We start from the raw sequence: 144179 nt of genomic DNA, 5'->3' as shown, positions 1-144179 counted from the left end.
AGCTGTTCACTGCTAAAATTTCAGGTAATTTAGACCTGCTTAGCCCAAGTTATGGCCAAATGAACAAATACTATTCATTTGGTCATTTTTGTACAGGTCAGATTGCCTAATCTGGATTTGGTCAATTTGTTCACTAGGTTTTTGTCACTTTTTGGGCATGATTCCGAAATGAAAAATGTTCCATTTTGTGTCTATTTTCATTCCCAATTGGTCTCATACCAATTAGACTTGTAAATTTTTAGTTTTGGTCCCTCAAAGGGACCTTGGTTCTGCTGCCTGCAGCATGGCCATTTTCCGTCCGAATTTAAACTCACTTCTAACACTTCCAACACATCTCAATTGGTCACAAATGAACATTTTTCATCTCAAACAGGGTTAAACACACCATTTGACCATTTCTTCAAATTTTGTCTCCCAAACCCTAAGTCCAAAACCCTAACTCACTAATTTTGTTACATTTTATTCATTCAAAGTATATAAACATAATCACTCAACTCATTCAAGCTTCCATTCACCTTTAATTCTACTAAAACACCATAAACTCCACTATTCCCATGGCTGCCAAATTTCCCATAAGTCCATACATGAATAAATTTCCAAGTTTATTTACATAATTTCATCAATTTCAATTTATTTCATTCATCTAACTCATAAAAATAGAAAGAATTTGAAGGAAAATCACTAACCTTTACTTTGAATTCCAAATCTTCAAATCTCTCCACTTTCCTTCCCAATTCCTTCTTCAATCTTCTTTCCAAAACTCAAACACAACTTTTAACTAAGCAGCCTACAATTTCTATGGCTGAATTTAGGGTTTCTTCAAGCTCAAAATGAGCTTTAATGGAGGTGAAGTGAGGGAGAGAGGAGTGGGGCGGCACACTTGAGCTAAGGAAGGAGAAAATGATTTTTCTTTTCTTTTCTTAAGTATTTTATGTCTTTTAAAATTGCTTTTGACTTGGTCAATTTTGTAACACCCTCACTGTAGCAACTCCGTACATTCTACTGCTCGTGATCGCAGGTCATCCTGGCCTAGAACGTCCGGAAAAATATTTAAACTAAAGTGAGGAACCATAATTAACTCAAATATTAATGAGAAAAATTTAGTAAAAATTTTAGAAATAAAATACAACTAAGTTAAATGAGCCGGTGCCCAAGCGAAGGGTAACCAGAGGGAAGTTGCGGTTCTCGCAACGAGGAGCCCTAGACCTGGGGAAAAATTCATAAAATAATTTTTGGGACTTCAGAGAAGGGTCATTGAGATTTCTATGGCATTAGAATGCCAAGAAAATATTTAGAAAAATTTTTCAATCGACATGCATAATTTTGACCCGTTAAGCCAAACGGAGGGCATTTTGGTCATTTCGCCTTCCGAGGTGATTTTTGGCCGACTTGTCCAATTGAGTAAATAATTAATATGACATAAAATATGAAGAAATTTTGCTAAAAATTGAATTGAAAATGAGTAGAGAAAAGAAGAAAAGAAAATGAAGGAAAATGCTTAATTATGACATATGGTGAAGTCATTTAAAAGCCCCCTCCAATCACCATTTGACAAACCAATAAAAAGAGATAAAAATGACTTAAAATGAGATAAAAAAACAAAGGAAACCAGCAGTTTCCTTCTTCATACGGGCTGGAATAAGAGAGAAAGAGAGAGAAAAGGAAAAGAAAGAAAGAAAGAAAGGAAGAAGGAGAAGGAGAAGTAGCAGAAATAGGGGTTCAGCAGGGCAGCATATTTCTTTTCCGTCCAGGTGAGTTTGGCTCAACATCTAAGGCTGATTTTTGGATATGTTTAAGCTATGTATGTGTGGAAGTTATGGTAAAAATTTGGTGATTGTTCAACGGTTGGATTTGGAGAAACATATTGTTGAACACAGGCTGTCTGTAGGTTGAATTCTGAATTTTGGCTACTGAAATTTGAGAAAAATAAATAGTTAGGATGCTTATAAAATTATGAAATTTGGTACAAATGATATTTGAGATGTTGAGGCTGCTGTGTTAAAATTTGGTGAATTTTAGACTTGTGGTTTATGAGATATAAATTGTTTTGCATGAGCTGTCTGAGTAAGACTGATTTCTGCAAAAATTCAGATTGTGAAGGGTTGAATGAATGTTTTGATATCTCATGATATAGAGATGATTTGATGCTGAAATTTTTACTGATATTGTATAGGGATGTCTTGAATATATGGTATAAATTTGGGATTTATCTAACGGTTAGATCATTATATATAAATTTGAATGCACAAGCTGCCAGATTGGGTATTAATGGGTTGTGGATTTAAGATTTATGATGGGAGTTTAGTCCAATTTAAGGGGAAATGCTATTGAATTTTTATTGGATATTTAATTTAGGAAAGTGAAGTTATAATTGATTATGATTATTATGGTTCTAGGAGAAATCTTGAAGAATAACAAGCTCAAGGTTGGTTTCAAAAAGGTTTGTGCATATTAACTTCCTAATCTTGTTTACTTATTGAAATTTAGTTTGAATATGAATAAATAATTAAGAAATTGAATAAAATCATGTGTGAAATTGAGAAGCAAATTTTGGCCAGCACTTATAGGATGAGGAATTGATGAGTTTTATTGGGCTAAAACCTAAATACAAGCTTAGATAGTGACATATGAATGATTGATGACCTTAATTGGGATGTGTTGCATGATTCATGGATTGGAAGCTAGGGTTTTGAGAAGTGAAATTTGGATTTAGCTTATGAAATTGTGAAATAACATTATAAGGGTCAATTAGTGACCATTTTAGGTATGTTGACCATGAATTGGACTGAAAAATAGTATAACCAAGTGAATGTGTAGGCTGCCTTGTTAGTGCAGCAGAGTGACTGAAAATTCAGTCCACTTGGGCTGCCATAACTTGGGCTGTGTAGGTCCAATTGATGTTTGGCCAATTGGACATGAAACTAGGCTTATAATGACACATTTTTACTGAAGAAACCATGCCCAAAAGACCAAAGCAAGAGGACCAAAACTTGGCCCCAATCCGATCCCCGCACAAAGACTGAGAATGACCAAATGAACAAGAATCGCTCATTTGGCCATAACTCACTGTAGATTTGGTCAATTGACCTGAAATTTTACAGCAACAAGTTAAGACATAGACAAACAACTTTCATGAAGAAACTTACCCCAAATTATGACCAGAACCTAACCCAAATGGCAGTCATAGTTACTGTTCAAACCTGCAACTCTGCAGATTTTTATTTGAGCAGTAATGTTTGGATGGCTATAACTCTCTCTAGAAAACTCGGATTTAGGCGATTCTTGAACCGATGGAAACCTAAGGCATAGTAGAACATTTCATATGAAGAAAGTTAGATCAAATTATGAACTTAACTTGGTCAAATTACTTACCAAAGTTGGACCAAAATCTGCTAAAACCCAAAAGTGCAGCATGAACAGTGCACGTGAACAGTAAACTTATTTTGGCCATAACTTGAGCTACAAAACTCCAAATGGAGTGATTCAAAAAAGGAAATTCAACTAGACAAAATAAGGAACAACTTTCATGTTTACCATTTCCTCAAATTCCCATTGTAAAAATAACAAATAGAACAGTAAAGATGAAGCATGAAAATCGAAAATTTTGCTCAATTAGCATTAAGCTTAAAAATGGTATTGGCAACCAATACCAACAAGTTTGAAATACAAAATGTGGTATGTTTGAGGTGTTAAGACCAATACACCTATTTTCTATCCAAAAGTCAACATTTTTGTTGACCAATGAGGTGAATAGTGATACCAAAACCAAAAATTGGCAATTTTGCCAAAATGACCTAAGCTTTGAGAAAGTGACCAAAACTAACAAGTTTTGAATACAAAATGTGGTATGTTGGGAGTATTAAAACCAATGTACCTATTGTTTATGCAAAAGTCAACATTTTAGTTGACTAATGAAATGAATAGTGACATGAAAACTTGAAATTCAAAAATTGTGAAACTTAAAAATGCAAAATGCCCTAGTAGGCCTAATGTGATTGGTTTGGATAGTTTGGCATGCCAATAGGGTATTGTTTTAGCAGTACTGCGAAAGGAAAGGCTTTTATGCCTGTATTCATGGCTTTATGCCCGTATCCATGGCTTTTATGCCCGTATTCATGGCTTTTATGCCGATTATGCGATATCATGGCTTTTTAGCTATCTTCGATCGCATACGTGGTTGACGTTCAAGGCCCCATGGTATGACGCCCAAGGCACCGCGTGTCCAAAGCCAACGACCCGTTATCGATCCAAATGCTCAAAGATAGGTTACTTGGGCATGGAAAAGTATAGCGTAAATGAACCGATTGTTAAAGAAAATACGAAAATTAAATATCGTGAATGATTACGATAGAATACAAAGAAACTCAAGATCATGAAGAAAATAATTAACAAAATGCATGAAGAAGTTAATATCATAAAACGTAATTAGCCCTCGACTAAACACTAAGTTGATAATTATTCAGTTCTTATGAACACAATGGCTAAGAAATTATGATTTTTATTTGCATATTATTTCTTTCTATTTTATTATTTGCACCACTAAGCGTTATGCTTAGCGGCCGCTTTTGCAATGCGTAGGTAATCGAAGATTGACAGAGCACCAAGAGACCACGATTCGGTAAGGCGGTTCACGATTACGCATAGTGTCTGTGTCACCTCACCGTGATGCATTGGTAGGACGCTAGATGTCATTTTGGTATTTTGTAATTGATTTTATTTTCTCATATGTATTTGAAACTTATGTAATGTATTTTGATATTCATGTAAATAATGAAAAGTGTGGTTGTAAATGGAAAAGTGAATGTTTATCTATGATTTATGCATGGTATCATATGAGATGGATGAATGAGAACTGAGATTGAACATTGTTGAGAATTTGATAAATGGAGTTGAGATGATGGAAAATGAATATAGGAAGTGTTTTTCACAAGTTCCGAAGAACTGTTTTCTCCATTTTTAGCCGGCACTTCACCGGATTTTCTTTAAAATTTTCGGAACCTCAAATAAATAGTAATTTCGATAAATGGCTTAAAATGAATTATATTTCACCAGTTATATTCAAAACTATGATAAAAATAAATTAAGATAAAATAGAGTGCTCCGGCACACTGAGTGGCATAATTTGCTCGACTACACTGTAGTCGGGTAAGGGGTGTCACAAATTTAGGTAGGAAAAATAAAATTAGTTTTGACATCATGATGATGTCATAAAGGTGATGTAATAAATTTTTTTCAATTTTCATTTTCTTTTGCATTTATTTTTCCATTAGTTCTTTAATTTAATTCTTGATCCCAAAATTTTATTTTCTCTAATTTTATTGGACAGTTAGGTCAAGAGTTAGCTCTAGGGGTGAATTGACCAAATTGCCCCTTGCTGGTTCAATCCGGTTTGTAAATTATTTGATATTTCTTCCGGATCCCTGACCTAATTATTTGACCAGCTTAACAATTCTTTTTTTGTGATTTTCTATTTTCCACTGTGTTTGTAATAGTCCTAAGGACCGTGGCGTCACATTTTACGATTCAAAATTTGAGTTTAAATCGACTTCGTAATCTTTCCCGAGAAGGTCACCCATCGTTGTGACTCTCGGCTCATTTAACTTCTTATGTTCTATTTTTCTTACTTATACTTAACTAATTGACAATTACTAATTATTTGTGTTTATGGCTTATCTAGTTGTTTTAAGTGTTGTTCTAATCCCCTTAATTGTCCGGACCGACACTGGCCACCGGAACAGTAACATATACCAGGCTATGCAAATAGGGGTGTTACACTGCGTATGGCTTCATGCCATTCTGTGTTATGATAGCCTATGGCTATACTGATTATGATGTTATACTTGGCTTTATGCCTTGTTGGTTTTATGGCCTATTAGCCATTCTGTTGCACACCGGGAGACACATTGTGACCGATGGTGTGACGGCCCAAGGCACTTCGTACCCAGTGCTAGTTTACCCATTTATCAAGTCTGGTCAATTTGTATAGGTTACTTGGGCATGAAAAAGTATAAATGTAATTGAATTGATTGTTAAAGGAAGTAAGAAAATTAAATATCAAGATAAAGAACAAGTATGATTACAAAAAAAAAGGGCTCAAAATCATCAAGAAAACGATTAATAAAATGCTATAAAGAGTTAATATCATAAGATGTAATTAGCCTTTCACTAAACAATAAGTTAAGAATATTAGTAACTGAAAATATTAGCAATTAAATAAATGAGTAAGAATATTTAAAATAAATTAGATTAGTTATTTAGTAGAAAGAATTGAAATGAATTGGAATGATATAAAAATTTAATTATTATGAAAGAATTGAGCGCTTCTGAAGAGGAATAAATTAGAGCAAAGGATAGTTAATACTAGAAGTATTATATGAAATTAGATTAAATTCTAGAATATCTAAATTTTGATCCATTTCTTTTTTTTATTGTATATTATTTTCTTGTTATATTATTGCACCACTAAGCAGCAATGCTTAGCGCGATGGATTTGTTTCCTTGCGCAGGTACTAAAGGTAAAGCCCAGTGAATATTAAACAGAGATTTTGGAGTTTTGATTTGCAGAAGTGTCTGAAGTATTCAAGGTTGTCACCTCCTCAGCAATGCATGTAGATAGGGCCCATATAGGTCATAATTTGTATGTTGTATAAAATGCTTAGTTATAGTATTGTAATGTAGATTATAAAAATGTAATTAACAGGTATGTAATGTAATTTATGAATTGTATGTTAAAACATAGATTATGGAATTGTAATTAATTTGTAAATCAAGTAAATTAATGAAACTTGAGAATTTCTATATATGAGTTGGGCATGAATGATAATGTATGGAAATGAATGTGAAACTGAATTATATAGAGAATATTTGAACTGATCAGATGATCATGATGAGTACGGATAAATTTTATTGTATGTACAATATTGCTGAGATTTCAAACAGGTAAATAGTGAATCACGTCAAACGTTAATATAATAGGGGAAACTCCATCAGTTTCTCCATCAAAAAATAATTGATATTAAAAAATAGTAACTTGAAAATAATTAAAGGAATAAAGTAAGATAAGATAGGGTGCTCTGACACCAAATGTAGCACGTTTTGCTCGGCTACACAGTAGTCGGTTGAGGGGTGTCACATGTTCCAAGAAGACCTGTTGTGCTCTACCCGTAGCACCACGTGATGACTCTGCTCTACTACTGCTTCGCCCTTAACTAGGAGCAGGTGCGGGTGTGTGACTCTATACCTCCTCCTCGATCGGTCCAGGAGGCCCATGCTCTGAAGGATCAGATGCCATCGATCCTATAAAACAGACAAAGAACAGATCTGCATTAGTGTTACCTCGACTATATTTTAAAGGCCCATGCATGATATGCACTCTATCTATTTCTATCTATCTAGGTCTATGACTGCCTAAACCTCTGCTCTGATACAACTAAATGTAACATCCCTCACCCATCTACAGCGTAGCCGTGACACCCCTTACCCGACTACAGTGTAGCCGAGCAAGTTATGCCACTCAGTGTGCCGGAGCACTCTATTTTATCTTAATTCATTTTTATCATAGTTTTGAATATAACTTGTGAAATATAATTCATTTATTGAAATTGTAATTTATTTGAGGTTCCGAAAATTTTATAGAAAATCCGGCAAAGTACCGGCTAAAAATGGAGAAAACCGTTTTTCAGAACCTGTGAAAAACACTTCTAATAATCATATTCATCCATTCACAAACTCCCATATCAAAATCTCAATATTTTTCAACCATTCGTTTCTCAATCATTCATCTCATTTATTAATCATGTACAGGTCATAAATAGACATTCACTTTTCCATTCACAAATACAATTTTCATTATTTACATGAATATCAAAATACATTACATAAGTTCAAATACATATGAGAAATTAGAAATTAGTTACAAAATATCAAAATGAAATCTAGTGTCCTACCAATGCACTGTGGAAGGTGAGGTGACACGGACACTATGCAGAACTGTGAACGGCCTTACCCAATCTGTGGTTTACTGGGCCCTCTGTCCAATTCTTCAAGACTCTACGTAAAAGCGACGCGCTAAGCATAAAGCTTAGTGGTGCCAATAATACAAGAAAATATAATATGCAAATAAAAATAATAATTTCCTTGCTATTGTGTTCATAAGAAATGAATAATTACTAACTTATTGTTTAGTTGAGGGCTAATCATGTTTTATGATATTAACTTCTTCATGCATTTCGTTAATTATTTTCTTCATGATCTTGAGCTTCTTTGTATTTTTGTAATCATTCCTGATACTTAATTTTCGTATTTTCTTTAATAATCAGTTCAATCATAGTTATACTTTTCCATGCCCAAGTAACCTATACTGGACGACTGGACTGGATAACGGGTCGTTGGCACTGGACACCGCGGTGCCTCGGGCCGTCATACCATGGGACGCAGAACGTCTACCACGTATGCAGTCAGTATGGCTAAAAAGCCATGATATCACATAATCGGGCATAAAAGCCATGAATACGGGCATAAAAGCCATGAATACGGGCATAAAGCCATGAATACAGGCATAAAGCCTTTCGCAGTACTGCTAAAACAATACCCTATTGGCATGCCAAACTATCCAAACCAATCTTGTTAGGTATACTAGGGCACATAATATCATTAAATGTTCATAAGTTTTATTATTTCATTTTATGTTCCAATTATCGTTCATAGTATTTTAATTTTATTTATAGTAGAAGCATAAATCTTCAAATCTTATTTTTATATAATTTATGCATTCATCATACCATTCACGTTAATTGCAATTTACATCAATCGATTTTCATGTACCATTTGTACATCGAAATATTTCCATTTCTCTCATGATGAGAGCAATTAATCCCATTCACACATCCATGTGATTCATCTAATCGTTACAATATTTATATGAATTAGTATTCACATTATTACCTCTCATGTACCAATTTTTGTACAAGGTATTATAATCCTATTTGAAATAAAGACGTAAATCCTAATGATAACTTTATCTCATTTATACTCTAAACAATCCATTTGTGTTAATTACATTTTATATTTCAAGTTGTATTACTTATGTAATATGTGTCATTTTATTTACTATTCACCTTACTAGTCAACCAAAATGTTGACCTTTTTATACTTAATGGATATATTAATTCTAATTACACCAAGATCCCACATTTTGAGTTTTACATTTACTAGTATTAATTGCCAATTGCAATTTAAAGTCCCCTAGATGCATTTCTAATTTCAAATTTTGAATTTCAAGTTTTGGTGTTACTATTCACCTCATTGGTCAACAAAAATGTTGACTTTTGCATAGACAATAGGTACATTGGTTTTAACACTCCCGATGTACCACATTTTGCATTTAAAACTTATTGGAATCAATTACCAAATCCATTTCCAAGCTTATTTCAAGTTTTCATGTCACTATTCACTTCATTAGTCAACTAAAATGTTGACTTTTGCATAGAAAATATGTACATTGACTTTGGCACTTCAAACATACTACATTTTTCATTTAAAACTTGTTGGTTTTGGTCACTTTCTCAAAGCTTAGGTCTTTTTGGCAAAATTGCCAATTTTCAGTTTTGGTACTCCGAAGTTGCACTGTTTCATTGGTCGATTTACTGTTGGAATTTGACAAAACTTCCTTCATAGAAAATGTTCCTTATTTTGTCTAGTTGAATTTCTTTTTTTGAATCACTCCATTTGGAGTTTTGTAGCTCAAGTTATGGCCAAAATAATTTTACTATTTACGTGTACTGTTCCTGCAGAAATTTTGGGTTTTGGCAGATTTTGGTCCAACTTTGGTCAGTAATTTGACCAAGTTAAGTTCATAATTTGGTCTAACTTTCTTCATATGAAATGTTCTACCATGCCTTAGGTTTCCATCGGTTCAAGAATCGCCTAAATCCGAGTTTTCTAGAGAGAGTTATAGTCCTCCAAACATTGCTGCTCAAATAAAAATTCTGGAAATCTCAGTACAGTAAACTTCACTTTGCTCAATGATTTGATTAGGTTCTGGTCATAATTTGGGGTAGGTTTCTTGATGAAAGTTGTTTGTCTATGTCTTAACTTATTGCTGTAAACATTTCAGATCAATTGACCATTTCTACAGTGAGTTATGGCCAAATGAACAGTTACTGTTCATTTGGTCATTCTGCAGGGGCTGTTTGCAGGGTATCCGGATTGGGGCCAACTTTTGGTCTTCTTGCTTTGGTCTTTTGGGCATGGTTTCTTCAGCAAAAATGTGTCATTATAAGCCTAGTTTCATGTCCAATTGGCCAAATACCAATTGGACCAACACAGCCCAAGCTATGGCAGTCCAAGTGGACTGAAATTTCACTCACCCTACTGCACTCACAAGGCAGCATGCTCCTTCACTTTGCCATGCTACATTTCAGTCCAATTTATGCCCAAATTACCTAAAATGGTCACTAATTGACCATTAAAATGTTCTCTAACAATTTCCTAAGCCAAGTCAAATTTTCACTTCTCAAACCCTAATTTCAAATTTCAAAACTTAATCAATTAAATTTCTATCACTTTTCATGCATATAACCTCATCAATCATCATCACTAATCATGTATATATGCAGGAATACATCAAACCCCATAAGGTTCCCAAGGTTGCTGAATTAGGGATGTTTAATTCCTTAACTAATTCGTTGAATTTCTTGAATTTCTCACTTAATTTGGCATGTATACTACACCTAAAATTGAAAGAAAAGGTTTTAGTGCACTAACCTTGAATGGAGCCACTTCTAAGACTTCAAAACTTCACTTTCTTCCTTTCTTTTTGCTGTCCAAAGCTTGCTCTAGGTGTGAGGACCAAGTTTTATGAAGGCATATAGGGGTTTTATGGTGTAATTGGCTAGGTTTTGGAGCTTGGGTGAGTGCATCAATGGAGGGAGATGAGGAGAGGTCACGTTTGAGGAAGAAGAAGAAGAAGATGACCAGAATTTTTGGTCCTCTTTTGACTCTTTTAAGTGTTTTAAAAATGCTTATTTGAATGCAATTGGTGGAGACTTGTAAGTGACATCATAAAGATGTCATAAATTGCTTTTCATGGATTTTTCTTTCCTTTTCTTTTCTAATCATTTTCAATTCAATTTTCAACAATATTTATTCACATTTTATGTCATATTAATTATTTACTCGACTGGACAAGTCGGCCAAAAATCACCTCTGAAGGCGAAATGACCAAAATGCCCTCCGTTTGACTTAACGGGTCAAAATTGTCTGTACCGATTGAAAAATTTTTCTAAATATTTTCTTGGCATTCTAATGCCATAGGAACCTCAATGACCCTTTTTTGGAGTCCCAAAAATTATTTTAAAATTTTTCCCCCGGGTCTAGGGCTCCTCGTTGCGAGAACCGCAACTTCCCTCTGGTTACCCATCGCTTGGGCACCGGCTCATTTAACTTGGTTGTATTTTATTTCTAAAATTTTTACTAAATTTTTTTTATTAATATTTGAGTTAATCATGGTTTCTGACTTTAGTTTAAATATTTTTCCGGACGTTTTAGCTGTCCGGACCGACACCGGCCACGAATAAGAGACTGCATTCGGAGTTGATACCGGAGGATGTTACAAGAGTTTGAGCAAGAAATGCACATTCGATGTCGGAGTACCCTATCTTATCCTGTCATGTCCATTGTTAATTTTTAAACTTTGTAGAAAATATTTGGTAATATTTTTTTTATCACAAATTATTTCTGTGGATACCCGGGCAGGGCCTCCTCTATTTTATTAGCATCTGGCGGGTTCCACTATTCACCTGTTAAAAACCATTTCATATTAATTTATCTAGTCATATAACATGTCATTCATTTTTTTCATATAACAAATCATTCATAAGAAAATTCATATACAGAAATTCACATCTTTATTTACAATCTCAAAAACATAATTAAAATTTATTTTCATCACAACTATAATTACATAATGCTTATATACAATGAACTAAAACACTAAATCTATACACAGGCCCTACCAAAATACTACAACTGATGAGGTAAACTCTGGACTGTAGCAGATCTGGTCAACTATAGTCAGAACACTATTATGGCGGCTGTTGAAGGAATGGAAGCGTGAAAAACACAAGTTTATACTATTGAATTCAAAAATTTTCACCTAGGGTCACATGCATCATGCAAGATTTATTTTTATCTATTTGATTTCAATGATAAACAATATACTAAAACTCTTTTAATATGTTTTTGGATCTTTATTTGCCATTTTAGATTTTAAAATTAATCAGATTAATTTTAGAACCCTATATTAAACTAAGAACAAACACACTAACCTCTTGATGCATTGCAGTGTATTTGCGTCTTTGAGATTCGTCTTCAGGACACCAAATGTTATCCCTCTAGCTTGTCCACACCAAGAACAACTATGGCAACCCTTAAACAGCTTCTAAAGTTTTTTCTATTAATTAGAAAATCAAGTTTTGCCTTTTAAGTGATTAAAGATGTAAACAGGACACTCAAAACAATTTCTACTATTTTTAATTCAAGAGATTGATGGCTAATCTCTTTGAATTGATGAGAGATGAAGAAGAAGAGAGGGAGAGCTTCAAAATGGCGTGACAAAGGAAGAGTGGCTGCTGGTTGTATTTTTTTTTTTTTTCTCTTCATAACAACACTTATATAGCTAGGTTAACACATTATACCCTTGCCACATGTCACCCTCTGATTGGTTCTAGGTTTAATTGACCCAATCATATTGTGCCAAGTGTCAAACCGATATTTAATCTTAATTTTAATCATCTTACATGATTAAAAGACATTTGGCAAGCTTATATGTAATGTCATGTGTCACCATCTCATGGTGCCACATGTCACCCTGTGAAATGACCAAAATGCCCCTGTGTTTTAATTTTGAGTTCTCAACCCAAAATAATTATTTCTCTTCTTCTAATCAATTTATATCAAATATAAATCAATTAATTAATCTTTATTAATTAATTTCTCCTTAATTAAATTCATATTTAAAAACTTTAAATATAAATTTAACTTATACTATACATCCAGTAATCTAGATTCGGTTTCAAGTCTTGCTAGGGACTTTGCAATCTAATTGCAAACTAAACTCTTTAATTAATCAATTAAACTCTTTAATTAATTAATTAATTAAATCATATTTAATTAGGTGATTACTTGTGTATGTGTGTGACTTACTAGGCTCATCACTAATTGGCAGTGAGATATGATATCAACTTTTAATATCATCATAACTCTTTCTTACCATAAATGATTTCTCTAAATCATTTTATGCACCTCATAGACCATGGTTAACACCTAGCATAGCATGCCATGGCCACCCAATTAGTGATAAGATTTACTTTAAATGAACCTATAATCATATGTTACCATGCAATGGAATCTCTCCGTTACAAAATCCCAACTCAAGCTGGAGTCATGGTTTATGTCAAACTCCATTTGCTATGAATATTATGTTCTTTTTTAATTCTAGTTCTTGATTAAAAAGATTTTCTCATCAGAAACTCTTCTCTGAATAAATCTATCTGTCCTGGCCAGGAACTTGAAACATGAAGAACAATTAAATGAACATAGGATTTTATCTCTATTTATTTAGAGGAACAGATTCCATCTTGATCAACACCTACCTCCATATATAACTAGTAGGAGCCAACACATGCCCATATACCCATACACAGTACAAGTATGAAAGCAGTATCAAACTCAAACTACCTATATACAAGATAACTGTGCTATCTCAGGTCTAAAGATTATATGCACTGATATGATTTATGACAAAACATTGACAAGAGTAAACTCTATGTGCTTGTCATAAGTGTCACTGGTTCGGCCTACTTATCATTTATAAGTGCCTATCATGTTTGTCATATGGCATGAGACTCACCATTCCATCTTATTTATATCTCATATAAATAACTTGGAAACAAACATGAATATAATCTTTCTGGATAAGTCATGTCCTTATTATGAAGTATCCTCGATTGTGAACCTATTTATGATACTTTGTACTAGAAATACTGTCACTCATATTCTTAACAACTTAAGAATAGAAATTCTAACAAAATATTAATGGACCTTTTCTATTACACATAAATATCTTATGTAAACGGAAAAGTGGAAATGCCTTTTATCAATAAAAACATGTATAAGATGCATACTAAATGATATGCTCTAGGGCATACTACTAACAATCTCCCTCTAGCACTAGAGCCATTCATTATAATATCATAGACCCATCTTCTCAAGATGACGGTCTAGCTGAGTCTGTGACATAGGCTTAGTGAATGGATCAGCTAGATTTTCAGCTGATGCTATTTTCTGCATGGCTACATTGCCTTGCCCAACTATTTCTCTGATAATGTGGTAGCGCCTTTCTATGTGTTTGGATTTCTGGTGAGACCTTGGTTCCTTAGCCTGTATGACTGCTCCATTGTTGTCACAGTGTAGTGGAACTGCTGACTCAATGGAAGGAACTACTGTAAGTTCTGTAACAAACTTCTTTATCCAAACAGCTTCCTTTGCAGCATCTGATGCAGCAATATACTCAGCCTCGGAAGTGGAATCTGCAGTCGTGCTGTGTTTGGAACTCTTCTAACTGACTGCACCTCCATTACAAATGAACACATATCCAGAGGTAGACTTTCTATCATCGATATCTGATTGGAAATCAGAATCAGTATAACCATCCAATTGCAAGTCTCCACCTCCATAGATCAAGAATAAATCCTTAGTTCTTCCCAAGTACTTAAGGATATTCTTGACAGCTATCCAGTGTTTCAAACCTGGATTGGATTGATACCTGCTAGTCAACTAACAGCATATGCGATATCCAGCCTAGTACACAATATTGCATACATTAAACTTCCAATAGCCAAAGCATATGGAATCCTGGCCATCTTATCTCATTCTTCAAGTGTCTTTGGAGACATCTCTTTAGAAAGGTGGATACCATGTCTCACTGGTAACAATCCTCTCTTGGAATCAAGCATGTTAAACCTCTTTAACACCTTTTCCAAGTATAGACTTTGGGATAAACCAATTATTCTTTTCGCTCTGTCTCTATAGATGCGAATCCCAAGAATATAGGTTGCCTCCCCTAAGTCTTTTCATGGAGAATGTATTGGACAACCATACCTTTACAGTTATCAACATACCTGTGTCATTACCCATCAACAGTATGTCATCCACATATAAGACAAGGAAAGTGATAGCACTGTCACTAACCTTCTTATATACACATGGCTCATCCTTATTTTTGATAAAACCAAAGGATTTAATGGCTTCATCAAAACGGATGTTCCAACTCCTCGAAGCTTGCTTCAACCCATAAATGGATCGCTTTAGCTTGCATACCTTGGAACCATCTTGGGATTCAAAACCCCTAGGTTGTTCCATGAAAATGTTTTCTGCAATGTATCCATTGAGAAAAGCTGTTTTGACATTCATCTGCCAAATCTCATAATCATAGTATGCAGCTATTGCTAATAGAATATTAATTGATTTAAGCATGGCAATAGGCGAGAAAGTCTCCTCATAGTCGATTCCTTGCCTTTGGCGAAACCCTTTCGCTACTAGCCTTGCCTTACAGGTCTTTACCTTTCTATCAGAACCAATTTTCTTCTTGAAAACCCATTTGTTCCCTATAGGTACAATACCTTCAGGTGGGTCAACAAGATCCCAAACTTGATTCTTACTCATGGAATCAATTTCAGATTTCATAGCATCAATCCATTTTGAAGAATCTTTATCCGATATAGCTTTTTCATAGGTAAGTGGATCATCTCCATGATCTACTTCTTCATGAGTAGACAACTCTGGTTCTTCTTCATGAAGGAAACCATATCTCACTGGTGGGTGAGATACCCTGGTTGTTCTACGAGGAACAGCTGTAGATGTTTCATCAACGGGTGTAGGTTGACTAGATGGATCTATATCCATCTGATCTGTTGATTGGTCAGAATTCTCTAACTCCAACTTTATTTGCGTTCCTTTGCCTCCTTCTTGGACAAATTGTTGTTCAAGAAATGTAGCATCTCTACTCACCGTAAACTTTTTGTGATGTAGACAAATAAAAATAATATCCAAAACTATCTTTTGGATATCCAACAAATCGACCCTTTTCTGATCTGGTTTCCAATTTATCAGTGTTCAGCTTTTTGATATAAGCTGGACAACCCCAAATCTTAACATACTTAAGACTTGGTTTTCTTCCATGCCATATCCCATAAGGTGTGGAAGAAACTGATTTTGATGGAATCCTATTCAGAATATACAAAGCTGATTCTAATGCAAATCCCCAAAAAGAGATTGGCATATCTGTATAGCTCATCATACTACATACCATATCTAATAGGGTACGATTTCTCCTTTCAGATACACCATTCAGCTGTGGCGTTCCTGGAGGAGTCAGTTGGGAAACAATGCCATGCTCTCTCAAGTATTCATCAAATTCAGTACTCAAATATTCACCTCCACGATCTGATCGAAGAGCTTTAATACTCTTTCCTGTTTGATTTTCTACTTCAGATTTAAATTCTTTGAACTTTTCAAAAGATTCATGTTTGTATTTCATCAAATAAAAATACCCAAACCTTGATTTATCATCAGTAAAGATAATAAAGTAATGAAAACTGCCTCTAGCCATTTCCTTAAATGGACCACATACATCACTATGTATTAGTTCCAAAATATTTTCAGCCCTTAGCCCTTGTCCAACAAAGGGTGATCTAGTCATTTTTCCCTGAAGGCAAGATTGACAAGTTGGAGTAGGCTCAGAGCCCAATGAGGATAGAATCCCCATTTTCTCCAGTTTTGCAATCCTATCTTCTGCAGCATGATATAACCTTAAGTGTCAAATATGTTTTGAACTTGAGTTCGTTTTCACCATGGCATTGCATTCATTTAGATCACTTGCATTCATTTTGTGTTTGTCATTATTATCTAAATAATAAAGACCTTCATTCACATAACTCGAACCAACATATTTATTTCCAAAATAAATATTGCAAACATCATCTGTGAATTGAAATTCATAGCCATTTCTAGTCAAACTAGATATAGAAATGATGTTCTTAAAAGCATCAGGTACATATAAAATATTATCCAAACACAAAACATGTCCAAACATGTAAAAAGATTTAGATCCTATGGCTAAAGCTTCAACAGTTGAACCATTGCCAATCCGGACTCTAACATCTTGAGAACACAAGCTGCTACTACTTGCTAGTTCCTGTATATCATTAGAAATGAAAGAACTGGCACCAGTATCTAAAACCCAAGCTGTAGATGAACTATTAGTATCATCAGAATCTAAATAACAAGATATGGACATACCTTCCGAAGGTTTATCCTTCTTGTCCTTCAGAGAAGCAAAATACTCTGGGCAGTTCCTTTTCCAGTGCCCATCCTTCTGGCAGTGGAAACACTTTCCTTTGCCTCCATCAGCTTTAGTCTTCCCTTTCTGTTTAGCTATTTTCTTGGAAGGACCAGGAATCTGAGGTTTCTTTTTCTTATTGCCTTTCTTCTTGTTGGACTTTCCAGCAAAAGAAGATGCAATCAAAGCAACCTCTTTTCCTTTATTGCCCGGCATATTCTTTTGGGCAATAACCAGCATGTTGAGTAAACCAGCTAAGGTGCATTCCTGTTTAGTCATATGAAAATTTGTCACAAAATTCCCAAAAGACTCAGGAAGGGACTGAAGAATCAAATCCGTCTGTAGTTGGAAATCCATGTTGAAGTCAAGATGTTCCAACTGTTCAATTAGCCGAATCATCTTGTGGACATGATCCTCAATATTTTGTCCCTCAGACATCCTCATATGGAATAGCTGTCTAGATATCTCATACCTAGCATTCCTGCTGTGCTCACCATACAACTCTTATAGGTGAAGAAGGATCTCACTCGCACTTTGCATGTTCTCATGCTGCTTCTATAACTCATTACTCATGAAAGCAAGCATGTAACACTTAGCTCTCATATCATGCTCCTTCCACTTGTCCAAAGTTTCATGTTCCTCTTGAGTGGCCTCTGGAGGTAAGGGACCAGAAACATTTGAATCTAAAACATATCCTATATGTTCAAGGTTCAGGACAAGTTTCAAATTTCTTAGCCAATCAGAAAGATTAGGTCTTGTCAACCTATTGCGATTAAGTATGCTTACAAGGATATTGAATGGTGGTGGTTGTTCTATGCTCATTATTATCAGAAAATTAACTACAGAAAATAACCAGATTAATTAGTAAATGTATCAAGTAATTAACCAAAATGATTATGGTCTTTTAATCAAATTAGTCTTCCCACTAACTTAGCGAATCCTACACTTCCAAAGTAGAAAACGGAAATCCTAGTTGGTTGGATTTCTAATGGGTGATTGAATTCTTCTAATTCTATTGATCATCCTCAGGTACATCCGTTATTGGAATTACAATAAACTATAAGTGAGCAACTCGTTGCCCATCACATCTCATTTGAGGTTCAATCCTTTACCTAGCCCCTAATGCTCAAAATCTCAGGTACATCCATTATTGACTTATCTTGCATCAGTTAAGTTGATCCCATTGAGCCAGTAATTATGCAAATAATTTTAATGTCCTCAGGTACATCCAATATTGGCCACCAAACCATTTACATATTTACAACATCTCATGCTTAACAATTATTCTTAAGAAAATATCTTAAATTAATTGCATCATATACAACTATTTAAAATTTCTTAAAATAATTGCCCCAATGGAGGGCCCATGTTATAATTATTTTAATTATAGCATTTCCAACTTAATCATTTGTTTGGAAGATTTTATGGTCATCCTAATTACTATTAAGGTCTCACTTTGCACATTATCTATTTAGCATGCATATATCATATAATTGCATACATTCCCATACATCTCATGCATTCATAGATAAGCAGTAAATATGGTATGATCATGGACTTTCTAAGGGATTCAATTCTGAGCCACCAAGAATTGAATCAGGGCATTCCTAGGTGCATTTCATTCATTTATTTTACAAGAGTTGCTGAAGGAGTACATAATCAACACTTGATCTTGAATTCCTCCCACTGGTCCCAACAATGCTCTTGACCTCCTTGAACTTCTTGCAATCCATTATTACATAGTAATCCTTGGCATACCAAGGCGATTTTACAAGAAATTAAATAAATGAAATTACAACCCAAAAATTATTACAAACTTAATAATACATGCCCAAAATAAATTAAAATAAATTAATTAATTTACAATCCCAAAGAAACATAAAAGAAATAAATCCAATCACATTGGTCTTTTTATAGTATATGATCATCCATCATGCATATCACTATTTAACAATTAAATAAAACATACATATTTAAATTAAATTTAATATCTCATGTTCAACTTAAAAATCCAGATTTGAATATGATTCAATTTGAATCTCATTCAAACAAATTTAAAAATTCAGATTTGAATCACATTCAAACAACCTTAAAAATTCAGATTTGAATCACATTCAAAAAATTTTTAAAAAAATATATTTGAATCACATTCAAATAATTTTTAAAAATTCAGATCTGAATATTATTCAAACAACTTTAAAAAATCAGATTTAAATATGATTCAAACAACTTTAAAAATTCAAATTTGAATTATATTCAAACAACTTTTAAAATTCAGATTTGAATCAAAATTTAATTGTGTGATTAAAATTCTAATTAAACAATTTAATTAGACATAGGATTAGCTTTTAGATCATACAACAATTGCAAATTAAAAATGTAACACCCTCCCGGTAACCACTCCGTACATCCTACTGTTCCGGTGACTGGTGTCGGTTCGGACAGCTAGAACGTCCGAAAAAATATTTAAACTAAAGTCAGGAACCATAATTAACTTAAATATTAATAAGAAACACTTAGTAAAAATTTTAGAAATAAAATACAATCAAGCAAAACGAGCCGGTGCCCAAGTGATGGGTAACCGGAGGGAAGTTGCGGTTCTCGCAACGAGGAGCCCTAGACCCGGGGGAAAAATTATAAAATAATTTTTGGGACTCCAGAGAAGGGTAATTGAGGTTCCCATGGCATTAGAATGCCAAGAAAATACCTAGAAAAATTTTTCAATCGGTACAGACGATTTTGACCCGTTAAGCCAAACGGAGGGCATTTTGGTCATTTCGCCTTTCGAGGTGATTTTTGGCCGACTTGTCCAGTTGAGTAAATAATTAATATGACATAAAATATGAATAAATATTACTAGAAATCAAATTGAAAATGAGTAGTGGAGGAAAGGAAATAAAATGAAGAAAAAGCTTAATTATGACATCATGGTGATGTCATTAAGAAAAGTTTGACCAATCAAAATTTAACCATCCATTGACTAACAAATAAAAAGGCAAATAGAGACCAAAATAACACAAAATGCAGCAGCCATCCCTCTCCCCTTTCACCAGCCGAAAATTCTTCTTCTTCTCCCTCCATTGATGTGCCATCAAAAGCTCCATTTCTCCTTTGTTTCCACCACTAAACCCTAACCCCTTTCATTAAACCTTGACCATATCACTTGGAGAAGCTCTTGGCAGCCAAGAAGGTGAAAGAAATTGGAGTTTAGGGCTTTGGAAATTCTGCCCAAACAAGGTTAGTGCATATATGTAATTAAAGTTCATTAATTCCATGATTTAGGCTTGTAATGAATTAGAAATTGTGAAATAATGAAACAAATTCAATGTATATCTCCACCAAAGAATTGGACAGCCCTAATAGAGGAATGGTTTTGGATGTTTTTAATGGACTTAGCATGAATTGGAGGTTATGTTTAAGCTATATACCTATATAGATGTTGAATTAGGGTGCTAGTTGAGGTTTATGGGTAAATTGCATTGGATATTAGGGTTTTGAGGCATGAAAAATTGACTTGACTTACTAAACTGTTAAAGAACAATCTAATGGTCAATAAGTGACCATTTGAGGTATGTTGAATACGATTTGGACTGAAAAATGGTATGGCAAAGTCAAGGTATAAACTGCCCTAGGACAGCAGCATAGGGACTGAAAATTCAGTCCCTTTGCACTGCCATAACTTGGGCTGTGTTAGTCCAATTGAAGTTTGGCCAATTGGACATGAAACTAGGCTTATAATGGCACATTTTTGCTGAAGAAACCATGCCCAAAAGACCAAAGCAAGAGGACCAAAACTTGGCCCCAATCCGGAACCCTGAAACTGATTCTGCAGAATTTGCCAAATGAACAGTAACTGTTCATTTGGCCATAACTCACTGTAGATTTGGTTAATTGACCTGAAATTTTTACATCAACAAGTTAAGACATAGACAAACAACTTTCATGAAGGAACCTACCCCAAATTATGGCCAGAACCCATCCAACCAAGTGACTCTAGTTACTGTTCATGCACTGTAGATATGGTAATTTTCTGCAGAATACACATTCGGCCAGCTTGGGTTCTTGGACCATATCTAGAGATACAAAACTCCAAATGGAGTGATTCAAAAAAAGAAATTCAACTAGACGAAATAAGGAACAACTTTCATGTTTTACATTTCTTCAAATTCCTACAGTAACAGTGTCCAATGGAACAGTGAAGTTATGGTACAAAATCTGAAAAATCTGCTCCTTTGGTTTAATGCTTAGAAATGGTATTAACACTTAATGCCAACAAGTTTTAAACACCAAATGTGGTATGTTGGGAGTGCCAAAGTCAATGTACACATTTTTATTCTAAAAGTCAACATTTTTGTTGACCAATGATGAATAGTGACACCAAAAATTTGAAATTCACAAATTGAAGAATTTAAAAGTTTCAAATGCCCTAGTATACCTAACAAGATTGGTTTGGATAGTTTGGCATGCCAATAGGGTTCAGTTAGCAGTACTGCACATGGCAAAAATGCCATTCTGTGATTTCATGGCTTTTAGCCATTCTGTGATTTCATGGCTTTTAGCCATTCTGACTTTGCATTGAAACTTGGCCTTGTGCCTGAGATTATTTACAGCTTGGTAGCTGTTCTGTTGCACACCGGGTGATGCATATGCGACCGATGGTGTGACGGCCCGAGGTACTAGATACCCAGTGCCAGTTTACCCGTTATCCAGTCCAGTCGTCTAGTGTAGGTTACTTGGGCAACCAAATGAATGAAAATGAGCAATGTAGAAGAAATAAATGAATGGATATACAAATACATGACAAACAAAACATGTACATGCAATACATATTTATATCTGTTATTTCTTGTTATTTTATTATTGCACCACTAAGCATTATTGCTTAGCGCGTTGCTTTTGCCACGCGTAGGTACTGGAGATCCTGATCGTGAGCCCAGTAGACCACAGACTGGGTGAGTCCATCCTGCAGTTCTGCGCAGTGTCCGTGTCACCTCACTACCTGCAGTGCATTGGTAGGGCACTAGGTGTCATTTTGTCATTTTGATATTTTGTAGCAGATTTTTTACTTTTTCATATGTATTTGAACTCATGTAATATATTTTGATGTCCATGTAAATAATGAAAGTTATGACTATGAATGCAAAATTTGAGCATGTATTTATCGCTTGTATATGAGAAATGGATGTTTGTGAAATGAAAAGATTATTGAGAATTTGCTATTGAGAAATATTGTTGAGATTTTGGATATTGGAGTTTGAGATGATGGAATAAAAATATTGGAAGTGTTTTTAACAGGTTCCGAAGAACGGTTTTCTCCATTTTTAGCCGGTACTCCGCCGGATTTTATTTAAAATTTTCGGAACCTTAAATGAATGATACTTTTGATAAATGGTTTAAATAAATTGTATTTCATAAATTATATGCAAAAGCATGATATAAATTAAGTGAGGAATATTAGAGTGTGCCGGTACACCGTGTGGCATTACTTACTCGGGTATACTGTACACGGGTAAGGGGTGTCACAAAAAAGCCAAACCTTTGCACCACCCATGAAGCCAAACCATGCGCACCATTGATGGTGTTCTTCAAGCATGCCGCCACACATCCATTGCAACTAGCAATGGATTAATCATCTCATGATCAAATCACACAATTAAATCATATAATCAACAATCTAAATGCCAAATATAGTGGCTCTGATACTAATTGAAGGAACAGAAGCATGAAAAACACAAGTTTATACCATTAAATTCAAAAATTTTCACCTAGGGTCACATGCATCATGCAAGATTTATTTTTATCTATTTGATTTCAATGATAAACAATATATTAAAATTCTTTTAATATATTTTTGGATTTTTATTTGCCATTTAAGATTTTAAAATTAATCAGATTAATTTTAGAACCCTAGATTAAACCAAGAACAAACACACTAACCTCTTGATGCACTGCAATGTATTTGCGCCTTTGAGATTCATCTTCAGGATACCAAATGTTGTCCCTCTAGCTTATCCACACCAAGAACACCTATGGCAGCCCTTAAACAGCTTCTAAAGCTTTTTCTATTAATTAGAAAATCAAGTTTTGCCTTTTAAGAGATTAAAGATATAAACAGGACACTAGAAACAATTTCTAGTATTTTTAATTCAAGAGATTGATGGCTAATCTCTTTGAATTGATGAGAGATGAAGAAGAAGAGAGGGAGAGCTTCAAAATGGCGTGACAAAGGAGGAGTGGCTGCTTGTTGTATTTTTTTTTTCTCTTCATAACAACACTTATATAGCTATGTTAACACATTAAACCCTTGCCACATGTCACCCTCTGATTGGTTCTAGGTTTAATTAACCTAATCACATTGTGCCAAGTGTCAAACCTATATTTAATCTTAATTTTAATCATCTTACATGATTAAAAGACATTTGGCAAGCTTATATGTAATGCCATGTGTCACCATCTCATGGTGCCACATGTCACCTTGTGAAATGACCAAAATGCCCCTGTGTTTTAATTTTGAGTTCTCAACCCAAAATAATTATTTCTCTTCTCCTAATCAATTTATATCAAATATAAATCAATTAATTAATCTTTATTAATTAATTTCTCCTTAATTAAATTCATATTTAAACACTTTAAATATAAATTTAACTTATACTATACATCCAATAATCTAGATTTGGTTTCAAGTCATGCTAGGTACTTTGCAATCTAATTGCAAACCAAACCTATCAAATTAATCAATTAAACTCTTTAATTAATTAATTAAATCATATTTAATTAGGTGATTACTTGTATATGTGTGTGACTTACTAGGCTCATCACTAATTGGCAATGAGATATGATATCAACTCTTAATATCATCAGAACTTTTGCTTACCATAAATGATTTCTCTAAATCATTTTATGCACCTCATAGACCATGGTTAACACCTAGCATAGCATGCCATGACCACCCAATTAATTTACCTTAAATGAACCTATAATCATATGTTACCATGCATTGGAATCTCTCTGTTACAAAATCCCAACTCAAGCTGGAGTCATGGTTTATGTCAAACTCCATTTGCTATGAATATTATGTTCTCTTTTAATTCCAGTTCTTGATTAAAAAGATTTTCTCATCAGAAACTCTTTTCTGAATAAATCTATCTGTCCTGGCCAGGAACTTGAAGCATCAAGAACAATTAAATGAACATAGGATTTTATCTCTATTTACTTAGAGGAACAGATTCCATCTTGATCAACACCTACCTCCATATATAACTAGTAGGAGCCAACACATGCCCATATACCCATACACAGTACAAGTATGAAAGCAGTATCAAACTCAAACTACCTATATACAAGATAACTATGCTATCTCAGGTCTAAAGATTATATGCACTGATATGATTTATGACAAAATATTGACAAGAGTAAACTCCATGTGCTTGTCATAAGTGTCACTGGTTCGGCCTACTTATCATTTATAAGTGCCTATCATGTTTGTCATATGGCATGAGACTCACCATTCCATCTTATTTATATCTCATATAAATAACTTGGAAACAAACATGAATACAATCTTTCTAGATAAGTCATGTCCTTATTATGAAGTATCCTCGATTGTGAACCTATTTATGATACTTTGTATTAGAAATACTGTCACTCATATTCTTAACAACTTAAGAATAGAATTTCTAACAAAATATCAATGGACCTTTTCTATTGCACATAAATATCTCATGTAAATGGAAAAGTGGAAATGCCTTTTATTAATAAAAACATGTACAAGATACATACTAAATGATATGCTCTAGGGCATACTATTAACAGTTGCTGTGTCTGATCTCCAGTACCTACGCGATGGAAAAATCCAACGCGCTAAGCTAATAGCATAGCGGTGCATAGTTTTAAAGAAAATCAACTAAATAATTCAAATAATAACTCTATGTATAATTTTGTAATTCTAGGTCAATTGCATATTTTATTACACTTTGGAATCAATTTATTTATCAAGATCTTATCTATGCATATATTTCATTTTCAGTCTCCTTAAACTCATATAAGTGAAATTGTAATCAATTCTAAGATATTTATAAATTTTCTACACTTTGGGAACAGTTAGATTTAATAGTATCTTTTCTGTTCATTTCTTATATAGTCTAAGTCATTTATGACTTTTCTATACTTTGAAACTAAATTAATTATTAGTATCTTATCTATTCATTGGTTTCATTCTCAGTCTTTTAAACTCATAACAATGCCCAAGTAACCTATAATAGACTATAAGTGCTTGATACACTGGAGTAAACTGGTTAGATAGCCCTATGTCTATCCTGTATACATCTGTCATGTCAGGCACAAGATCAGTGGCAGGCTTTTAAAGCCAAAAATATAATTAGGCACAATGGCCAACGGGCTGGCATAGAGCCTATAGATCAATTGTATCAGACATATGTTGTCGGTCATTGATTAACCATGTAAGCAGTACTGCTATCTGTAGTCCCTAATTGGTATACCAATCGATCCAACTATATATATATAAGCCTAGGTTTACTGTGGGCAATTAAGCATTATTAATTGTTTAACAAAATCTTTATGTCCATGTATTGTGGGAAAGGTGGGTCCCAAATCACTATTTCATGTAATTTAGTATATAGTGATAATAGAATTTTCATGTCAATGTATAGTGGGAAAGTGTGTCCCACATACCTGTTTCATGTAATTTAGCATGTAGTGACTTATTAGGGATAAGTTAATAATTTATTTCAAGAACCTTTCTTTAGGTTCAATTTCAATATCTTAATTTTTACATATCACTTTGAATAATTTGTGGCTATTGTTTGGCCATACTTCCTTTATGGAAGTTGTTCCTCTATGTCTTGTCTTTATTTTCCTTTTGAATCATGTCATTTGGATTTATAGAACTCAAGTTATGATCAAATAACCATAACTAGGTCAATTCTGAATTTTGGTTCCCTTACTAGGCAGTTTTGATATTATACTTTACCAATTTTATTTGAGTAGGTTGCTGCTATATTTAGGTCTACTATTCTTCATAGGATATGTTGTCATATGTCTTATGGTCACTTAGAATTTTTTATTGTGATTTTTCAAGTCTTGTAGAATTATTTATAGTCAAATTATTGACCTGGACTCAAGTGTCTTGTAGTAACAGGATTTTAATTGGGTCAGTAGATTTGACCTAATATTTAAGCTTCTTACATTCATAAGTTTGGGAAAATGTCTAAAACAAAGTTGAAGGTCTGTTTCTTAGCTTTCTAGAATGGGGTTGCTCATTTCAATTGAAGATTTCTAGTGGGAGATATGCTTAAGACACTATTCTGGAGTTAATGGTCATTTATACCATTTCCATAATTGGTATACCAAATTAATCAAGTTAATTGACCTAGTTTCCTTAATTTTCGGGTTTTAGTCAAAATATCATTATTGCAGGCCTATGTATTATTGAAATTTTGGCACTGGTTTCAGGGCATTTGGAGTTCTATGGACCAAGTTATGGCTTATTTACAAAAAAACTGGTCAAGTAGCCTTTATTTAGCAATTCTGGGCAGTTTCAATTCTAGACAATTTTGGTACCCCAACTTGGGCAAATAATTTGACTTGGTTAATGGCATTTCTAGGCTCTATGATCTTCACAAAAGTTATAGTTCTATGTCTAAGCTTTCCAATAGTATAAACTTCAGGTCATTTGGACCTCTTTACAGTGAGATATGACCAAATGAATATTCATTTGGTCATTTTCTGAGTTAACTAAATGGCAATCCGGATTAGGGCAAACTTTTGGTCACTTTTTAGGTAGAATTTGGACATGATTTCTACATGAAAAATGGAGTGTTTTAGGTCATATTTCACCTCCAATTGGCCTCATACCAATTGGAGTCATATAAGGTCAATTATAGCTCAAATTACACGCTGTTTTCAATAATTTCATAACCTGCACAAAAGAACACTTCCAATTTCATTCCTCTAACTCCCAAACTTCAAATTGCATACATGGCACTTCTAATTATCATCAATCAAGTCTCAATTTTGTCAAATTCTAGCAGTTTACATAAGTCTCCAATAATAAATTCAAAACCCTAAATTCAATTGGTCAAGGTCAACAATATACACATGAAATCAATTTTCTATCACAAGTAACTTCATCCCTCAACCTATAACTCATTCATTAACATCACAATTCAACTTTTTCATACCTGAAATTATCAATCTCTCATGCTTTCAAGGTTTCCAAAATGAAGCATTTACACAAATCTCCAAGAATTATTTCAAAACCCTAATTTAAATTACCAACCTCAAACATACACATATAATTAAATCCTAATGCATGTAATTACTTTAATCAACATCATAAATTATCATCTACATGTAAAAATTAAACAAATTCCCATGGAAAATATGGCTGCCAAAATGAAGGTTCCAAGTCTCTCATCCATTACCTTCAATTTGTCATCATATCAACTCCATTCAACCTCAAATAAAAAATTTAAGAAGAAAGGATGAAAAATTATGCACAAACCTTGAAATCAAGATATTTCCAACCTTGTAAAACTCTACCAAACCTTGTTTTTCTTACTGCTTATAGTCTACCCAATATGTGAAGACCAACTTTTGTGAAGTGGGTTTATGATTTCATGTGGAAGAATGAAGAGATTGGGGAGCTTGCATGAACGTCCATGGAGGTTTTTGGGGAGAAGGGATTTCGGCCACTTGAGGGTAGTGAGGAAGAAGGTGAGTTAGTGGGCTGCACTCTTGTCTTCTTGTAGGTTTTATATTCTGACTAACTTTTTAAATATTATTTAAATAATCAAACATGTATAATTTCATATTTTCATGAAATTTTCAAAATTTAATACCACTCATTTTTAATGGATATTTAGGTCAAAAGTCAACTCTAGGTGCCAAATGACCAAAATACCCCTCTTCGGGTTATAATTACACTTTTTCGGTAATATCGATAAAATCTCTGATCTGACGATTTCTTTAATTTTCATTTTTATTTGTGCCGATTAACTAAATTTTCTTTGACATTTTTAATGTCATTTATACCTTAGTAGATCTTTAATTAAGTCTCAAAAATTATTTCTCGGGGTTCCCCGTGGTCTTGGGGCCATCAACTGTCTACGCAGTGACTTCCCGGTGCTGTCACCCATCGCTACGGTTTCGGCTCGTTTAACTTAGTTGCATTTCCTTTCTTTTATTTTCTCTTAATTTTTCTTGTATTTTCTTACCATGTATTCCATCATTTTATATCTCCTCACTATTATTTAAGTGTAGTTTTAGATATCTTGACTGCTTGGACAAACATGTTGGAACAATAGAACATACGGACTACCTACGGTGAGCGCGTTACAACTTTAATTCATTCAAAACTCACTAAACACTTCAATCATCAAGGCTGCCGAAATTTGAAGTTGTCCATAAATGGGTGTTTTCTTTCAATTCCTTAAATTTCTAACTCAATTCATACTCCTAACATCAAATTTAAAAAGAAAAGGGAGAGATGTGGCACTAACCTCTTTGGAGAGATTTTATCCCTTCACAATTCTTCACTTTCTTGGCAGCCAAACACCTTCCTAAGAGGTGTAGACAATTTTTAATGAAGGAAACTTAGGGTTTTGTGGTGAGAATTCAAGGTTAGGAAGAGAGAAATGAAAGCAAATTTTAATGGAGGTAGAGAGAAGTTTGGCCAGCTTATGGAGAAGATGAAGCAGAAATTTTTTTTTTCTCAATTTATTTGTATTTATCCCCTTTTAAATTGCTTGGCTAATTTCCATTGGTTGGAAATTTTATTTTATTCATTTATTTAATTTTAATTTCTTTTCTCATTTCTTTTACTCATTTCTAATTAATTTCTCTTCAATATTAATTTATATTTTATGTCATATAATTCACCCACTGAAATGGACAAGTTAGTCAAAAATAGTTTCCGAAGGCGAAATGACCAAAATGCCCTCTGTTTAGTTTAATGAGCTAAAATCGTCTGTACTGATTGATTTAATTATCCTTGCATTTTCTTAACAATCTATTACCATCGAAACCTCCATAAATCCTCCCTGGAGTCCCAAAAACTATTTCACAGAATTTCTCTCGGGTTTAGAGCTACTAGCTGTCTTCACAACAACTTCCCGTTAAGTCACCCATTGCTAGGGCTACGACTCATTTAACCTTAATATATTTTCTTTCTAAAATTTTTCCTAAATTTTTCTTGACATTGTTTGGGTTATTTATGACTCCTCACTCTGGTCTAAATATAGTCTAGACATTCTGGCTTTTCGGATCGACATTAGTAATCGAAACAATAGAATGTACAGATTAGCTAAAGTGATGGTGTTACCGTTCTTCCCCTCTAATTAAAATTTCATCCTCGAAATTTACCTGATGCAAACAGTTGAGGGAACTGTTGCCTCATCATCTCTTCATTTTCCCAGGTTTCCTCCTCAGTGTTGTGGTGCCTCCAAAGTACTTTCACCTATAGGATCCGCTTGTTCTGCAGTTCTTTCACTTCCCGAGCCAGAATCCTTATGGGTTCCTCTTCATATGTCAAATCCGGTTGGATCTCTATTTCTTCCATGGAGATGAAATGTGAAGGATCTGATCTGTACCTTCTCAGCATAGATACATGAAACACATTATGGATTTTGTCCAGCTCTGGCGGTAAAGCTAGCCGATAGGCCACTGGACCCATACGTTCAATAACTTCATATGGGCGAATGAACCTAGGGCTTAACTTACCCTTTATCGTAAACCTCAGTACCTTCTTCCACGGTGACACTTTGAGGAACACCTTCTCACCAACTTCATATGCAATGTATTTTCTCTTCAAGTCGGCATAAGACTTCTGTCTATCTAAGGCAACTTTCAGATTGGCTTTTATCAGTTTTACCTTCTCCTCAATCTGTTTTACGAGGTCTGGTCCCATGAGCTTATCTTCACCCAACTCAGTCCAACACACTGGTGTTCTACACTTCCTCCCACATAGTGCCTCATAGGGAGCCATTTGTATGCTAGCTTGATAGCTATTATTATATGCGAATTCTACTAGTGGAAGGTATCTATCCCAACTTCCCTCAAACTCAATAACACAACTCCTCAGCATATCCTCAAGGATCTATCATATATTTCATGTTATTACTATCATTTCAGTTTATTATTTGCAATAACTCAATGAGTTTCAAAGTTTACCTGCATTACTTGTTCTGACTGTCCATCCGTCTGAGGATGAAAAGCTATGCTAAAATGGAGTTGTGTGCCCAAAGCTTCTTACAACTTCTTCCAAAATCTTGATGTGAACCTCGGGTCTCGATCAGATATGATGGAAAGTGGGATTCTATGCAGTTTAACTATCTCACTGATATATAATTTTCCCAGCTTCTCCAGTGAGTAGTAAGTTCTAACTGGTAGAAAATGTGCTAATTTGGTTAACCTATCCACTATCACCCATACTGCATCATATTTCTTCTGTGTGAGAGGTAGACTACTGACAAAATTCATGGTGACCCAGTCCAATTTCCATTCAGGTATGCTGATGGGCTATAACAAACCTAATGGAACTTAATATTCTGCTTTGACTTGCTAACATGTCAGACATCTAGTCACATAGTCAGCTATGTCCTTCTTCATACCAGGCCACCAGTAGTGAGGCTTCAGGTATGGTAAATTTTGGTACTTCCAGGGTGTATAACATAAATACTAGTGTGTGCTTCTTTCAGAATACTGGCCTTCAATTCCCCATCATCTAGTATACACATTCTTCCTTTGTAGTACAGAAACCCATATTCATTCACCTCATAATCAGTTTCTTTCCCTTTTAGGATTTTGTCCATAATGGCCATTAGCTTCTTATTTACCTTCTGCCCATCCCGAATCTGCTATAGTAGGTTTAGCTTTACTTGTAACTTTGCCAAAATAGCTCCATCTTGAGTTAAAGACAAATGGCATGCAATGATCTCAAAGTTGTAATGGACTTTCTGCTCAAAGCATCAGCAACTACATTTGCCTTCCCAGGGTGGTAGTTAATCACACAGTTATAGTCCTTCAGGAACTTAATCCATCGTCTCTGTCTAAGGTTGAGCTCCTTTTGGGTTGGCAAATATTTTAGACTTTTGTGGTCTGTGTAGATGTAGTACTTTTCACCATACAAGTAGTGTCTCCATATCTTTAGTGCAAATATTATCACTGCTAGCTCCAGATCATGAGTTGGATAGTTCTGTTCATGTTGCCTTAACTGCCTAAAGGCATAGGCGACCACTTTCCCCTCTTGCATCAATACACACCTTAACCCATTGTGGGAAGCATCACTGTAGACCACAAAGTCCTTTCTCAACACTGGTTGTGTTAACACTGGTGTCTCTGTCAACATAGCCTTTAACCTCTCAAAACTAGCTTGACACTTGTCATTCCAGTCAAATTTAACATTTTTATACAGCAACTTGGTTAGTGGAGTAGCTATTAGAGAAAATCCCTTTACAAATCTTTTGTAGCAACCGGCTAGCCCTAAAAAGCTTCTAACCTCAGTTGCTTTTCAGGGAGGCTTCCATTCCATTACAGCTTCAATTTTCTTGGAATCTACTCTAATCCCAACAGCTGATACTTTATGTCTAAGAAAGGAGATCTCACTTAACCAGAAGTCACACTTGGACAACTTAGCATACAGCTTCTTCTCTCTCAGAGTTTGTAGAACAATCCTCAAATGCTCATCATATTCTTCCCTGTTCTTAGAGTACACCGGGATGTCATCAATGAAGACCACTACAAACCGATCTAAGTATGGATGGAAGATACGGTTTATAAGATCCATGAAATCTGCTGGTGCATTTGTCAAACCAAACGGTATCACCAGGAATTCATAGTACCCATACCGGGTCCTAACTGCAGTCTTAGGCATATCTGCATCCTTTACCCTTAGCTGAAGATACCCTGATCTGAGATCAATTTTGGAAAATATGCCTACTCCCTTTAGTTGGTCAAACATATCATCAATTCGGGGCAATGGATACTTGTTTTTCACAGTTACTTTGTTCAGCTGTCGGTGGTCAATACATAGCCTCAAAGTCTCATCCTTCTTTTTCACAAATAACATCGGACCTCCCCACGGTGACACACCGCGGCATATGAACCCCTTATCCAGTAACTCCTGCAACTAGATTTTTAACTCCTTCAATTCAGTGGGTGCCATCCTCTATGGAGTAATAGAGATTGGTGCTGTGCCTGGCAGTACTCAATAGCAAATTCAACTTCCCTTTCTGGTGGCAAATCAGGCAATTCTTCAGGAAATACAACAGGGAAGTTACTCAAAGTGGGAATGTCATGGAGACTAGATCTAGCCTTTCTGGTATCAACTACATGCGCTAAGTAGGCTTCACAACCCTTCCTGTTCAGTCTTCTTATAGCAGTAGCTGAGATGATATTAGACAGAAAATCTATCCTTTCCCCCACAACTGTTATCTCTTCATTCTCAGAAGTTTTCAGTGTAATCCTCTTCAATTTACAATCCACTATTGCCTGATGATGTGACAACCACTCCATTCCCAAAATCATGTCAAACTCGTGGAAAGGCAATTCAATTAGGTCTACCGGGAACTCATTCTCCTAAATCCTCAATGGGCAACCTTTGTATACTTTATTCATTGCCACGTTGTGGCCTAGTGGGTTAGTGACTAAAATGTCTTGGTCACTTTCTTCTACTGGGATTCCCCTTTCTACTGGTAGCTTGATGGAAATGTATGAGTGGGTGGATCCTGGATCCACCAATGCATGCACAGATATGTTGTAGAGGGAGAACATACCCCTGATGACATCTGGAGCATTTTGCTCCTCCTAAGCCCTCATCGCATATGCTCTGGCTGGTGCCCTAGTCTCTGGCCTCTCAGCTGACTCTAATGCTGGCCTCTGTGATGTACCAGCTGCCTCAGATTTACCGAGCCTTCTACCCCTTTGAGCTACAGGGACAGGCCTATCTGCTTATGTTGGAGCAGCATAGTAGTCTTCCTAGGGCAATCTCTGATCTAATGTTCTGTAGACCCACACTAGAAGCAACCATTAGTCATTCACCAACATTCCCCCTTATGCCACCGTGGACAAGCTAAAGAGACTGCTGGGCTGGTCCCCTGAACACCGTCCCTGGAGAGCTGCCCATTGAGAGTGTGGACTGGCCTTTCCTCGGTGTGAACTGAGATCTAGGCCTTTGGGATTGGCCCTGTGTAACACCCCTCACTCGACTATAGTGTAGCCGAGCAAGGCGTGCTACAATCGGTGTCGGAGCACCCTAACTTATCTTACTTTATTTTTTTTATAATTTTGAATTCGTTTAATTTAATATCAATTATTTTTCGGCGGAGAAACCAGTGGAGTTTCCCCTATTTTATTATCGTTTGGCGTATTTCAATATTCACCTGTTTGAAATTCAATAATATTTTAAAATAAAAATCTCATCCATGCTAATCATAATTATCTCATCAATCATTCTCATAATTTTCTCATATTTCAAATCTCATCCATACATTTCAATTTCATAATCATTTCCATACTCATATCATCATTTGAAAAATCATTATGTAATTCAAATCTATACTCATTTATACAAATTCATTCATGCTCCATTCTTATAGTAAAATTCTCAAATTTGCATTAATTTACATCATTTGCAATAATTAAATAAATCCTTAATTTACATGATATACAAATTAATTACAATTTGTTAATTTACATTACAATATAAGAAATAAATAACATACACAAAATACATTATATGCTTAATGTGAGCCCTATCTACATGCATTGCTAAGGAGGTGACAACCTTGAACGCTCTGCAGATCAGAACTCCAAAATCTCTGTTTAGTATTCGCTGGGCTTTAACTTGATTACTGCGATTTAAACAATTCCATCATGCTAAGCATTGCTGCTTAGTGGTGCAATAATATAACAAGGAAATAATATACAAATAAAGATAAAAATAAAACATAATTTAAATAATTAAAATTTATTTATACTTCACATGCGGTTCTAAAATTTAATATGTTTTATCCTAATTTAGTCTTCTTTGGAAGTGTTTATTTCGCCAATGTACAATAATATTGTACAAAGAAAAATAATCTAAAAATAATAAATTTAGGCTTATATTATCATGTAAGTCACATTTGCAATATTTATGTATGTTATAATTTTCTTTGCTAATCTTTTAGCATTTTCTCAATACTTTCTAGGTTGTCTCAGATTATTTCATAATAAGTAAATTTTGATATCGGTCCAGTTCATTTCGATTCTTTCTAATAAATAACTATTCTAATTTATTTTAGGTCATCTTACTCATTTATTTAATTTCTAATATTTTTAATTACTAATATTTTTAACTTATTTTAATAAATTTCACTGCCCAAGTAACCTATGACAGGCTAACTAGACTGGATAACGAGTCATTGGCACTGGACACCGCGGTGCCTCGGGCCGTTATACCATGGGACGCGAAACGTCAACCACGTATGGGGTCAGTATGGCTAAAAAGCCATGATAACACATAATCAGGCATAAAAGCCATGAATGTTGGTATAAAGCCATGAATGCGGGCATAAAGCCATGAATACGAGCACAAAGCCATGAATACAGGCATAAAGCCTTTTCGCAGTACTGCTAAAACAATACCCTATTGGCATGCCAAACTATCCAATCTGACACACATGTCTAGGCAATACAAGGGCACATAATATCATTAAATATTAATATATTGTGTTTTATGACTTTATTATTTTATGATAAATTTCATAATTTATACATTCATCATAATATTCATACATTCCTTACATCATTCATATTGATCACAATTCACAACAATGGTGTTCATATACCATTGTACTCAAAACATTTTTCCTTTCTCTTATAAAGAAAACTAATGTTCCATTCATATTTTCATGTGATTCATTTATTCATTATAATATTTATATGAATTCATAACTCATACAAGGTGTTATTATCTTATTTGTAATGGAAACATAAATCCTAATGTAAACCTCATCCTATTTATACTCAACAATCAATCTAGGTTAATGTCATTTCATATTCAAGTGGTATTACTTATATTTTATTAGACCTACTAGTAATGGAAATAAATCTTAACTATATACTCACATAACTTAAATGTTCATTAAGCCATTTAGGTGAATTACTATTTCTATTCTAAGTAATCTATGAATGTTTCATGGATTCCAAATTTCATACCTTAATTTCCTCTACCAATTTAGTTATTATACTTTGTGCCTTTGTATTACTATTCACATTACTATTCACTCAAATTGTTGACTTTTTAATACATAATAAATTTATTGAACCTAAGTTCACCAAGATACCACATTTTGCATTTTATTTTTGTTGGTATTGATTTCCAATACCATTTCAAAGCTTATCTTATGTTATTCAAAATTTTCAGATTTCATGCCCTAGGTTTACTGTTCCATTAGTCATTTTTATAGTGGGAATTTCGAACAATGATCAACATGAAAGTTGTTCCTTATTTTGTCTAGTTGAATTTCTTTTTTTGAATCACTCCATTTGGAGTTTTGTAGCTCAAGTTATGGTTATTTTACCATAACTGGCCGGAGTGACCTGTACCCAGATTTTCTGGGCAATTTGGTTCTGCCAGATTTGGTGACTTAAGTTTGGTTGGCAATTTGACTAGGTTATGGTCAGAATTTGGATTTGTGTTCTTCATGAAAGTTTTTAGTCTATATCTCAGCTTATTGCTGGTAAAGTTTCAGGTCAATTGGACCTTTTTACACTGAGTTATGGCCAAATAACTAAACACTGTTCATTTGATCATTTTGCCCAGGCAGAATGCAGGTCACCCGGATTAGGGCAATCTTTTGGTCCACTTGGTTTGGTTTTCTGGGCATGGTTTCTTCACCAAAGTTGTGCCATTATGTGTCTAGTTTCATGTACAATTGGCCTTGCACCAATTAAACCTCTACAATTCAAGTTATTTCTGCCTAAACAGGCTGGACTCACATCCAGACCTATAGGTCACCCAAGGCAGCTCAGCCAAACTCAAATCCCAAGCTACAACTCACTTCAATTCTTCATTATACACAGCCAAATGGTCACTAATGGACCATTTAAACTTTCATTCACCAACACATGAACAAGATCCAAGTTTTTGTGTCCAAACCCTAGCTCAAATTCAAGGTTCACACAACACATGTCAATTAGGCATACTAATCCATTTCAAATTTTTGTCTACACATCAACACCATTTCTAAGCCATTTTAAATCCATCAAAACCATCAACTACCACTCCCATAAAGCTAGCCAAAATTCCATTCTCAATTTCACACATGATTTATCTCAATTTCTTAATTATTTGTTCATATTCAAACTAAGTTTTAAGAAATAAACAAGATTAAGTAATTAACATGCACTAACCTCTTTGGTCTCTTTATTGGCTTGTATAAACCTTAGAATTTCTTCACTTTATGATAATCAAAACTTTTCTCTTGATGTGGGGGTTAATTTTTGTGAAGGGTGTTTAGGGTTTTGGGGTGAGATTTTGTGAGTTATAAAGCTTTGGTGGAGCTTTCATGGAGGTTTGGCTATGGGAGAAGAGGGAGACGGCTGGTCTTTAATTTGGTGAAGAAACATATTGTTTTTTCCTTTTTTTGGTGTTATTTATCTTCTTTTATTACTTACTTAAGTGATGCTTTAATGTGATTGGTGGGAATTCCTTTAAATGACATCATATGATGTCAAAATTGACATTTATTCTCATTTTCTTTTCTTTTCTTCTCTACTCATTTCCAATTTAATTTTTAGTAATGTTTATTCACATTTTGTGTCATAATAATTATTTACTTAACTGGACAAGTAGGCCAAAAATCACCTCTGAAGGCGAAATGACCAAAATGCCCTCTGTTTAGCTTAACAGTCCAAAATTGTCTGTACCGATTGAAAATTTTTTCTAAACCTTTTCTTGGCATTCTAATGCCATAGAACCCTAAATGACTCTTCTCTGGAGTCTCAAAAATTATTTTACAATTTTTCCCCTGGGTCTAGGGCTCCTAGTTGCGAGAACCGCAACTTCCTACTAAGTTACCCATGGCTAGGGCACCGGCTCATTTAACTTGGTTGTATTTTATTTCTAAAATTTTTCCTAAATTTTTCTTATTAATATTTGAGTTATTTATGACTCCTCACTCTAGTCTAATTATTTTTCCAGATGTTCTAGCTGTCAGGATCGACACCAGTCATCGAAATAGTAGAATGTATGGAATTGCTACAGTGAGGGTGTTACACCTTGTCCTTGTGGCTAACTGGAACTCTGAGTAGGAGGCCCCTTGAACTTCTTACTAGGAGTAGAAGGTGCACTGGTCTAACCTGTACTTCCCTTCTGCTATCTATCCCTTCTGCTCTGCTCATTAATTCTAACTTTTTTAACCTTTAATATAGCTTTAACTAACTTTGTAAAGTCTGTAATCCCTAAAGCTGTTATCATGAGTTTGATGCTATCATTCAACCCTTCTTCAAATCTTCTACATCTCTCAACCTCTGTAAGGACTATCTCCCTCCCATACTGGCTCAGTCTAACAAATTCACGCTTATATTCTGCCACTGATAGTTGCCTCTGCCTCAGACTGATGAATTCTCTTCTTCTTTCTTTCAAATACACACTGCCCACATATTTCTTTCTGAATCTGTAAGGAAGAAGTCCCATGTTACTTGACCTGGCTGCACCTCATATGATACTGTGTCCCACTACTGATAGGCATCATCTTGGAGTAGGGACACAACACCCTCCAAGTTCTGCTCTGGGGTGCAATGGAGTTACTTCAGTACCCTTCCGGTTCTATCTAGCCAATTTTCTACTGCCGTGGGATCATCTTTCTTCTTTCCCAAAAAGTCCACAGCCCCAAATTTTCTAAGCTTCTCTAGATGAGACTTCTGCTATGGAGGTGGCATTGGTGGCATAACCCTGGCCATTTGTTTGAAAAATTTAGCAATTTGATGAAACATGGCCTGTGGAGGCTGTGCAGGCGCCTTTGGCACTGGTGGAACAGGTTCCCACCTGCCTCCAGCTTCAGTCACAGGTGGAGCATGACTCTCCACCTCTTCCTCAACTGCCCTCTGCGAGGTTGGATCCATATCCTAACTAAAAAACCCAAAACAAATAGATCTGCATTAGTGTCACCTGAACATTTACAAATCCAATGCAATGGTATGCACTTTATCTAGGCCCAGAAACACCTAAACCGTGCTCTGATACCACTAAATGTGATACCCCTTATCCGTCTACAGTATAGCTGAGCAAGACATGCCACACAGTGTGCTGGAATACCAGATCTTATCTTAAATCAATTTATAGTTCTTAATTCGTTAATTAAAAAGCTTTTGAGTGAAACTCTTAATATTTATATTATTTATTTAAGTTTTGATTAATTTAGAATTTCCAAAAATTTTACAGAAAATCCAACAGAGTGCTGGCTAAAAATTGAGAAAACAGTTCTTCGGAACATGTTAAAAACACTTCCAATATAATCATATCATCAATTTCAGTCAACCACCAACACACTTCCATAATTTCTCAATAATCTCAACATTTCAAAACTCAATTTATTTCATATCATACTCAAGCTCAATTCAATAAGAAATACTCGGATTTTATTTATGTCATATCATACTCACCAACGTGCTAAGTAATACTGCTTAGTGGTGCCAATATAAAATAAAAATAAACTAAAATAAAATAAATATGCAGAATGTATGCTGATATCTTATACATACTAAGTTTTTGGTAATTATTAGTGATATTATTAATTTGGTACTTTTTATGTTAATTATTTGGTTATAATTTATTAAAACATAATTTAGCTGCCCAAGTAACCTATGCAAATTGACCGGACTGGATAAATAGGTAAACTAGCACATGGTACTAAGTATCTTGGGCCATTACACCATCGGTCACAAAGTGTCTCCAGGTGTGCAACAGAACAACTAATTAGCCGTAATAAGTTTCAGGCACAAGGCCGAGTGTATTAAGGGTATCAAAATGGCTAAAAGCCGTAATATCACAAAATTGCCACAAGAGCCATAAATCACATTGTAACACCCTAGGCAAATCCCACATCGACAAAACACGGGAGAGATGCTGGGTTTATAAGTTTGTGGTTCGTAACCCCTATTGATGCGTTTTAAAACCGTGAGGGCTTCGGCTCAGAGCGGACAATATCACTAGTGGGCTGGGCCGTTACATTTTTGGTATCAGAGCCGCTCCGCGTGCAACCTTGAGCGATGGTGGGGCAAACCTCAGCGAGGACGCTGAGTCCCATAAGGGGGGTGGATTGTAACACCCTAGGCAAATCCCACATCGGCAAAACACGGGAGAGATGTTGGGTTTATAAGTTGTTGGTTCGTAACCCCTAATGACGCGTTTTAAAACCGTGAGGGCTTCGGCCTAGAGCGGACAATATCCGACATGAAGCCCTCACGGTTTTAAAACGCGTCATTAGGGGTTACGAACCAACAACTTATAAACCCAACATCTCTCCCGTGTTTTGCCGATGTGGGATTTGCCTAGGGTGTTACAATCCACCCCCCTTATGGGACTCAGCGTCCTCGCTGAGGTTTGCCCCACCATCGCTCAAGGTTGCACGCGGTACGAACCACCAACTTATAAACCCAGCATCTCTCCCGTGTTTCGTTGATGTGGGATTTGCCTAGGGTTTACACACATAATGGCATAATGCTATATGCAGTACTACTATCAAAACCCTAATGGCATGCCAACCTATCCAAACCAATCAGACTAGGCCTACTAGGGCATATTACAAAGTTAATTGTGTAAATTTTTTGCATTTGATATTTATTAGTTACTATTCACTTGGCTAGTCAACCAAAATGTTGGTTTTTTCATACACAATAGGTATGTTAGTTCTAATAACACAAATATACCACATTTTGTATTCTATAATTGTTGGCATTTATTGCAAATTCCATTTCAAAGCTCATTGAATGTTATTTCAAATTTTTAGATTTTATAGCTCATGTTTATTATTCCATTGGACATTGCTACAGTAAGAATTTAGCTAAACTCTCTTAATCAAAGTTGTTTCTTATTGTGTCTTCTTTAATTCCCTTTTTGAATCATTCCATTTGGAGTTTTATAGCTCAAATTATGGCCTTTTTATTATAACTAGCCAGATTGGTTAGTACCTAGAATTTCTGGGCACAATTTGGTTTTGGTAGTTTTGGTGTCCTGACTTTGGCTAGCATTTCGGATAGGTTATGATCAAAATTTGGACTTGTGTTCTTCATGAAAGTTGTTCTAAATTGTCTAAGCTTTTCATTGATATAAAGATCAGGTCAATTAGACATTTCTATACTGAGTTATGACCATTTGAACAAATACTGTTCATTTGGTCATTTTCCAGAGACAACATATCGGTCACCCAGATTAAGGCAGTTTTTAGATCAACATAAATTGGTTTTCTGGGTAGGGTTTCTTCACAAAAAATGTTACATTTCATGTCTAATTTCACCTCCAATTGGCCTTGCACCAATTGGGGCTACCCAAGTCTAACTAGGGCAATCCAAACACACTGTACTCCAAGAGTCCAGAATTCACCACATAAGGCAGCCTAAACATTTCCTTATCTAATACCACATTTAATCCCAAATTAAGGTCAAATCATGCTAATTGGTCATCAATTGACCTTAAGAACCCTAATTTACCATCAATTTAGAAAAATCCTAATTTTGTTATAAACCCTAATTCCCAAATACTTGAATCTTATATCACACATAGTAATTAATGTTTTAAGTCTTAAATTGACATTCAAGATCACCCATATACAACTTTTGTAACGGTCGGGCTCCAACCACTAGAGAAATTATCAGTTTTGGCCATAAGCCTCACGGTTTTATCCCATAGGTGGAATGGAGAACTTTCCAAGAGGTCACCCATCCTAGGATTTCTCTCAAGCGAGCACGCTTAACCCTGGAGTTCTTCCAACTCTCGAGGCCATTCCACCAAAAGTTGCGTCTAGTTATTAGTTTCCCCATTTTATATATCATTACCTTATCCTCCCATTTTGATGTGGGACGTGTTTCCTTGTCTTTTAAAGGAGCTTTACGCAACGTCCAGCCTAAGCCAGGCTCCTCACCCCCTTAAGCTTCGAGCGTCCTTGCTCTCACACCGTACTTAGGGAGTGTCCGGCTCTGATACCAATTGTGACACCCCTTACCCGTCTACAGTGTAGCCGAGCAAGACATGCCACATAGTGTGCTAGAGCACCAAATCATATTTCAATTCAATTTACCCCTTTTTACTCATTTATTTAAAATTTTTTATTAATCTGAATTTTTCGCAAATTTTATAGAAAATCTGGCTGAGTGCCGGCTATTAATTGGAAAAACAGTTCTTCTAAACCTGTTTAAAAGACACTTCCAATATAGTTGTTAAATCTAGAACTCTAATATACACACATCTCAACTCAATCTTCAAATTTACACACTATTTTCAATATATTTGTTCACATCATCATTCGAATCACATTCATGTATATTTCTCAACATTTCATTTTTCAACATAATATACAGAAAATTTCAATAACATGAAATTTCATATATTTACATTATCACATAATTTCAAAAATTTATAGTTACAATCCAAAGCTAGTACAAAATGTAAAAAATACAAAATGCCACCCAAAGTCCTAATGTCCTACCAAGTGCACTACAGATGTGAGGTGACTCTGGACTGAAGGAACGGAAGCATGAAAAACACAAGATTATACCATTGAATTCAAAAAAATTTCGCCTAGGGTCACATGCACCATGCAAGATTTATTTTTATCTATTTGAGTTCAATGATAAATAACATATTAAAACTCTTTTAATATGTTTTTGGATCTGTATTTGCCATTTAAGATTTTAAAATTAATCAGATTAATTTTAGAACCCTAGATTAAATCAAGAACGATTACACTAACCTCTTGATGCACTGCAGCGTGTCTGCGCCTTTGAGATTCGTCTTTAGGACACCAAATGTTGTCCCTCTAGCTTGTCCACACCAAGAACACCTATGGCAGTCCTTGAACAGCCTCTAAAGCTTTTTCTATTAATTAGAAATTCAAGTTCTGCCTTTTAAGAGATTACAGATGTAAACAGGACACTAGAAACAATTTCTAGTGTTCTTAATTCAAGAGATTGATGGCTAATCTCTTTGAATTGATGAGAGATGAAGAGAAATAGCTGGAGAGGCTCAAAGTGGCGTGACAAATGAGAGGAGAGGCTGCTAGTTATTTTTTCTTTTCATAACCACACTTAAATAGCTAGGTTAACACATTAAACCCTAGCCACATGTCACATTTTGATTAGCTCTAGGTTTAAGTGACCCAATCACATTGTGCCAAGTGTCAAACCTATATTTAATCTTGATTTTAATCATCTTACATGATTAAAAAAACATTTGGCAAGCTTATGTGTAATCTCAGGTGTCACCATCTCATGGTGCCACGTGTCACACTGTGAAATGACCAAAATGCCCCTGTGTCTTAATTTTGAGTTCTTAACCCAAAATAATTATTTTCTTCTTCTAATTAATTTATATCAAATATAAATTAATTAATTAATCTCTATTAATTAATTTCTCATCAATTAAATTCATATTTAAACACTTTAAATATAAATTTAATTTATACTACACATCCAATAATCTAGATTTGGTTTCAAGTCATGCTAGGGACTTTGCAATTTAATTGCAAACCAAACCTATTTAATTAATCAATTAAACTCTTTAATTAATTAATTAAATCATATTTAAATAGGTGATAACTTGTGTATGTGTGTGACTTACTAGGCTCATCACTAATTGGCAATGAGACATGATATCAACTCTTAATATCATCAGAACTCTTTCTTACCATAAATGATTTCTCTAAATCATTTTATGAACCTCATAGACCATGGTTAACACCTAGCATAGAATGCCATGGCCACCCAATTAGTAATAAGATTTACCTTAAATGAACCTATAATCATATGTTACCATGCACTAGAATCTCTCTGTTACAAAATCCCAACTCAAGCTGGAGTCATGGTTTATGTCAAACTCCATTTGCTATGAATATTATGTTCTCTTTTAATTCCAGTTCTTGATTAAAAAGATTTTTCTCATCAGAAACTCTTTTCTGAATAAATCTATCTGTCCTGGCCAGGAACTTGAAACATCAAGAATAATTAAATGAACATAGGATTTTATCTCTATTTACTTAGAGGAACAGATTCCATCTTGATCAACACCTACCTCCATATATAACTAGCAGGAGCCAACATATGCCCATATACCCATACATAGTACAAGTATGAAAGTAGTATCAAACTCAAACTACCTATATACAAGATAACTGTGCTATCTCAGGTCTAAATATTATATGCACTGATATGATTTATGACAAAACATTGACAAGAGTAAACTCCATGTGCTTGTCATAAGTGTCACTGGTTCGGCCTACTTATCATTTATAAGTGCCTATCATGTTTGTTATATGGCATGAGACTCACCATTCCATCTTATTTATATCTCATATAAATAACTTGGGAACAAACATGAATACAATCTTTCTGGATAAGTCATGTCCTTATTATGAAGTATCCTCGATTGTGAACCTATTTATGATACTTTGTGCTAGAAATATTATCACTCATATTCTTAACAACTTAAGAATAATATTTCTAACAAAATATCAATGGACCTTTTCTATTACACATAAATATATTATGTAAACGGAAAAGTGGAAATGCCTTTTATTAATAAAATTATGTACAAGATACATACTAAATGATATGCTCTAGGGCATACTACTAACAATCTCCCACTAGCACTAGAGCCATTCATTACAATATCTTAGGCCTATCTTCTCAAGATGTCGGTCTAACTGAGTTTGTGACATAGGCTTAGTGAATGGATCAGCTGGATTTTCAGCTGATGCTATTTTCTGCATGGCTACATCGCCTCGCCCAACTATTTCTCTGATAATGTGGTAGCACCTTTCTATGTGTTTGGATTTCTGGTGAGACCTTGGTTCCTTAGCCTGTATGACTGCTCCATTATTGTCACAGTGTAGTGGAACTATTGACTCAATGGAAGGAACTATTGTAAGTTCTGTCATGAACTTCTTTATCCAAACAGCTTCTTTTGCAAAGATCTCGATGCAAAGAATATACTCGACCTCGATGAGTGGAATCTGCAATGTGCTCGCTTGGAACTCTTCCAACTGACTGCACCTCCATTACAAATGAACACATATCCAGAGGTAGACTTTCTATCATCGATATCTGATTGGAAGTCAGAATCAGTATAACCATCTAATTGCAAGTCTCCACCTCCATAAATCAAGAATAAATCCTTAGTTCTTCTCAAGTACTTAAGGATATTCTTGATCGCTATCGATGTTCTAAACTGATTGGATTGATACCGCTAGTCAAACTAATAAAGACATGCAATATCCGCCTAGTACACAACATTGCATACATTAAACTTCCAATAGCCAAGCATATGGAATCTGGCCATCTTATCTCTTTCTTGGTGTCTTTGGAGACATCTCTTTAGAAAGATGGATACCATGTCTCACTGGTAATGATCCTCTCTTGGAATCAAGCATGTTAAACCTCTTTAACACCTTTTCCAAGTATATACTTTGGGATAAACCTATTATTCTTTTCGCTCTATCTCTATAGATGCGAATCCCAAGAATATAGGTTGCCTCCCCTAAGTCTTTCATGGAGAATGTATTTGACAACCATACCTTTATAGTTGTCAACATACCTGTGTCATTACCTATCAACAGTATGTCATCCACATATAAGACAAGGAAAGTGATAGCTCTGTCACTAACCTTCTTATATACACATGGCTCATCCTCATTTTTGATAAAACCAAAGGATTTAATGGCTTCATCAAAACGGATGTTCCAACTCCTCGAAGCTTGTTTCAACCCATAAATGGATCGCTTTAGCTTGCATACCTTGGAACCATCTCGGATTCAAATCCCTAGGTTGTTCCATGAAAATGTTTTCTTCAATGTATCCATTGAGAAAAGTCGCTTTTGACATCCATCTGCCAAATCTCATAATCATAGTATGCAGCTAATAAAATCCTAATTGATTTAAGCATGGCAACAGGCGAGAAAGTCTCCTCATAGTCTATTCCTTACCTTTGGCGAAACCCTTTCGCTACTAGCCTTGCCTTATAGGTCTCTACCTTTCCATCAGAACCAATTTTCTTCTTGAAAACCCATTTGTTCCCTATAGGTACAATACCTTCAGTTGGTCAACAAGATCCCAAACTTGATTCTTATACATGGAATCAATCTCGGATTTCATAGCATCAATCCATTTTGAAGAGTCTATATCTGATATAGCTTCTTCATAGGTAAGTGGATCATCTCCATGATCTACTTCTTCATGAGTAGACAACTCTTGTTCTTCTTCATGAAGAAAACAATATCTCACCGTGGGTGAGATACCGGTTGTTCTACGAGGAACAGTGTAGATGTTTCATCAATGGGTATAGGTTGACTAGATGGATTTATATCCATCCGATTCATTGGTTGGTCAGAATTCTCCAATTCTAACTCTATTTTCCTTCCTTTGCCTCCTTCTTGAACAAACTGTTGTTCAAGAAATGTGGCATCTCTACTTATCACAACCTTTTGTGAAGTAGGCAAATAAAAATAATATCCAAAACTATCTTTTGGATATCCAACAAATCGACCGCTTTTACGATCCGGTCTCCAATTTATCGGTGTTGACTTTTGATATAAACCGAAAACCCCAAATCTTAACATGCTTTAGACTTGGTTTTCTTCCATGCCATATCTCATAAGGTGTGGAAGAAACTGATTTTGATGGAATCCTATTCAGAATATACAAAGCTGATTCTAATGCAAATCCCCAAAAGAAGATTGGCATATCAGTATAGCTCATCATACTACGTACAATATCCAATAGGGTACGATTTCTCCTTTCAAATACACTATTCAGTTGTGGCGTTCCTGGAGGAGTCAGCTGAGAAACAATGCCATGCTCTCTCAAGTATTCATCAAATTCAGTACTCAAATATTCACCTCCACGATCTGATCGAAGAGCTTTAATACTTTTTCCTGTTTGATTTTCTACTTCAGATTTAAATTCCTTAAACTTTTCAAAGGATTCATGTTTGTATTTCATCAAATATAAATACCCAAACCTTGATTTATCATCAGTAAAGGTAATAAAATAATGAAACCCCCCTCTAGCCATTTCTTTAAACGGACCACATACATCACTATGTATTAATTCCAAAATATTTTCAGCTCTTAGCCCTTGTCCAACAAAGGGTGATCTAGTCATTTTGCCTTAAAGGCAAGATTCACAAGTTGGAGTAGGCTCAGAGCCCAATGAGGATAGAATCCCCATTTTCTCCAATTTTGCAATCCTATCTTCTGCAACATGACATAACCTTAAGTGCCAAATATATTTTGAACTTGAGTTGGTTTTCACCATGGCATTGTATTCTTTTAGATTGCTATACCGCCGTGGAAACACTTTCTTACTGGCAATGGAAACACTTTCCTATTGGCAATGGAAACACTTTCCTGTTGGCAGTGGAAACACTTTCCTTTGCCTCCATCAACTTTAGTCTTCCTTTTCTGTTTAGCTATTTTCTTAGAAGGACCAGGAATCTGAGGTTTCTTTTTCTTATTGCCCTTCTTCTTGTTGGACTTTCCAGCAGAAGAAGATGCAACCAAAGCTACCTCTTTTCCTTTATTGCCTGGCATATTCTTTTGGGCAATAACCAGCATGTTGAGTAAACCAGCTAAGGTGCATTCCTGTTGAGTCATATGGACATTTGTCACAAAATTCCCAAAAGACTCGGAAGGATCGAAGGATCAAATCCGCTTTGTAGTTGGAAATCCATGTTGAAGTCAAGATGTTCCAACCGCTCAATCACCAATCATCTTGTGGACATGATCCCCAACATTCTCCCCTCAGACATCCTCATACGGAATAGCTTGTCTAGATATCTCATACCTAGCATTCTGCTTGTGCTCACCATACAACTCTTGTAGGTGAAGGAGGATCTCACTCACACTCTGCATGTTCTCATGTTGCTTCAGAACTCATTACTCATGGAAGCAAGCATGTAACACTTAGCTCTCATATCATGCTCCTTCCACTTGTCCAAAGTTTCATGTTCCTCTTGTGTGGCCTCCGGAGGTAAGGGACCAGAACATTTGAATCTAGAACATATCCTATATGTTCAAGGTTCAGGACAAGTTTCAAATTTCTTAGCCAATCGCATGATTAGGTCCTATCAACTGTTGTGATCAAGTATGCTTGCAAGGATATTGGATGGTGGTGGTTGTTTTGTGCTCATTTTTATCGTAAAATTAATCGAGAAAATAACCAGATTAATTAGTAAATGTATCATGTAATTAACCAAAATGATTATGGTCTTTTAATCAAATTGGTCCTCCCACTAACTTAGCGAATCCTACACTTCCAGAGTAGAAAACGGAAATCCTAGTTGGATGGATTTCTAGTGGGTGATTGAATTCTTATAATTCTATTGATCATCCTCAGGTACATCCATTATTGGAATTACAATAAACTATAAGTGAGCAACTCCTTGCCCATCACATCTCATGTGAGGTTCAATCCTTTACCTAGCCCTTAATGCTCAAAATCTCAGGTACATCCATTATTGACTTATCTTGCATTAGTTAAGTTGATCCCATTGAGTCAGTAATTATGCAAATAATTTTAATGTCCTCAGGTACATCCAATATTGGCCACCAAACCATTTACATATTTACAACATCTCATGCTTAACAATTATTCGTAAGAAAATCTCTTAAATTAATTGCATCTCATGCAACTATTTAAAATTTCTTAAAATAATTGCCCCAGTGGAGGGCTTATGTTATAATTACTTTAATTATAGCATTTCCAACTTAATCATTTGTTTGGAAGATTTTATAGCCATCCTTATTACTATTAAGGTCTCACTTTGCACATTATCCATTTAGCATGCATATATCATATAATTGCAAACATTCCCATACATCTCATGCATTCATGGATAAGCAGTAAATATGGTATGATCATGGACTTTCTAAGGGATTCAATTCTGAGCCACCAAGAATTGAATCAGGGCATTCCTAGGTGCATTTCATTCATTCATTTTACAAGAGTTGCTGAAGGAGTACATAATCAACACTTGATATTGAAATCCTCCCACTGGTCCCACCAATGCTCTTGACCTCCTTGAACTTCTTGCAATCCAATATTACATAGTAATCCTTGGCATACCAAGGCGAATTTACAAGAACTTAAATAAATGAAATTACAACCAAAAAATATTACAAACTTAATAATACATGCCCAAAATAAATTAAAATAAATTAATTAATTTACAATCCCAAAGAAACATAAAAGAAATAAATCCAATCACATTGGTCTTTTATAGTCCATGATCATCCATCATGCATATCACTATTTAACAATTAAATAAAACATACATACTTAAATTAAATTGAGTATCTCATATTCAACTTAAAAATCCAGATTTGAATATGATTCAAATAAATTAAAAAATTCAGATTTGAATCACATTCAAACAACTTCAAAAATTCAGATTTGAATCACATTCAAACATTTTTTAAAAAATCAGATTTGAATCACATTCAAATATTTTTTAAAAAATCAGATCTGAATTTTATTGAATCAATTTTAAAAAATCAGATTTAAATATGATTCAAACAACTTTAAAAATTTAGATTTGAATCACATTCAAACAACTTTTAAAATTCAGATTTGAATCACATTCAAACAATTTTTAAAATTCTGATTTGAATCATAATTTAATTGTGTGATTAAAACTACTAATTAAACACTTTAATTAGTCAAACAATAGGCCTTAGATCATACAACAATTGCAGAATTAAAAGCCAAACCTTGAACCACCCATGGAACCAATGTTGCCGCCCACCAATGGTGGCTTCACCATGTGTGCCGCCACACCTCTTGATCCAACCAGCAATGAATCAATCATCTCATGATCAAATCACACAATTAAATCATATAATCAACAATCTAAATGGCAAATATAGTGGCTCTGATACCAACTGAAGGAACGGAAGCGTGAAAAACACAAGATTATACCATTGAATTCAAAAAAATTTCGCCTAGGGTCACATGCACCATGTAAGATTTATTTTTATCTATTTGAGTTCAATGATAAACAACATATTAAAACTCTTTTAATATGTTTTTGGATCTGTATTTTCCATTTAAGATTTTAAAATTAATCAGATTAATTTTAGAACCCTAGATTAAATCAAGAACGATTACACTAACCTCTTGATGCACTGCAGCGTGCCTGCGCCTTTGAAATTCGTCTTCAGGACACCAAATGTTGTCCCTCTAGCTTGTCCACACCAAGAACACCTATGGCAGCCCTTGAACAGCCTCTAAAGCTTTTTCTATTAATTAGAAATTCAAGTTCTGCCTTTTAAGAGATTAGAGATGTAAACAGGACACTATAAACAATTTCTAGTGTTCTTAATTCAAGAGATTGATGGCTAATCTCTTTGAATTGATGAGAGATGAAGAGAAATAGCTGGAGAGGCTCAAAGTGCCATGAAAAATGAGAGGAGAGGCTGCTGGTTATTTTTTCTTTTCATAACCACACTTAAATAGCTAGGTTAACACATTAAACCCTAGCCACATGTCACCTTTTGATTAGCTCTAGATTTAAGTGACCCAATCACATTGTGCCAAGTGTCAAACCTATATTTAATCTTGATTTTAATCATCTTACATGATTAAAAAAACATTTGGCAAGCTTATGTGTAATCCCATGTGTCACCATCTCATGGTGCCACATGTCATACTGTGAAATGACCAAAATGCCCCTGTGTCTTAATTTTGAGTTCTTAACCCAAAATAATTATTTTCTTCTTCTAATTAATTTATATCAAATATAAATTAATTAATTAATCTCTATTAATTAATTTCTCATCAATTAAATTCATATTTAAATAGTTTAAATATAAATTTAATTTATGCTACACATCCAATAATCTAGATTTGGTTTCAAGTCATGCTAGGGACTTTGCAATTTAATTGCAAACCAAACCTATTTAATTAATCAATTAAACTCTTTAATTAATTAATTAAATCATATTTAAATAGGTGATAACTTGTGTATGTGTGTGACTTACTAGGCTCATCACTAATTGGCAATGAGTCATGATATCAACTCTTAATATCATCAGAACTCTTTCTTACCATAAATGATTTCTCTAAATCATTTTATGAACCTCATAGACCATGGTTAACATCTAGCATAGCATGCCATGGCCACCCAATTAGTAATAAGATTTACCTTAAATGAACCTATAATCATATGTTACCATGCACTAGAATCTCTCATTACAAAAATCCCAACTCAAGCCGAGTCATGGTTTATGTCAAACTCCATTTGCTATGAATATTATGTTCTCTTTTAATTCCAGTTCTTGATTAAAAAGATTTTTCTTATCAGAAACTCTTTTCTGAATAAATCTATCTGTCCTGGCCAGGAACTTTAAACATCAAGAATAATTAAATGAACATAGGATTTTATCTCTGTTTACTTAGAGGAACAGATTCCATCTTGATCAACACCTACCTCCATATATAACTAGCAGGAGCCAACACATGCCCATATACCCATACATAGTACAAGTATGAAAGCAGTATCAAACTCAAACTACCTATATACAAGATAACTGTGCTATCTCAGGTCTAAAGATTATATGCACTGATATGATTTATGACAAAACATTGACAAGAGTAAACTCCATGTGCTTGTCATAAGTGTCACTGGTTCGGCCTACTTATCATTTATAAGTGCCTATCATGTTTGTTATATGGCATGAGACTCACCATTCCATCTTATTTATATCTCATATAAATAACTTGGGAACAAACATGAATACAATCTTTCTGGATAAGTCATGTCCTTATTATGAAGTATCCTCGATTGTGAACCTATTTATGATACTTTGTGCTAGAAATATTGTCACTCATATTCTTAACAACTTAAGAATAATATTTCTAACAAAATATCAATGGACCTTTTCTATTACACATAAATATATTATGTAAACGGAAAAGTGGAAATGCCTTTTATTAATAAAATTATGTACAAGATACATACTAAATGATATGCTCTAGGGCATACAACTAACATGGACTCAGTATGCAGCTCTGAAATTTCACCCGATTTGATGTTTGCTGGGCTCCCCTGCTATGTCTTCAATACCTGCACGTGGCAAAAGCGACGGGCTAAGCAATTCTGCTTAGTGGTGACAATATAAAATAAAATAACTAAAATAAAGTAAATATGAAAAATGTATATTTACATCTTTGGTAGACTTAATTTCTGATATTTATTACAGTATTATTCGATTAAATTTTTGTAAGATTTATTATCATTGCTCGAGTAACCCATACTAGTCGACTGGACTGGATAAACGGGTAAACTGGTACTGAGTACTAAGTACCTCGGACCATCACACCATCAAACACATTGTGTCTCCCGGTGTGCAATAGAACAGCTAATAAGCTATAATAATTATCAGGGATAAAACCCAAGTATAACAACTCAATCAACATAGCCAAAGGCTATTATGTCACAGAATGGCATGTGAGGCCATAAAACACAGAATGACATGAAGCCATATGTAGTACTGCTAACAGAACTCTATTGGTATGCCAACCTATCCAAACCAATCTTGCTAGGTATACTAGGGCATGTTACACTCTTAATTTTTACTATTCTTGAAATTTAAGTTTAGTGTTACTATTCATTCCATTAATCAACAAAAATATTGACTTTTGCATAGACAATAGGTACATTAGTTTTAATACTCCCAACATACCACATTTTTCATTCTAAAATTGTTGGTATTGGTTGCCAATACCATTCTAAGCTTAATGTTAATTGTTCAAAATTTTCAGATTTCAAGCTCTGTGTTTATTGTTCCATTAGTTATTTTTGTAGTGGGAATTTGGCAAAGTGGTCAACATGAAAGTTGTTCCTTATTTTGTCTTGTTACATTTCTTTTTTGGAATCACTCCATTTGGAGTTTTGTAGCTCAAGTTATGGCTCAAAAACCACAACTAGCTGGATTACAAATTTTCCAAATTTTCTGGACTGACCAAATCTATAGTATTTTGAGCAGTGATTGCAGGTCACTTTTTGAATATGTTATGGTCATAATTTGGGCTAGGTTTCTTAATGAAAGTTGTAGGTATATATCTCAGATTATTGCTGGTAAAATTTCAGGTCAATTGGACCTTTCTACACTGAGTTATTACCAAATGACTAAACACTGTTCATTTGGTCATTTTACCCAGGCAGATTGCAGGTAACCCGGATTAGGGCAATCTTTAGGTCTACTTAGTTTGGTTTTCTGGGCATGGTTTCTTCACCAAAGTTGTGCTATTATGTGTCTAGTTTCATGTCCAATTGGCCTTGCACCAATTGAACCTCTACAACTCCAGTTATTGCTGCCCAAACCTGCTGGACTCATGCCCAGTCCTGCAGGTCACCAAGGGCAGCCACACTAACTTCAATTCCCACTAAACAAACCACTTCATTTCTTATTCACACACAGCCCAATGGTCAGTAATTGACCATTAAAACTCTCTTTCACCAAATACATGAACAAAGTCTCAATTTGGGTCTAAACCCTAGCTCCACCATTCTAGATTGTTGCATTACTTACAGTTCACCTTCCTAATCAATATATTAGTGTTAAGGGCAGCCACAATATCATTTTAATTCTAAGAAATCTTTCAAACTCAACCAAGTTCAAGACTGCTAGAATTTTATGCAAGACATACACATGGTGTTTACTAAATTTTCTTGTAAATTTGCATCAAATACCACTCCTTTAACATGAATTGAAAGATAAAAATCAAGTTTAGTCACTAACCTCTAATGGAGTGAATTTCAGCCTTGCAAGAGTTCTTCTTTTACACTTCTTTTTGCTCTTAAAAGATTCACCAAGATGAAATATCAATTTTTTGTGTTGACACTTAGGCTTTTTGTTGAAAGAAAATGTCACACCCTACCCCTCCGTAAGGCATAACATGATCCCGTAGTATACCAAATAAATTACCAACTTCGTCTCCTGGTAACCCATTAAATACAATACAAGGGATTTTAAAACTTTTCTTACTTCTTTTTACAGTGGTGAGCACTATTTACAGGTGTTAAAAATTTTTTTGAACTGAAGTGAAACAGCTAACACATTTGAATAATTAACAATTTCTGCAAAAATTTTGGCAGAGTGCCCTCTGTATTTTGAATAAAACAGTTCTTCAAAAACCTGTAAAAAACACTTCAAATATTTGGTTCAACCCCCACACTCCAATATTTAATCAACATAATAAGTTTCTCAACAATTGTCAACTCAAATCCGCAATAATTTTCCAGTGTTTTCAAAAGCTGAGATAAAAGAAATATATCATAATATTTACAAGCCAAAATAATTCACGATTTATTTTACAACTTCAATGTACAATTTTAATTTACAACTGCTCAAAACCAAGAATAATATATACATACAGCGAACATACATTATAATACAAAATGCAAAATATGGTATACTCAATATACCCGATGAACTCTCATCAAGCACGCGACCTAGTTTGTCGCTCACAATCTGTCTACCTGCGACAACAATGAAAAGCTATCGCTGAGCCAATGTCTCAGTGGTGCACAACATTAACAAAATACAACTTTAAATCACAAATCATAAGTCATGTAAATAATGGATACTTAAAACCATAGTTAAATTCAAAGATTGTAAATGTCAATAAGAATTTAAACTCCATTTCACAATATCACAATAAATATCAATAAATCATACACACACAGCTTAATCAGGTTGCCAAAGTTCAATTCATCCCAAAAGCTGATGGCTAGTGAGGAATTCAATTCATCCCAAAAGCTGATGGCTAGTGAAGAATAACATAGCTAGCTAGCACTAATATGAGTACTCATTCTATTCGTCCTCAACAGGCACACACCTCAACACTTCAGCAGAGAGGGAATTCAAAGTCAATTCGTCCCACTAGACAAGCTAGCGAGGAATTCAATCAATATACATGATAGCTGTGGTTTCAAACCATTTACAATGTTTTTCAAGTAATAAGTATCTATAAAATATCATTAAGACAATTTTTCACAATTTAAATAATAATAGACAATTTGTCATAATTCATTTCAATTAAAAATTCAAAAGAAGTAACTGTTATGCACAAACCTCTGATAACTGTCTCTTGGCCCTGACTCAGTGTTTCCTTCCCCTTCCCTGAGTCTTTGCTAACTGAAACACACAATTTGAAGTGTTTCAGTACTCATTTAAATTGTCTCTAAGAATAAAGCTTAATAATTAACTTATTGAATTCTATTATTTCCTTAGTTAACCTAAGATGTTGACCCTCGATGCACTCTAGGTGAATTGGGTTTTAATGTTACAAATATGTCACATTTGTAGCCTTTTAGTATTGGTACATGTTATCAAATTCATTTCCAAGTATGTTACATTTTATTGCAATTTGCCAGATTTCGGTATACTAATTTGACCTAGCCGGATGACCTAGTTCCCTTGGTTTTCGGGTTTCGGTCAAAACTACAAACTTGTAGGTCTATGTCTTATTGCATGCGGGGCAAAATTTCAGATCAATCTGAGTTATGTAGGCCAAGTTATGGTCAATTTACCAATGCTGGACAGAATGCACTAAAAAGGTAACTTTAGGTCTTTTTTAGGTCACTTTTGGTTCGGCCAGTTTTTAGACCTAAACTTGTGCAAGCTATTTGGCTTGGTTATGGTCATTTTTGGGTGTTGGTGTCTTCATAAGAGTTGTAGATATATGTCTCAAATATTCATGGTAAAAATTTCAAGTCAATTGGACCTGTTTTGAGTAAGTTATGGTCAAAACACTAACTACTGCGCAAATGGTCAATTTCAGGCTTTCAAAGCACTAATCCGGATTTGGTCATTTTTCAAGTCACATTCTAGGCAGAATTTTAGTAAGCTTCCTTCATGAAAGTTGGCACATTTTGTGCCTAGTTTCACCTCCAATTGGTCTCATACCAATTGGAGCCACATACTTAAGGTTCTAAGCCAAAACATACACTGCCCTATTGTACATTGTTCATCCTTTACCAATTACACATCCTATGCTTACCAAGTCACTCTTCTATGCCAATTTTGGTTTGTACCATAACATTAACACATTTAGCAACTCATTTTTGGTCATTTTGGCAGCTTATAACCATTCTCAATATGCACACTATAACCCAGAATTTTCCAAGTCCAATTACAACAATTAAACACATTAATGCACCTCATTTACATGTCCAAATTCAAACCTTAATACACACATACATGCTGCCATCCATAACAACATAATTCAACAATATAATTCCATAAACCAAACCATGAAACAACACATTTTGATCTTTTTCATAAGGCTGCCACAAGTTTATACATACCCATTAATTTCCACTTTCACTTTTCAAGCTTACAATTAAAACCTTACACATAGAATTCAACTTCAATACAATTAAACATTTAAATCATCATCCAAACCACTATTTACATACAAGAAAAAAGTTGTTCATGGTGAGTCCTCATGGCTGCCGAAATGTACCCCTCCATTAATTTATCAAACATCAAAAATTCCTCCACAAAACAACTACCCACGACAACCATTCAAAGTTTAATGAAGTAAGATTTGAAAACACTCACTTACCACTTTTGAAGCTTGATCAAAACCTCACTAAAACTCTTAAAATGGTTATCAAACTCTTCCTTATAAGGTGATGAGCAAGGTTAATGAAGGAACTTAGGGGAAAAATGGCTTAAACAAGCTTGCATGGAGCTTGGTAGATTCGGCCATGGAGGATTTCTTTCAAGGGAGTTTCGGCTGGTTTTGGGAGGTTGAAGAAGATGAGTGATCTGCTGTCATATGATGTTTAATGGTCCACTTTAGTGGTGTTAGTGGAGCACTAATAGGATTAAAAACATTTTTTTATATGTTAAACTTCCATAATTTAGTTTTTACACCCCATTTCTTTCACTATTCTTATAATGTGTCACAATTAAATTTTTCATGGCATTTCTAAATTGTAATATCAGTTATTTTTAATGGATATTTAAGTTAAAAGACAACTCAGGGTGTCAAATGACCACAATGCCCCTGTTCGGGTTGCATTCCTGATTTTTTGGTAACACCGAGTTTTGTCATTTTCTCGATTTCTCGTTTTTCTTTGTACTAATTAATTAATTTTTTTTTGATATTTCTAATGATATTTATGCTTCAATAAGTCTTTAATTATGTCTTAAAATATTTTTCAGGGTTTCTCGCGATCCAGGGCTAGTCAATGGTCCACGCCGTAACTTCCCGGTGCGGTCACCCATCGTTAGGGTTCTCAGCTCGTTTAACTTGGTTACATTTTATTGCTATTATTTTTCCCTTGTTTTTCTTGTATTTTTTTTTCTTGTATTTCATTATTTTATGTTTCCTCACCGATATTTAAGTATAGTTCTAGGCATCCTAGTTGTCCGGACAGACACTGGTCACCAAAATAGTAGAACGCATTACGGAACATAGGGGTGTTACAGAAAACTAGGGAAAATGAAGGTTTGGAAGCTTGTTAATGGAGGAGTGAGGGAGAGCATGGGTGACATTTTGAAGAAGGGAGAGGGCTACTGGTTTGTTCCAGATTTATGCCCTCTTTTATGTATTTTAACTGTGTTTCATAAATTTGATTGGCCAAAGGAATTAATTACCTCATGCTTACATAAGCATTAGGTAATAAATCCAATTTACTTTCTTTTTCTTTCCTTTCCTTTCCTATTCATTTTTAAATAATTTTTCATCAATATTTGTTTATATTTTATGTCATGTAATTCACTTAAATAAATGGACAAGTTGGTCAAAAATCATCTCTAAAGACGAAATGACCAAAATGCCCTCCATTTGGCATAATATACCAAAATTATCTGTACCGATTGAAAAATTTTTCTAAGTATTTTCTTAGCATTCTAATGCCATAAGAACCTCAATGACCCTTCTCTGGAGTCCCAAAAATTATTTTATGAATTTTCCCTCGGGTCTAGGGCTCCTAGTTGTGAGAACCGCAACTTCCCACTAGGTTACCAATCGCTAGGGCACCGGCTCATTTAACTTGGTTGTATTTTATTTCTAAAATTTTTCCTAAATTTTTCTTATTAATATTTGAGTTAATTATGGTTCCTTACTTTAATTTAAATATTTTTACAAATATTCTAGCTGTCCGGATGAACACCGGTCACTGGAACAGTAGAATGTACGGACTAGCTAAAGTGAGGCTGTTACAACTCTTCCCCCCTAATAAAAATTTCATCCTCGAAATTTACCTGATGCAAACAGTTGAGGAAACTGTTGCCTCATTGTCTCTTCACTATCCCAAGTTGCCTCTTCAGTGTTGTGGTGCCTTAAAAGCACTTTCACCAGTGGAATTTGTTTATTTCTCAATTTCTTCACTTCCCAAGCTAGGATCCGTATAGGCTCTTCTGTATATGTCAAGTCCGATTGGATTTCAATCTCTTCTATGGAGATGACATGTGAATGGTCTGAGCAATATCTTCTCAGCATAGAAACATGGAATACATTATGGATTTTATCCAGTTCTGGTGGTAAAGCTAGCCGATAGGCCACTGGTCCCACACGTTCAATGACTTCATATGGGCCAATGAATTTAGGGCTTAACTTACCCTTTCTTCCAAACCGCAGTACTTTCTTCCATAGTGAGACTTTGAGAAACACTTTGTCACCAACTACATACTCTATCTCTTTTCTCTTCAAGTCGACATAGGATTTTTGTCTGTCTGAGGCAACCTTCAAATTGGCTTTGATTAGTTTTAATTTCTCCTCAGTCTGTTTTACCAGGTCTGGTCCTACCAGCTTATCTTCGCCCAATTCAGTCCAACATACTGGCGTTCTACACTTCCTCCCATACAATGCTTCATACGGGGCCATTTGAATGCTAGCATTGTAACACCCCTATATTCGGTAGTGCGTTTTGCTGTTCAAGTGACCAGTGTATGTCTGGACAGCTAGAATGCCTGAAACTACACTTAAATGTTAGTAAGGAGACATGAAATGATGAAATATAATAGAGGAAAATATAAGAAAAATTAAGGAAAAATAAAAGAGAGAAAATGAAACTAAATTAAACGAGCCAGCACCGCAGCGATGGGTGACCGCACGGGGAAGTTACGACGCAGACAATAGCCGACCCCAGGACTGCAAGGAATCCTCGGAATTTAGTTTCGAGAAATAGTTAAAAATTAATTAATTAGTACAAAGAAAAACAAAAAAATTGAGAAACCGATAAAAATCGATGTTACCGAAAAAGCCGAAAAGCAATCCGAATACGGGCATTGTGGTCAATTGACACCCCAAGTTGCCTTTTGACCTAAATGTACATTAAAAATAAATGATATTAAACTTTGAAAATACCATGAAAATTAAAATGGTGGTCCATACTTTAAATAGTGAAAGAAAAGGGGTATAATGTTGAATAATTGAAAGTTGAATTAAAGTAATAATATTCTTACATTAGTGGACCACTAAACACTTAGAAAATCAATAAAAATTCTGTCACTCTCCACTAACTTCTGCAAACCTTCTTCTTCCTCAAATTCTCCCCATGGCCGAACCAAATTCTTCCCAAAAACTCCATGGCCGACCAAACTTAAAGCTCCATGCAATCATGTTCTAGCCACTTTTTCCACTTGGTTCTTTCATTAAACCTTGCATACTTATCTTGGGGAAGATATTGGAAACAAGAAAAACAAGATTTGGTGGAGTTTTGAAGAAGTCCATAAGAGGTAAGTGTGTATTTTTCAATCTTGCTTCATTAAACTTTGAGTGGATGTTGTAGGGAGTTGTTTTATGGAAGAGATTTTGAAGTTTGATGGAGTAATGGTGGTACACCATATCGGTAGCCATGGAAACTCACTATTAGTAGCTTGTTTTTCCTTGTTTATGGTTGTTTAAGATGTTGGTATAAGTGTTTATGTATATAGAAATAATTTGGATAATGTATACTAAGTGTATGTGTGATAGTGCACTTGGTTTTGGAAGCTTGGTAGCTATTTGAAGGAGATGTGCAAATTGACAACTTTAAAGTATAGTTTAAAATGTGTTGTTTCAGGGTTTGGTTTATTGAATTATGTTGTTATTGATGGCAGCATGTATATGTGTATAATGGTTTGGAATTGGGTATGTAAATGGGGTATGTTCATGTGGTTAAATGGTGTAAATGGACTTTGGAAAATTCTGTGTTATAGTGTGCATATTGAGAATGGTTACAAGCTGTCCAAAATGAACAAAATGTGTTGTTAAATGTGTTAATGGTAAGGTACAAACTAGAATTGGCATAAAGAAAGTAATGGTAAGTGTTGAATATATAATTGGTAAGTGATGAGGAGTGTGTAGTAGGGCAGTGTATATTTTGGCTTAGAACCTTAAGTGTGTGACTCCAATTGGTATGAGACCAACTGGAGGTGAAACTAGGCACAAAAAGTCTCAACTTTCATGAAGGAAGCTTGCCTAAATTCTGCTTAGACGGTGACTTGAAAAATGAACAAATCCGGATTAGTGACTTTAAAGCCTGAAAATTGACCAGCATTTTAGTGCATTATGTCCAGCATTAGTAAATTGACCATATCTTGGTCTACACAACTCAGAATGACCTGAAATTTTGCCCCGCTTGTAATAAGACATAGACCTACAAGTTTGTAGGTTGGACTGGAACCTGAAAACCCAGGGAACTAGGTCGTCCGGCTAGGTCAAAATAGTACACCGAAATCCAGTAAATTGCAATAAAATGCAATACACTTGGAAATGAAATTAGTGACATATACCAACACTAAAGGGCTATAAAATGTGACATATTGGTAACATTAGAATTGACTTATTTAGAGTGCATCAAGGGTCAACATTATAGGTTGACTAATGAAATGAATTGAAGGGAATAGTACTAAGAAAATTTAAATATTGGATTTTATTGTTAGAAACAAATTCATTGAGTATTGAAATACTTTAAATTGTGTGTTTCAGTTGAAAAGGATATTGAGAAGCATAAGGAACACAGAGTTAGGGCCAAGAGGCATATATCAAAGGTTTGTGCATAATATTTTTTTATATTCACTGCTTTTACCAAAAAATTTATTTGGAGAAATGAGTTATGAATAATTATTGATTGTTTTGGCTTTGAGAATCTTAATTGAAAATTATTGTGTTGCCTACTTTGCAAATGGAAATTTTGAGATAAAATATGATTTATGGTTTGTATGAAATATTTAAATATTGTGAATTTGAATTATTTTGATTCACACTTGGCATGACAATATTACTATGTTCCTCCTCCATTTATGGGGTGAGTGTGATTATATCCCTCCCTCTTTGACTTACCAGTCTGAGGTGAGTGTTGATGAGTTCTCATTATCTAGCTAGCTTCCTCCCTCATTGATTTCGATTATTGGGGTGAGTGTGCCTTGTCGTGATGTACACACGGCATGTTTGGAAAAGTTTGTGTCATGACGTAAATTGTGTTATCGATTGGCAACACTGTGTTATTCGATTATTTGATCAAATTTGTGTTATATGAGCTTTGAAAAATTGAGAATTGTTTGGATTGTAAATTTTCAATAAAAGTTTTACATATCACATTTTAAATTGTTATTGTGCACCACTGAGTAAATTTTACTCAGTGATAGCTTTTCATTACTGTCGCAGGTCGACAGACTGACAGGGCAACAGACTATGCTACTAGTGCTACATTGAGAGTTCATCGGGTATATTGAGTATACCATATTTTGCATTTTGTATTGTAATGTATGTTCACTGTATGTATATATTGTTCTTGGTTTTGAGCATTTGTAAATTAAAATTGTAAATAAAAATAGTACATTGAAGTTATAAACTAAATTTGTAAATTATTTTGGCTTGTAAATATTGTGATATATTTCTTTTATCTCAGCTTTTGAAAACACTGAAAAATTATTGTGGATTTGAGTTGACAAATGTTGAGAAACTTATTATTGATTGGATATTGGAGTTTGGGGATTGAAGAAAATATTGGAAGTGCTTTTTACAGGTTTTTGAAGAACTGTTTTATTCAAAATACAGATGGCACTCTGTCAAAATTTTTACAGAAATTATTAATTCTTTAAATGTGTTATTTGGTTTCACTTTAGTAAAAGAAAATTTTTAACACCTGTCCATAGTACTCACCACTATAAAAGGAAGTAAGAAAAGTTTTAAAATCCTTTGTAGTGTATTTAATGGGTTATCAGTAGACGAAGTTGATAATTCATTAGGTATACTACGGGATCATATTATGCCTTACAGAGGGGTAGGGTGTGACAAGCTTGGTAGCTATTGTTGTATGCAAATTTTGCCAGTGGGAGATATCTTTCCCAACTCCCCTCAAACTAAATGACACAACTCCTCAGCATATCCTCCAGGATCTATTACATAATTCACATTGTTACTATCATTTCTATTTGTAAATTATGAAAATTTAATTAGGTTCTAGGTTTAACTAGATTACTCGTTCCGACTGTCCATCCGTCTGAGGATGAAAAGCCGTGCTAAAGCGAAGTTGTGTGCCCAAGGATTCTTGCAACTTTTTCCAGAATCTCGATGTAAACCTTGGGTCTCGATCAGATATGATGGAAGTGAGATTCCATGCAGTCTAACTATCTCACTGATATACAATTCTGCTAGCTTTTCCAGTGAATAGTCAGTCCTAACTGGCAGAAAATGTGCTGACTTCGTCGATCTATCCACTATCACCCATACTGCATCATGCTTCTTTTGGGTGAGAGGTAGACCACTAACAAAATCCATAGTGACATGGTCCCATTTCCATTCAGGTATGCTTATAGGATGTAGCAATCCTGATGGAACTTAATGTTCTGCTTTAATTTGCTGGCATGTCAAACACTTAGTCACATAGTCAGCTATATCCTTCTTCATACCAGGCCACCAATAATGAAGCTTCAAATCATTATGCATTTTTGTGCTTCCCAAGTGCATAGCATAAACACTAGTGTGTGCTTCTTTCAGAATATTAGTCTTCAATTCCCCATCATCTGGTACACACACTCTTTCTCTATAGTACAAACACCCATCTACTTTCACCTCATAATCAGTTTCCTTTCCCTCTGGAATTTTACCCGCAATAGCCATTAATTTTTCATCTGCCTTCTGCCCATCTTGTATTTGCTGTAACAGGTTTGGCCTCATTTGTAACTCAGCCAAAATAGCTCCATCTTGAGCTAAGGATAGACAGGCATTTAGTGATCTTAAAGCTATGATGGATTTTCTGCTCAAGGCATTAGCAACTACATTTGCCTTCCCAGGATGATAATCTATCACACATTCATAGTCCTTTAGGAACTCAATCCATCGCCTCTGTCTAAGATTGAGCTCCTTTTGGGTTGGCAAATATTTTAGACTCTTGTGGTCTGTATAGATGTAACATTTTTCACCATACAAATAATGCCTCCATATCTTCAATGCGAAGATAATTGCTGTTAACTCCAAGTCATGAGTAGGATAGTTCTGTTCATGTGGCCTTAATTGCCTGGAAGCATAGGTGACCACTTTCCCTTCTTGCATCAATACACACCCTAACCCATTATGCGAGGCATCACTATAGATCACAAAGTCTTTTCCAGACACTGGCTGTGTTAACACTGGTGCTTCTATCAACATAGCCTTCAGCCTCTGAAAACTGGCTTGGCACTTGTCATTCCAGCCAAATTTCACATTCTTACGTAACAACTTGGTCACTGGAGTAGCTATAAGAGAAAACCCCTTCACAAATCTTCTATAATACCTAGTTAGCCCCAAGAAACTTCTGACCTCAGTTGTATTTCTGGGAGCCTTCCATTCCATCACTGCTTCTATCTTTTTGGGATCCACTCTAATCCCTTCTGCTGATACTATGTGTCCAAGGAAAGAGATTTCACTCATCCAGAAGTCACACTTGGACAGCTTAACATGCAGCTTCTTTTCTTGCAGGGTTCGCAGAACAATCCTCAAATGTTCATCATGTTCTTCCCTAGTCTTAGAATAAACTAGAATATCATCAATAAAGACCACTACAAACATATCTAAATATGGATGAAAGATACGGTTCATAAGGTCTATAAATGCTGCTGGTGCATTTGTTAACCCAAACGGCATCACTAGAAATTCATAATGCCCATACCGGGTTCTGAATGCAGTTTTTGACACATCTGCATCCTTTACCCTCAATTGATGATACCCTGATCTGAGATCAATTTTTGAAAATACACCGGCTCCCTTCAACTGATCAAACAGATCGTCAATTCTGGGCAACGGATATTTATTCTTCACAGTTACTTTGTTCAACTACCGGTAATCAATACACAATATCAAAGTTCCATCCTTCTTCTTCACAAAAAGCACCAGAGCTCCCCATGGTGACACACTGGAGCGTATGAACCCCTTATCGAGTAACTCCTGCAACTGAATTTTCAACTCCTTCAATTCAATGGGTGCCATCCTATAAGGGGCAATAGAAATTGGTGCTGTACCCGGCATTACCTCAATAGCAAACTCGACTTCCCTTTCTGGTGGTAAACCAGGCAATTCTTCAGGAAACACATCTGGGAAGTCTCTTACTGTGGGTATATCACATAGGTTTGGCTTAGCCTGCCTAGTATCAACCACGTGTGCTAGGCAAGCTTCACAGCCTTTTCTCATCAATCTTTTTGCAACTGTAGCTGAGATAACATTGAATAGAAAATCTATCCTTTCACCCACAACAGTAATCTCATTACCTTCAGAAGTTTTCAGAGAAATCCTCTTCAATTTGCAATCAACTATTGCCTGATGACGTGACAACCAGTCCATTCCCAAAATCACGTCAAACTCGTGGAAGGGCAATTCAATTAGGTCTGCCTCGAATTCATACCCCTAAATCCTCAACGGGCAACCTTTATACACTTTATTCACTACCACACTGTGGCCTAGTGGATTTGTGATCAGAATGTCTTGATCACTCTCCTCTACTGGAACTCCCCTCTCTACTGGTAGTTTGATGCAGATGTATGAATGAGTGGATCCTAGATCCACTAATGCATGCACAGAAGTGTTGTAGAGAGAGAATGTACCCCTGATGATGTCCGGGGCATCTTGCTCCTCCTGAGCTCTGATGGCATAGGCCCTTCCAGGTACTCTAGTCTTTGGCCTCTTAGCTGACTCAGATGCAGGCCTCAGTGATGGACTAGCTACCTCAGATTTACTGGGCTTCCTACCCCTTTATGGTGTAGGAGCAGGTCTGTCTGCTTGTGTTGGGGCAGCTGTAGTAGTCCTTTTCAGACAATTTTTAAATGATGTTATATAGATCCACACCGTAAGCATGCACCAGTCACTCGCCAACAGTCCCCCTTGTGCCACTTCTAGCAGTATGGACAGGTAGAAGATGCTGGGACTGGTCCCCTGAACACCATCCCTAGAGAGCTGCCCACTGATGGTGTGGACTGGCCTCTCCTATGTGTGAACTATGGTCTGGGCCTCTAGGACTGACCTTGACCTTGTGGTTGTCCTAAACCCTGAGTAGGAGGACCCTTACTCTTCTTACTGGGAGAAGAAAATGAACCGGATTGACCTGGACCCCTTTTCTGCTGTCTTTCCCTTCTAGTTTGCTCATTTATTCGGACCCTTTCTACTTTCGATGCAGCATCTACTAATTTTGCAAAATCTGTGATCTCCAATGATGTTATCATGACTTTGATATGTCATTGAGCCCTTCTTTGAACCTTCTGCACCTTTTTGCCTCTGTAGAGACTATCTCCCTCCCATACCGGCTCAGTCTGATGAATTCTTGCTCATACTCTACCACTGATAGTTGCCTCTGTCTCAGACTGATAAATTCTCTTCTTCTCTCTTCTAAATACACTTTACTGACATAATTCTTCCTGAACTCTGTTAGGAAGTAATCCCAGGTGATTTGATCCGGTTGCACCTCACTGGTGACTGTGTCCCACCACTAGTATGCATCATCCTGAAGTAGGGACACAGTACCCTCTAGGTTCTGCTCAGGGGTGCAATGAAGCTGTTTCAGCACTTTGATTGTTATATCCAACCAGTTTTCCACTATCATGGGATCATCCTCCTTCTTCCCAAAGAAATCCACAGCCCCATGTTTTCACAGTTTCTCCAGATGGGACTTTTGTGGTGCTGGTCGAGGTTATGGCTGTGGTTGTGGTGGTGGAATTGCCCCCATCATTTGCCGGTAAAACTCGATCATTTGTTGAAATAATGCAAACTGAGGTTGGGCAGGTGCCTCAGCTGCTGGTGGGGCAGATTCTCCCCTGCCTCCAGATTCAACCCTTGGTGGAGCATGACTCTCCACCTCTTCATCAACTACTATTTGAGAAGCAGGATCCATATCCTACTCAAAATAAGAAAACAAATAGATCTGCATTAGTGTCACCTCAACACTTACAAATGCAATGCAATGGTATACACTCTATCTAGGCCCAGAAACGCCTAAACCGATGCTCTGATACCACTAAATGTGACACCACTTACCCGTCTACAGTGTAGCCGAGCAAGATATGCCACACAGTGTACCGGAGCACCAAATCATATTTCAATTCAATTTACCCCTTTTTACTCATTTATTTAAAAATTTTGATTAATCTGAATTTTTCACAAATTTTATAGAAAATCCGGCAGAGTGCCGGCTATAAATTGGAAAAATAGTTCTTCTGAACCTATTTAAAAGACACTTCCAATATAGTTGTCAAATCCAGAACTCTAATATACACACATCTCAACTCAATCTCCAAATTTACACACTATTTTCAATATTTTTGTTCACATCATCATTCGAATCACATTCATGTATATTTTTCAACATTTCATTTTTCAACATAATATACAGAAAATTTCAATAATATGAAATTTCATATATTTACATTATCACATAATTTCAAAAGTTTATAGTTACAATCCAAAGTTAATACAAAATGCAAAAAATAAAAAATGTCACCCAAAGTCCTAATGTCCTACCAAGTGCACTGCAGATGTGAGGTGACTTTGGACTCAGTATGCAGCTCTGAAAGTTCACCCGGTCTGATGTCTACTGGGTTCCCCAGCTATGTCTCCAGTACCTGCGCGTGGCAAAAGCGACGCACTAAGCAATTCTACTTAGTGGTGACAATATAAAATAAAATAACTAAAATAAAGAAAATATGCAGAATGTGTGTTTACATCTTTGGTAGACTTAATTTTTGATATTTATTGCAGCATTATTCGATTAAAATTTGGTAAGATTTATTATCATTGCCTGAGTAATCCATACTAGTCGACTGGACTGGATAAATAGGTAAACTAGTACTGGGTACTAAGTACCTCAGACCATCACACCATTGGTCGCATTGAGTCTCTTGCTGTGCAACAGAACAACTAATAAGCTGTAATAATTATCAGGGATAAAACCCAAGTATAACAACTCAATCAACATTGCCAAAGGCCATTATGTCACAGAATGGCATGTGAGGCCATAAAACACAGAATGGCATGAAGTCATATGTAGTACTGCTAACAGAACCCTATTGGCATGCCAACCTATCTAAACCAATCTTGCTAGGTGTACTAGGGCATGTTACACTCTTAATTTATATAATGCTTGAAATTTAAGTTTAGGTGTTACTATTCATTCATTAGTCAACAAAAATGTTGACTTTTGTATAGACAATAGGTACATTAGTTTTAATACTCCCAACATTTCACATTTTGCATTCTAAAATTGTTGGTATTGGTTGCCAATACCATTTCTAAGCTTAATGTTAATTGTTCAAAATTTTCAGATTTCAAGCTTTGTGTTTACTGTTCCATTAGTCATTTTTTCAGTGGGAATTTGGCAAAGTGGTCAACATGAAAGTTGTTCCTTATTTTGTTTAGTTATATTTCTTTTTTCAAATCACTCCATTTGGAGTTTTGTAGCTCAAGTTATGGCCCAAAAACCATAACTGGCCGGATTACAAATTTTCCAGATTTTCTGGACTAACCAAATCTATAATATTTTGAGCAGTGATTACAGGTCACTTCTTGAATATGTTATGGTCATAATTTGAGTTAGGTTCTATGAAAGTTGTAGATCTATATCTCAGCTTATTTTTGGTAAAATTTCAGGTCAATTGGACCTTTCTACACTGAGTTATGACCAAATAACTAAACACTGTTTATTTGGTCATTTTACCCAGGTAGATTGCAGGTCACTCGGATTAGGGCAATCTTTAGGTCAACTTGGTTTGGTTTTTTGGGCATGATTTCTTCACCAAAGTTGTGCCATTATGTGTCTAGTTTCATGTCCAATTGGATTTGCACCAATTGAACCTCTACAACTCCAGTTATTGCTGCCCAAACCTGCTGGACTCATGCCCAGTCCTGCAGGTCACCTAGGGCAGCCACACTAACTTCAATTCCCACTAAACAAACTACTTCATTTCTTATTCACAGATAACACAAGGGTCAGTAATTGACCATTAAAACTCTCTTTCACCAAATACATAAACAAAGTCTCAATTTGGGTCCAAACCCTAGCTCCACCATTCTAGATTGTTGCATTACTTGCACTTCACCTTCCTAATCAATATATTAGTGTTAAGGGCAGCCACAATATCATTTTAATTCTAAGAAATCTTTCAAACTCAACCAAGTTCAAGGCTGCTAAAATTTTAATCAAGACATACACATGATGTTTACTAAATTTTCTTGTAAATTTGCATCAAATACCACACCTTCAACATGAATTGAAAGAAAAAAATCAAGTTTAGTCACTAACCTCTAATTGAGTGAATTTAAACCTTGCAAGAGTTCTTTTTTTACACTTCTTTTTGCTCCCAAATGATTCATCAAGATGAAATATCAATGTTTTGTGTTGACACTTAGGGTTTTTATTGAAAGAAAACTAGGGAAAATGAAGGTTTGGAAGCTTGTTAATGGAGGAGTGAGGGAGAGCATGGGTGACGTTTTGAAGAAGGGAGAGGGCTGCTGGTTTGTTCCAGATTTCTGCCCTCTTTTATGTATTTTAATTGTATTTCATAAATTTGATTGGCCAAAGGAATTAATTACCTCATGCTAACATAAGCATTAGGTAATAAATCCAATTTACTTTCTTTTTCTTTCCTTTCCTTTCCTTTCCTATTCATTTTTAAATAATTTTTCATTAATATTTGTTTATATTTTATGTCATATAATTCACTTACATAAATGGACAAGTTGGTTAAAAATTATCTCTAAAGACGAAATGCCCTCCATTTGGCATAACATACCAAAATTGTCTGTACCGATTGAAAAATTTTTCTAAGCATTTTCTTGGCATTCAAATGCCATAAATGTCACACTCTACTCCTCTGTAAGATGTAACATGATCCCGTAGTACACTTAATGAATTACCGTACTTCACCTACCGATAACCCATTAGATATACTACAAGGGATTTTAAAACAATTTTCGTGAAATTTAAATCATCGATTAAAATCTAGTGTTATAAAATTTTTTTCAAAATTTCGACAAAGTGCTAGCTGTGTTTTAAGAAAACAATTCTTCAAACCTGAAAAGGAAAAATACTCCCCATATGTTTTCTCAAATACAACTCCAATAACTTCATTTCAACTCATAATTCAAATCTCAATAATCAAATCAATTTATTCTCAAACCAACCTCATCAAAAAAGAAACATTTCATTGATTACAAGACTCAAAAATTAATATTACAAAACTATTCAGGTAAATGAAACCTCAAATTTACATTTACAATAATTTACATTTAATTACATACCAAAATATTTTACAAGAGTTTTTATACAACTACTCAAATAATTTACATACATATTATTACATGCATACATCAAAACCTGTGTACATGGGTATACTTGGAGCTGATCTGAATGTCTCTTCAAAGAAGCTTACTCAATTGCTCTATGCTCTTTTCACCTGCGACAACATACAAAGCTATCGCTGAGTGGTGAACTCAGTGGTGCACAACTATAACTTAAAACATAGTTCAATATACCTTAGCAAAATTACAGCAAATAATTTGGAAATCAGGATACTCATCAAATTCTAAAAATCAAATTATTCATTGCCAATAACATAAATCATTTGTATGAAATGACTTTGATCGTGAAATTCAATTTATCAAATCACAACCAAACATTTTAGGTAATTCCAACAAAATCAATTATACATAAATTATAATTGAAATCACAATTCTTTACTATTCAAAACCATTCTTTATCTCAAAAACCATTCTTTATCTCACTAACTATACAAGACTAATCTGAAAGGGCCATCTTCGGGGTGATTCTAACTCCCTATGGTCGGGGAGGTCAAATCATCGTGCACAGTACACATCACAATAATGAATCTTCCGAAAGAGCCATAACATAAAAAAAAAACTTAGATCTAACCTCTAATAAGAGGAGAATCTAAGCCTGTGCATGTACCATGGTAATCAAAACACAACTAACTCCATTGTCTTCTCAATAAATGAGAGAGACGGGTAATAACCTAGTCAAGCATCTATAGTGAGATATAAAACAATATCACAATCCTTTTAGTGAGCATAAATTACAATACAATTCGATTCAAAGTCAATTCCAATATCTAATAATTTTTATGCTCATCACAATTCAAATCATAAATTTGCATTTTTCCATGCAAATTGCCCATCACAATTCAAAATATGTTCTATCACAATTTTCTAAAACATAATTTATTCAATTCGCAACAATGCTTAACACTTGTTGAGATACCATTTCACAAAGCTAAATTCATGCATACTATAACAATTTCAATAATCATTGAATTAAATCCAATGCTTGTTAAACATAATACATAAGAAAAATATGTCATTTAATCATATGAAATATTCAGAACAAAATCAGTTAAAAACTAGTTGTGCACAAAACTCTAATAAATGTCTCTTGGTCCTGACTCAGTATTTCCTTCCCCTCCCCTGAGTCTTTGCTAACTGAAACACACAATTTGAAGTGTTTCAATACTCATTTAAATTGTCTCTAACAATAAGGCTTCATAATTAATTTATTGAATTCTATTATTTCCTTAGTCAACCTAAGATGTTGACCCTCAATGCATTCTAGGTGAATTAGGTTTAATGTTACCAATATGTCACATTTTATAGCCCTTTAGTGTTGGTATATGTTACCAATTTCATTTTCAAGTATATTGCATTTTATTACAATTTGTCGAATTTCGGTATACTAATTTGACCTAGCCGGATGACCTAGTTCCCTCGATTTTTGAGTTTCGGTCCAAACTACAAACTTGTAGGTCTATGTCTTATTGCACGCGGGGAAAAATTTTAGGTCATTCTGAGTTGTGTAGACCAAGTTATGGTCAATTTACCAATGCTGGACAGAATGCACCAAAATGGTAACTTTAGGTCATTTTTAGGTCACTTTTGGTTCGGCCAGTTTTGGTACCTGAATTTGTGCAAGCTATTTGGCTTGGTTCTGGCCATTTCTGGGCTTTGGTATCTTCATAAGAATATTTCAGGTCATTTGGACCTATTTTGAATGAGTTATGGCCAAAACACCAACTGCTGCCCAAATGGTCAATTTTCAGGCTTTCAAAGCACTAATCCGGATTTGGTCATTTCTCAAGTCACCTTCTAGGCGGAATTTTGGTAAGCTTCCTTCATGAAAGTTGGCACATTTTGTACCTAGTTTCACCTCCAATTAGACTCATACCAATTGGAGTGACACACTTAAGGTTCTAAGCCAAAACATACACTGCCCTATTGCACATTGTTCATCCTTTACTAATTACCCATTCAACACTTACCAAGTTAACTCTTCCATGCCAATTCTGGTTGTACCATACCATTAACACATTTTACTTCACATTTTTAGTCATTTTGGCAACTTGTAACCACTCTCAACATACACACTATAATACAGAATTTTCCAAAGTCCCATTTACAATAATTAAAGTCCCATTTACAACAATTCAACCACATGAGCATACCTCATTTCCATGTCCAAATTCAAATAATTATTTATATACACATGCTGCCATCAATGACAACATCTTAAACAACCATAAACAAGTAAAAACAAGCTACATATACTGAATTTCCATGGCTGCTAAAATGTACATCTCCATTAAAACATCAAACTTCAAAAATTCTTCCATAAATCAACTACCCACAACCTTGGTTACACTTTTAATGAAACAAAAATTGAAAACATTCACTTACCACTTTTGAAGTTCTTCAAAACCTCATCAAAACTTAACTTTCTTGCTCCTAGTATGCTACCCAAGGTATGGAGGTCAAGTGTAATGAAGGGAGCTTAAGGTTTTTATGGCCAAATCATGGTGCATGGAGGTGTTTTCACTTTGGCCATGGGAGCTTTCTTGGGAGATGTAACACCCCTAAGTTCGGTAGTGCGTTCTGCTGCTCCAGTGACCAGTGTTGTCCGGACAGCTAGGATGCCTAGAACCACACTTCAATGAGAGTGAGGAGACATAAAATAATGAAATAAAAGAAAAGAAAGTACAAGAAAAACAAAGGAAAAATGATTGCAAAGAAATGTGATCAAGTTAAACGAGCCGGGAAACCTAACGATGGGTGACTTTGGAAAGTCACGGCGTGGACCGTTGGTATCTCGGATCGCGGGAACCCTGGAAAACATGTTTGGGACATAAATAGACCCTTGTTGAAGTATAAATATCATTAGAAAGATCAAAGAAAAATTAAATAATTGGTACAAAGAAAAGTGAGAAATCGAAAAACGGACAAAACCCGGTGTTACCGAAAAATCGGGAATGCAACCCGAACAGGGGCATTGTGGTCATTTGACACTCTGAGTTGGTTTTTGACCTAAATGTCCATGAAAAATAAATGAAATTAAAGTTTGAAAACTGCATGAAAAATGAAAAATAGAAATGAAATATAAATAGTGAAAGTTTGGTGGCAAATTTGCAAATTATGGAACTTGGAAATTAATTAAACATTAATCCAAAGTTAGTGCTCCACTAACCATGAATTGTGGGACACCTATAAAACTTGTGGACAGATTTCTCCACTAAAAATCATCTCATTCTTCAAATTGTTATCCATGGCCGAAGTGAACCACCATTTAAAACTCCATAGCCAAACCCCACTCAACCTTCATGCACTCCATTTTTAGCCATAGTTCTTGGAAGTTGTCTTCACTAAAGTTGAAGTACACATCTTGGGCAGCATTTTGGGAGCAAAAAGGGGGAGATTTGAAGAAGATTTAACAAGCTTCAAAGATAGGTAAGTGCTTGTTTTCCATTTTTGCTTCATTAAAGTTTGTGTTAGTGTTGAGAGGAGTTGATTTATGGAAGAAATTGGAAGAATTGATGAGTTATTGGAAGGTACTGTTTTTGGCAGCCATGGAATATCAAGGTTAATGAATTATTTCTTCATGTAAATGGTGTTTTGAGGTGTTGAGTTAAGTGTTTAAATGTATAGGAATGATTTACCATGTATATAGTTTGAATTGTAAGTTTGAAAAGTTAAAATGGAAGCTTGATGTATATGTGTTACTTGGGCAGCCTCATGGTGAAGATTGGTAATGTTTAAGTTCATAAAAAGTGGTTGAATTCTGGTACAAAAAAATGGCAGCATATGTATATGAAATAATGGTGATAATGTAGGTAAATTGGTAGTGTAAATTGTATGTATTGGTTAGGAATAATATATGGAAAATTGTTTAGAATTGGATATTGTAAATTAGGAGTTATCTATGGTGTATATAAGCTCATGGTATTCTGCCCAAGGTTGCTATAATGTAAACTATTGAATGAGCATGATATGGTATAAGTGCAAAATGGTTTGGGAAGTAAAGATGCAATTGTTGAATGTGTAATTGGATTGATGCTTTTAAAATGTGTTAAGGGCAGTATATGTTTTAGGCTATAAATGGAATTGTGTGACTCCAATTGGTATGAGACCAATTGGAGGTGAAACTAGGCACAAAATGTGCCAACTTTCATTGAGAAACCATGCCAAAATTCTGCTTGCAAGGTGACCTAAAAATTTGACCAATTCGGATTAGGTGCAATTAGGACCTGAAAAATGACCAATTGGGCAGCAGTGAGTATTTAGGCCATAACTCACTCAAACCAGGTCCAATTGACCTGAAATTTTAACCATGAATAGTTAAGACCCATACCTACAAGTCTTATGAAGACACCAAAACCCAGAAATGACCATAAGCAAGTCAAACAACTTGCACAAGTTCGGGTCCAAAAACTGGCCGAACCAGAATTGACCAATTTGACCTAAAATTGACCTAAAATGGTACCACTTGACCAGCAATAGTGTAATGACCATAACTTGGTCTACTTAACTCGGATTGACCTGAAATTTTGCACCGCGTGCAATAAGACCTAGATCTACAAGTTTGTAGTTTCGACCGAGACCCGAAAACCGAGGGAACTAGATCGTCCGGTTAGGTCAAACCAGTATCCCGAAATCCAGCAAGTTGCATTAAAATGCACTAAACAAGGAAATGACTTTGGTAAAACGTACCAAACCTAAAACCCTATCGAGTGTGACATATTAATGACACTAAAACCTAATTTACCTAAAACGCATCGAGGGTCGGTATATTAGGTGATTAAGTGAATAATTGAGTTCAGTGCATTATTTACCAAACACCATCGATAGAGACAGTTTAATTTAGCACTGAAACACTTCAAATTGTGTTTCTCGATTAACAAGGACTCAAAGAAAAGGGAAAGAAATACTGAGTCAAGACCAGAGACAAATATCGAGGTTTGTGCACAACAAATTTCTTTTGAATTATTTTCAATGGAAATAAATATTGACTATTTGCATATCATTGTTTTAAATTGTGGAAATGTGTTTGGTGGACACTTATTGATTGAAAAACATTGTGAATGGTTTGAAACTGTGAAAAATTGTTTGAATGATATTGATGGATACTTATTGATTGAAAAGCACTGTTAATTTTTTTTGTTGAATTTGAATTGAATTACGAATTGTGTTGCCATTTTTATAATGAAATTATAACTTTGGAAATTTATTGGATTCTTACTGATCATTTGAATAAAATGTTTGGAATTGTTTTGACTCACAATTTTCATTACACTAATACTATTTTCCTCCTCCATTAATGTGGTGAGAGTGATTTTTGCTCCCTCTTTGACTTATCACCGGGTGAGTATGATTATGTTCCTCCCTCTTTGACTTCCCACCTGAGGTGAGTATGGATGAGTTCTCATTATATAGCTAGCTTCCTCCTCATTGATTTCGATTATTTGGGTTAGCATTTCTTTTCGTTGTTTACAAAACGGCTTATATGTAATAATTTTGTCATTGCCTAAATTGTTTTATAGATTTGCAACAATGTATTCTTCATTTATTTGATCTAATTGTGTTATTATGTATTGTGAGTTTGTGAAATTGATTTAAACTCTTTTTGACATATACTGTCTATTGTATTCAACCATGATCGACTTATTGAAAATTATTGTGATATTAACAAATGGAGTTTAAATTCTTGTTGACATTTATTGTCTTGAATTTAACTATGGTTTTAAGTATCCACTATTGATATGATTTATGAATTGTGATTTAAAATTTGTATTTGGTTAATGTTGTGCACCATCGAGACATTGTCTCGTGATAGCTTTATTATCGCAGTAGAGTAGAGAGACAGAGCGTGAGCTAGTGTCGCTAGTACCGCCAATTGAGAGATTTTGGGTATAGTAAGTATACCACATGTGGCATTTTATCTTGTAATGTATATTCACTGTATGTATATTTTGTTCTTGGTTTTGAGCGATTGTAAATTTAAGTTGTACAAGAAAGTTGTAAAATAATTATGAGTTATTTGGCTTGTAAAATTGTGTTATATCTTTGTATCTTAGTCTTTGAAAATCACTGTGGATTTGACTTGAGAAATGTGTTGTGTTGATAAAAATGTTGGAGTTGAGATTTGAAAATATATTGAAGTGCTTTTTACAGTGTTTTTCAAGAACTGCTTTGTCCAAAATACAAATGGCACATTGCCAAAATTTTTACAGATATTCCAAATAAATCAAATGAGTTAGTTGTTTCACTTGATTCACCAAAGTCTTTCACACTGTAAATAGTGCTCACCATCTGTAAAAGAAGTACGAAAAGTTTTTAAAATCCCTTGTAGTGTATTTAATGGATTATCGATGACGGAGTTGGTAATTCATTAGGTATACTACGGATCATGTTATGCCTTACAGAGGGTAGGGTGTGACATGTTTTAGTGGTATCGAGCAAAGTTTTTAAATTCTGCTTTCACTTGTTACTTGAATATTCTTTCTTCACAAGACAACCGCTCAATATCATTGTTTGATACATACAAGACATTACATTATAAATATGCACTAACGGGAGGAAATCTCCTTGTGCTATTGGTTTAGGAGATCTAAAATCCTCGCATTGACTATGGAAGAGGGTGATCGCTCATCGATCAATCTATTGAGGCCGAGGTTCAAGGATGCCCCATGCCTACATAATGTCGGTGGTTCAAGAGCACCACCGCAGCATCGCAGCTTCTGCGCTCGCCAGATGGCTGCAATGTTCCAACAAATGGATGGTAATGTGCCTACTCAAGTCCCAATACAGACACCGGTGGTACAACCACAGTCTTCTGCTAGACAATATGACAAATTAATGAAGTATGGGGCTACAGAGTTCAAGGGGACAGTAGATCCTCTAGAGGCAGAACAATGGTTAGAGAGGATGGATAGGGTATTCAAGAAACTGCATTGCACAGAGGAGCTTAGATTTGAGTACTCAGTATCTTTGCTACAGGGGGATGCTTATGACTGGTGGAAAACCATTCCCCATAGTCTGGTAGAACCTGCAGTGCTAACATGGAATGACTTCCTCAGGGAATTCAGGCAAAAATATGTCCCTGATGCTTATGTAGACCAGAAGCTGCAAGAATTCCTAAGTCCAAACAGGGGGCGATCGGTGGTCGAGTATGAAAGGAATTCTCCCGCCTAAGCCATTATGCAAGAAGTCTACTTTCTACCAATAGGAGAGATGTAAGAGGTTTGAAACCGGCTTGAAGCCTAGTATCAGATTACAAGTGGTCGGATTCAAACATAACAACTTCTCTGAACTTATTTCTCAAGCACTAGAATTAGAAAGAATTGAATCTGAAGCGGCTCTTGAGAAAAAGAAATCAGAGAAGACAGAAAAAGAGGGAAAGTCAGCAGAACAGAGTTCTAGTGGTCCTACTGGAAAGAGGAAAAACTTTGGGGGATACGACAGAGATAGTAAGAAGTCCGGTAGAGATAGATCTTTTGGACAGAAACCACCTCGATCCGATCAGCAAACTCAACAGAAACCCAGAAATGCGCTGTCAGATCGACTTTGTGAAACTTGTGGTAAACCACATAGTGGGGTATGTTATAGAGCCGTAGGAGCATGCTTTAACTGTGGAGAGACTGGTCATTTTGCTAAGGATTGTGTAAATCCGGTCGCTCGGATCATTTACTACACCAAAGGGATCAACCCAAGTTTCTACCCCAAATAGTTCACCATCAGTTAGTAGAGGCAAAGGTAGAGGTAGGGGTAGTACACCTAGAAGTCAGACTACTGTGAATCAGCCAAAACAGGGTGATGCTTCAACTAGAGTATACGCTATACGACAGAAAAGAGACTGAGACTTTTGACATCATTGCTGGTACTTTCTCAATTAGCAACTAAGATATATATATGTATTGTTTGACCTGGAGTTTGCATACTTTTATGTTAGTGTTAGAACTACATGTTCTGTTGTTATTCCTTTACAGGGGAATAAATTTTGATGCATTAGTGATTAGTCCTTGAGATAAGGATTGTGATAATAAGTGAAATTACTTTTGAAAGAGTTTATCGGCGAAAAGTATTTTCTAACACACCATAAATTATAAAGCTAATTGGCGAGCCTACTTAATGTAAGGCAAGAGGACGTAAAAGTAAGATGCAGTAATGGAATTGCTCTAGATGAGGGCAAGGAGGTTACTGTTAGAAATTGCTAATGGATATTGTAATCAGAATAAGATTCGAATATCAGTGAATTCAAAAAGAATAAAAGATAACAAAGTTTGATCTATTGGGATGTATCGTAGTAACTATGCAATGTTCTTGATGTTTATACTGTAAGCTGCAGATTACAGTACTGACTTGAGATTATTGTGTAGAGCTACGCATCAACCGATAGTACACCTAGATGAGAATAGTTGCCAACTAAGATCTGCTTTGGCATAGTTATGCCGTGACGTAATTTAATTGTTAGAAATAAGTTTGAAAATCCTACTTAGGATCTAAAACTCAAAAGTTAAAATATCGAAAGGTTATAGTTCAAGCATAAAAGGAAGTAAGTTATAGAACATTGACAGATAAAAAGAGTTATGGAAGTAGAGACTTGAACAGTTGATTCATATGTAACAAAGAAATATTCGAATGTGAGGAAGACTATGGACTAGAATGGTCGAGGACCAATGCGATGAATGATTCTAATATGACCTCAAGGGTCATTCAAGAAGGAACGTGAGCTGAAATATTAGACAACATAATAGTAAGAGGAGATTGGTGTTATCCAAACAAAGTAAACATTGTATTAGATTGTTAAAAGTCTTACGATCATATAGAAAGGAGAAAATAAACGTAGGACGATTGTAAGATGATTATCGGGTAAAATTTCGTGGACGAAATTTATTTAAGGGGGAGAATTGTAACACCCCTAAGTTCTAGAGTGCGTTCTCGCTGCTCCAAAGGACTGTTGTCCGGACAGCTAGGATGCCTAGAACCACACTTCAATGAGAGTGAGGAGACATAAAATAATGAAATAAAAGAAAAGAAAGTACAAGAAAAACAAAGGAAAAATGATTGCAAAGAAATGTGATCAAGTTAAACGAGCCGGGAAACCTAACGATGGGTGATCAGTGACTGAAGTCACTGGGACCGTTGATCGCCTCGGATCATGGAACCCCGAAAACATGTTTGGGACATAAATAGACCCTTGTTGAAGTATAAATATCATTAGAAAGATCAAAGAAAAATTAAATAATTGGTACAAAGAAAAGTGAGAAATCGAAAAACGGACAAAACCCGGTGTTACCGAAAAATCGGGAATGCAACCCGAACAGGGGCATTGTGGTCATTTGACACTCCGAGTTGGTTTTTGACCTAAATGTCCATGAAAAATAAATGAAATTAAAGTTTGAAAACTGCATGAAAAATGAAAAATAGAAATGAAATATAAATAGTGAAAGTTTGGTGGCAAATTTGCAAATTATGGAACTTGGAAATTAATTAAACATTAATCCAAAGTTAGTGCTCCACTAACCATGAATTGTGGGACACCTATAAAACTTGTGGACAGATTTCTCCACTAAAAATCATCTCATTCTTCAAATTGTTATCCATGGCCGAAGTGAACCACCATTTAAAACTCCATAGCCAAACCCCACTCAACCTTCATGCACTCCATTTTTAGCCATAGTTCTTGGAAGTTGTCTTCACTAAAGTTGAAGTACACATCTTGGGCAGCATTTTGGGAGCAAAAAGGGGGAGATTTGAAGAAGATTTAACAAGCTTCAAAGATAGGTAAGTGCTTGTTTTCCATTTTTGCTTCATTAAAGTTTGTGTTAGTGTTGAGAGGAGTTGATTTATGGAAGAAATTGGAAGAATTGATGAGTTATTGGAAGGTACTGTTTTTGGCAGCCATGGAATATCAAGGTTAATGAATTATTTCTTCATGTAAATGGTGTTTTGAGGTGTTGAGTTAAGTGTTTAAATGTATAGGAATGATTTACCATGTATATAGTTTGAATTGTAAGTTTGAAAAGTTAAAATGGAAGCTTGATGTATATGTGTTACTTGGGCAGCCTCATGGTGAAGATTGGTAATGTTTAAGTTCATAAAAAGTGGTTGAATTCTGGTACAAAAAAATGGCAGCATATGTATATGAAATAATGGTGATAATGTAGGTAAATTGGTAGTGTAAATTGTATGTATTGGTTAGGAATAATATATGGAAAATTGTTTAGAATTGGATATTGTAAATTAGGAGTTATCTATGGTGTATATAAGCTCATGGTATTCTACCCAAGGTTGCTATAATGTAAACTATTGAATGAGCATGATATGGTATAAGTGCAAAATGGTTTGGGAAGTAAAGATGCAATTGTTGAATGTGTAATTGGATTGATGCTTTTAAAATGTGTTAAGGGCAGTATATGTTTTAGGCTATAAATGGAATTGTGTGACTCCAATTGGTATGAGACCAATTGGAGGTGAAACTAGGCACAAAATGTGCCAACTTTCATTGAGAAACCATGCCAAAATTCTGCTTGCAAGGTGACCTAAAAATTTGACCAATTCGGATTAGGTGCAATTAGGACCTGAAAAATGACCAATTGGGCAGCAGTGAGTATTTAGGCCATAACTCACTCAAACCAGGTCCAATTGACCTGAAATTTTAACCATGAATAGTTAAGACCCATACCTACAAGTCTTATGAAGACACCAAAACCCAGAAATGACCATAAGCAAGTCAAACACCTTGCACAAGTTCGGGTCCAAAACTGGCCGAACCAGAATTGACCAATTTGACCTAAAATTGACCTAAAATGGTACCACTTGACCAGCAATAGTGTAATGACCATAACTTGGTCTACTTAACTCGGATTGACCTGAAATTTTGCACGCGTGCAATAAGACCTAGATCTACAAGTTTGTAGTTTCGACCGAGACCCGAAAACCGAGGGAACTAGATCGTCGTTAGGTCAAACCAGTATCCCGAATCCAAAGAAGTTGCATTAAAATGCACTAAACAAGGAAATGACTTTGGTAAAACGTACCAAACCTAAAACCCTATCGAGTGTGACATATTAATGACACTAAAACCTAATTTACCTAAAACGCATCGAGGGTCGGTATATTAGGTGATTAAGTGAATAATTGAGTTCAGTGCATTATTTACCAAACACCATCGATAGAGACGATTTAATTTAGCACCAAACACTTCAAATTGTGTTTCTCGCTTAACAAGGACTCAAAGAAAAGGGAAAGAAATATCGAGTCAAGACCAGGAGACAAATATCGAGGTTTGTGCACAACAACTGCTTTCTTTTGAATTATTTTCAATGGAAATAAATAGTGACTATTTGCATATCATTGTTTTAAATTGTGGAAATGTGTTTGGTGGACACTTATTGATTGAAAAACATTGTGAATGGTTTGAAACTGTGAAAAATTGTTTGAATGATATTGATGGATACTTATTGATTGAAAAGCACGTAAATGGTTTTTGTGGAAATTGAAGTGAATTACGAATTGTGTTGCCATTTTGTGAATGAAATTATAACTTTGGAAATTTATTGGATTCTTACGATCATTTGAATAAAATGTTTGGAATTGTTTTGACTCACAATTGGCATGACATCGATACTATGTTCCTCCTCCATTAATGGGGTGAGTGTGATTATTCCTCCCTCTTTGACTTATCACCGGGTGAGTATGATTATGTTCCTCCCTCTTTGACTTCCCACCGAGGTGAGTATGGATGAGTTCTCATTATATAGCTAGCTTCCTCCTCATTGATTTCGATTATTGGGGTGAGCATGTCTTGTCGTGGTGTACAACACGGCATATATGGAAAAAATTGTGTCATGGCCTAAATTGTGTTATAGATTGGCAACACTGTATTCTTGATTATTTGATCGAATTGTGTTATTATGTATTGTGAGATTGTGAAATTGATTTAAACTCTTATTGACATATACTGTCTATTGAATTCAACCATGATCTGACTTATTGAAAATTATTGTGATATTAACAAATGGAGTTTAAATTCTTGTTGACATTTATTGTCTTGAATTTAACTATGGTTTTAAGTATCCACTATTGATATGATTTATGAATTGTGATTTAAAATTTGTATTTGGTTAATGTTGTGCACCATCGAGACATTGTCTCAAATGATAGCTTTTATTGCCGCCGCAGTAGAGAGACAGACAGGCAAAGCAGTTAGGTCGCTAGTACCGCCAATGAGAGATTTTGGGTATAGTAAGTATACCACATGTGGCATTTTGTACTCAGAATGTATATTCACCGTATGTATATTTTGTTCTTGGTTTTGAGCAATTGTAAATTTAAGTTGTACAAAGAAAGTTGTAAAATAATTATGAGTTATTTGGCTTGTAAAAATTGTGTTATATCTTTGTATCTTAGTCTTTGAAAATCACTGTGGATTTGACTTGAGAAATGTGTTGTGTTGATAAAAATGTTGGAGTTGAGATTTGAAAATATATTGAAGTGCTTTTTACAGGTTTTCTGAAGAACTGTTTTGTCCAAAATACAAATGGCACATTGCCAAAATTTTTACAGATATTCCAAATAAATCAAATGAGTTAGTTGTTTCACTTCAGTTCACCAAAGTCTTTCACACCTGTAAATAGTGCTCACCACTGTAAAAGAAGTACGAAAAGTTTTTAAAATCCCTTGTAGTGTATTTAATGGATTATCAGTAGACGGAGTTGGTAATTCATTAGGTATACTACGGGATCATGTTATGCCTTACAGAGGGGTAGGGTGTGACAGGAGAGCTTCGGCTGGTGCAAATTCTAGAGGTTGAAGATGACTTATGCTGTCCCATTTGTGATATTTTAATGTGCACTAACTTCACTTAGTGGAGCACTAAGTGTAGTTAAGATTAATTAATCCAAAGTTTCATAATTCCCATTTTTTACCTCATTTATTTTTCTATTTAAATTATGTACCACCATTTTAATTTTCCATGTCACACCTTACCCCTCTATAAGGCATGACATGATCCTGTAGAATACCTAATGAACTACCGAACTTCACCTACCAATAATTCATTAAGTACACTACAAGGGATTTTAAAACCATTTTCTCACATTTTGGAAGTGCTGAGCGTGTTGGTAGGAATTAAAAACATTTAATTGAAGTCTCAAAATTAGTAAAAAATTTTGTCCATTTTATTCTTCCACAAATTTTATAAAAATTTCGGCAGAGTGCCGTCTATATTTGGAGAAAACAGTTCTTCAAAAACCTGTAAAAACACTTTCAATAAATTTTTCCACAACTCCCAACCTCCATATAATCTCAATTCAACATAACTCTAGTCAAATCCACTTCAAAATAATTCCACAATTTAATCCCAGTTTGTCATCTCAAAATATTTCATCATTTCATTCAATAAAGCTAATTTACATTCACAAGTTTAATTTACAAATATTAAATACAAAAATAATATTATTACAATTTATTATACAACAGCTCAACTTTACATTGATACATACAACATTAAAATATTTACATCAAATAATTACAAGGGTATAAATAAATAACCGTACAAAAAGATCAGTGCAGTCCTCAATATTAATAGCAGCTCACTCTGCTGCTTTCTCCTTGCTCTTATCTGCGACAGCAAAATAAGCTATCGTTGAGTATAAAAATACTCAGTGGTGCACAATAAAAATTTAAAATACAATACATAAATCATTCATTGACAAAACACAATTTAAATATTGCACAATTATATTTCACAAATTATCAAAGCTCATTATAGCAAAATTTTTGGGTCAAATAATTTAATAAACACAGTGTTGCCAATTCATACACAACTTAAGCCATGACACAAAATTTCCGATCAATGCCGCGTTGTACACCACGACAAAACAATCTAGTTCTTAGGATCTCTGTCAGATACGATGGATACTGGCACTCCATGCAGTCTTTCTATCTCATCAATGTATAACTTGGCCAATCTTTCTAAACTGTAGTCCATCCGGACTGGCAGAAAATGAGCAGACTTGGTCAATCTATCAACAATGACCCAAACTGCATCATGACTCTTCTGTTTCCTCAGAAGTCCCATCACTAAATCGATAGTTATTCTCTCCCATTTCCATTCTAGCACTAGTAGTGGATGTAATAACCCAGTTGGTACTTGATGCTCTACCTTCACTTGCTGACAAGTTAGGCATTTGGAAACAAATTCTGCCACATCTCTTTTCATACCCATCCACTAGTAATGCTCCTTTAGCCCTCTATACATTTTTGTACCACCAGGGTGCATGGCAAAAGGAGACTCATGTGCTTCCTTCAAAATGATCTGCCTCAAATAAACATCATTAGGAACACACATTCTGCCCTGGTGAAGCAGTAGACCATTATCTCTTATTGAGAATTCTAGTTTCTTGCCCTGCCTGACTTCTTCTAACAGCTTCTGATACCTTTCATCATTCTGAGCAGTCATTCTGATCTGATCAATCAACACTGGCTGTACATGCCATGCAACTACTCATTATTAATCTCTAAGCTGGCATGTAATGATCTCAACTCATGTACCATAGACAAAGAAGTAACCCGTAGGCTTACCATAGTCTTGTGACTTAAGGTGTTAGCCACCACATTAGCTTTCCTTGGCTGATAGTCTATCAGACAATCATAGTCTTTTATCAACTCTAACCATTTCCTCTGTCTCAAATTCAACTCTTTCTGGGTACCCAAATACTTTAAACTCTTATGATCTGTGTAGATGTAGCACTTCTCCCCTTACAAATAATGTCTCCAGATCTTAAGAGCGAATACAATAGCTACAAGCCCCAAGTCATGTGTTGGATAATTTCTCTCATGCGGTTTTAGTTGGCGTGATGCATAGGCAATGACATTCTGATCTTGCATCAACACACAACCTAGCCCATTGTGAGAAGCATCGCTGTAAACTGTATATTCTTTACCCGGTGTAGGTAAGGTTAGGACTGGAGCCTCAGTCAAACACCTCTTCAATTCATCAAAACTTTGCTAGCATTTATCCGTCCACTGAAATTTCACATCTTTCCTAAATAGCTTGGTCAATAGAGATGCCAACATGGAGAATCCCTTCACAAATCGATGGTAGTATCCAGCTAACCCTAGAAAACTGTGAATCTCTGTGATATTTCTGGGTGGCTTCCAATTAAGGACAGCTTCTATCTTGCTAGGATCTACCTTAATACCCTCTGCTGATACTATGTGCCCCAAAAAGGATATCTCCTTCAGCCAAAACTCACATTTTGACAATTTGGCATATAGCTGTTTCTCCCTCAAAGTTTGCAGTACAATGCACAGATGTCTATCATGCTCTTCTGCATTTCTCGATAGTAGACCAATATATCATCTATGAATACCACAATAAACTGGTCGAGGTATGGTCTGAAGATAGTGTTCATCAGATCCATAAAAGCAGCCGGAGCATTAGTTAACCCGAATGGTATGACCAAGAACTCATAATGGCCATAGCGGGTTCTAAAGGCAGTTTTAGAAATACTCTGCTCTTGTACTTTCAATTGATAATATCCTGATCTCAGGTCAATTTTGGAGAACACAGTTGCACCCCTTAACTGATCAAACAAGTCATTAATGCGGGGCAATGGGTATCTGTTCTTTATTGTCACCTTATTCAACTGCCGATAGTCAATGCATAACCGGAGAGTGCCATCTTTTTTCTTTACAAACAACATTGGCGCTCCCCGAGGTGACAAACTAGGGCGGATAAAGCCCTTGTCAAGCAGCTCTTGCAACTGCACTTTCAATTCTTTTAGCTCTGCTGGTGCCATTTTTTATGGTGTTATGGAGATTGGGTCCACACCAGGCATAACATCAATTTCAAACTGCACTTCTCTTTCTGGAGGTAATCCTGGCAATTCATCAGGAAACACATCCGGAAAGTCACATACTATGGGGATGTCCCTCAATGCTGGACTACCCACTTGGGTGTCTATCACATGTGCCAAGTACACCTCACACCCCTTCCTAATCATTTTTCTGGCCAGTGGAGCTAAAATGATGTTTAAAGGCAATAACTGCCTCTCCCGATGTATTATTACATCACCATACTGAGGGAGACTAAAAGTGACTATCTTTAGTCTACAGTCAATCATTGCATGATGCCTGGCTAACCAATTCATGCCCAAGATAATGTCATAATCTCTGAAGGGCATTTTAATCAAATTAGATAGAAAAGTGTGTCCTTGGATCACCAAAGGACAGTCCCTATATAGTCTATTTACCCTGACCTCCTAGCCTAATGGACTAGTTACTAGCACATCATAGTCCATTGGTACACACTGAATAGCAGTAGAACACATCACACTAGCACTAACATATGAATGTGTGGAGCAAGGATCAAATAGCACATATACATCTTGATCAAGGATGGATAAAATACCAACTACTACGTCTGATGTTTCAGCCTCCTCCAGCCACTAGGTACTGGTTGGTTAGCCACTGGGTACTGGCTGGTTAATAGTGATTTGACTTCCAGGAGTGTTACCAGGACCCCTACCTCTGCCTCTACATCTAGCAGCTAACTATGACCCTCTAGGTGCAGAGACTTTTGCTGATCCCTTAGATGTAGCAGAAGGTCCAGACCGACGCAGACTAGTACAATCCTTAGCGAAATGTCCGCTCCCTCCATAGTTATAACATGCACCTATGGCCTTGAAACACACCCCACCATGTGTTCTACCACAGGTTTCACAATGCCGAACTGATAAAGATCCTAGAGAAGCTTGTTGGGCCTGCTGACCAGACCGGGGTGGTCTTTGGCCAGAGAATCTGCCTCTGCCAGATCTACGAGAGCTAGATCCCCCAGACTGTTTCCTCTTCCCTGAACCACTTTTAGGTGCTTGACCAGTAGTCTTTTTAGTCTTCTCTTTCTCTTGCGTACCCTTCTTTACTGTCCCTTCTAATTCTACCCTTTCCAGTTTCAGGGCCTGTGAGATCAACTCAGAGAGATTCTGATGTCGGAAACCCACAACTTGCATTCTCAGATTTGGCCTTAACTTGCCCTCAAACCTCTTACATCTATCTCTGGGGGTGGAGACTAAGCTTCCAACATAGTGGCTCAGTCGAGAGAAGTCTCTCTCATATTCTGCTATGGTTCTATCCCCTTGTTTCAAACTCAGGAATTCTTGTAACTTCATATCCACATATGCATCGGGGACCCACTTATGTCAAAACTCCCTCAAAAAGTCAGACCAAGTAAGGATTGAAGGTTCTACCAGGCTGTGGGGGATGGTCTTCCACCATTCATACGCATCCCCTTGCAATAAAGAAACAAAATACTCAAACTTCAGCTCTTCTGCACACTGCAGCTTCCTGAAAACCCGTTCCATTCGCTCTAACCACTGTTCTGCCTCCAGTGGATCCACAGTGCCCTTAAACTCGGTGGCCCCAAATTTCATCAATTTTTCATATTGTCGAGCCAAGGACTGTGGTTGTACTACAGGTGCTTGCATCTGAGCTTGAGGTGGCACATTTCCTGCCATTTGTTGAAAAAGCGCCATCTCACAGTGCAAGCTAAGAAATCATGGTGCTAGAGTAGGAGCTGGAGTGGCTGACCCACTCACATTCTGGAGTGCTAGGGCTTCCCCTTGGACCTCAGCCTCAACAGATTGTTCCATTGAATGATCTCCTTCTTCCATTCCATTTTCCCAAAATTTCTACTTCCTAAGATCAAACACAAGGAGGTTGACCTCCGTTAGTGCATGTTCATGATGTAAGTATATCATATGTATCAATTAAAGACACTTGAGCAGTTGTACTTATCAAAGAAATATTTACATACATATTCAAAATTTATTGGAAAACCATGCTCTGATACCACTAAAACATGTCACACCTTACCCCTCTGTAAGGCGTGACATGATCCCGTAGAATACCTAATGAACTACCGAACGTCACCTACCGATAATTCATTAAGCACACTACAAGGGATTTTAAAACCATTTTCTCACATTTTGGAAGTGGTGAGCGTGTTGGTAGGAATTAAAAACATTTAATTGAAGTCTCAAAATTAGTAAAATTTTTTGTCCATTTTATTCTTCCTCAAATTTTATAAAAATTTCGGCAGAGTGCCGTCTATATTTGGAGAAAACAGTTCTTCAAAAACCTGTAAAAACACTTCCAATAAATTTTTTCACAACTCCCAACCTCCAAAAAAATCTCAATTCAACATAACTCAAGTCAAATCCACTTCAAAATAATTCCACAATTTAATCCCAGTTTGTCATCTCAAAACATCTCATCATTTCATTCAATAAAGCTAATTTACATTCACAAGTTTAATTTATAGATATTAAATACAAAAATAATATTATTATAATTTATTATACAACTGCTCAACTTTACATGGATACATACAACATTAAAATATTTACATCAAATAATTACAAGGGTACAAATAAATACACGTACAAAAAGATCAGTGTAGTCCTCAATATCAATAGTAGCTCACTCTGCTGCTTTCTCCTTGCTCTTATCTGTGACAGCAAAATAAGCTATCGCTGAGTATAAAAATACTCAGTGGTGCACAATAAAAATTTGAAATACAATACATAAATTATTCATTGACAAAACACAATTTAAATGTTGCACAATTAAATTTCAAAAATTATCAAAGCTCATTATAGCAAAATTTTTGGGTCAAATAATTTAATAAACACAGTGTTGCTAATTCATACACAACTTAAGCGATGACACAAAATTTCCGATCAATGCCACATTGTACACCACGACAAAGCAATCTACAACCCCACTAATTGAAATCAATGAGAGAGGTGGCTAGCTAGCTAATGAGTACTCATCCGATCTACAACCTCAACTGGTAAACCAGAGAGAGAGGAAAATAATCGATCTCAACCCCATAAATGGAGGAGGAATAATAAGTCACTGTCATGCTAAGTGTGAATCAGAAATCCATTTAAAACATTTTATTCAAATATTGCATACAAAAATCAAATCAATTTCCAAAGTTACAATTTCATCACAAAGTGGCAACACAAAAGTTCTTAAACTCATAATGCATACTAAATCAATTTTTCAAGGATAAAATGCTTAAATAGGGTTTATTGTGCACAAACCTGACGTGAGTCGCCTCTAGGCCTTGACTTAGTCTCTTAGACTTTCCGAGCCTTTTTCAGTTGAAATACACAGTTTCACAGTGTTTCAGTACCATAACTTAGCATAAATCCAAAAATAAATTCAAATTCACTTTTATCTAGCTTATATATGCGAAACTTGACGTTCTTTAAAATTTGTGTTTCGGGTTACTATTCACTATACTATTCAAGTTAATTTGTTGACTTTCTAAGGCTTAATAGGTATGGGAATTCTAACTTCACCCACATACCACATTTTGGTCACTAAATTTATTGGTTTTGGTCATTTTCTCAAAACTTAGGTCTTTTAGGCAAAATTGTAAATTTTCAGTTTTGGTGTCTTAGGTTGCACTGTTCCATTGGTCATTTTGCTGTTAGAATTTGGCAAAATTTTCTTCATAGAAAATGTTTCCTATTGTCTTAACTTTATTCTTCTTTTTGAATCACTCCAATTGAAGTTTTGTAGCTCAAGCTATAGCCATTTGAATCATAGCTACCGGATTGGACTTAACCCAGATTTCTGGGCACCAAACTGGTTCTGGCAGTTTTAGGTCACTAAATTTGGGTGGCCAAATGACTTGGTTAAGGGCATAATTTGGGTTTGTGTTCTTCATGAAAGTTTTAGGTCTATATCTCAGCTGTCCACTGGTAAAATTTCAGGTCATTTAGACCTTCTAGCCCAAGTTATGGCCAAATGAACAAACACTGTTTATTTTGTCATTTTTTGTACAGGTCAGACTGCAATAATCCGGATTTGGTCAATTTGTTCACTAGGCTATGATCACTTTTTGGGCATGATTCCTAAATGAAAAATGTTCCATTTTGTGTCTATTTTCATTCCCAATTGGCCTCACACCAATTGGGCTTGTAAATTTTCAGTTTAGTCCCTTCAAGGGACCTTGGTCATGCTGCCTGCAGAATGACGCTAGGCAACCCGAATTTGCATTTGGTTCCAACACTTCTAACATACTCCAGTTGGTTACAAATGGCCATTTCTCACCTCAAACCAAGTCCAACACATCATTTAACACATTCTCACATTTTTGTCTCCAAAACCCTAGATGCCAAAATCCTAGTTCATGCCATTTGTTGCATTAAACCAATTCAACACCTATAACATACTTTCTCAACTCAATCAAGCTTAGATACAATTTTAATTCCATCAAAATACATGTATATTCATATCAAACCCTAGCTGGCCAAAATTACTTCTAGTCCTCCAACAATTATTTTCATTTCATTTTAAGCATAATTCTAAGTTAGTTAAGCTATAATTACAATAATTAAACTATAAATTCCAAGTTTAGCTACTAACCTTGAATGAAGCTTTTCAATCTTCAATTTCCTCAACTTTTCCTTCTTTCTTTCTCCTTTAACCTTCTTTCCAAGGTTTGCTTATAATTTTTCTTCTAGAAAATTAAAGGATTTATGGTGAAATTTAGTGTTTAGAAAGCTTAAGAATAAGCTTTCATGGAGGAAATTTTGAAAGAGAGACAAGGGACAAATGAGAGACAGCAATGATAAAGATGAAGACCCAAAATGATTTTCTTTCTCTTTTGTTTTTTTTCATTTTTGTATATTTATCCATTATTTGACTTAGTCAATTGAAGTAATTAAATGAAAATGAATTTTGACATCATGATGATGTCATAAGGGTGATGTAATAAACTTTTCCTTTTTCTTTTTCTTTTTCATTTATTTTTCTTTTAGTTCTTTAATTTAATTTCTAATTCTGAAATTTTCTTTTCTTTGATTTTATTTGACAGTTAGGTCAGGAGTTAGCTCTCGGGATCAATTGACTAAATTGCCCCACGCCGGTTCAACCCGATTTGCAAATAATTCAATATTTCTTCCGGCTTCCTGACCTAATTATTTGACTGACTTAACAATTCTTTTTCGTTATTTTCTCTTTTCCACTGTGTTCGTAATGATCCTAAGGACTGCAGTGTCACATTTTACGATTCAAAATTTGAGTTTAAATCGACTTTGCAGTCCTTCCTGAGGTCACCCATCGCTGTGACTCTCGGCTCGTTCAACTTCTTATGTTCTGTTTTTCTTATTTATACTTAACTAATTGACAATTACTAATTATTTGTGCTTAGGGCTTAGCTAGTTGTCTTAAGTATGGTTCTAATCCCCTTAATTGTCTGGACCGACACCGGTCACCAGAATAGTGAAATATACCAGGCTATGCAAATAGGGGCGTTACATTCCATGACATTTTCAAAGTGTAATATCATTTATTTTTAAAGGACATTTAGGTCAAAAGACAACTCGGGGTGTCAAATGACCACAATGCCCATGTTTGGGTTGCATTTTCGATTTTTCGGTAACACCGAGTTTTGTCGTTTTCTCGATTTCTCGTTTTTCTTGTAATAATTAATTAATTTTTCTTTGATATTTCTAATGATATTTATACTTCAATAGATGTTTATTTAAGTCTTAAAAATATTTTTCAAGATTCCCCGCGATCCAGGGCTAGTCAACGGTCCACACCGCAACTTCCTAGTGTGGTCACCCATCGCTATGGTTCTCGGCTCGTTTAACTTGGTTACATTTCATTGCTATTATTTTTCTTTTGTTTTTCTTGTATTTTCTTTTCTTCTATTTTATTATTTTATGTTTCCTCATCAATATTTAAGTGTAGTTTTAGGCATTCTAGCTGTCCGGACAGACACTGGTCACCGGAACAGTAGAACGCACTACCGAACATAGGGGTGTTACAATAAGAACCTCAATGACCCTTCTCTGGAGTCCCAAAAATTATTTTATGAATTTTTCCTCGGGTCTAGGGCTCCTAGTTGCAAGAACCGCAACTTCCCACTAGGTTACCCATCGCTAGGGCACCGACTCATTTAACTTGGTTGTATTTTATTTCTAAAATTTTTCCTAAATTTTTCTTATTAATATTTGAGTTAATTATGGTTCCTCACTTTAATTTAAATATTTTTCCAAATGTTCTAGCTGTCCGGACCTACACCGTTCACCGAAACAGTAGATTGTACGGACTAGCTAAAGTGAGGATGTTACACCAATTGTAATGGTCGGGCTCGAACCACTAGAGGAATTATTCGCTTTGGCCATAAGCCTCACGGTTTTGTCCCATAGGTGGAATGCAAAACTTCCCAGGAGGTCACCCATCCTAGGATTTCTCTTAAGCGAGTATGCTTAACCGTGTAGTTCTTCTAACTCTCCAGGCCATTCCATCAAAATGCACTTCTAGTGTTTAGTTCCCCCATTTTATATATCATTACCTTGTCCTCCCTGTCACACCCTACTCCCCTGTAAGATGTAACATGGTCTCGTAGTACACCTAAGGAATTACCGTACTTCACCTACCGATAATCTATTAAATAAACTACAAGGGATTTTAAAACAATTTTCATGAAATTTAAATCATCGATTAAAATATGGTGTTATAAAAATTTTTTTCAAAATTTCGGCAAAGTGCCGGTTGTATTTTGAGAAAATAGTTCTTCAAAACTTGTAAAGAACACACTCCCAATATGTTTTCTTAAATACAACTTCAATAACTTCATTTGAACCCATAATTCAAATCTTAATAATCAAATCAATCTCCTCATAAAAGAAACATTTCATTAATTACAAGACACAAATTTATTATTACAAAACTATTCAGATAAATGAAATTCCAAATTTACATTTACAATAATTTACATTTAATTACATACCAAAATATTTTACAAGAGTTTTTATACAACTGCTCAAATAATTTACATACATATTATTACATGCATACATCAAAACCTATGTACATGGGTATACCTATAATATACCTGGAGCTGATCTGAAAGTGTCTTCAAAGAAACTTACTCACTGTTCTATGCTCTTCTTACCTACGACAGCATACAAAGCTATCGCTGAGTAGTGAACTCAGTGGTGCACAACTATAATTTAAAACATAGTACAATATACATTGACAAAATTTACAGTAAATAATTTGGAAATCTGAATACTCATCAAATTCTAAAACTCAAAATATTCATTGCCAATAATGTGAATCATTTGTATAAAATGACTTTGATCACGAAATTCAATTTATCAAATCATAACTAACCATTTAGGTAATTCCAAAAAAATCAATTATACATAAATCATAATTGAAATCACAATTCTTTACCATTCAAAAACATTCAGTGTCTTAAAAACCATGTTATATCTCAAAAATCATTCTTTATCTCACTAACTATGCAAGACTAATCCGAAAGGGCCATATTCGAAGTGATTCTAACTCCCTATGGTCGGGGAGGTCGAATCAGATTCTAACTCCCTATGGTCGGGGAGGTCAAATCAGATTCTCACTCCCTATGGTCGGGGAGGTTGAATCATCGTGTAGAGTACACATCACAATAATGAATCTTTCGCAAGGGCCATAACGAAAAAAAAAACTTAGATCTAACCTCAAATCAGAGGAAAATCTAAGCCTGTGCACGTACCATGGTAATCAAAACACAACTAACTCTATTGTCTTCTCAACAAATGAGAGAGACGGGTAATAACCTAGTCAAGCATCTATAGTGAGATATAAAAAAATATCACAATCCTTTTAGTGAGCATAAATCACAATATAATTCGATTCAAATTCAATTCCAATATCCAATAATTTTTATGATCATCACAATTCAAATCATAAATTTGCATTTTTCCATGAAAATTACCATCACAATTCAAAACATGTTCTATCACAATTTTCCAAAACATAAATTATTCAATCCATAACAATGTTTAATACTTGTGAAAATACCATTTCACAAAGCTAAATTCATACATAAGATAACAATTTCAATAATCATTGAATTAAATCCAATACTTGTTAAACATAATACATAAGAAAAATATGTCATTTAATCATATGAAATATTCAAAACAAAATCAGTTAAAAACTAGTTGTGTACAAACCTCTGATAACTGTCTCTTGGCTCTTACTCAGTGTTTCCTTCCCCTTCCTGAGTCTTTGCTAACTGAGAAACACAATTTGAAGTGTTTCAGTACTCATTTAAACTGTCTCTAAGAGTAAGGTTCAATAATTGATTTATTGAATTCTATTATTTCTTTAGTTAACCTAATATGTCGACCCTCGATGCATTCTAGGTAAATTCGGTTTTAATGTTACTAATATGTCACATTCAATAGTCTTTTAGGGTTGGTACATGTTACTAAATTCATTTCCATGTATCTTGCATTTTCTTGCAATTTACTAGATTCCGGGATACTAGTTTGACCTAGCCGGACGACCTAGTTCCCTCGATTTTCGGGTTTCGGTCAAAACTACAAATTTGTAGATCTATGTCTTACTGCACGTGGGGCAAAATTTCAGGTCATTCTGAGTTATGCAGACCAAGTTATGTTCATTTTACTATTGCTGGTCAAATTGCATCAAAATTGGTCACTTTAGGTCATTTTAGGTCAATTTTGGTTCGGCTAGTTTTTGGACCCGAACTTGTGCAAGCTGTTTGACTTGCTTATGGTCATTGCTGGGCTTTGGTGTCTTCATAAGACTTGTAGATATGGGTCTTCACTATTCATGGTCAAAATTTCAGGTAAATTGGACCTGTTTTGAGTGAGTTATGGCCTAAACACTAACTACTGCCCAAATGGTCAATTTTCAAGCCTTATTTGCACTTAATCCGGATTTGGTCATTTTTCAAGCTACCTTGCAAGCAGAATTTTGGCAAGCTTTATTCATGAAAGTTGGCACATTTTGTGCCTAGTTTCACCTCCAATTGGTCTCATACCAATTGGAGCCACACACTTAAAGTTATAGGCCTAAAACACAAACTGCCTTATTGTATTTCTTTAATACACATCAAGGATCACTCCTAACACTTACCAAACTCAATATTCAAGTCAATTTTGGTTGTATCATGACCTAAACATAATTCACAACACATTATAGGTCATTTTGGCATATTATAATTATATTCAACATACACCATAAAGTGCAGAATTTTTCAACTCAATTTACAACAATTCAATCACCTAACCATAACACTTTTTTCATGTCCAACTTCGCACCATCATATATACACTCAAACTGCCCTAACATCCAACACAATTCAACATTAATATACCATAAACCAAGCATGAATTCCAGCATTCTTCAAGAGTTAACAACCTGCCACAATGGTACCTTTACATTCCATTAATTTCCAAGCTTCAAATTTCAATTCACATTTACATATACTAAGTATACATCACCCAAACAATTTCCTACACAATATACATTTAATCAATCATTTAATTCACCATTTACAAGCAAAAATAAATTGCCTTCAAAGTGTTTCCATGGCTGCCAAAAGTACACATCCCCATTCAACATCAAACCTCAAAAATTTCTTCATAAATCAAACACCCATAATATCCTTACAAACTTTAATTAAACAAAAATCAAAAACACAAACTTACCACTTTGGAAATTCTTCAAAACTCCACAAAAACTTTCCTTTCTTGCTGCCTATCTACTGCTCATGGTGTGAGGATCAAAATTAATGAAGGCAAGTGAACAAAATCTAGCTTGAAAATGGGTATAATGAGCCATGCATTTGGGAGGCCATGGGAGGGTTTTGGAGTTCTTGAATTCGGCAATGGTGAGTTGAATGAGGAAGATGAAGGTGCTGCATGAAGTGGCTGTCCACTTAGGTGTAAATGGCTCCCACTAACTCTCCACTAAAGTTTATTTAATTAATATTATATGTTAAAGTTTGATTATTCAAGTTATTTCCCATTTCTTTCAACATTTATATTATGTACCACAATTTTAATTTTTCATTATATTTTTCAAGTGTAATATTATTTATTTTTAATGGAAATTTAGGTTAAAAGACAACTTGGGGTGTCAAATGACCACAATGCCCCTATTCGGGTTGCATTCCCGATTTTTCGGTAACACCGGGTTTTGTCCGTTTTTCGATTTTTCACTTTTCTTTGTACTAATTATTTAATTTTTATTTAGTATTTCTAATGGTATTTGTATTTCAATAGGTTTCTATTTAAGTCCTAAAAATATTTTCCAGGGTTCCCCGCGATCCAATGCTAGTCAACAGTCCACGCCGTGACTTCCCCGTGCGGTCACCCATCGCTAGGGTTCTCGGCTCGCTTAACTTGGTTACATTTCTTTGCTATTATTTTTCCTTTATTTTTCTTGTATTTTCTTTTTTTGTATTTCATTATTTTATGTCTCCTCACTCATATCGAAGTGTAGTTCTAGGCATCCTTGCTGTCCGAACAACACTGGTCACTGGAAAAGTAGAACGCACTATCGAACATAGGGGTGTTACAATTCTCCCCCCTTAAATAAATTTTGTCTCGAAATTTTACATGGCATTAGTCTCTGAATAGCTATGGGTGTTGTCTCCTCATATCCTCTTCACATTCCCAAGTAGCTTCCTGGCCTGAATGATGGTTCCACAGCACTTTTACCAAGTGTATCTGTTTATTCCTCAGGTTCTTCACCTCATATGCTAGAATTTCTATGGGTTCTTCCTCATATGAGAGGTCTGGATTTTCCTTAATCTCTTCAACTGATAGTACATGAGATGGGTCAGATCTGTACCTCCTTAACATGGACACATGGAAGACATTGTGTATCCTTGCTAACTCTGGAGGTAATGCCAACCGATATGCCAAAGGACCCACTCTTTCTAGAACCTCATATGGTCCGATGAAACGAGGACTCAGTTTCCCCTTTCTGCTAAATCTCACAATTCTCTTCCAAGGAGAAACTTTGAGGAATACCTTATCACCCACTGCATATTCAATATCTCTTCTCTTCATATCAACATAGGACTTCTGATTGTCTGACGTAGCCTTGAGTCTATCTCTGATCAATTTGATCTTTTCCTATCTCTGCTGAACAATTTCTGGCCCAATCATCTTTCTTTCACCTACTTCATCCCAACATAAGGGAGTTCTGCACTTTCTGCCATACAAAGCTTCATATGGAGGCATCCCAATGCTTGATTGGTAGCTGTTGTTATAAGCAAACTCAATCAAAGGCAAGTGTGTATCCCAACTACCTTCAAACTCAATCACACAAGCCCGTAGCATATCCTCCAATATCTGAATAACCCTTTCAGGTTGGCCATCTGTCTGTGGGTGGAATGCTGTGCTAAAGTTCAATATAGTTCTTAGGGCTCTCTGAAGACTACCCCAGAATCTAGAAGTGAACCTAGGATCTCTGTCAGATAAAATCGATACTGGCACTCCATGCAATTTTACAATTTCATATGTGTATAATCTGGCCAATCTTTCCAGGCTATAGTCCATCCGAACTGGCAAAAAGTGAGCAGACTTGGTTAGTCTATCAACTATAACCTATACTGCATCATGACTATTCTGTGTCCTCGGAAATCTCATCACAAAATCCATAGTTATCTGTTCCCTTACAATGTTTCATAGGGTGCCACTTGTATGCTAGCTTGACACTTATTAATGTATACAAATTCTGTTAGTGGGATGTATCTGTCCCATCTCCCCTCGGATTCAAGGATAGAAGTTCTCAGTATATTCTCTAGGGTTTATTACATTTTACAGGTTATTATTATAATTTCATTTCATTATTTATAGAAACTCAATGAGTTTCAAATTTTACCTGAATCACTTGTTTCGACTGTCCATCCGTCTGAGGATGATAAGTCGTACTGATATCTCTAAGCTTATAGCAATTACTATGGTACAGGTAATTCACATTAATGTAACCGAGTCACTGACTGTAGCTACCTTACAAGTGTAGTCATTTGATAGGCTAGTTCTGAAGTTTTAAATTTCTGACTAAAATTTTCACATTTATTTCCAGTAATAGTACTCTATTCGGGTGCAACTGTATCAATTTATAGATTACTTACAAATATTCTTAATTTATTGTACCACGAGGAAGCACGTAGCTCTACACAATAATCCCATGTCGGTACTGTAATCTGCAGCTTATAATACAAATATCAAGAACATTATATAGTCACTACGTTATAACCTCATGGACTAGGTTTTCTAACATCTTATCTTTCTCGAATCTACTAATATCCTAAACTGATTCTGATTACAATATCCATTAATAATTACTAATAGTAACATCTTTGCCCTCATTTAGAGTAATTCTATTACTGTAACTTACTTTTAGGTCCTCTTGCCTTATATTAAGTAGGCTTTCCAATTAGCTTTATAATTTATGGTATGTTAGAAAATACTTTTAGCTAACAATTCTTCCAAAATTAATGTCAATCATACTTGTTATTATAGTTATTATCCTAAGGACTAGTCACTAATACATCAAAATTCATTCTCATGTAAAGGAATAACAACAGAACATATAGTTCTGACACTAACACACAACTAAGTAGTGCTGGGATCAAATAATAACTAATTGTTTCTTTCAAAAATTAAGAACTTACCAGCAGCTACATCTGAAGTTTCTGCTCTTTCCCCTTGGCGCATTGTAACACCCTCCTTGTAGCAACTCCGTACATTCTACTGTTCCAGTGACCAGTGTCAGTCCGGACAGCTAGAACATCCGGAAAAAATATTTAAACTAAAGTGAGAAACCATAATTAACTCAAATATTAATAAGAAAAATTTAGTAAAAATTTTAGAAATAAAATACAACCAAGTTAAATGAGCCGGTGCCCTAGCGATAGGTAACTTAGTGAGAAGTTGCGGTTCTCGCAACTAGGAGCCCTAGACCCAGGGGAAAAATTATAAAATAATTATTGGGACTCCAGAGAAGGGTCATTGAGGTTCTTATGGCATTAGAATGCCAAGAAAATACATAGAAAAATTTTTCAATCGGTACAAACAATTTTGTCCCGTTAAGCTAAACGGAGGGCATTTTGGTCATTTCGCCTTCAGAGGTGATTTTTGGCCGACTTGTCCAGTTAAGTAAATAATTATTATGACACAAAATATGAATAAATATTGCAAAAAATTAAATTGAAATTTGGTAGAAAAGAAAAGAAAGAAAAAGGAGCTAAATTGGGAATTATGATGTCATGCTTAGGTAATTAAAAATGCTATGGCCAATCACATTAAAGCAAGACAATTAAAATTCAATAAAAAGGGATAAATGAGGCAGATTTCTAGAAAATTTTAGCAGCCCTTTCTCTCTTCAAAAACATCACCAATGCTCTCCCATTGCCCACCATAGCCAAGCTTTACCAAGCTTGATTTTCTTGGTTTTTACCCAACTAAAGCCTAAGTTCCCAACACAAATTCTTGTTCTTTCCTCTTAATAAAGCTTTTGGGAGCAAAAAGAAATCAAAAGGAAGAGTTCTTACAAGCTTGAGATTAGCTCCATTAAAGGTTAGTGACAATTAATTCTTTAAACTTATATATGCATCATTAGGAGTGTGAATTGATCCATTGATTTTATGTGTTTGAAAAGTTGAAATGGTAGAGCTAGGGTTTGGACCCAAAATTGAGATGTTGATCATGTAATGGTGAAATTAAGTTTTAATGGTCAATTAGTGACCATTTGGTTTGGTTTGAATAAAAAATGAAGTGAATTGGGTTGTGGGATTTGAGGTTGGAGTGGCTGCCTTGTGTGACCTGCAGGTGTGGCTGTGAGTCCAGCCTGTTTGGACAGCCATAACATGAATTGTAGAGGTTCAATTGGTGTTTGGCCAATTGGACATGAAACCAGACACATAATGGAACAACTTTGATGAAGAAACCATGCCCAGAAAACCAAACCAACTTGACCAAAAGTTTACCCTAATCCGGGTGACCTGTAATCTGCCTGGGCAAAATGACCAAATGAACAGTATTTGGTCATTTGGCCATAACTCAACGTAGCAAGGTCCAATTGACCTGAACTTTTACCAGCAACAAGGTGACATATAGACCAACAACTTTAATGAAGAAACTTGACCCAAATTGTTATCATAACTTAGTCAAATTGCCAACCAAACTTAGGTTACCAAATCTGGCAGAACTAGTTTTGCCCAGATTTTTGGAATCTGCCCAATCCGGCCAATTATGGTTTTTAGGCCATAACTTGAGCTACAAAACTCCAAATGGAGTGATTCAAAAAAGAAAATTCAACTAGACAAAATGAGGAACAACTTTCATGTTTACCATTTTTCCAAATTCCCACTGCAACAGTAACTAATGGAACAGTAAACCCGAGGCTTGAAAATTGAAAATTCTGTCCAATTCACATTCAGCTTAAAGATGGTATTGGCAACCAATACCAACAAGTTTAAAAATGCAAAATGTGGTATGTTGATGATATTTAAATTAAATTACCTATTTTCAATGTAAAAGTCAACATTTTGGTTGACTAATGAAATGAATAGTGGTCATAAAAATTTCAATTTCAAAGAATTACACAAATTAAAAGTGTTAAATGCCCTAGTAGGCCTAATGTGATTGGTTTGGATAGGTTGGCATGCCAATAGGGTTCTGTTAGCAGTACTGCATATGGCTTTACGCCATTATGTATTTCATGGCTTCCCATGCCATTCTGTGACATAATAGCCTTTGGCTATGATAATGAGTTATTATACTCGGGTTTAATCCCTGATAATTATCACAGCTTATTAGCTGTTCTGTTGCACACCGGGAGACACAATGTGACCGATGGTGTGATGGTCCGAGGTACTTAGTACCCAGTACCAGTTTACCCGTTTATCCAGTCCAGTTAACTAGTGTAGGTTACTCGAGCAGTATTAATAAATTTTACCTAACTTTAATCGAATAATATTGCAATAAATATTTGAAATTTAGTCCACCAAAAAATGTAAATATACATTTTGCACACATGTCTTATTTTATTTTATTTTATTTTATTTTATATTGTCACCACTAAGCAGAATTGCTTAGCGCGTCGCTTTTGCCACGCTCAGGTACTGGAGACATAGCTGGGGAGTCTAGCAGACCTCACACATGGTGAGCCTTCATATCTGCACTCAGAGTTCAGAGTCACCTCACATTGCAGTGCATTTGGTAGGACATTAGGCCATTTTGATATTTTGATATTTTGTATTTTGTAACCTTCTATAATGTATATTATAAATTCATGTAATTATGCTTTTGATGTAAATATCTATGAAACATGTTCAGTAATAAATTGAGCATTTTTTTTTTAGTTGACTGTGGTTTGAATTTAATTGAATTTTGAGATATTGAAGTGAATTGAGAAATTGTTGAGAATATATTGGAGGTTGATTGAGAATATATTGGGAGTGTTTTTAACAGGTTCAGAAGAACTGTTTTTCCAATTTATAGCCGGCAATCTGCCGGATTTCCTACAAAATTTACGAAAAAATTTAGTTTTATCAAAAATTATAAATAAATGAATTAAAAAGGATTAATTGAAATTGAAACATGAATTGGTGTTCTGGCACAATGAGTGGCATAACTTGCTCGGCTACACTGTAGATGGGTAAGGGGTGTCACATTTAGTGGTATCTGAGCATCGGTTTAGGCGTTTCTGGGTTTAGATAGAGTGCATACCATTGCATTGCATTTGTAAGTGTTGAGGTGACACTGATGCAGATATGTTGTTTTCTTATTTTGAATAGGTTATGGATCCTGCTTCGCAAAGAGCAGTTGATGAAGAGGTGGAGAGTCATGCTCCACCAAGGGCTGAGTCTGGGGGTAGGGGAGAACCCACTCCACCAGCAGCTGAGGCACCTGCTCAACCTCAGTTTGCGCTATTTCAGCAAATGACCGAGTTCTACCGGCAAATGATGGGGGCAATTCCACCACCACAACCACAGCCACAACCTCCACCAGCACCACAAAAATCTCATCTGGAGAAATTACGAAAACATGGGGCTGTAGACTTCTTTGGGAAGAGGGAGGATGATCCCATGGCTGCAAAAAATTGGTTGGACAGAACCATCAGAGTACTGAAACAGTTAAACTGCACCCCCGAGCAGAACCTAGTGGGTGCTGTGTCCCTATTTCAGGATGACGCATATCAGTGGTGGGACACAGTAACCAGTGAGGTGCAACCTGAACGGATCACCTGGGAATTCTTCCTTACAGAGTTCAGGAAGAAATATATTAGCAAAGTATATTTAGAAGAGCGAAGAAGGGAATTCATCAGTTTGAGACAAAGACAGTTGTTAGTGGCTGAGTATGAGCGTGAGTTTGTTAGACTGAGCCGGTATGGGAGGGAGATAGTCCCTACCGAGGCAGAGAGGTGCAGACGGTTTGAGGAAGGGCTCAATGACAACATCAAAGTTATGATTACAACACTGGAGATTACGGATTTTGCTAAACTGGTAGATGCAGCATCAAAAGTGGAAAGGGTTAGAATCAATGAACAAAATAGAAGGGAAAGACAGCAGAAGAGGGGTCCGGTTCAGTCCAGTGCATATTGTGCTCCCAGTAAGAAGAGTAAGGGTCCTCCTGCTCAGAGTTTGGGACCATCACAGGGTTAGGGTTAGTCTCAGGGGCCCAGACCACAGTTCACACCTAGGAGAGGCCAGTCCACACCATCAATGGGTAGCTCTCCAGGGACGGTGTTTAAGGGACCAGCCCCTGCATCTTCTGCTTGTCAGTACTGTCAGAAGTGGCATAAGGGGGAGTGTTGGCGAGTGACCGGTGCTTGTTTACGGTGTGGATCGACAGAACATCAGATCAATAATTGTCCAAAGAGGACTACTACTGTTGCTCCAACACAAACTGACAGACCTGCTCCTGCACCACAAAGGGGTAGGAAACCTGGTAAACCTGAGACAGCTGGTCCATCATCGAGGCTCAGATCCGAGTCAGCTGAGAGGCCAGACACTAGAATACCAGCCAGGGCCTATGCCATCAGAGCTCAGGAGGAGCAAGATGCCCCAGATGTCATCAGGGGTACGTTTTCCCTCTATAACACTTTTGTACATACATTGGTGGATCCAGGATCCACTCATTCCTACATTTGCATCAAACTACCCGTAGAGAGGGGAGTTCTAGTAGAGGAGAGTGATCAAGACATTCTGGTCATAAATCCACTAGGCCACAGTGTGGTAGTGAATAAGGTGTATAAAGGGTGCCTGTTGAGGATTCAGGGGTATGAATTCTCGGCAGACCTAATTGAATTGCCCTTTCACGAGTTTGATGTGATTTTGGGAATGGACTGGTTATCACGTCATCAAGCAATAGTTGATTGCAAATTGAAGAGAATTTCTCTGAAAACTTCTGAGGGTAATGAGATCACTGTTGTGGGTGAAAGGACAGATTTCCTGTCCAATGTTATCTCAGCTATAGTTGCAAGAAGAATGATGAGAAAAGGCTGTGAAGCTTACCTAGCACACGTGGTTGATACTAGGCAAGCTAAGCCAAACCTGAGTGAGATACCCACAGTAAGAGACTTCCCAGATGTATTTCCTGAAGAGTTGCCTGGTTTACCACCAGAAAGGGAAGTTGAGTTTGCTATTGAGGTAATGCCGGGTACAGCACCCATTTCCATTGCTACTTACAGGATGTCACCCACTGAATTGAGGGAGTTGAAAACTCAGTTGCAAGAGTTGCTTGATAAGGGGTTCATACGCCCCAGTGTGTCACCATGGGGAGCTCCGGTGCTGTTTGTGAAGAAAAAGGATGGAACCTTGAGATTGTGTATCGACACGGCAGATTGAACAAAGTAACTGTGAAGAATAAATATCCATTGCCCAGAATCGAAGATCTGTTTGATCAGTTGAAAGGAGCCGGTGTATTTTCAAAAATTGATCTTAGATCAGGATATCATCAGCTGAGAGTAAAGGATGCAGATGTGTCAAAAACTGCATTCAGAACTCGATATGGGCACTATGAATTTCTAGTGATGCCGTTTGGGTTAACAAATGCACCAGCAGCATTTATGGACCTTATGAACCGTATCTTCCATCCATACTTAGATCGGTTTGTAGTGGTCTTTATTGATGATATTCTGGTGTATTCCAAGACCAGAGAAGAACATGATGAACATTTGAGGATTGTTCTGCAAACCCTACGAGAAAAGAAGCTGTATGCTAAGTTGTCCAAGTGTGACTTCTGGATGAGTTAAATCTCTTTCCTTGGACACATAGTATCAGTAGAGGGGATTAGAGTGGATCCCAAAAAGATAGAAGCAGTGATGGAATGGAAGCCTCCCAGAAATACAACTGAGGTCAGAAGTTTCTTGGGGCTAGCTAGATACTATAGAAGATTTGTGAAGGGGTTTTCTCTTATAGCTGCTCCAATGACCAAGTTGTTGCACAAGAATGTGAAATTTGGCTGGAATGATAAGTGCCAAGCCAGTTTTGAGAGGCTAAAAGCTATGTTGACGGAAGCACCAGTGTTAACACAGCCAGTGTCGGGAAAGGACTTTGTGGTCTACAGTGATGCCTCTCATAATGGGTTAGGGTGTGTATTGATGCAAGAAGGGAAGGTGGTCGCTTATGCTTCCAGGCAGCTAAGGCCACATGAGCAGAATTACCCTACCCATGATCTAGAGCTTGCAGCAATTATCTTCGCACTGAAGATATGGAGGCACTACTTATATGGTGAAAAGTGCTACATTTACACAGACCACAAAAGTCTAAAATATTTGCCAACTCAGAAGGAGCTCAACCTTAGACAGAGGCGATGGATTGAGTTCCTGAAGGACTATGATTGTGTAATTGACTACCATCCTGGGAAGGCAAATGTAGTTGCTGATGCTTTGAGCAGAAAATCCATCACAGCTTTGAGATCATTGAATGCCTGTCTATCTTTGGTTCGAGATGGAGCTATTTTGGCTGAGTTGCAAGTGAGGCCAAACCTGCTACAGCAGATTTTAGATGGGCAAAAGGCAGATGAAAAGTTAATGGCTATTATGAGAAAAATCTCAGAGGGAAAAGCAACTGACTATGAGGTGAAAGCAGATGGGTGTCTGTACTACAATGGAAGAGTATGTGTACCAGATAATGGGGAATTGAAAGCCAGTATTCTGAAAGAAGCACATGCCAGTGTTTATGCTATGCACCTAGGAAGTACAAAAATATATCATGATCTGAAGCCTCATTATTGGTGGCCTGGTATGAAGAGGGATATAGCTGATTATGTGACTAAGTGTTTGATATGTCAGCAAGTCAAAGTAGAACATCAAGTTCCATCGGATTTGTTACAGCCTATAAACATACCTGAATGGAAATGGGACCGAGTTACTATGGATTTTGTTAGTGGTCTACCCCTCACCCAAAGGAAGCATGATGCAGTATGGGTGATAGTGGATAGATTGACGAAGTCAGCACATTTTCTGCCAGTTAGGACTGACTACTCACTGGAGAAGCTAGCAGAATTGTATATCAGTGAGATAGTCTGCATGGAATCCCACTTTCTATCATATCTGACCGAGACCCAAGGTTTACATCAAGATTCTGGAAGAAGTTGAATGAATCCTTGGGTACACAACTCCACTTCAGCACAGCTTTTCATCCTCAGACGGATGGGCAATCAGAAAGAGTAATTCGTGTAAACAATCAAAACCAATTGAACTAATGCAAATATTGAATCAAACGATAATAATAACATGAAATATATGTCGGTCCTTGAGGATATGTTGAGGAGTTGTGTCATTGAGTTTGAGGAAGTTGGGATAGATACCTCCCATCGGCACTGTGATACAACAATAGCTACCAAGCTAGCATTCAAATGGCTCCGTATGAAGCACTGTATGGGAGGAAATGTAGAACCGCAGTGTGTTGGACTGAATTGGGCAAAGATAAGCTGGTAGGACCAGACCTGGTGAAACAGACTAAGGAAAAAGTGAAAATAATCAAAGCTAACCTGAAGATTGCCTCCGATAGACAGAAGTCTTATGCCGACCTGAAGAGAAAAGAGATAGAGTATGCAGTTGGTGATAAAGTATTTCTCAAAGTCTCACCATGGAAGAAAATATTGAGGTTCGGAAGAAAAGGTAAGTTGAGCCCTAGGTTTATTGGCCCATATGAAGTCATTGAACGTGTGGGACCAGTAGCCTACAGGCTAGCTTTACCACCAGAGCTGGACAAGATCCACAATGTGTTCCACGTGTCCATGCTCAGAAGATACCGCTCAGACCCTTCACATGTCATCTCCATGGAAGAAATTGAAGTACAACCGGATTTGACATATGAAGAGGAACCTATACGGATCCTAGCTCGAGAAGTGAAGGAACTGAGAAATAAACAAATTCCACTGGTGAAAGTGCTTTGGAGGCACCACAACATTGAAGAGGCAACTTGGGAAAGTGAAGAGACGATGAGGCAACAGTTCCCTCAACTGTTTGCATCAGGTAAATTTCGAGGACGAAATTTAAATTAGAGGGGAAGAGTTGTAACACCCTCCTTGTAGCAACTCCGTACATTCTACTGTTTCGGTGACCAGTGTTGGTCCGGACAGCTAGAACATCCGAAAAAATATTTAAACTAAAGTGAGAAACCATAATTAACTCAAATATTAATAAGAAAAATTTAGTAAATATTTTAGAAATAAAATACAACCAAGTTAAATGAGCCGGTATCCTAGCGATGGGTAACCTAGTGAGAAGTTGCGGTTCTCGCAACTAGAAGCCCTAGACCCGGGGAAAAATTATAAAATAATTATTGGGACTCCAGAGAAGGGTCATTGAGGTTCTTATGGCATTAGAATGCCAAGAAAATACATAGAAAAATTTTTCAATAGGTACAGAACATTTTGGCCCGTTAAGCCAAACGGAGGGTATTTTGGTCATTTCGCCTTCAGAGGTAATTTTTAGCCGACTTGTCCAGTTAAGTAAATAATTATTATGACACAAAATATGAATAAATATTGCTAAAAATTAAATTGAAATTTGGTAGAAAAGAAAAGAAAGAAAAGGGAGCTAAATTGGGAATTATGATGTCATGCTTAGGTAATTAAAAATGCTATGGCCAATCACATTAAAGCAAGACAATTAAAATTCAATAAAAAGGGATAAATGAGGCAAAATTCTAGAAAATTTCAGCAGCCCTTTCTCTCTTCAAAAACGTCACCCATGCTCTCCCATTGTCCACCATAGCCAAGCTTTACCAAGCTTGATTTTCTTGGTTTTTACCCAACTAAAGCCTAAGTTCCCAACACAAATTCTTGTTCTTTCCTCTTAGTAAAGCTTTTGGGAGCAAAAAGAAATCAAAAGGAAGAGTTCTTACAAGCTTGAGATTAGCTCCATTAAAGGTTAGTGACAATTAATTCTTTAAACTTATATATGCATCATTAGGAGTGTGAATTGATCCATAGATTTTATTGTTTGAAAAGTTGAAATGGTAGAGCTAGGGTTTGGACCCAAAATTGAGATGTTGATCATGTAATGGTGAAATTAAGTTTTAATGGTCAATTAGTGACCATTTGGTTTGGTTTGAATAAAAAATGAAGTGAATTGGGTTGTGGGATTTGAGGTTGGAGTGGCTGCCTTGTGTGACCTGCAGGTGTGGCTGTGAGTCCAGCCTGTTTGGACAGCCATAACATGAATTGTAGAGTTCAATTGGTGTTTGGACAATTGGACATGAAACTAGACACATAATGGCACAACTTTGATGAAGAAACCATGCCCAGAAAACCAAACCAACTTGACCAAAAGTTTACCCTAATCAGGGTGACCTGCAATCTGCCTGGGCAAAATGACCAAATGAACAGTATTTGGTCATTTGGCCATACCTCAATGTAGCAAGGTCCAATTGACCTGAAATTTTACCAGCAACAAGGTGACATATAGACCAACAACTTTCATGAAGAAACTTGACCCAAATTATGACCATAACTTAGTCCAATTGCCAACCAAACTTAGGTTACCAAATCTGGCAGAACCAGTTTTGCCCAGATTTTTGGAATCTGCCCAATCCGGCCAGTTATGGTTTTTAGGCCATAACTTGAGCTACAAAACTCCAAATGGAGTGATTCAAAAAAGAAAATTCAACTAGACAAAATGAGGAACAACTTTCATGTTTACCATTTTTCCAAATTCCCACTGCAACAGTAACTAATAGAACAGTAAACCCAAGGCTTGAAAAATGAAAATTCTGTCCAATTCACATTAAGCTTAAAGATGGTATTGGCAACCAATACCAACAAGTTTAAAATGCAAAATGTGGTATGTTGATGATATTTAAACTAAATTACCTATTTTCAATGTAAAAGTCAATATTTTGGTTGACTAATGAAATGAATAGTGGTCATAAAAATTTCAATTTCAAAGAATTACACAAATTAAAAGTGTTAAATGCCCTAGTAGGCCTAATGTGATTGATTTGGATAGGTTGGCATGCCAATATGGTTCTGTTAGCAGTACTGCATATGGCTTTATGCCATTTTGTATTTCATGGCTTCCCATGCCATTCTGTGACATAATAGCCTTTGGCTATGATAATGAGTTATTATACTCGGGTTTAATCCCCGATAATTATCACAGCTTATTAGCTGTTCTGTTGCACACCGGGAGACACAATGTGACCGATGGTGTGATGGTCCGAGGTACTTAGTATCCGATGCGGTTACCCATTTATCCAAATCCAACTAGTGTAGGTTACTCGGGCAGTATTAATAAATTTTACCAAACTTTAATCGAATAATATTGCAATAAATATTTGAAATTTAGTCCACCCAAAAATGTAAATATACATTTTGCACACATGTCTTATTTTATTTTATTTTATTTTATTTTATATTGTCACCACTAAGCAGAATTGCTTAGCGCGTCGCTTTTGCCACACGCAGGTACTGGAGACATAGCTGGGGAGTCCAGCAGACCTCACAAAGGGTGAGCCTTCATATCTGCACTCAGAGTTTAGAGTCACCTCACATTGCAGTGCATTTGGTAGGACATTAGGCCATTTTGATATTTTGTATTTTGTAACCTTCTGTAATGTATATTATAAATTCATGTAATTATGCTTTTGATGTAAATATCTATGAAACATGTTCAGTAATAAATTGAGCATTTTTTTTTAGTTGACTGTGGTTTGAATTTAATTGAATTTTGAGATATTGAAGTGAATTGAGAAATTGTTGAGAATATATTGGAGGTTGATTGAGAATATATTGGGAGTGTTGTTAACAGGTTCAGAAAAACTGTTTTTCCAATTTATAGCTGGCACTCTGCCGGATTTTCTATAAAATTTGAGGAAAAATTTAGTTTTATCAAAAATTATAAATAAATGAATTAAAAAGGATTAATTGAAATTGAAACATTAATTGGTGTTCCGGCACACTGAGCGGAATAACTTGCTCGGCTACACTGTAGACGGGTAAGGGGTGTCACACGCATAGTAGACGCTCTGACTGGTGCGCTACTATATTCGGGATTGATTCACTGTGTTATAGTGGTGAGGAGTACCAACTCTATTTCTATCTCGACTCTGACTGATGGTCTGTGGACTCCGGAGAGCAGTTCGAGGTGCTCTAGTACAATATTTAGCAAAGTGTCCAAGTTTTCCACAATTGTAGCAGGCTCCAGAGGCCTTACGACAAATACCTCCATGTAGCTTACCACAAACATGGCAGAAACGGGCAGAATAGGAACTTCTGGTTGTTCGACGACTAGATCTTGATGTTCTCTGCCCTAATGATCCGCCTCTGTCATATCTCTAAGCTCGAGGTTCCTCAAATTCTTTTCTCTTCCCCAAATTACTGCACGAGTTCTGACCCGTAGATTTCTCCCTTTTCTCTATTTCACAATGCCCTTGTGGGGGTTGGGTCTGTACTTGGGCTTGGGCTGACAGATTATCAGCCATTTGTTGGAAGAAAGTGGCCACTTGCTTGGCCATTTGTGCAGTAATTTGTACTGGTAAAACTGGTACAATCGGGCCTTCGACACTTTGTGGAGCTGGGGCCTCAACTTGTACTTCTGCCATTACGGACTGTTCTATTGTCTCATTCTTCTCTTCCATATCTTTTCACAAGATTTTCTATTCCTATACAACCAACATAAGGAGATTCCTCTCCATTAATTCATATTTATGATGTAAATGTACTATATGTCTCAAACATTTGAGCAGTTGTAGTTACCGACAAAAAGATTTCAAATTCACAGTTCAAAATTTACTTTAAAACCATTGCTCTCATACCACAAAACATGTCACACCCTACTCCCCTGTAAGATGTAACATGATCCCGTAGTACACCTAAGGAATTACCGTACTTCGCCTACCGATAATCCATTAAATATACTACAAGGGATTTTAAAACAATTTTCATGAAATTTAAATCATCGATTAAAATATGGAGTTATAAAATTTTTTTTCAAAATTTCGGCAAAGTGCCGGTTGTATTTTGAGAAAACAGTTCTTCAAAACCTGCAAAGAACACACTCCCAATATGTTTTCTCAAATACAACTTCAATAACTTCATTTGAACCCATAATTCAAATCTCAATAATCAAATCAATCTCCTTATAAAAGAAACATTTCATTGATTACAAGACTCAAAATTAATATTACAAAACTATTCAGATAAATGAAATCCCAAATTTACATTTACAATAATTTACATTTAATTACTTACCAAAATATTTTACAAAAGTTTTTATACAACTGCTCAAATAATTTACATACATATTATTACATGCATACATCAAAACCTATGTACATGGGTATACCTATGATATACCTGGAGCTGATCTGAAAGTGTCTTCAAAGAAACTTACTCACTGCTCTATGCTCTTCTTACCTGCGACAGCATACAAAGCTATCGCTGAGTGGTGAACTCAGTGGTGCACAACTATAATTTAAAACATAGTACAATATACATTGACAAAATTTACAGTAAATAATTTGAAAATCTGAATACTCATCAAATTCTAAAACTCAAAATATTCATTGCCAATAATGTGAATCATTTGTATAAAATGACTTTGATCACGAAATTCAATTTATCAAATCATAACTAACCATTTAGGTAATTCCAACAAAATCAATTATACGTAAATCATAATTGAAATCACAATTCTTTACCATTCAAAAACATTCTGTGTCTCAAAAACCATGTTGTATCTCAAAAATCATTCTTTATCTCACTAACTATGCAAGACTAATCCGAAAGGGCCATATTCGAAGTGATTCTAACTCCCTATCGTCGAGGAGGTCGAATCAGATTCAAACTCCCTATGGTCGGGGAGGTCGAATCATCGTGCACAGTACACATCACAATAATGAATCTTTCGCAAGGGCCATAACGATAAAAAAAACTTAGATCTAACCTCAAATCAGAGGAAAATCTAAGCCTGTGCACATACCATGGTAATCAAAACACAACTAATTCCATTGTCTTCTCAACAAATGAGAGAGATGGGTAATAACCTAGACAAGCATCTATAGTGAGATATAAAACAATATCACAATCCTTTTAGTGAGCATAAATGCAACACCCCTAAGTTCGGTAGTGCGTTCTGCTGCTCCAGTGACCAGTGTTGTCCGGACAGCTAGGATGCCTAGAACCACACTTCAATGAGAGTGAGGAGACATAAAATAATGAAATAAAAGAAAAGAAAGTACAAGAAAAACAAAGGAAAAATGATTGCAAAGAAATGTGATTAAGTTAAACGAGCCGGGAAACCTAACGATGGGTGACTGCACTGGGAAGTCACGGCGTGGACCGTTGGATCGCCTTGATCATGGGAACCCCGAAAACATTTTTGGGACATAAATAGACCCTTGTTGAAGAATAAATATCAGTAGAAATATCAAAGAAAAATTAATTTCTTAGTACCAAGCAAAGTAAGAAATCGAAAAACAGACAAAACCCAGAATACTGAAAAATCAGAATGCCACGAACAGGGGCATTATGGTCATTTGACATCCCGAAGTGTCTTTTGACCTAAATGTCCATTAAAAATAAATAGTATTACACTTAGAAAATAAAATGAAAAATTAAATTCGTGGTACCTAAAATAAATAGTGGAAATTATGGGTTAAATGTGGAATAAATGGGAATTTGGCTTATTATATTGTTAAATGGGTGAGTGGTCCACTAATGAATAAATTAAACATGTAATGGGGCAGGTGTAAGTCAAAAATGCCATCTGAAATTCCATCTCCCTCAAATCCTCTCAAATGGCCGAATTGAAGAACCCTTGAAATCTCCATGAACGTTTTCTTTGAGCTTGATTTCCTCCCTCCATTTCAACTCCATTCACTTAGGTTCTTTCATGAAAAATGGTCTACACACCACAAGGAAGATATTGATACCAATTTTGAGAAGTTTGGTGAAGGTTTAGCAATTTACAATTAAAGGTAAGTTTGCATTTTTGAGAAGTTCTTTGTTAAAGTTTATGTTTATGTTATGGGTGTTAGTTTGGTGGAGGAAAATTTTGAGTTTGAAGGGTTATTATTGTTTCCATTTTGGACAGCCATGGGGTCACGTTTTTGATGATTTAATATGCATATAATTGGTGAGAAATAATGTTGATCATGGTGATTTAGTAACCTAGTGATTTACTTCATGTTTATATGGTGATTTATGCACTTGGATGGGAAATTGTATATTGGTACGGCAATGGGATGTTGAAGAATGGTTTGTGGCAGCTTCTGGACACTTGAGTGATGGTGTATATTGAAGGAAGTGTGGGCAGAATATTGACCTAGAAGGATTGATGATATGTATGTAAATTAAAGTTGTAAAGTGTATGTAAGGTTTGTAATGTTTAGGTGTGTTTGTAATGGTAATTAGAAATTGTAATTGTGAATGATATTTGGTGTGTTGAGGGTGATTGGAATCTGCCCAAAATAATGCTTATGTAATGTAGAAAATGTTTTTGGTAATGTGCCAAAACAGTTTGGTAGGGTATGGAAGTAAACCTTGCAAGGTAAATAATGTGTTTGAAGTTGGGGTGTGAAATGCATATTGAGGGCAGTGTATATTTTAGCCTATAACCTTGAATGTGTAACCTCAATTGGTATGAGACCAATTTGAGGTGAAACTAGGCACAAAATGTGCCAACTTTCATTGAGAAACCATGCCAAAATTCTGCTTGCAAGGTGACCTAAAAAAATGACCAATTCGGATTAGGTGCAATTAGGACCTGAAAAATGACCAATTGGGCAGCAGTGAGTGTTTAGGCCATAACTCACTCAAACCAGGTCCAATTGACCTGAAATTTTGACCAAGAATAGTTAAGACCCATACCTACAAGTCTTATGAAGACACCAAAGCCAGAAATGACCATAAGCAAGTCAAACAACTTGCACAAGTTCGGGTCCAAAAACTGGCCGAACCAGAGTTGACCAAATTGACCAAAAATTGACCTAATTGGTACCATTTGACCAGCAGTAGTGTAATGACCATAACTTGGTCTACTTAACTCGGATTGACCTGAAATTTTGCACCGCGTGCAATAAGACCTAGATCTACAAGTTTGTAGTTTCGACTGAGACCCAAAAACCGAGGGAACTAGATCGTCCGGTTAGGTCAAACCAGTGTTCCGGAATCCAGCAATTTGCATTAAAATGCACTAAGCGAGGAAATGACTTTGGTAAAACATACCAAACCTAAAACCCTATCGAGTGTGACATATTAACGACACTAAAACCTAATTTACCTAAAACGCATCGAGGGTCGGTATATTAGGTGACTTAGTGAATAATTGAGTTCAGTGCATTATTTACCAAACCCCATCGATAGAGACAGTTTAATTTGGTACTGAAACACTTCAAATTGTGTTTCTCAGTTAACAAGGACTCAGCAAAAGGGAAAGAAATACTGAGTCAAGACCAGGAGACAAATATCAGAGGTTTGTGCACAACAACTATTTCTTTTGAATTATTTTCAATGGAAATAAATATTGACTATTTGCATATCATTGTTTTAAATTGTGGAAATGTGTTTGGTGGACACTTATTGATTGAAAAACATTGTGAATGGTTTGAAAATGTGTAAAATTGTTTGAATGGTATTTGATGGATACTTATTGATTGAAAAGCATCAGAAATGATTTTTGTGGAAATTGAAGTGAATTACGAATTGTGTTGCCATTTTGTGAATGAAATTATAACTTTGGAAATTTATTGGATTCTTACGGATCATTTGAATAAAATGTTTGGAATTGTTTTGACTCACAATTGGCATGACACTGATAATATGTTCCTCCTTCATTAATGGGGTGAGTGTGATTATTCCTCCCTCTTTGACTTATTAGTCTGGGGTGAGTATGATTATGTTCCTCCCTCTTTGACTTCCCATGAGGTGAGTATGGATGAGTTCTCATTATATAGCTAGCTTCCTCCCTCATTGATTTCGATTATTGGGGTGAGCATGTCTTGTCGTGGTGTACAACACGGCATATATGGAAAAATTGTGTCATGGCCTAAATTGTGTTATAGATTGGCAACACTGTATTCTTCAGTTATTTGATCGAATTGTGTTATTATGTATTGTGAGATTGTGAAATTGATTTAAACTCTTATTGACATATACTGTCTATTGAATTCAACCATGATCTGACTTATTGAAAATTATTGTGATATTAACAAATGGAGTTTAAATTCTTGTTGACATTTATTGTCTTGAATTTAACTATGGTTTTAAGTATCCACTATTGATATGATTTAAGAATTGTGATTTAAAATTTGTATTTGGTTAATGTTGAGCACCATCGAGACATTGTCTCGTGATAGCTTTTATTGCCGCAGTAGAGAGACAGACAGGCAAAGGTCGCTAGTATCGCCAAATGAGAGATTTTTGGGGATAGTGAGTATACCACATGTGGCTTTTTGTAATGTAATGTATGACACTGTATGTACATATTGTTTTTGGTTTTTATCATTTGTAAATTCAAATTGTACCTTGAAGTTGTAAAATAATTACGAGCTGTTTTGACTTGTAAAAGCTGTATTATATTTCCTTATCTCAGACTTTAAAAAATTTCTATGGAATTGAGTTGATAAATTGTTGTGTTGAGAAATGTATTGGAGTTGAGATTTGGAAAATTATTGAAGTACTTTTTACAGGTTTTTCTGAAGAACTGTTTTATCCAAAATACAGATGGCACTCTGCCAAAATTTTTACAGAAATTCCAAGTAAACCAAATGAGTTAGTTATTTCACTTCAGTTCACCAAAGTCTTAAACACCTGTAAATAGTGCTCACCACTGTAAAAGAAGTAAGAAAAGTTTTTAAAATCCCTTGTAGTGTATTTAATGGGTTATCAGTAGACGGAGTTGGTAATTCATTAGGTATACTACGGGATCATGTTATGCCTTACAGAGGGGTAGGGTGTGACATGTTTTAGTGGTATCAGAGCAAAGTTTTTAAATTCTGTTTTCACCTGTCATTTGAATATTCTTTCTTCACAAGACATAACCGCTCAATATCATTGTTTGATACATACAGTACATTACATTATAAATATGCACTAACGGGAGGAAATCTCCTTGTGTTATTGGTTTAGGAGATCTAAAATCCTCGCATTGACTATGGAAGAGGGTGATCGTTCAGTCGATCAATCTATTGAGGCTGAGGTGCAAGGGGATGCCCCATGCCTACATAATGTCAGTGGTTCAGTAGCACCAGCCCCTGCAGTACCGCAGTTCTCTGCTCAGTTCGCTCAGCAGACAGCTGCAATGTTCCAACAAATGGATGGTAATGTGCCTACTCAAGTCCCAATACAGACACCGGTGGTACAACCACAGTCTTCTGCTAGACAATATGACAAATTGATGAAGTATGGGGCTACAGAGTTCAAGGGGACAACAGATCCTCTAGAGGCTGAACAGTGGTTAGAGAGGATGGATAGGGTATTCAAGAAACTTCATTGTACAGAGGAGCTCAGACTTGAATACTCCGTATCTTTGTTACAGGGGGATGCTTATGACTGGTGAAAAACCATTCCCCACAGTCTGGTAGAGCCTGCAGTGCTAACATGGAATGACTTCCTCAGGGAATTCAGGCAAAAATATGTCCCTGATGCTTATGTAGACCAGAAGCTGCAAGAATTCCTAAGTCTGAAACAGGGGGGCAGATCAGTGGCTGAGTATGAAAGGGAATTCTCCCGCCTAAGCCATTATGCAGTAAGTCTACTTTCTATCAGCAGGGAAAGATGTAAGAGGTTTGAAACCGGCTTGAAGCCTAGTATCAGATTACAAGTGGTCGGATTCAAACATAACAACTTCTCTGAACTTATTTCTCAAGCACTAGAATTAGAAAGAATTGAATCTGAAGCGGCTCTTGAGAAAAAGAAATCAGAGAAGACAGAAAAAGAGGGAAAGTCAGCAGAACAGAGTTCTAGTGGTCCCTCCGAAAGAGGAAAAACTTTGGGGATACTGACAGAGATAGTAAGAAGTCAGAGAGATAGATCTTTTGGATGAAACCACCTCGATCCGATCAGCCAACTCAACAGAAACCCAGAAATGCGCTGTCAGATCGACTTTGTGAAACTTGTGGTAAACCACATAGTGGGGTATGTTATAGAGCCGTAGGAGCATGCTTTAATTGTGGAGAGACTGGTCATTTTGCTAGGGATTGTGTAAATCCAGTCGCTCGATCATTTACTACACCAAAGGGATCAACCCAAGTTTCTACCCCAAAGAGTTCACCATCAGTTAGTAGAGGCAAAGGTAGAGGTAGGGTAGTACACCTAGAAGTCGACTCATCGTGAATCAGCCAAAACAGGTGATGCTTTAACTTGAGTATACGCTATCTGACGTAAAAGAGATGAGACTTTTGACATCATTGCTGGTACTTTCTCAATTAGCAACTGAGATATATATATGTATTGTTTGACTGGAATTTTCATATTTTTACATTAGTGTTAGAACTATATGTTCTGTTGTTATTCGTTTACAGAGGAATAAATTTTGACGCATTAGTGATTAGCCCTTAAGATAAGGATTGTGATAATAAGTGAAATTAGTTTTGAAAGAGTTTATCGGCTAAAAGTATTTTCTAACACACCATAAATTATAAAGCTAATTAGTGAGCCTACTTAATGTAAGGCAAGAGGACGTAAAAGTAAGATGCAGTAATGGAATTGCTCTTGATAAGGGCAAGGAGGTTACTGTTAGAAATTGCTAATGGATATTGTAATCAGAATAAGATTCGAATATCAGTGAATTCAAAAAGAATAAAAGATAACAAAGTTTGATCTATTGGGATGTATCGTAGTAACTATGCAATGTTCTTGATGTTTATACTGTAAGCTGCAGATTACAGTACTAACTTGAGATTATTGTGTAGAGCTACGTACTAACCGATAGTACACCTAGATGAGAATAGTTGCCAACGATCTGCTTTGGCATAGTTATGCCAGACGTAATTTAATTGTTAGAAATAAGTTTGAAAATCCTACTTAGGGATCTAAAACTCAAAAGTTAAAATATCGAAAGGTTATAGTTCAAGACAAAAGGAAGTAAGTTATAGAACATTGTGAGATAAAAAGAGTTATGGAAGTAGAGACTTGAAGTTGATTCATATGTAACAAAGAAATATTTCGAATGTGAGGAAGACTATGGACTAGAATGGTCAGAGGACCAATGCCTGATGAATGATTCTAATATGACCTCAAGGGTCATTCAAGAAGGAACGTGAGCTGAAATATTAGACAACATAATAGTAAGAGGAGATTGGTGTTATCCAAACAAAGTAAACATTGTATTAGATTGTTAAAAGTCTTACGATCATATAGAAAGGAGAAAATAAACGTATGACTATTGTAAGATGATTACTGGGTAAAATTTCGTGGACGAAATTTATTTAAGGGGGGGAGAATTGTAACACCCCTAAGTTCGGTAGTGCGTTCTGCTGTTCCGGTGACCAGTGTTGTCCGGACAGCTAGGATGCCTAGAACCACACTTCAATGAGAGTGAGGAGACATAAAATAATGAAATAAAAGAAAAGAAAGTACAAGAAAAACAAAGGAAAAATGATTGCAAAGAAATGTGATTAAGTTAAACGAGCCGGGAAACCTAACGATGGGTGACCGCACTGGGAAGTCACGGCGTGGACCGTTGACTGGCCTTGGACTGCGGGGAACCCTGGAAAACATTTTTGGGACATAAATAGACCCTTGTTGAAGAATAAATATCATTAGAAATATCAAAGAAAAATTAAATAATTAGTACAAAGAAAAGTGAGAAATCGAAAAACAGACAAAACCCGGTAATACCGAAAAATCAGGAATGCCACCCGAACAGGGGCATTATGGTCATTTGACATCCCGAAGTGTCTTTTGACCTAAATGTCCATTAAAAATAAATAGTATTACACTTAGAAAATAAAATGAAAAATTAAATTGGTGGTACCTAAAATAAATAGTGGAAATTATGGGTTAAATGTGGAATAAATGGGAATTTGGCTTATTATATTGTTAAATGGGTGAGTGGTCCACTAATGAATAAATTAAACATGTAATGGGGCAGGTGTAAGTCAAAAATGCCATCTGAAATTCCATCTCCCTCAAATCCTCTCAAATGGCCGAATTGAAGAACCCTTGAAATCTCCATGAACGTTTTCTTTGAGCTTGATTTCCTCCCTCCATTTCAACTCCATTCACTTAGGTTCTTTCATGAAAAATGGTCTACACACCACAAGGAAGATATTGATACCAATTTTGAGAAGTTTGGTGAAGGTTTAGCAATTTACAATTAAAGGTAAGTTTGCATTTTTGAGAAGTTCTTTGTTAAAGTTTATGTTTATGTTATGGGTGTTAGTTTGGTGGAGGACAATTTTGAGTTTGAAGGGTTATTATTGTTTCCATTTTGGACAGCCATGGGGTCACGTTTTTGATGATTTAATATGCATATAATTGATGAGAAATAATGTTGATCATGGTGATTTAGTAACCTAGTGATTTACTTCATGTTTATATGGTGATTTATGCACTTGGATGGGAAATTGTATATTGGTACGGCAATGGGATGTTGAAGAATGGTTTGTGGCAGCTTGTGGACACTTGAGTGATGGTGTATATTGAAGGAAGTGTGGGCAGAATATTGACCTAGAAGGATTGATGATATGTATGTAAATTAAAGTTGTAAAGTGTATGTAAGGTTTGTAATGTTTAGGTGTGTTTGTAATGGTAATTAGAAATTGTAATTGTGAATGATATTTGGTGTGTTGAGGTTGATTGGAATCTGCCCAAAATAATGCTTATGTAATGTAGAAAATGTTTTTGGTAATGTGCCAAAACAGTTTGGTAGGGTATGGAAGTAAACCTTGCAAGGTAAATAATGTGTTTGAAGTTGGGGTGTGAAATGCATATTGAGGGCAGTGTATATTTTAGCCTATAACCTTGAATGTGTAACCTCAATTGGTATGAGACCAATTTGAGGTGAAACTAGGCACAAAATGTGCCAACTTTCATTGAGAAACCATGCCAAAATTCTGCTTGCAAGGTGACCTAAAAAAATGACCAATTCGGATTAGGTGCAATTAGGACCTGAAAAATGACCAATTGGGCAGCAGTGAGTGTTTAGGCCATAACTCACTCAAACCAGGTCCAATTGACCTGAAATTTTGACCAAGAATAGTTAAGACCCATACCTACAAGTCTTATGAAGACAACAAAGCCAGAAATGACCATAAGCAAGTCAAACAACTTGCACAAGTTCGGGTCCAAAAACTGGCCGAACCAGAGTTGACCAAATTGACCAAAAATTGACCTAATTGGTACCATTTGACCAGCAGTAGTGTAATGAACAAAACTTGGTCAAGTTAACTCGGATTGAACTTAAATATTGCACCGAGTGCAATAAGACTAAGATCTACAAGTTTGTAGTTTCGATCGAGACCCGAAAAATGAGGGAAATAGATCGTACGGTTAGGTCAAACCAGTGTTCGGATCCAAAGAATTTGCATTAAAATGCACTAAGCGAGGAAATGACTTTGGTAAAACATACCAAACCTAAAACCCTATCGAGTGTGACATATTAACGACACTAAAACCTAATTTACCTAAAACGCATCGAGGGTCGGTATATTAGGTGACTTAGTGAATAATTGAGTTCAGTGCATTATTTACCAAACCCCATCGATAGAGACAGTTTAATTTGGTACTGAAACACTTCAAATTGTGTTTCTCAGTTAACAAGGACTCAAAGAAAAGGGAAAGAAATCGAGTCAAGACCAGGAGACAAATATCGAGGTTTGTGCACAACAAGCTGTTTCTTTTGAATTATTTTCAATGGAAATAAATATTGACTATTTGCATATCATTGTTTTAAATTGTGGAAATGTGTTTGGTGGACACTTATTGATTGAAAAACATTGTGAATGGTTTGAAATCGTGAAAAATTGTTTGAATGGTATTTGATGGATACTTATTGATTGAAAAGCATCAGTAAATGATTTTTGTGGAAATTGAAGTGAATTACGAATTGTGTTGCCATTTTGTGAATGAAATTATAACTTTGGAAATTTATTGGATTCTTACGGATCATTTGAATAAAATGTTTGGAATTGTTTTGACTCACAATTGGCATGACAACGATAATATGTTCCTCCTTCATTAATGGGGTGAGTGTGATTATTCCTCCCTCTTTGACTTATTAGTGCGGGTGAGTATGATTATGTTCCTCCCTCTTTGACTTCCCACCGAGGTGAGTATGGATGAGTTCTCATTATATAGCTAGCTTCCTCCCTCATTAATTTCGATTATTGGGGTGAGCATGTCTTGTCGTGGTGTACAACACGGCATATATGGAAAAAATTATGTCATGGCCTAAATTGTGTTATAGATTGGCAACACTGTATTCTTGATTATTTGATCGAATTGTGTTATTATGTATTGTGAGATTGTGAAATTGATTTAAACTCTTATTGACATATACGCCTGTTCATTGAATTCAACCATGATCTGACTTATTGAAAATTATTGTGATATTAACAAATGGAGTTTAAATTCTTGTTGACATTTATTGTCTTGAATTTAACTATGGTTTTAAGTATCCACTATTGATATGATTTATGAATTGTGATTTAAAATTTGTATTTGGTTAATGTTGTGCACCATCGAGACATTGTCTCTGATAGCTTTTATTCTTGTCGCAGTAGAGAGAGCAGAGAAAGCTAGGCTGCTAGTATCGCCAGCGAGAGATTTTTGGGTATAGTGAGTATACCACATGTGGCATTTTGTACTGTAATGTATGACACTGTATGTACATATTGTTTTTGGTTTTGAGCAGTTGTAAATTCAAATTGTACCTTGAAGTTGTAAAATAATTACGAGCTGTTTTGACTTGTAAAAGCTGTATTATATTTCCTTATCTCAGACTTTAAAAAATTTCTATGGAATTGAGTTGATAAATTGTTGTGTTGAGAAATGTATTGGAGTTGAGATTTGGAAAATTATTGAAGTACTTTTTATAGGTTTTCTGAAGAACTGTTTTATCCAAAATACAGATGGCACTCTGCCAAAATTTTTACAGAAATTCCAAGTAAACCAAATGAGTTAGTTATTTCACTTCAGTTCACCAAAGTCTTAAACACCTGTAAATAGTGCTCACCACTGTAAAAGAAGTAAGAAAAGTTTTTAAAATCCCTTGTAGTGTATTTAATGGGTTATCAGTAGACGGAGTTGGTAATTCATTAGGTATACTACGGGATCATGTTATGCCTTACAGAGGGGTAGGGTGTGACAATAAATCACAATATAATTCGATTCAAATTCAATTCCAATATCCAATAATTTTTATGCTCATCACAATTCAAATCATAAATTTGTATTTTTCCATGAAAATTACCATCACAATTCAAAACATGTTCTATCACAATTTTCCAAAACATAATTTATTCAATCCATAACAATGTTTTATACTTGTGAAAATACCATTTCACAAAGCTAAATTCATACATACGATAACAATTTCAATAATCATTGAATTAAATCCAATACTTGTTAAACATAATACATAAGAAAAATATGTCATTTAATCATATGAAATATTCAAAACAAAATCAGTTAAAAACTAGTTGCGCACAAACCTCTGATAACTGTCTCTTGGCTCTGACTCAGTGTTTCCTTCCCTTCCCTGAGTCTTTGCTAACTGAAAAACACAATCTGAAGTGTTTCAGTACTCATTTAAACTGTCTCTAAGAATAAGGTTCTATAATTAATTTATCGAATTCTATTATTTCCTTAGTCAACCTAATATGTCGACCCTTGATGCGTTCTAGGTAAATTAGGTTTTAATGTTACTAATATATCACATTCAATAGTCTTTTAGGGTTGGTACATGTTACCAAATTCATTTCCATGTATGTTGCATTTTCTTGCAATTTGCTGGATTCCAGGATACTAGTTTGACCTAGCCGGACGACCTAGTTCCCTTGGTTTTCGGGTTTCGGTCAAAACTACAAACTTGTAAATCTATGTCTTACTGCACGCGGGGCAAAATTTCAGGTCATTCTGAGTTATGTAGACCAAGTTATGGTCATTTTACTATTGCTAGTCAAATTGCATCAAAATTGGTCACTTTAGGTCATTTTAGGTCAATTTTGGTTCGGCCAGTTTTTGGACCCGAATTTGTACAAGCTGTTTGACTTGCTTATGGTCATTTCTGGGATTTGGTGTCTTCATAAGACTTGTAGATATGGGTCTTAACTATTCATGGTCAAAATTTCAGGTCAATTGGACCTAGTTTGAGTGAGTTATGGCCTAAACACTAACTACTGCCCAAATAGTCAATTTTCAGGCCTTATTTGCACTTAATCCGGATTTGGTCATTTTTCAAGCTACCTTGCAAGCAGAATTTTGGCAAGATTTCTTCATGAAAGTTGGCACATTTTGTGCCTAGTTTCACCTCCTATTGGTCTCATACCAATTGGAGCCACACACTTAAAGTTATAGGCCTAAAACACAAACTGCCTTATTGCATTATTTTCATACACATCAAGGATCACTCCTAACACTTACCAAACTCAATATTCAAGTCAATTCTGGTTGTATCATGACCTAAACATAATTCACAAAACATTATAGGTCATTTTGGCAGCTTACAATTACATTCAACATACACCATAAAGTGCAGAATTTTTCATCTCAATTTACAACAATTCAATCACCTAACCATAACACTTTTTTCATGTCCGACTTCACACCTTCATATATACACTCAAACTGCCCTAACATCCAACACAATTCAACATTAATATACCATAAACCAAGCATGAATTCTAGCATTCTTCAAGAGTTAACAACCTGCCGCAATGGTACCTTTACATTCCATTAATTTCCAAGCTTCAAATTTCAATTCACATTTACATGTACTAAGTATACATCACCCAAACAATTTCCTACACAATATACATTTAATCAATCATTTAATTCACCATTTACAAGCAAAAATAAACTGCCTTCAAAGTGTTTCCATGGCTGCAAAAAGTACACATCCCCATTCAACATCAAACCTCAAAAATTTCTCCATAAATCAAACACCCATAATATCCTTACAAAGTTTAATTAAACAAAAATAAAAAACACAAACTTACCACTTTGGAAATTCTTTAAAACTCCACAAAAACTTTCCTTTCTTGCTGCCTATCTATTGCCCATGGTGTGAGGATCAAAATTAATGAAGACAAGTAAACAAAATCTAGCTTGAAAATGCGTATAATGAGCCATGCATTTGGGAGGCCATGGGAGGGTTTTGGAGTTCTTGAATTCGGCAATGGTGAGTTGAATGAGGAAGATGAAGGTGCTGCATGAAGTGGCTGTCCACTTAGGTGTAAATGGCTCCCACTAACTCTCCACTAAAGTTTATTTAATTAATATTATATGTTAAAGTTTGATTATTCAAGTTATTTCCCATTTCTTTCAACATTTATATTATGTACTATAATTTTAATTTTTCATTATATTTTCCAAGTGTAATATAATTTATTTTTAATGGACATTTAGGTCAAAAGACAACTCGGGGTGTCAAATGACCACAATGCCCCTGTTCGGGTTGCATTCCCGATTTTTCGGTAACACCGGGTTTTGTGTAACACCCCTAAGTTCGGTAGTGCGTTCTACTGCTCCGGTGACCAGTGTTGTCCGGACAGCTAGGATGCCTAGAACCGTACCTCAATATGAGTGAGGAGACATAAAATAATGAAATACAAGAAAAGAAAAACAAAGGAAAAATCATAGTAAAGAAATGTAACCGAGTAAGTGAGCCGGGAAACCTAGTGATGGGTGACCGCACCGGGAAGTCACGGCATGGACCGTTGACTAACCTGGATCATGGGAACCACGGAAAACATTTTTAGGACTTAAATAGACCCTTATTGAATAATAAATATCATTAGAAAGATCAAAGAAAAATTAAATAATTAGTACAAAGAAAAGTGAGAAACCGAAAAACAGACAACATACGGTGTTAAGAAAAATCGAAAGCCACCCGAGCAGGCATTATGGTCATTCGACATCCCGAAGTGTCTTTTGACCTAAATGTCCATTAAAAATAAATAGTATTACACTTAGAAAATGAAATGAAAAATTAATTTGGTGGTACCTAAAATAAATAGTGGAAATAATGGGTTAAATGTGGATTAATTGAAAAATTAACTTATAAAATGTTTTAATTTTAGTTAGCGGACCACTATAGGATTTATTAAACATGAAATATGGCTGAAGTGGTCCACTAACCACCTGAAATCCCATCTTCCTCAAAACCTCCCAACATTGCCGAATTGATGAACCCTTGAAAACCTCCATTAACGTTTTCTTTGAGCTTGATCCATCCTCCATTTTCAACTCCAAGCTCTTAGGTCCTTTCATGAAAAATGGTCTACACACCACAAGGAAGATATTGATACCAATTTTGGGAAGTTTGGTGAAGGTTTAGCAAGTTACAAATAAAGGTAAGTTTGTATTTTTGAGAAATCCTTTGTTAAAGTTTATGTTCATGTTATGGGTGTTAGTTTGGTGAAGGAAAATTTTGAGTTTGAAGGGTTATTGTTGTTGTCATTTTGGACAGCCATGGTCACATTTTTGATGAGGAAATTGTGCATATAATTGTTGAGAAATAATGTTGTTCATGGTGATTTAGTAACCTAGTGATTTAATGCATGTATATATGGTGAATTATGCACTTTGATGGAAATTAACTTATGGTACGGCAATGTGATGTTGATGAGTGATTTGTGGCAGCTTGTGGACACTTGAGAAAGGGTGTATATTGAAGGAAGTGTGGGCAGCATATTGACCTAGAAGGATTGATGTTAAGTATGTAAATTAAAGTTGTAAAGTGTATGTAATGTTTGTAGTGTTTAGGTGTAATTGTAATGGTACTTAGAATTGTGATTGTGAATGATAATTGGTGTGTTGATGGTGATTGGAATCTGCCCAAAATAATGCTAATGTAATGTAGTAAATGTTGTTGGTAATGTGCCAAAACAGTTTGGTAGGGTATGGAAGTAAACCTTGCAAGGTAAATAATGTATTTGAAGTTGGGGTGTGAAATGCATATTGAGGGCAGTGTATATTTTGGCCTATAACCTTGAATGTGTAACCTTAATTAGTATGAGACCAATTTGAGGTGAAACTAGGCACAAAATGTGCCAACTTTCATTGAGAAACCATGCCAAAATTCTGCTTGCAAGGTGACCTAAAAATTTGACCAATTCGGATTAGATGCAATTAGGACCTGAAAAATGACCAATTGGGCAGCAGTGAGTGTTTAGGCCATAACTCACTCAAACCAGGTCCAATTGACCTGAAATTTTGACCAAGAATAGTTAAGACCCATACCTACAAGTCTTATGAAGACACCAAAGCCCAGAAATGACCATAAGCAAGTCAAACAACTTGCACAAGTTCGGGTCCAAAAACTGGCCGAACCAGAATTGACCACTTTGACCTAAAATTGACCTAAAATGGTACCATTTGACCAGCAATAGTGTAATGACCATAACTTGGTCTACTTAACTCGGATTGACCTGAAATTTTGCACCGCGTGCAATAAGACCTAGATCTACAAGTTTGTAGTTTCGACTGAGACCCGAAAATCGAGGGAACTAGATCGTCCGGTTAGGTCAAACCAGTGTTCCGGAATCCAGCAATTTGCATTAAAATGCACTAAGCAAGGAGTTGACTTTGGTAAAACGTACCAAGCCTAAAACCTTAATCGAATGTGACATATTAACGACACTAAAACCTAATGTACCTAAAATGCAACGAGGGTCGGTATATTAGGTGATTAAGCGAATAATTGAGTTCAGTGAATTAATTACCAAATATTATCGATAGAGATAGTTTAATTTTGTACTGAAACACTTCAAATTGTGTTTCTCAGCTAACAAGGACTCAGGGAAAGGGAAGGAAATACTGAGTCCAGACCAGGGAGACGGTCATCAGAGGTTTGTGCACAACAACTGTTTCTTTTGAATTATTTTCAATGGAAATAAATATTGACTATTTGTATATCATTGTTTTAAATTGTGGAAATGTGTTTGATGGACACTTATTGATTGAAAAATATTGTGAATGGTTTGAAACTGTGAAAAACTATTTGAATGACATTGATGGATACTTATTGATTGAAAAGCACTGCAAATGGTTTGAAACCACAGCTATCATGTATATTGATTGTATTCCTCTCTAGCTTGTCTAGTGGGATGAATTGAATTCCCTCTCTGGCTGAAGTGTTGAGGTGTGTGCCTGTTGAGGACGAATAGAATGAGTACTCATATTTTTGCTAGCTAGCCATGTTATTCCTCATTAGTCATCGACTTTTGGGATGAATTGAATACCTCATTAGCCATCGGCTTTTGGGATGAATTGAATTATGGATCATGATTAAGCTGTGTGTGATTTATTGATGTGTATTGAGATTGTGAAATGGATTTAAACTCTCATTGACATATACTGTCTTTTGAATTCAAACCTGATCTGACTTATGGAAAATTATTGTGATATTGAGAAATGGAGTTTAAATTCTTGTTGACAATTATTGTCTTGAATTTAATTATGATTTTAAGTATCCACTATTTACATGACTTATGAATTGTGATTTAAATTGGATTTGGTTAATGTTGTGCACCACTGAGACATTGTCTCGTGATAGCTTTATTCTTTGTCGCAGTAGAGAGATAGACAGGCAGACTAGGCTGCATATACATCCAAATGAGGGATTACAGTATATTGAGTATACCGCTTTTGCTTTTTGTAATCAGAATGTATGACCTTTGTATGTACATATTATATTTGGTTTTGAGCAGTTGTAAATTAAATTGTACCTTGAAGTTGTAAATTAATTATGAGTGTTTTGGATTGTAAAAGTTGTATTATATTTCCTTATCTCAGACTTTGAAAAATTTCTATGGAATTGAGTTGATGAATTGTTGTGTTGAGAAATGTATTGAAGTTGAGATTTGGAAAATTATAGAAGTGCTTTTATAGGTTTTCTGAAGAACTATTTTATCCAAAATACAGAGGGCACTTTGCCAAAAATTTTACAGAAATTCTAAATAAATCAAATGAGTTAGTTATTTCACTTCAGTTCACCAAAGTCTTTAACACCTGTAAATAGTGCTCACCACTGTAAAAGAAGTAAGAAAAGTTTTTAAAATCCCTTGTAGTGTATTTAATGGGTTATCAGTAGACGGAGTTGGTAATTCATTAGGTATACTACGGGATCATGTTATGCCTTACAGAGAGGTAAGGTGTGACATGTTTTAGTGGTATCAGAGCAAAGTTTTTAAATTCTGTTTTCACCTGTTATTTGAATGTTCTTTCTGCATAGTACAACTGCTCAATATCATTGTTTGATACATACAGTACATTACAGTATAAATATGCACTAACGAGAGTGAATATTCTTGTGTCATTGTTCAGGAAAGCTAAGATCCTCGCATTGAATATGGAAGAGGGTGATCGTTGATCGATCGGTCTATTGAGGTCGAGGTGCAAGGGGATGCCCGGTGTACAAAAATGTCGTGGTTCAAGAGCACCACTGCGATCATGATTTCTGCTCGATTCGCTCGTGGATGGCTACAATGTTCCAGCAAATGGCTGGCAATGTGCCTACTCAAGTCCCAACACAGACACCAGTGGTACAACCACAGTCTCCTACGAGACAGTATGATAAATTGATGAAGTATGGGGCTACAGAGTTCAAGGGGACAGTAGATCCTCTAGAAGCTGAACAGTGGTTAGAGAGGATGGATAGGGTGTTCAAGAAACTTCATTGTACAGAGGAGCTCAGACTTGAATACTCAGTATCCTTACTACAAGGGGATGCTTATGGTGGTGGAAAACCATTCCCCACGATGCAGTAGAGCTGCAGTGCTAACATGGAATGACTTCCTCAGTGGAATTCAGTAAATACATCCACGATGCTTATGTAGACCGAAGCTACAAGAATTCTTAAGTTTGAAACAGAGGCGATCGGTGGTGAGTATGAAAGAGAATTTTCCCGCCTTAGCCATTATGCGGTGAGTCTACTCTCTACCAGAGGAGAGATGCAAGAGGTTTGAAAGCGGCTTGAAGCCCAGATTAGAGTACAAGTGCTCGGCTTCAAACACACTAACTTCTCTGAACTTGTTTCTCAAGCCCTAGAGTTGGAAAGAGTTGAGTTTGAGACTGCTCCTGAGAAGAAGAGGTCAGAGAAGACAGAGAAAGAGGGAAAATCAGTAGATCAGAGTTCCAGTGGTCATACTGGAAAGAGGAAGAACTATGGGGGACATGGCAGAGGTGGCAAGAAATCTGGTAGGGGAAGATATTCAGGACAGAGACCTCCCTATCCGGTGCCAGAGCACCGAAGTTCCTACCCTCCCGCCAATGTGAAACTTGTGGAAAGAATCATGGTGGAATCTGTTACAAGGTTATTGGAGCCTGTTATAACTGTGGAGGCACCGGACACTTTGCCAAGGACTGCACCAGTAGTCGCAGAGTTGGACCACCTCCTACTACTGCAGAAGGGTCAGTTCAGAGCCCTGTCACCAGAAGCTCACAACCACCTAGCAGAGGTAGAGGCAGGGGTAGAGGTAACCCAGCAGGCAGCCAAGGCACAAGAAATAGTCGAACACGCAAGGTGCTCGATCGAGTCTATGCCATGAGACAGAGAAGAGGCAGAGACATCGATGTTGTGGCTGGTACCTTCTCAACTTTTAACCAGAATGTATTTGTGCTATTTGATCCGGGTTCTACCCATTCTTATGTGAGTGCTAGCATCATTGATTGCATTGCTGTTCCATGTACAAAAATGGACTTTGAGGTGCTAGTAACAAGTCCGCTAGGACAGGAGGTCAGGGTTAATAGGATGTATAAAGATTGCCCTTTGGTGATCCAAGGACACACTTTCCTGTCTGATCTCATTGAAATGCCCTTCAGAGATTATGATATCATCTTGGGCATGGATTGGTTAGCTAGGCATCATGCCATGATTGATCAGAGATCAAGACGGTGACTTTTGGTCTCCTCGATGCAGTGATGTGGTGATACATGGGGAGAGGCAGCTATTGCCATCCAACATCATTTCGGCTGCACTAGCCAGAAAAATGATCAGAAAAGGGTGTGAAGCATACTTGGCATATGTGGTAGACACCCAAGTGGGGAGTCCAGCATTGAAGGACATCCCTACAGTACATGACTTTCCAGATGTGTTTCCTGATGAATTGCCAGGATTACCTCCGGAAAGAGAAGTGCAGTTTGAAATTAATATTCGCTGGTGTGGATCCAATCTCCATAACGCCATACGAGAATGGCACCAGCAGAGTTGAAGGAGTTGAAGATCTGATTACAAGAATTACTTGAAAAGGGCTTCATCCGCCCTAGTGTGTCACCTTGGGGAGCACGGTGTTGTTTGTTAAGAAGAAGGATGGTACTCTCCGCTTATGTATAGACTACGAGCGGTTGAATAGGGTGACAATAAAGAACAGATATCCATTGCCTCGCATTGATGATCCGCTCGATCGATTGAAGGGTGCAGAGATTCTCCAAAATTGATTTGCGATCCGGTTATCATCGATTGAAGGTGCAAGAGCGAGTATTCCAAAAGCGCTTTGAGAACTCGGTATGGCCATTATGAGTTCCTAGTAATGCCATTCGGTTAACAAATGCTCCACCGCTTTTATGGATCGATGAACACTATCTTGGACCATATCTTGATCAATTTGTGGTGGTGTTTATTGATGACATTTTGATATACTCGAGGAGTGCAGAGGAGCATGACAGACATCCATGATTGTGCTGCAGATTTTAAGGGAGAAAGAACTATACGCCAAATTGTCAAAATGTGAATTTTGGTGAAGGAAATCTCCTTTTGGGACATGTTGTGTCACTGAAGGGATCAAGGTAGATTCCAAAGAAGGTAGAAGCTATCCTTAATTGGAAGCCGCCAGAACATCACGTAAATTCGCAGTTTTACAGGTTTAGCCGATATTACCGTCGGTTTGTGAAGGGTTTTCTATGTTATCTTCTCCACCAAGTGCTTGGAAAGATTTAAAATTTGATGGTGATAAATGTCGTGAGTTTTGATGAGTTGAAGAGGTGCTTAAGCGAAGCTCAGTTCTCACTTTACCTACTCGGGTAAAGAATACACGATTTATAGTGATGCTTCTCACAATGGGTTAGGTGTGTCTTGATGCAAGATCGAATGTCATTGCTTATGCATCACGCCAGTGAAACCGCATGAGAGGAACTACCCAACACATGATCCGAGTTAGCGGCTATTGTTTTTGCTCTGAAGATCCGGAGACACTATCTGTATGGAGAGAAATGCTACATCTTCACAGATCACAAGAGCTTGAAGTACTTAGGTACCGAAGGAATTGAATTTGAGGCGAGAGAGATGGTTGGAACTCATTAAAGATTATGATTGCTTAATAGACTATCGGCCAGGAAAAGCAAATGTGGTGGTCGCGCCTTAAGTCGCAAGACTATGGCAAGTCTCGAGTTTCTCCTTTGTCCATGGTATATGAATTGAAAGCACAACATGCCGTTTAGAGGTTGATGATGAGGGATGACGGTAGTTGCATGGCATGTACGGCGGTGTTGATTGATCGGTCAGAATGGCTGCTCGAGTGATGAAAAATATCGAAAGCTCTTGAAAGAAGTCGGCAGGGCAAGAAACACGAATTCTCTGTGAGAGATGATGGTTTATTGCTACATCGAGTAGAATGTGCGTTCTAGTGATGTGGAATTGAGACAGATCATTATGAAGGAAGCACATGAGTCTCCATTTGCTATGCACCACTGGTGGAACTAAAATATCTGAGAGGTTGAAAGAACATTCTTGGTGGATGGGCATGAAGAGAGATATAGCTGAATTTGTTTCCAAATGCCTAACTTCGACAAGTAAAGCGTAACATCAAGTTTCAGTGGTTTGTTACATCCTTTGTCGATGCAGTGGAAATGGGAGCGGATAACTATGGATTTTGTTACAGGACTTTCAAGGACACAGAGTAGTCATGATGCGGTATGGGTTATAGTTGTGATTGACTAAGTCTGCTCACTTTTTGCGATTCGGATGGACTATAGCACGGAAAGATTGGCAGATTGTACATATATGAGATTGTAAAGCGCATGGAGTGCAGTATCAATTGTGTCAGCAGATCCTAGGTTCACTTCTAGATTCTGGGGTAGTTTTGAGAGAGCCTAGGAACTAGATTGAACTTCAAAGACAAAGATTCCACCCACAGACAGATGGCGATGCGAGAGGGTTATTCAGATAATGGAGGATATGCTACGGGCTTGTGTGATTGAATTTGAAGGTAGTTGGGATACACACTTGCCTTTGATTGAGTTTGCTTATAACAACAGCTACCAATCAAGCATAGGGATGCCTCCATATGAAGCTTTGTATGGCAGAAAGTGTAGAACTCCCTTATGTTGGGATGAAGTAGGTGAAAGGAAGATGATTGGACCAGAAATTGTCCAGCAGACAGAGGAATAGATCAGTTGATCGAGAGATAGACTCAAGGCTGCATCAGGCCTTGAAGTCCTATGTTGATACGAAAGAAGAGATATTGAGTATGCGATGGGTGATAAGGTATTCCTCAAAGTTTCTCCTTGGAAGAGGATTATGAGATTTGGCAGAAAGGGGAAACTAAGTCCTCGTTTCATCGAACCATATGAAGTTCTGGAAAGAGTGGGTCCTTTAGCATACCGGTTGGCATTACCTCCAGAGCTAGCAAGGATACACAGTGTCTTCCATGTGTCCATGTTAAGGAGGTACAGGTCAGACCCATCTCATGTACTAACAGTTGAAGAGATTGAAGTAAATCCAGACCTCTCATATGAGGAAGAACCCATAAAAATTTTGGCATATGAGGTGAAGCGGTGAGGAACAAGCAGATACACTGGTTAAAGTCTTTGTGGAACCATCATTCAGGCCAGGAAGCAACTTGGGAACGTGAAGAGGATATGAGGAGACAGCACCCACAGCTATTCAGAGACTAATGCCAGGTAAAATTTCGAGACGAAATTTATTTAAGGGGGGGAGAATTGTAACACCCCTAAGTTCGATAGTGCGTTCTCTTGCTCGGTGACCGGTGTTGTCCTGGACAGCTAGGATGCCTAGAACAAATACATCAATATGAGTGAGGAGACATAAAATAATGAAATACAAGAAAAGAAAAACAAAGGAAAAATCATAGTAAAGAAATGTAACCGAGTAAGTGAGCCGGGAAACCTAGTGATGGGTGACCGCACCGGGAAGTCACGGCATGGACCGTTGACTAACCCTGGACTGCGGGGAACCCTGGAAAACATTTTTAGGACTTAAATAGACCCTTATTGAAGAATAAATATCATTAGAAAGATCAAAGAAAAATTAAATAATTAGTACAAAGAAAAGTGAGAAATCGAAAAAGCAGGACAAAATACGGTGTTCTAGAAAAATCGGAAAAGCCACGAGCAGGGCATTATGGTCATTTGACATCCCGAATTGTCTTTTGACCTAAATGTCCATTAAAAATAAATAGTATTACACTTAGAAAATGAAATGAAAAATTAATTTGGTGGTACCTAAAATAAATAGTGGAAATAATGGGTTAAATGTGGATTAATTGAAAAATTAACTTATAAAATGTTTTAATTTTAGTTAGTGGACCACTATAGGATTTATTAAACATGAAATATGGCTGAAGTGGTCCACTAACCACCTGAAATCCCATCTTCCTCAAAACCTCCCAACATTGCCGAATTGATGAACCCTTGAAAACCTCCATTAACGTTTTCTTTGAGCTTGATCCATCCTCCATTTTCAACTCCAAGCTCTTAGGTCCTTTCATGAAAAATGGTCTACACACCACAAGGAAGATATTGATACCAATTTTGGGAAGTTTGGTGAAGGTTTAGCAAGTTACAAATAAAGGTAAGTTTGTATTTTTGAGAAATCCTTTGTTAAAGTTTATGTTCATGTTATGGGTGTTAGTTTGGTGAAGGAAAATTTTGAGTTTGAAGGGTTATTGTTGTTGTCATTTTGGACAGCCATGGTCACGTTTTTGATGAGGAAATTGTGCATATAATTGTTGAGAAATAATGTTGTTCATGGTGATTTAGTAACCTAGTGATTTAATGCATGTATATATGGTGAATTATGCACTTTGATGGAAATTAACTTATGGTACGGCAATGTGATGTTGATGAGTGATTTGTGGCAGCTTGTGGACACTTGAGAAAGGGTGTATATTGAAGGAAGTGTGGGCAGCATATTGACCTAGAAGGATTGATGTTAAGTATGTAAATTAAAGTTGTAAAGTGTATGTAATGTTTGTAGTGTTTAGGTGTAATTGTAATGGTACTTAGAATTGTGATTGTGAATGATAATTGGTGTGTTGATGGTGATTGGAATCTGCCCAAAATAATGCTAATGTAATGTAGTAAATGTTGTTGGTAATGTGCCAAAACAGTTTGGTAGGGTATGGAAGTAAACCTTGCAAGGTAAATAATGTGTTTGAAGTTGGGGTGTGAAATGCATATTGAGGGCAGTGTATATTTTGGCCTATAACCTTGAATGTGTAACCTTAATTAGTATGAGACCAATTTGAGGTGAAACTAGGCACAAAATGTGCCAACTTTCATTGAGAAACCATGCCAAAATTCTGCTTGCAAGGTGACCTAAAAATTTGACCAATTCGGATTAGATGCAATTAGGACCTGAAAAATGACCAATTGGGCAGCAGTGAGTGTTTAGGCCATAACTCACTCAAACCAGGTCCAATTGACCTGAAATTTTGACCAAGAATAGTTAAGACCCATACCTACAAGTCTTATGAAGACACCAAAGCCCAGAAATGACCATAAGCAAGTCAAACAACTTGCACAAGTTCGGGTCCAAAAACTGGCCGAACCAGAATTGACCACTTTGACCTAAAATTGACCTAAAATGGTACCATTTGACCAGCAATAGTGTAATGACCATAACTTGGTCTACTTAACTCGGATTGACCTGAAATTTTGCACCGCGTGCAATAAGACCTAGATCTACAAGTTTGTAGTTTCGACCGAGACCCGAAAACCGAGGGAACTAGATCGTCCGGTTAGGTCAAACCAGTGTTCCGGAATCCAGCAATTTGCATTAAAATGCACTAAGCAAGGAGTTGACTTTGGTAAAACGTACCAAGCCTAAAACCTTAATCGAATGTGACATATTAACGACACTAAAACCTAATGTACCTAAAATACAACGAGGGTCGGTATATTAGGTGATTAAGCGAATAATTGAGTTCAGTGAATTAATTACCAAATATTATCGATAGAGATAGTTTAATTTTGTACTGAAACACTTCAAATTGTGTTTCTCAGCTAACAAGGACTCAGGGAAAGGGAAGGAAATACTGAGTCCAGACCAGGGAGACGGTCATCAGAGGTTTGTGCACAACAACTGTTTCTTTTGAATTATTTTCAATGGAAATAAATATTGACTATTTGTATATCATTGTTTTAAATTGTGGAAATGTGTTTGATGGACACTTATTGATTGAAAAATATTGTGAATGGTTTGAAACTGTGAAAAACTATTTGAATGACATTGATGGATACTTATTGATTGAAAAGCACTGCAAATGGTTTGAAACCACAGCTATCATGTATATTGATTGTATTCCTCTCTAGCTTGTCTAGTGGGATGAATTGAATTCCCTCTCTGGCTGAAGTGTTGAGGTGTGTGCCTGTTGAGGACGAATAGAATGAGTACTCATATTTTTGCTAGCTAGCCATGTTATTCCTCATTAGTCATCGACTTTTGGGATGAATTGAATACCTCATTAGCCATCGGCTTTTGGGATGAATTGAATTATGGATCATGATTAAGCTGTGTGTGATTTATTGATGTGTATTGAGATTGTGAAATGGATTTAAACTCTCATTGACATATCTTGTCTTTTGAATTCAAACTGATCGACTTATGGAAAATTATTGTGATATTGAGAAATGGAGTTTAAATTCTTGTTGACAATTATTGTCTTGAATTTAATTATGATTTTAAGTATCCACTATTTACATGACTTATGAATTGTGATTTAAATTGGATTTGGTTAATGTTGTGCACCATCGAGACATTGTCTCGTGATAGCTTTATTCTTTGTCGCGGTAGAGATAAAGGCAGCAGACTAGGCTGCATATACATCCAATGAGGATTACAGGTATATTGAGTATACCGCTTTTGCTTTTTATCTTGTAATGTATGACCTTTGTATGTACATATTGTATTTGGTTTTGAGCGATTTGTAAATTAAATTGTACCTTGAAGTTGTAAATTAATTATGAGTGTTTTGGATTGTAAAAGTTGTATTATATTTCCTTATCTCAGACTTTGAAAAATTTCTATGGAATTGAGTTGATGAATTGTTGTGTTGAGAAATGTATTGAAGTTGAGATTTGGAAAATTATAGAAGTGCTTTTACAGGTTTTCTGAAGAACTATTTTATCCAAAATACAGAGGGCACTTTGCCAAAAATTTTACAGAAATTCTAAATAAATCAAATGAGTTAGTTATTTCACTTCAGTTCACCAAAGTCTTTAACACCTGTAAATATTGCTCACCACTGTAAAAGAAGTAAGAAAAGTTTTTAAAATCCCTTGTAGTGTATTTAATGGGTTATCAGTAGACGGAGTTGGTAATTCATTAGGTATACTACGGGATCATGTTATGCCTTACAGAGAGGTAAGGTGTGACATTTTGTCCGTTTTTCGATTTTTCACTTTTCTTTATACTAATTATTTAATTTTTATTTAGTATTTCTAATGGTATTTGTATTTCAATAGGTGTCTATTTAAGTCCTATAAATATTTTCCAGGGTTCCCCGCGGTCCAGGGCTAGTCAACAGTCCACGCCGTGACTTCCCCGTGCGGTCACCCATCGCTAGGGTTCTCGGCTCGCTTAACTTGGTTACATTTCTTTGCTATTATTTTTCCTTTGTTTTTCTTGTATTTTCTTTTCTTTTATTTCATTATTTTATGTCTCCTCACTCATATCGAAGTGTAGTTCTAGGCATCCTAGCTGTCCGGACAACACTGGTCACTGGAAAAGTAAAACGCACTACCGAACATAGGGGTGTTACACTCCCATTTCGATGTGGGACGTGTCTCCTTGTCTTTCAAAGGAGCTTTACGCCACGTCCAACCTAAGCTGGGCTCAGTTCTAGGACCGCCTAAACCTCTACTCTGATACCACTAAATGTAACACCCCTCACCCGTCTACAGTGTAGCCGAGAAAGAAGTGCACATTCGATGCCGGAGCACCCTATCTTATCCTGTCGGGTCCATTGTTAATTTTTAAATATTGTAAAAAAATATGTGGACTTTGTAGAAAACATGGTTTCTACATGAAAAATGGACCATTTTAGGTCTAGTTTTACCTCCAATTGACCTCATACCAATTGGGGCCACATAATTTCACTTATGGCTCAAAACATACACTGCCTTAATATATACTCAACTTGCACAAAAATTTACCCTTCTAATTTCATTTCTCCAACTCACTAACTCCACATTGACATTCATGGTACTTCTAATCATTATTAATCAAACCTCAATACAATCAATTTTCAACAGTTTATACAAGTCTCCAATAATCAATTCAAAACCCAAATTCAAATGGTCAAAGTCAATATTATACACATGGAAACAATTTGCTAGTACATATAACTTCAACTATCAACATGTAACTCACTTCCACTTATCCAAACACTATTAATCAATAATTACATACATGAAATTATCAATCTCCTAAGGTCCTTAAGGCTGCCAAATTGAACCATTTGCACAAGTTTTCAATATTTTGCTCAAACCTTAATTCAAATTGTCAATCTTAAACATACACAAGTAATTAAATTGTAATACATATAATTACTTTAATTAACATCACTAATCACCATTTATATGTAAGAATCAATCACACTCTCATGGTTTCCATGGCTGCCAAATTCAATACTCCCAAATACTTATCTTCTTCAAATTTCTTAGCATATCAACTCAAATAAACCTTAATTCAACTTTTAAAGAAGCAAGGAAGAAAAATTATGCACTAACCTGATCTTGAGATTGTTAAAACCTTGGAATTTCTATCACACCTTACCCCTCTGTAAGGCATAACATGATCCCATAGAATACCTAATGAACTACCAAACTTCACTTACTGATAAATCATTAAGTACCTTATAAGGGATTTTAAAATTATTTTCTTACTTTTTGAAAGTGGTGAGCATTTTCTTACATTTAATAGAAGTTTAAAAGCTAGTTAAATTTTTTGTCCATTTTTATTTTTACACAAATTTTGGAAAAATTTCGACAGAGTGTCGTCTATATTTGGGAGAAATAGTTCTCCAAATACCTATAAAAACACTTCATATAATTCTTTTTATCAAGATCCATCACTACTACAACATAATCAACACAATTTTTCCCAAACTGCAAAATTCTCAATTCAATTATCATAAAAAATAATACTCAATAATTCTATTCATTTTTCATTAAAGTAAAAATAATTTACATTCATCAACCCAAAATTTACATTAGAAAATCCAAACGGATATTATTACAAAATCTATACAATTGCTCATGACCAGTTTATACATGTACATACATTTACATACACCAAAATAAATATTACAATCAGGGTATAAAATATACCCGACAAAATTTCAGGGATGTGGCTCCAAGATCCTCAGTAGCTCACTCTGCTGCTCCTCTAGTCTCTATATCTGAGACAGCAATAATAGCCATCGCTGAGTACTATGACTCAGTAGTGCACAACATACTAAAATAACATTTATTCACAATTCAAATCACATTTATTCAAGTATGGTACTGAACATGAAAAACAGATACAAAACATGATTTATAAATTTTTAGTCCAAATAATCTCATTTAGGAAATCTCAAAACGAATTTCATAAAAACTCACAGTTATATCATGCCATTCAGAACAATATTCATCTAAAAAACCGGAGGCTTATGAGTAATCACAACGCTAGCTAGCTCAAACTATGGGTATCCATTCAAATTTCTTTCTCTACTGGCACATACCTCAACACTTCAGCCAGAGAGGGAATCAAAATTCAAAACTATTTCCTCCCACTAGTCATGCTAGTGAGGTATTCAAATATATGGTCATGACACTGTGGTTTCAAAACTATCTTAACAATTTATCAAACATTTATTGACAATTAAATCACATATCATCAAATTTCCAACAATTTAGATCAAAATCATAGTGTACATTTCAATCATCATTTTGCAATATAAGTAAACCGCAAATCATTTCATGCACTTTGCAAAGGAATTTTAAAGAATGTTTATGTTGTGCGCAAACCTCATGCGAGTCGCCTCTTGGCCTTGACTCAATGCCTCGGGTTCTTTCCTGGTATTCTTTTCAACTGAAACACACAGTTTTACAGTGTTTCAGTATCATAATTTATCATAAGTCCAAAAATAAATTTAAATCTATTTATATCTAACTTTAATATGATTAACTTGACGTTCTTTAAAATTTATATTTCGAGGTTACTATTCATGATACTATTCAAGTCAATTTGTTGACTTTCTAATGCTTAATAGGTATGGGAATTTCAATTTCACCCATATATGATACACTTGAATTGTATAGATGTTTTTAAGCACATTTGCATACTATTTCATATCATTTAGGCAAGTATTTTCATGCATAATAGTTTATTTCATTAGCTTTTGTAATTTCTATTGTAAAGCCCTTAATTCCATGTCTTCTGCATCATTTCAGGTATTTGGGTGAAGCCCTAGAAGTATAAGAGTATAAAGGAAAGCTTGGAGGAGTCAAGAGACAGAGAATTGTTGCTGATACAAAGTAGACGGGTCATGTAAACCAAGCCCTAGACCCGTGTAACTCTCTGGCAGAAGAAAGCCAAGAGAATCGATGAGAAACACAAGTACACGGGTCGTGTAAGTAGACCTGTGTAATCTGTAGGGACCCGTGTAAGTCTCTACCAAGCGCAAGCTTGAAAACTAGTTAAGATTTTTGTCCCATTTTATATTTTTCGCAAATTTTATAAAAATTTCGGCAGAGTACCGTCTATATTTTGGAAAAACAGTTCTTCAAAGCCTGTGAAAAACACTTCCAAATAATTAGTTTCAAACCCATTTGCAACCACCAAACTTCAACTCAATAGCAACAGCAACACTTCAATTCAAAATCCAAATTTCAAATCAAGAATTGATATCTCAAAACATTTCATAAACTCCTGCACATTGCATTTTAAATATTTAATTTGCATTCATAAGTTAATTTACAGACATAAAATCACAAAAATAATATTATTATATATTGACTGTACAACTGCTCAATCTACCTTAATACATATGACACTAAACCATTTACATCAAAATAATTACAAAGGTATTAACAAATACCCGTACAAAAATTCCTCAACTGTGCTCCTCTCTGACTGTAGCAGCTCACTCTGCTGCTATGTCCTTTTCTCTATCTGCGACAACAAGTTAAAGCTATTGCTGAGTAAAGTTTACTCAGTGGTGCACAATAAAATATAAAATGCATAATATAAAACATTCATGAACAATTCATAATTCAAAAATCTCATAATCACATTTCATAATTTTTCAAATCACATTTATAACAAATCATAATTTTCAAAGCTTAATATAACACAACTTAGATCAAACAATTTAATAAGTATAGTGTTGCCAATAAATAACACAACTTAGGCCATGACATAAAATTTCCAAACATGCCGTGTGTACATCATGACAAGGTAAACTCACCCCACTAATCGAAATCAATGAGGGAGGTGGCTAACTAGCTAATGAGTACTCATCCAAACTCACATCCTGACTGGAAAGCCAAAGAGGGAGGAATATAGTCAAACTCACCCCATAAATGGAGGAGGAACATAGTGATATTGCCATGCCAAGTATGAATAAAAAAAAAACAATTTAAATCAAGTTATTCAAACATTTCATACAATTCACAAATCATATTTCATTCTAAACTTTTCATTTACAAAGTAGGCAACACACTATTTTTCAAATAATATTTTCAAAGCCACAATAATCAAAATTATTCACAACATTTATTTTAAGAATTGTCAAGTAAAAATAAAGAATTTTAAGTTTGTTGTGCACAAACCTGATGTGAGTCGCCCCTAGGCCTTGACTCAGTTTGTCCTATGCTTTTCCATGTCTTTTTCAGCTGAAACACGCAATTTATAGTGTTTCAATATCTTATCTCACAATAAATCCAATAATTAATTCATAAATACTTAATTCTAGCCCAAATATGCTTAAACTAACGTTCTTGGAAATTTTCATTTCGGAGTTACTATTCACGCTTATTATCGTAATTCTTATCCTAAAAGACTAATCACTAACACATCAAAATTGATTTTTATACATATACATATCTTAATTAAGAATTGAAAAAATACTAGCAACCATGTCAGAAGTCTCATCCTCGTCCCTCTGTCGCATAGTATATACTCTCACTAGAGCATCACCTTGTCCTGGTTGATTCACAGTACTCTGACTTCCAGGTATACTACCCGTACCTCAACCTCTGCCTCTACCAACTGCTGGTGAACTCTTTGGGGTAGAAACTTGGGCTGATCCTTCTAACGTGGTAAATGATCCATAACGGTGTGGACTTACACAATCCTTAACAAAATGACCAGTCCCTCCACAATTAAAACATGCTCCTATAGCTCTATAACATACTCCACTATGTGGTTTACCACAAGTCTCACAAAGTCAATCCGACAGCGTATTTCTGTGTGTCTGTTGAGTTTATTGATTGGATTGGGGTAGTTTCCATCCAGAAGATCTTCCTCTACTCGATTCGTGTGAACTAGATCCTCCAAAATGTTTTCTTTTTCCAGAGCCACTCTCAGTAGCTTGGCCAGCAACCTTTTCAGTTTTCTCTTTCTCTTTTGTACTCTTTTTCACTGCCCATTCTAATTCTATCCTTTTCAGTTCTAGGGCTTGTGAAATTAATTCAGAAAAATTCTGGTGTCGGAACCCCACCTTGCATTCTCAAGCTAGGTCTCAACCGAGCCTCAAACCTCTTACACCGGTCTCTGGGGGTGGTGACCAAGCTTCCGGCATATTAGCATAATCGAGAGAAATCCCACTCATACTCTGCTACAGTTCTGTCCCCTTGCTTTAGACTTAAAAACTCTTGCAACTTCATGTCTACATAACTATCAAGGACCCACTTTTACCAAAATTCCCTCAAAAAGTTTGCCCATGTGAGGACTGGTGGCTTTACCAGGCTGTGGGGGATGGTCTTCCACCACTCATATGCATCCCCTTCCATAAGTGATATTGAATATTCGAACTTCAACTCTTTAGCACACTGTAGTTTTCTGAAAACCCGTTCCATCCTCTCTAACCACTGTTCTGCTTCCAGTGGATCCACAGTGCCCTTAAACTCGGTGGCCCCAAATATCATTAACTTTTCATATTGCCGAGCCAGAGGCTGTGATTGTGCTGTAGGTGCTTGCATTTGAGCTTGTGGTGGCACATTTCCCTCCATTTGTTGAAAGAACGCAGCCATCTGCTATGCAAACTGAGCAAGGAACTGCGGTGCTTAAAGAGGAGTTGGAGTGGCTGACCCACTCACATTCTGGAGTGCTGGGGCTTCTCCTCGGGCCTCAGCCTCGACAGATTGCTCTACGAAATGATCTCCCTCTTCCATTCCATTTTCTAGAAATTTTATACTCTCTGATAACAAACACAAGGAGGTTGACCTCCGTTAGTGCATATTCATGATGTAAATATGTCATATGTATCAAACATTTGAGCAGTTATATTTACTGACTAAATATTTCAAATTCACAGTTTAAAATTCATTTTAAAACCATTTCTCTGATACCACTAAACATGTCACACCCTACTCCTCGTAAGATGTAACATGCTCCCGTAGTACACCTAATGAATTATCGTACTTTGCCTACCGATAACCCATTAAATATACTACAAGGGATTTTAAAACTATTTTCTTACATTTTGGAAGTGGTGAGCATTTTGGTATGAATTAAAAACATTTAATTGAAGTTTGAAAACTAGTTAAGATTTTTATCCCATTTTATTTTTTCGCAAATTTTATAAAAATTTTGACAGAGTGCTGTCTATATTTGAGAAAAACAATTCTTCAAAGCCTGTGAAAAACACTTCCAAATAATTAGTTTCAACCCCATTTGCAACCGCCAAACTTCAACTCAACAGCAACAGCAACACTTCAATTCAAAATCCAAATTTCAAATCAAGAATTGATATCTTAATACATTTCATAAACTCCTGCACATTGCATTTTAAATATTTAATTTACATTCATAAGTTAATTTACAAATGCAAAATCTCAAAAATAATATTATTATACATTGACTGTGCAACTGCTCAATCTACCTTAATACATATGACACTTAACCATTTACATCAAAATAATTACAAAGGTATTAACAAATACCCGTACAAAAATTCTTCAATCAGGTTCTTTCGATCAGAGTGTACTCACTCTGCTGCTATGTCAATTTCTCTATCTGTGACAACAATTTAAAGCTATCGCTGAGTAAAGTTTACTCAGTGGTGCACAATAAAACGTAAAATGCATAATATAAAACATTCATGAACAATTCATAATTCAAAAATCTCATAATCGCATTTCACAATTTTTCAAATCACATTTATAACAAATCATAATTTTCAAAGCTTAATATAACGCAACTTATAACAAACAATTTAATTGTGACACCCTTTACCCGTCTACAGTGTAGCCGAGCAAGTTATGCCACTCAGTGTGTCAGAACACCAATTCATGTTTCAATTTCAATTAATCCCTTTTTATTCATTTATTTATAATTTTTGATAAATCTAAATTTTTCCACAAATTTTATAGAAAATCCGGCAGAGTGCTGGCTATAAATTGGAAAACAGCTCTTCTGAACCTATTTAAAAACACTTCCAATATAATTATAATCTCAATCTCAGTCAACCACCAACATTTTTCAACAATTTCTCAAATCAATTCAGTATCTCAAAATTCACATTCATCTCATATCACACCCAATTCAATGAGAAATACTCATATTTATTTCTGAACACAGCTCATAGGTAATTACAGCAAAAATATGATTACATGTGTAACACCCTCCCGGTAACTACTCCGTACATCCTACTGTTCCGGTGACCAGTGTCGGTCCGGACAGCTAGAATATCCAGAAAAATATTTAAACTAAAGTGAAGAACCATAATCAACTCAAATATTGATAAGAAAAATTTAGTAAAAATTTTAGAATTAAAATACAACCAAATTAAACGAGCCGGTGCCCTAGTGATGGGTAACTCAGTGGGAAGTTGCGGTTCTCGCAACTAGGAGCCCTAGACCCGGGGGAAAAATTATAAAATAATTTTTGGGACTCCAAAGAAGGGTTATTGAGGTTCCTATGGCATTAGAATGCCAAGAAAATACCTAGAAAAATTTTTCAATCGGTACAGACAATTTTGACCCGTTAAGCCAAACGGAGGGCATTTTGGTCATTTCGCCTTCAGAGGTGATTTTTGGCCGACTTGTCCAGTTGAGTAAATAATTAATATGACATAAAATATGAATAAACATTACTAAAAATTAAATTAAAAATGAGTAGTGATGAAAAGAAAAGAAAAATGAAATAAAAAGCAAATTTTGACATAATGTGATGTCATTAAAAGCTACAACCAATTGCATTCAAACAACCAATTAACTAACTAATAAAAAGAGATAAATATGACCAAAGAAATAAAAAAAAATACAGCAGCCATCCTCCTCCCTCTTACCAGCCGAAACCTCTCCCTTTTCTCCCTCCATTGATGTTCAACCAAAAAGCTTCATTTCTCCCTTTGTTACACCACTAAACCCTAAACCCCTTTCATTAAAACTTGACCACATCTCTTGGGGAAGTGTTTGGCAGCCTAGAAAAGGAAGGAAAGTGAAGTTAAGCTTGGGGAAAATTCTACCACTTAAAGGTTAGTGCACTTAACAACTTAAAACTCTTATTTCCCATGTTAGGGACTTGAAATCAACATGAATTTGTGAATTAAATGAACCAAATTTGTGTATATGCCTACCATGAATTTCGGCAGCCCTAAGGAAGGAACAATGATGGAGTGTTTTGATGGACTTAAAGTGGATTAGAGATCATGTTTAAAGTATGTATACATGTGGTTGGTGAATGAGTTAGTAATTAAAGCATGTTGTGAAAACTCATATGGGAATTAGGGTTTTGAGAAGTGAAAATTTGGCTTGGCTTAGGAAATTGTTAGAGAACATTTTAATGGTCAATTAGTGACCATTTTAGGTAAGTTGACCATAATTTGGACTGAAATATA

This window comes from Hevea brasiliensis, chromosome 5, assembly GCF_030052815.1.
Source record: "Hevea brasiliensis isolate MT/VB/25A 57/8 chromosome 5, ASM3005281v1, whole genome shotgun sequence".
Lineage (NCBI taxonomy): Eukaryota > Viridiplantae > Streptophyta > Magnoliopsida > Malpighiales > Euphorbiaceae > Hevea > Hevea brasiliensis.
Note: the sequence above shows the minus strand (reverse complement) of the source record.